Source organism: Oncorhynchus clarkii, chromosome 2, assembly GCF_045791955.1.
Source record: "Oncorhynchus clarkii lewisi isolate Uvic-CL-2024 chromosome 2, UVic_Ocla_1.0, whole genome shotgun sequence".
Lineage (NCBI taxonomy): Eukaryota > Metazoa > Chordata > Actinopteri > Salmoniformes > Salmonidae > Oncorhynchus > Oncorhynchus clarkii.
Genome location: NC_092148.1, coordinates 15,971,460 through 16,115,638, shown reverse-complemented (window position 1 = coordinate 16,115,638; position 144,179 = coordinate 15,971,460). Strand labels below are relative to the sequence as shown.

The 144,179-nt window shown below is 44.7% G+C and overlaps 3 protein-coding genes across 4 annotated transcripts; 2 read left to right on the top strand and 1 right to left on the bottom strand.

Annotated features, from left to right (window-relative positions):
* The first annotated feature begins 3,184 nt into the window (after window positions 1-3,184).
* LOC139380006 (small ribosomal subunit protein eS19) lies at window positions 3,185-8,809 on the top strand. Its single transcript, XM_071122513.1, has 6 exons — window positions 3,185-3,209; window positions 4,150-4,220; window positions 5,927-6,027; window positions 6,232-6,415; window positions 7,475-7,529; window positions 8,740-8,809. The coding sequence occupies exons 2-6, from the start codon at window positions 4,150-4,152 to the stop codon at window positions 8,782-8,784; spliced, it is 456 nt and encodes a 151-aa protein (XP_070978614.1). The 5' UTR covers window positions 3,185-3,209; the 3' UTR covers window positions 8,785-8,809.
* Window positions 8,810-36,005: 27,196 nt separating this feature from the next.
* LOC139422783 (basal cell adhesion molecule-like) lies at window positions 36,006-136,055 on the top strand. 2 transcript variants are annotated; one of them, XR_011635758.1, is made up of 17 exons: window positions 36,006-36,290; window positions 100,803-100,933; window positions 101,166-101,385; window positions 111,874-111,941; window positions 114,173-114,269; window positions 120,776-120,958; window positions 121,273-121,394; window positions 121,583-121,730; window positions 121,884-121,999; window positions 122,705-122,846; window positions 123,548-123,672; window positions 123,813-123,954; window positions 124,165-124,200; window positions 125,420-125,561; window positions 126,605-126,701; window positions 131,870-132,984; window positions 135,724-136,055. XR_011635758.1 is itself a non-coding variant. In XM_071174130.1 (16 exons), exons 1-16 carry the CDS (start codon window positions 36,221-36,223, stop codon window positions 131,870-131,872), a joined length of 1,842 nt encoding a protein of 613 aa, XP_071030231.1. In that variant the 5' UTR covers window positions 36,006-36,220; the 3' UTR covers window positions 131,873-133,249. The 2 variants fall into 2 exon arrangements, 1 of the variants encoding a protein (XP_071030231.1); XM_071174130.1 differs by lacking the exon at window positions 135,724-136,055 and having other exon boundaries at window positions 131,870-133,249.
* A 3,801-nt stretch (window positions 136,056-139,856) lies between these two features.
* LOC139419266 (dentin sialophosphoprotein) lies at window positions 139,857-141,601 on the bottom strand. The gene is made up of 3 exons (XM_071169223.1): window positions 141,466-141,601; window positions 140,739-141,170; window positions 139,857-140,653 (listed from the first exon to the last, which is right to left on the bottom strand). Exons 1-3 carry the CDS (start codon window positions 141,599-141,601, stop codon window positions 139,857-139,859), a joined length of 1,365 nt encoding a protein of 454 aa, XP_071025324.1.
* Window positions 141,602-144,179: the final 2,578 nt, after the last annotated feature.

Here is a 144,179-nt window from a genome sequence, read left to right as displayed (position 1 = left end):
CGGAATAATTTATGTTTGCTCCGGGACCGACGTAAGCCAACAGTCACTTGGATAGCAGCTAGCTAGCTGCAAGATCCAGGTGTAAATGTCCAGAGCTTGCGGTAGAAATCCGGGGATATGGAGAGAAAATAGGTCCGGTATGCTCTGGTCTGAGTCGTGTTGTACAAAACTGACGATAGCTTTTCGAGCTAAAGGATAACCACCAACCGTGGTTAGCTGAATACTAACGTTAGCCAGTGAATTGGCTAGCTTCTGGCTAGCTTCTGTTGTGGATTTCAGATTTGAGGTGAATAAATGTTAATGTTAAAAGGGCTTTATAAATAAATGTGATTGAGAGTGATTGAGCATGGCAGCAACACATGTCCACACAGCATAGTAGCAACACAACATGACAACATGGTAGCAACACAACAATGCAGCAGCACAACATGGTAGCAGCACAAAATATGGTATAAACATTATTGGGCACATGAGGAAGCATTCTCAGTCAATTTACCTGGGACATAAAAAAATAAGAAAAAGACAATGGCAATAGTTTGAGAAGAAAGGGGGTAAGAATGGAGAGAGTGAGTGGGAGGTCTAAAAGAGAAAGATTGATTGAGAAAAGCGAGTGGTGGGAGGACAGAGTAAAGGAAAAATAAATGAAAAGGGAGACGCAGAGGCAGGAAGTTGAGGGGGAGAGATGGTTAAATATTTGTTCTAGGTATTAGAGACCTGTACTGGTACTTGGAGAGTGAAAAGGTCAGCGTAGACTGGACCTGACAGAGCACTCACACTGAGGATGTGAGCACCATGCAAACACAGTGTAGAGAGGGTAGGCTCTGTGAAACAGACCGCTAACATTGCACACTGCAGCAGACAGACAGAGCAGGAGACATTGGTGTGAACTTGCTCGAGTGTGATTGACAGGTAATTTCAGAACATTTTCAAACAATGGTCTCAAATAAAGCAAAGCATCTGGATATTGAAATAGCAGATTTAGCTCTGTAATATGCCACCTGTCTCCTCAGAATAATGAGTTTGACCTTTTCAGGACATCCAGACGACAAGTTGTCCGTTTTCATAATAATTATGACTGACTGGAATAATTGTTTTATACAGCTGCATAATCAGTTGATACAGTTGTCTCCTGTCCTGCTCCTTGAAGGGCCTTAAAATAATTATTGGAGTTCATTCCATCTTATGTGGTTGTCTTCAGTTTGAATCTGTGACTGGTCGCTTTCAATGTGATTAATTTACTTTTGCTAATCAATTAAGCATTGAGAGACAACACAAGCATACAGACTCACAGCCACACTACACAGTCAGAGCTTTAGATTTAGATAGTAGGAATCTCAATGGATGACAGAAAATATGAAAGAGAATATAATGGAAGGAGAATGGATAGAACAGAAGGTGATTTTGTGGACCCCAGTAAAAGAAGCTGCAGCTCTATCGCAACAGCTAATGGGGATCCTAATAAAATACCAAATACCAAAATAGAGCTGTCTAGAACAGTAGAATAAATGAGAAAAGACCAAATTACCTGATATGTTGTGGATGTATAGCTCTGGATAAGAGCGTCTGCTAAATGACTAAAATGTAAATGTAAAATGTAAATATAAGTCTATGACAGTTCTAATCTGTCCTCTGTAAACCTTCCCTCGTTCTTTACCTCCCTATCTCTTCCTCTCACTCTATTATTCTGTGCTGACTGACAGAATAAACTCACATTCATAAACCGTCATTACCCTCTCTGCCCACCTAACTCCTGGTCGTGTCTATACAAACATATCAATTGTGTCAATGTTGAAGCAGTGCTAACCTTTCCACCTGAGCTGTGCAAAGGTCACCACAAGCATTGTAAATAAGTAAATAAAAAGACCAAGGTTATAGTTAACACATCTACTCGCAGACACACACACTCAAGTCAATCGAACGTGTACAAATTCGCACACACACACACACACACACACACGAAAGGAGACACTCAAACGTGTGTAAACATAATGGCACAGATGGAAGAGATGATGAACAGAGAAAAACAGCGGAGAGAAATCAGAGAGGGACAGAGAACGCAATCTCTTATCCACTGAAGGGTTTGGGCATTGTTCTGTGGCAGCAGTACATTTACACGTGCCGTGTTTCAGGCAGCAGTACATTTACACTTGTCGTGTTTCAGGCAGCAGTACATTTACACGTGCCGTGTTTCAGGCAGCAGTACATTTACACGTGTCGTGTTTCAGGCAGCAGTACATTTACACGTGCCGTGTTTCAGGCAGCAGTACATTTACACGTGTCGTGTTTCAGGCAGCAGTACATTTACACGTGCCGTGTTTCAGGCAGCAGTACATTAACACGTGTCGTGTTTCAGGCAGCAGTACATTAACACGTGCCGTGTTTCAGGCAGCAGTGCATTTATTTTTCAATGGCTATTTCTAGGATAACAAAGAGCAAATTAAGTGGCATTGTTTTTTTTTTCATGGATGAAATGTACCATGATAAATAAAGAATGATTGTTGCATGCAGAATTCAAAGGAATTTGATAATGATCTCTGTCAGTAGGCTATTTGTAGAAATCCCTTAAGAATAAGAAATGGTTTTATATAGTATGTATAAACTGGAAGTAGAAGCCTAAGTGTTTTTGTCCATTGGTTTACTCCAATTAGGGGAGGGATGGTATGGTTAGGGGAAAATAATAAAGGAAAATGTATATATTTTAAAATATATGTATTTTATCTATATATTTACCATAAGATAATATATGGTTACAATGCATTTCACAGGGATATGTCACAAGATTATTATAATAAAAACATAATTTTTTGAATTACAGCATCCTGGTTATTGCATTCACTGTGCAGAGTATAGTAACATTAGACATTAGTATCCTATTGCTGCAATAAAAAAGTACTTCCATATACCACAAAAAAAAACAACTGCTAATTAATTCCTATTGCTGCTCCAGGGCACGTGCCACTTCTTTTGCAGACAATTTCATAATTCAATGCTTTTGATTGTGATGTAGCCTTAACCTTGGGCACTGCAAACTGCTTTGAAATGCATCAGGTTTTATTTACTCTGATTGGGCTAGAAATGTATCAACCGGGTGAGGAAAATACGAATGTACAGGGTGATGTCATATCTCGCGAGAACAAACGAGATCCGCCCGTTTTAACACGGGCTGGAAACCCTGTCTTACCCTCTTCCTCTCGCTGTCCACAAGCAAGGTAAAGAATGTCTGGTCTCCGGCCTTATTTGACCAACTGTATGACATTTTCGTGATAATTATTCTCCCATAACTGACCGCGTATACATTAAACAATCAATTAACAAATACCGGGTTTTCCGGAAAGTCTATAGAGTCCTGTAGATTATTTAGAATAAAATAAAATTGCATGCGGCACTCGCACGTAGCTTCCAGTGATGGCTGCCCTTTGCATGGGGCCTAAACATTTCTCGTTTTGTTTGTCCATTTTAGATAAGACAATTATGATATCTGCGCTAACGGTGTCTTCCATTTGAATGTGTTACGCTCGTCGGCAGTTGGACTGTGATCCTTCTTAAACTGTCTTGATTTCTGCCTCGAATATCTGATGTGGTTACATGTGTCGGTTTATAGGTTCATTGCTAGCATTGTGGCTAACTCCAGTTACCATAATTTTATTTAACGGTGGCTAGTTTGTTGGTGAGATGGTTTGTCCTGATATCAGTTTTTTGCTAAAATTGGACTTCAGATCATTCAGGACTTCGCACAATATGAGGGATGTATATTATCACGATGTGAATGTTTTCCATCGCCGCTGTTTGACAGGAAGATAAGTAGCCTATGGAATTAGCTAGCCAACTAACGTTAGTTGCCTGCTTAAGCAAGCTGTTCATCACCCATCTGGCTAGTTAACTAACTAATGAGCTAGATAGTGTGGTTTGCAGAAAGGTTATCAATAGTAGTGTATAGACGTGTAGTCATCAGATGAACTGTTTTGAGTATTGGGGCAGTCGAGTCATCCTATCGTCTGCACATAACTATATAACTAACCTTAGTTACATGAGTAGCTAGGCTACATATTGAATGTGCTCAGGACCTCAATCTGCCCAGGACATTCGTTGCAGTATGCATGGCATCATTCATACGTTGTACCTCATACTGAAGTTCTCTACCTCTGGCAGATGCCTGGTGTCACAGTGAAAGACGTCAACCAGCAGGAGTTTGTCCGGGCCCTGTCGGCTTTCCTGAAGAAGTGAGTTTTCCACTCAGTTTTTTAATATAAGTATATGTAGTCCCATACACGTGTTTGTTCAATTTTTGCTTTGCAGTGCATTGAGCTTTTGTGAATGACTAACATACAGTTGAAGTCAGAGGTTTACATAGGTTGGAGTCATTAAAAATCATTTTTCAACCACTCCACAAATTTCTTGTTACTAACTATAGTTTTGGCAAGTCAGTTCTACTTTGTGCATGACATGATTTTCCAACAATTGTTTACAGATTATTTCACTTAGAATTCACTGTATCACAATTCCAGTGGGTCAGAAGTTTACATACACTAAGTTGACTGCCTTTAAATAGCTTAGAAAATTCCAGAAATAAATGTCATGGCTTTAGAAGCTTCTGACAGGCTAATTTACATAATCTGAGTCAATTGGGGGTGTACCTGTGGATGTATTTCAAGGCCTACCTTCAAACTCAGTGCCTTGACATCATGGGAAAATCAAAAGAAATCAGCCAAGACCTCAGAAAAAAATATGTAGACTTTCCACAAGTCTGGTTCATCCTTGGGAGCAATTTCCGAACACCTGAAGGTACCACGTTCATCTGTACAAACAATAGTACCCAAGTATAAACACCATGGGACCACGCAGCCATCATACCACTCAGGAAGGAGACGCGTTCTGTCTCCTAGAGATGGATGTACTTAGGTGTGAAAAGTGCAAATCAATCCCAGAACAACAGCAAATGACCTTGTGAAGATTCTGGAGGAAACGGGTACAAAAGTATCTATATCCACAGTAAAACAAGTCCTATATCGACATAACCTGAAAGGCCGCTCAGCAAGGAAGCCACTGCTCCAAAACCACCCATAAAAAAGCCAGACTATGGTTTGCAACTGCACATGAGGACAAAGATTGTACTTTTTTGAGAAATGTCCTCTGGTCTGATGAAACAAAAATAGAACTGTTTGGCCATAATGACCCTCGTTATGTTTGGAGGTCGCTTGCAGGCCAAAGAACACCATCCCATCCGTGAAGCACGGGGGTGGCAGCATCATGTTGTGGGGGTGCTTTGCTGCAGGAGGGGCTGGTGCACTTCACAAAATAGTTGGCATCATGAGGGAGGAAAATTATGTGGATAATTTGAAGCAACATCTCAAGACCTCAGTCAGGAAGTTAAATAATGGTCGTAAATGGGTCTTCCAAATGGACAATGACCCCAAGCATACTTCCTAAGTTGTGGCAAAATGGCTTAAGGACAACGGTCAAGGTATTGGAGTGGCCATCACAAAGCCCTAACCTCAAATCCTATAGAACTTTTGCGGGAAGAACTGAAAAAGCATGTGCGAGCAAGGAGGCCTACAAACCTGACTGTTACACCAGCTGTCTGGAGGAATTGGCCAAAATTCACCCAACTTATTGTGGGGCGCATGTGCAAGGCTACCTGAAACGTTTGACCAAGTTAATCAATTTAAAGTAAATGCTACCAAATACTGAGTGTATGTAAACTTCTGACCCACTGGTAATGTGATGAAAGGGAAATAAAATAAAAGCTGAAATAAGTCATTCTATTCTAACATTTCACATTCTCAAAATAAAGTGGTGATCCTAACTGACCTAAGGCAGGGAATTTTTACTAGGATTAAATGTCAGGAATTGTGAAACTGAGTTTAAATGTATTTGGCTAAGGTGTATGTAAACTTCCCACTTCAACTGTATGCTTTTCCTGTTCCAGGTCAGGAAAGCTGAAGGTCCCAGATTGGGTGGACATTGTCAAGCTGGCTAAACACAAGGAGCTGGCCCCCAGCGACGAGAACTGGTTCTACACCAGAGCTGGTATGATTTTGATCATTGACATTCTTCCCTTCAGGTCTACCTGTCTGCTCAGGCCGTTAGTCTAGTATGGTAGATCCAATCTGTTATTGGCATTGATTTACACCAAAATTGGCCACAAATGATTTTCCTGACTGTTAGTGCAGAAGTATGTAATAAGATTATTGACTCTGGCTACCAGTGGTGTTAACCTCTTCTCCCTCCCAGCTTCCACAGTGCGCCACCTGTACCTGCGTGGGGGTGCCGGTGTGGGCTCCATGACCAAGATCTATGGTGGTCGCCAGAGGAACGGTGTGTGCCCTGCCCACTTCAGTGTCGGTTCCAAAAACGTGGCCCGCAAGGTGCTGCAGGCCCTCGAGCTTCTCAAGATGGTGGAGAAGAACCCCAACGGGTGAGTAGAACCACGCTGGTTAGAACATCACCTAGACACTGATCCAAGGTTGGCGTTGTCATTGGTCCTTATGGTTAGGTTTAGGGAAGCAAGCAGATCCTACATCTCTACTGAGCACAGAGGGAAACACCAGATATGAACTGTTTTATCACCTAGTCCAGGTCCCAGAGCACCACTGGGTTGACGATTTTAAATCCACGCTTCATGCAACGCTTAAGAGTGATTTTTTTTCTTCCCTTGTTGAAAACATTTTGCCCACTGAACAAACCCGTATACAGACAAAGCATCTTACAAGTGCTCAATTTCATTAGTGTTGATTATATTATTTGCATGAAATCTGGATAAATGTACTATTGTGATCTTACCAGGCTTGTTCAGATTTAATTGGTTTAGTAGTTTTGTAGCAATTTCTGCAAATGGTTGGGAACATTTTATCCTATGGCGGTTGTGTAGGGGTGTCATTGCCTTCTCTGGCATTACGGTCTCTGGTGTTGTCAGTCGACCTGTGTAAGGGATGTTGATGTAGTCTTTGCTGTGTTACTGTATAGAATGGAGTTGATCTGTTAGTATGGAGGAGTCGGAGGAAGGCCCTAAAAATTTAGACCCCGGCCACCCTAGTCATAGACTGTTTTCTGTTACTGCGCGGTACCGGAGCGCCAAGTCTAGGTTCTAAAGACTTCTTAACAGCTTCTACCCCCAAGCCACAAGCCAGTTAATCAAATGGCTACCCAGACTATTTGCACCCCCCCCCCTTATGCTGCTGCTACTGTCTATGCATGGTCACTTTAATAACTCTACCCACATGTACATACTACTTCAATTACCTCGACTAACCGCTGCACCCGCACATTGACTCTGTACCTGTACCCCTTGTATATAACCTCACTACTGTTATTTTACTGCTGCTCTAATTATTTATTACTTTACACTTATTTTTCTTAACTTCATTGTTGGTTAAGGGCTCGTAAACATTTCACTGTAGTCTACCTGTTGTATTCTGCGCATGTGACAAATGTAGATTAATTTGCTCTGTTGCTGACTGAACCTCTTCTCTCACAGTGGTCGCAGACTAACCGCCCAGGGAACCAGAGATCTGGACAGGATTGCTGGCCAGGTGAAGTCCTTCTCTTTACCCCACCAGCAGTTTTTGGTTACCTACCTTCTGGGGAGACCATGGGTTGTGCGGGCCTGTTCCAGACAAACGGCATAACTAATACGTTAAATCAGGACCTTGAGATAATTTGGTCAATTCGGGGGGGGGTGGGGCGCGCTTATTTGTCCTTTCATACGTTCAAGTGGAACCTGTTTGGTGTTGTGTTTTTTGCATATTCCACTGAGACGCCCTCAGTGTGGTCACGGCCAGGCATCAGCTGTTATTGGCTGATACCCTGGAGCAGATGGGGTTAAGTGCCTTGTTCAAGGGCACATCGGCAGATTTTTCATTTAGTCTGCTTGAGGAATCGAAACTAGTAACCTTTCGGTTATTAGCCTAGCAGTTAGAGCGCTGGGCCATCTGCTGCCTTGCTTGGCTGGAACAAAGGCTTTATAGGCCGGGACCAGGGTACTGCCTCGTTCCTCACCATATCAGGCCTGTGGGCCCTTATCTAAAAAGTCGATTCAAACATGTTTTGTTGCAGAAATAAGTTTTTCATCACTGAAACATGTCACCCTGCACTTTGATGATAGAACATACCACAGTGCATGTAACGAGAGCATTAGCACAGTGTTGCCCAAGCATTCAGCCTGCCTTTTGAATTCAGCCAGCTGTCCTTGGTCTAGATTTATTTTCTGACTTTGCTCCTGAGCCTCACAGCCTGCATAATGAATGTCAGTCTTATTTATTTAAAAAAATTACTGTGGTAAAATGAAACAGCAGCTCAGCCACTGTTGGCAGCAATCTGTCTGAACAACAGTGTGACAATCCAAGGGTAAACAAGCAGAGGGAATTTCATGCTGACTGAATCCACCGTATGGTGCAGCTTCTCCCTCTTGGTCCTTTGTAATGAGCTGAATTTAGATGCACTAACCTGGCCCTCCCTGGCTGTTACATGGTGGCGTCATCAATCGGCTCACTTGGCTTCCCCCTGTGGTGTTTTTGATGGTTTAGAAATAGTTTTTATCCCAAGGAGCTAGGTATGGCATGTGCTGTCGTGACATGACTGGCATTTCTGAGGGGTTCTAGTGAAGTCATGGTCCTCAAGCTGTTTTATTCCAGTGTGATGTGGGCCTCATTACTTTGTTAGATCGAAGGCCCACTTACTCACTGAAGTAACCTCTGAACAAATCTGCAGCACTAAATGTCTTGTTTTCATTTGCTTCCCCAGGTCGCAGCTGCGAAGTTACCCCCCAAGGCTGCCCCCACAGTTTAATAAATCTTTTTTGGAGAAGGTGTAATCTTGTCTGTTCTTTTTTCAAACCTGAGCAAGTTGGGATTTATCAACAATAGATGGAAACTCTGGTTGCTTTCATGGGTTTATGGTTTTGCATACCGATGTTAGCTATGTAACCTCTGGTCTTGATGTCATTGGGGGACTAGATTGAAGTGTAGGTGTTTTTGGGATGGTGGTCTGTTGGTTTTTTTGTTGAATTCCAATAAACTTCCAAAATATTACTCATTGAGTTTAGTTAAATTCTTACCCTGTCATGCCAGTAACACAAACTATTTGTCAGTCTTAGCTATGCATAGCTTCAAAATGTTAAACCATCATATTGATCTTTGGGCTGCTAGTTGTCTTGACATTGGCCATACCGTCTATGAGAATATGGCTTGATGCGACAGTGCCATCCAGAGGAGACTGAACTCGACTACAGCTCACCCAGCGGAAATGTCTCACACTTAGGGGGTTCAGTGCAGTCTTTGTTACTTGTCAAGTTAAATGTGATTTGCATGTCCTCAAATGCACAGTGATGTCCTCCAACTCTATCAGAGGAAGAGGTAATGTGGGCTGTTTCGAGCTCCAAAATCTGTCAAATAAGCCCAATATGTTGCTATGGGTGTATTTTGGACCTAAGCTTGTCGCCTGTTTTTCTGCCATGAGCATCTCTTTATTATACAGAGCTGTGACTACTGCTTCCAACAAGACATTTTGTTTGTTCACTCTGATCACGTAAAAAAAGAATGTTAGATGCCTTAATACGAAAGTTTCTTAAAGTATACTGAACCAATATAAATGCCAGATGTAAGATATTTTGAGGGTGTGCAATTGGCATGCTGACTGCAGTAATGTGAACCAGAGCTGTTGCCAGATAATTTAATATTAATTTCTCTACCATAAGCCACTTCCAATGTCATTTTATAGAATTACATTGGGGCAAAAAAGTATTTAGTCAGCCACCAATTGTGCAAGTTCTCCCACTTAAAAATATGAGCGAGGCCTGTAATTTTCATCATAGGTACACTTCAACTATGACAGACAAAATGAGGGGGGAAAAAATACAGAAAATCACATTTTAGGATTTTTAATGAATTTATTTGCAAATTATGGTGGAAAATAAGTATTTGGTCATCTACAAACAAGCAAGATTTCTGGCTCTCACAGACCTGTAACTTCTTGTTTAAGAGGCTCCTCTGTCCTCCACTCGTTACCTGTATTAATGGCACCTGTTTGAACTTGTTATCAGTATAAAAGACACCTGTCCACCACCTCAAACAGTCACACTCCAAGCTCCACTATGGCCAAGACCAAAGAGCTGTCAAAGGACACCAGGCTGGGAAGACTGAATCTGCAATAGGTAAGCAGCTTGGTTTGAAGAAATCAACTGTGGGAGCAATTATTAGGAAATGGAAGACATACAAGACCACTGATAATCTCCCTCAATCTGGGGCTCCATGCAAGATCTCACCCCGTGGGGTCAAAATGATCACAATAACGGTGGGCAAAAATCCCAGAACCACACGGGGGGACCTAGTGAATGACCTGCAGAGAGCTGGGACCAAAGTAACAAAGCCTACCATCAGTAACACACTACGCCGCCAGGGACTCAAATCCTGCAGTGCCAGACGTGTCCCCCTGCTTAAGCCAGTCTCCAAATCTCAACCCCTTAGAAAATCTTTGGAGGGAGTTGAAAGTCCGTGTAGCCCAGCAACAGCCCCAAAACATCACTGCTCTAGAGGAGATCTGCATGGAGGAATGGGCCAAAATACCAGCAACAGTGTGTGAAAACCTTGTGAAGACTTACAGAAAACGTTTGACCTCTGTCATTGCCAACAAAGGGTATATAACAAAGTATTGAGATAAACTTTTGTTATTGACCAAATACTTATTTTCCACCATAATTTGCAAATAAATTCATAAAAAATCCTACAATGTGATTTTCTGGATTTTTTCTCTCATAGTTGAAGTGTACCTATGATGAAAATTACAGGCCTCTCATCTTTTTAAGTGGGAGAACTTGCACAATTAGTGGCTGACTAAATACTTTTTTGCCCCACTGTAGGTAGTACGTCCAACCGGCCTCACAGCTGCAGATCACATGTAACCACGCCATCATAGGACTTCCACATCCGGTTTCTTCACCTGCTGGATTGTCTGAGTCCAGCCACCTGGACAGCTGATAAAACTGGGTTTGCACAACTGAATAATTTCTGCACTGTCAGAAACTCAGAGAAGCTCATCTGCATGCTCGTCCTCACCGGGGTCTTGACCTGACTGCTGTTTAGTGTCGTAACTGACTTCAGTGGGCAAATGCTCACCGACGACCACTGGAGAAGTGTGCTCTTCATGGATGAATCCCGGTTTCTACTGTACTGGGCAGATGGCAGACAGTGTGTATGGCATCATGTGGGTGAGCGGTTTGCTGATGTCAAGATTGTGAACAGAGTACCCCATGGTGGGGTTATGCTATGGGCAGGCATAAGCTACAGACAATGAACACAATTGCATTTTATTGATGGTAATTTGAATTCACAGAGATACCGTGACGAGATCCTGAGGCCTATTGTTGCACCATTCATCCGCCTCCAACACCTCATGCTTTAGCATGATAATGCATGGCCCCATGTCACAAGGATCTGTAGACAATTCCTGGAAGCTGAAATTGTCCCAGTTCTTCCATGGCCTGAATACTCACCAGACAGGTCACCCATTGAGCTTGTTTGTGATGCTCTGGATCGAAGTGTACGACAGCATGTTCCTGTTCACGCCAATATCCAGCAACTTTGCACAGCCATTATTGAAGAGGAGTGAGACAACATTCCACATGCCACAATCAACAGACTGATCAACACACATGCGAAGGAGATGAATAAGGTAAATGGTGGTTACACCAGATAAGGCTGCTTTTCATATCCACGCCACTACCTTTTTTATGGTATCTGTGACCAACAGATGCTTTTGTATTTCCAGTTATGTGAAATCCATAGATTTAGGGCCTAAAGAATTTATTTCAATTGACTGATATCCTTATATGAACTGTAACTCAGTAAAATCTTGGAAATTGTGGCATATTGCGTTTATATTTTTCTTAGGTGTAGATTATGTGTATTTACTGTTACTACAACAAATAAATACTTAAATATGTAATTTTGTCCATGAAACGTTACATTAAAGTGATGTAGGATTCCATTCATTCCTATGGACGATTGTGCCTTCTGAGGAGTACCAATATGGCAGACTGTCTTTAAAGCTTCATATTGGCCAATGCATAGTGTTGCAATCTAGTGCTCGTATACATGATTGGTCCAGACTGGCTGCTTCTTATAAAGTAATGATGGGTCTTTACCACTTTAAGTCAATACCTGTATTTCCTCAGTAACTGTAATGCACAGGCCCAATTCTTATAATCCCTTGCCTCCTATGCACCTGGAGGCAGGAATGGACAGGTGTTAGCATGGTAAAAGATGAACTACAATACGACATAAGCATTTAACGAGGATTTAACCTAATGCCTTATGATGTTGTACCGCAGATATCCACCAGAGAGCGACACAGTACAGGGAATGTTTTCACCTATTGGTCTCTCATGCTAGAGGTGGAACAAGACATCATTTATTTTTATATATTTAACTAGGCAAGTCAGTTAAGAACCAATTCTTATTTACAATGACGGCCTACCCCGGCCAAACCCGGACGATGCTGGGCCAATTGTGCGCCACCCAATGACACTCCCAATCATGGCCGGATGTGATACAGCCTGGATGCACTGAGACCAATGGTTTTCAGCGCATTTCCATGTAACTAGGAACTTTAGTTTTTGGACATTTATGAGACTATAATCTCTGACGCAATTATGCCACATTTTAGTGCTGGGTTTTCCAGATTAGTGAGACAAGGGGCCAGATTCAATCAGATCGCGATGCACGTTTTAAAGGCAACGTTCCCACGTTCGCGGAGAACACATTAATGGTAAATATTGAATATGTTGGCGCAATCTTTTAAATGTCAATCGTGCTATAACGCGGATCTTCCATGGTCCAGATTGAATCTAGGTTCAGAGTTTTGTGGCGTGGCAATGCTTGTTTTCAATTCAAACGGTCAGATGTAAAGGTTAAAACAGCCATATGATCATTTCATTCTGTTTAATTAATTCCCTTTTTAGGATTTAGAGATGGTGTCATAGGCCTACTCCAGAGGAGGCTGGTGAGGGGAGGACGGCTCATAATAATGAATGGAGTGAATGTAATGGCCTCAAACACATGGAAACCAGGTGTTTGATGTGTTTGATACCATTCCATTTCAGCCATTACTATGAGCCCGTCCTCCCCATTAAAAGTGCCACCAGCCACCACTGGCCTACTCAAACCTTTCAGTCGTACTCATCTATTCCATGGCCACACACAGCAAAGCTGAAATGAAACAGATTGCCATATTTGCTCTGAGACTGTTACTAACAAGTGTGGCTGTTTGTACTGGCTTCTGTGTTTGGGTGCCAGATAGACAGTGTGTGTTGTTTCTGTGTTTGCGTGATACCATGTGTGTAGTGTTGATTTCTGAACACTAAGCCCGCTGTGTTTGCCAATCTCTCATCCACTGACTACTGGGGCTTTGTGTGTGTGTCAGTGGTGTAAAGTTCTTAAGTAAAAATACTTTGAAGAAAATAATGTACTTTTTTCTCCATACATTTTCCCTGACACCCAAAATGACTTACAATTTGAATGCTTAAGAGAAGAGGAAAATGGTCCAATTCACACACTTATCAAGAGAACATCCCTGGTCATCCCTACTGTCTCTGATCTGGCTGACTCAGTTAGTTTGTAAATGATGTCTGAGTGTTGGAGTGTTGGAGTGTTGTAGTGTCGGAGTGTCGGAGTGTTGGAGTGGAGTGTTGGAGTGGAGTGTCTGAGTGTCTGAGTGTCTGAGTGTCTGAGTGTCTGAGTGTCTGAGTGTCTGAGTGTCTGAGTGTCTGAGTGTCTGAGTGTTGGAGTGGAGTGTCTGAGTGTCTGAGTGTCTGAGTGTCTGAGTGTCTGAGTGTCTGAGTGTCTGAGTGTCGGAGTGTCTGAGTGTCGGAGTGTCTGAGTGTCTGAGTGTCTGAGTGTCTGAGTGTCTGAGTGTCTGAGTGTCTGAGTGTCTGAGTGTCTGAGTGTCTGAGTGTTGGAGTGGAGTGTCTGAGTGTCTGAGTGTCTGAGTGTCTGAGTGTCTGAGTGTCGGAGTGTCGGAGTGTCGGAGTGTCTGAGTGTCTGAGTGTCTGAGTGTCTGAGTGTCTGAGTGTTGGAGTGGAGTGTCTGAGTGTCTGAGTGTCTGAGTGTCTGAGTGTCGGAGTGTCGGAGTGTCTGAGTGTCTGAGTGTCTGAGTGTCTGAGTGTCGGAGTGTCGGAGTGTCTGAGTGTCTGAGTGTCTGAGTGTCTGAGTGTCTGAGTGTCTGAGTGTCGGAGTGTCGGAGTGTCTGAGTGTTGGAGTGGAGTGTCTGAGTGTCTGAGTGTCTGAGTGTCGGAGTGTCTGAGTGTCTGAGTGTCGGAGTGTCTGAGTGTCTGAGTGTCTGAGTGTTGGAGTGGAGTGTCTGAGTGTCTGAGTGTCTGAGTGTCTGAGTGTCGGAGTGTCGGAGTGTCTGAGTGTCTGAGTGTCTGAGTGTCTGAGTGTCGGAGTGTCGGAGTGTCGGAGTGTCTGAGTGTCTGAGTGTCTGAGTGTCGGAGTGTCTGAGTGTCTGAGTGTCGGAGTGTCTGAGTGTCTGAGTGTCTGAGTGTTGGAGTGGAGTGTCTGAGTGTCTGAGTGTCTGAGTGTCTGAGTGTCGGAGTGTCGGAGTGTCTGAGTGTCTGAGTGTCTGAGTGTCTGAGTGTCGGAGTGTCGGAGTGTCGGAGTGTCTGAGTGTCTGAGTGTCTGAGTGTCGGAGTGTCGGAGTGTCTGAGTGTCGGAGTGTCGGAGTGTCTGAGTGTTGGAGTGGAGTGTCTGAGTGTCTGAGTGTCGGAGTGTCGGAGTGTCGGAGTGTCTGAGTGTCTGAGTGTCTGAGTGTCGGAGTGTCTGAGTGTCTGAGTGTCTGAGTGTCTGAGTGTCTGAGTGTCGGAGTGTCTGAGTGTCTGAGTGTCTGAGTGTCTGAGTGTCTGAGTGTCGGAGTGTCGGAGTGTCTGAGTGTCGGAGTGTCTGAGTGTCTGAGTGTCTGAGTGTCTGAGTGTCAGAGTGTCTGAGTGTCTGAGTGTCTGAGTGTCTGAGTGTCGGAGTGTTGGAGTGGAGTGTCGGAGTGTCTGAGTGTCTGAGTGTCTGAGTGTCTGAGTGTCTGAGTGTCTGAGTGTCGGAGTGTCGGAGTGTCTGAGTGTCTGAGTGTTGGAGTGGAGTGTCTGAGTGTCTGAGTGTCGGAGTGTCTGAGTGTCTGAGTGTCGGAGTGTCTGAGTGTCTGAGTGTCTGAGTGTCTGAGTGTTGGAGTGGAGTGTCTGAGTGTCTGAGTGTCTGAGTGTCTGAGTGTCGGAGTGTCTGAGTGTCTGAGTGTCTGAGTGTCTGAGTGTCTGAGTGTCTGAGTGTCTGAGTGTCGGAGTGTCGGAGTGTCTGAGTGTCTGAGTGTCGGAGTGTCTGAGTGTCTGAGTGTCTGAGTGTCTGAGTGTTGGAGTGGAGTGTCTGAGTGTCTGAGTGTCTGAGTGTCTGAGTGTCGGAGTGTCGGAGTGTCTGAGTGTCTGAGTGTCTGAGTGTCGGAGTGTCGGAGTGTCTGAGTGTCTGAGTGTCTGAGTGTCTGAGTGTCAGAGTGTCAGAGTGTCGGAGTGTCTGAGTGTCTGAGTGTCGGAGTGTCGGAGTGTCTGAGTGTTGGAGTGGAGTGTCTGAGTGTCTGAGTGTCTGAGTGTCGGAGTGTCTGAGTGTCTGAGTGTCTGAGTGTCGGAGTGTCGGAGTGTCTGAGTGTCTGAGTGTCTGAGTGTCTGAGTGTCTGAGTGTCGGAGTGTCTGAGTGTCTGAGTGTCGGAGTGTCTGAGTGTCGGAGTGTCTGAGTGTCTGAGTGTCTGAGTGTCGGAGTGTCGGAGTGTGCCCCTGGCTGTCAAAAAATAAATACTATAATAATAATAAGGAAATCGTGCCATCTTGTTTGCTTAACATAAGGATTTTGATGTATTGCATTTACTTTTACTCAAGTATGCCTATTGAATAGTTGTTCCACCTCTGGTGTGTGTGCATGCGTGCATCTGTGTAGGTACACTGGCCAGCGAGGTGCCGGTGTATTCCCTTGTCAAATGTATACAAGACTGTCTCATCTATTTTTCATCATAACGCCGCTCCATCAAGTTTCCCCCGTCTCTCAGGACATATTAATCAGTAGACTTACCTACCTCTGTCTCATCCCCCTCTCTCTCTGTCTCATCCCCCTCTCTCTCTGTCTCATCCCCCTCTCTCTCTCTGTCTCATCCCCCTCTCTCTCTGTCTCTTCCCCCTCTCTCTCTCTCATCCCCCTCTCTCTCTCTCATCCCCCTCTCTCTCTGTCTCATCCCCCTCTCTCTCTGTCTCATCCCCCTCTCTCTCTGTCTCATCCCCCTCTCTCTCTGTCTCATCCCCCTCTCTCTCTCTCATCCCCCTCTCTCTCTCTCATCCCCCTCTCTCTCTGTCTCACCCCCCTCTCTCTCTGTCTCATCCCCCTCTCTCTCTGTCTCATCCCCCTCTCCCTCTGTCTCATCCCCCTCTCTCTGTCTCATCCCCCTCTCTCTCTGTCTCATCCCCCTCTCTCTCTGTCTCATCCCCCTCTCTCTCTGTCTCATCCCCCTCTCTCTCTGTCTCATCCCCCTCTCTCTCTGTCTCATCCCCCTCTCATCCCCCTCTCTCTCATCCCCCTCTCATCCTCCTCTCTCTCTGTCTCATCCCCCTCTTTCTCTGTTTCTTCCTCTCCCTCCCTGTTTTTGAATAACAGCTGTTCTGGAACACCTGAACCCCTCCCTCCTCCCTCCCTTGGCTCCCTCTCTTTCTCTACTCTGTAATTTTGAGGAGATAGGAGAAGGATAAACATGTAATTGAGTGATAGGGAGAAATGTGTGGAATGCACCAGAGGAGGTGAGTGTTTGTTCACTTGCTACTGTTAGACAGAGGCTCTGTCTATCACCAAGCTGCTCTGCTAGGCTTTACTCCCATCTCCCATTGTTCTCAGTATGGAGGGACAAAGAGCTTGCTTTTAATGGCAGTATTTTATTCTGGCCTTTTATTTGTGTATATGTGTGTGTGGAGGGGGAGTGTGTGTGGAAGAGGAGTGTGTGTGTGTGTGTGTGTGTATATGTGTGTGGAGGGGGAGAGTGTGTGTGGAAGGGGAGTGTGTGTGTGTGTGTATATGTGTGTGTGGAGGGGGAGTGTGTGTGTGGAAGGGGAGTGTGTGTGTGTGTATATGTGTGTGTGTGTGTGTGTGTGTGTGTGTGTGTGTGTGTGTGTGTGTGTGTGTGTGTGTGAGGGGGAGTGTGTGTGTGTGTGGAGGGGGAGTGTGTGTGTGTGTGTGTGTGTGTGTGTGTGTGTGGAGGGGGAGTGAGTGTGTGTGTGTGTGGGGGGGGGGGGGGGGGAGACATAATTACCGGTGTGGTCCCCAACAACAGCAATTACCACTGTGAAACAATTATCAAATGAACTTAATGCACATCATAGTGTTTTAGCCATTCAGTACTGTAGATTGGAGGCAGCTGCACCTAGTCTTGGCCTGAATAGAATACGCTGACAAAATGGATGTAGTCTAGGATCCTACATCCTCAGGCTGCTACCAGCTGATAACTGGAAAATCTCTCTGCCGTACTACTCTCAAAAACAGTAAAAATAGCACCACTATCATGAGGTTCTTCCAACTCCCAACCTGTCTCCCTCACACCCACCCTGCCCCCCTCCTTATCCCCCCTGGCAGGGCCTCCTTCAGAGGAAAGACGAAGACTACCCACAATTCTTAATGTGGCCAGATCAAGACTGAGACTTTCCTCCGAGTCCATCACCACTGAGCAGCTTACTGTTTCTCCTGTTCCGCATCCCAATGGGTTTTTAGAAACACTGTAGTGTTGTGGTGGATGATATTATCTCCTCTTTCACCAGATGAATCAGCTGTGTTTCCTGTCCACACCAACATCCCAGGGACCCAACACAATGTCAGTGTGTGGTAGTAAATTATCTAAATACTGGCAGTCTACTCAATTCTCAACAACACATTGTTATCGTGTGAGTTGATGCCATGAGGAGTGAAGTCAACGTACAGAGGGAAACCAGTGGAGGCTGGTGAGGGGAGGACGGCTCATAATAATGGCTGTAATGGAGTGAATGGATTTCATATAAAGATACTATTCCATTCACTCCATTCTACTCCATTCCAGTCATTATTATGAGCCGTCCTCCCCTCACCAGCCTCCACTGAAGGAAACCCATAGTAAAGCTCATTAGCTAAACCAACAGAGAGAGCTGAAGGGCTGGTAGAAGGGTTGTGCTCTGGGCTTGCTGCATGTGTGTGTTTATACTTTTAGTCCTAGGGTAAAGGTCTGAGGTTAGACTCTTCTATGAGCTGGAGTAAGTCTCTAAACAGCTTGGGTAGCAACCTCCCAGTCCCAACCACCCAATTCTCAGTGCCTGCATTGTTGTATGTATACTGTAAGTACTTAGAGTTAATCCACAGGAGTGCCTTCAGTTCTAGTCAGTCCCTTGTGTGCCTCAGTAGGTCTGTAGTAGTTAAGTGACAAATTGGTGTGTGCGTTGGTTTGTGTGTGTGTGGCACAAGTTTGAGGTTAGCCCCTTGTCTGTAGACTTTGATGAGCGGCACAAAACTTGGTCTGCATGAGCGTGCGCGTGTGTGTATGTGTGTCTTGCTACTTGGTTTCTGTATGCAGGCACAACTGATCTGTCATCTTGTGTTTGTGTTTGGGGCAGGTGGTGTTAACTGGCAGTGTACCGCCCAGCCAGCCCGGCACCGTGTGTGTGTGTGGTACTGTCCCCAGCCGGTGTGTGTGTGTGTGTGTGTGTGTGTGTCTTTCCTTTGCTCGATTGGTAGATTGCTGCCTCAATCCCCCCCACCTGTCACATAGGGTGGGGTTGGTGGGGTGGGGGTTGGCTGAGAGGGAAGGCACAGAGCAGATGCTTTTTACACAGACAAACACAGGCGATAACCTGGCACTGGGACAATGAGTCTCTCTCTCTCTTTTTCAAAGAATAGATGGGGAGATAGAGAGGGACCCCGGAGAGAGAGAGAGGGACCCCGGAGAGAGAGAGAGCGACCCTGGAGAAAGAGAGAGAGGGACCCTGGAGAAAGAGAGAGAGGGACCCTGGAGAAAGAGAGAGAGGGACCCTGGAGAGAGAGAGAGGGACCCTGGAGAGAGAGAGAGGGACCCTGGATAGAGAGAGGGGACCCTGGATAGAGAGAGGGGACCCTGGAGAGAGAGAGGGGACCCTGGAGAGAGGGAGGGGACCCTGGAGAGAGAGAGGGTGGTAGTAGAATAAGAGTGGGGGTAAAACAACAGACTTGTCAAATGTGATTAAGCTGTGCATGTTTGCTGACAGAAAACACTTCCCTACCTATCTAGAAATCTAAATACTGGCTACTGGGCTATTCTAACCCCCTACCTTCCTTCCCACCTTTAGCTTGTCTTCATATGTGTTGCTGCCTTGCTATGTTGTTGTCTTAGGTCTCTCTTTATGCAGTGTTGTCTCTCTTGTCTCTCTTGTCGTGATGTGTGTTTTGTATTTATTTATTTTCATCCCAGGCCCCCGTCCCTGCAGGAGGCCTTTTGCCTTTTGGTAGGCCGTCATTGTAAATAAGAATTTGTTCTTAACTGACTTGCCTAGTTAGTAAAGGTTAAATAAAATAAAATAAAAATATCCTCATCCCTCCTCTCTCACTCTGTCCTTCTTTTTCTCCTCAGGTCTCTCATTTAAATTCAATTCAAGGGCTTTATTAGCATGGGAAACATATGTTAACATTGACAAAGCAAGTGAAGTAGATAATAAACAAAAGTGAAATTAACAATACAAATTAACAGTAAACATTACACTCACAGAAGTTACAAAAGAATAGAGACATTTCAAATGTCACATATATATATATATATCTGTTGCTCCTTCTTCCACTTCACCCTCTTGGCTACTTCTCCCATTATAACCCCCCCTCCCTCCCCATCCTCTCTCTGAACTGTCTGCCTTCTACCCTTGCCATTCCTCTCCTGTCTGGCCCTGTCTTCTGAAAAGCCTTGCCACCATATTCCGTTTTGGCTTTCTGCTACTCTCCAAAGTTAATTCCCTTGATACATTCATCATCCATTATAGAAATCATTTTGAATCACATTTTTAGACATGCAGATTTATGTACATATTCAGGAGGTTGAGAAACACAATGGCCAAATTACTATAAAAGTCATTATGATTACAATGGCCTGAATTAATGAGTATAATCTCTGACAACTAGAAAATTAAAGATAAAGATGGCTTATCATAGAGAATGAGTATTTATGACCTAGAGTGTGTGAAACTTTGATAAGCCAATTGAATGGCCTGCCTTAGTGAGATGCCTTTGTGCGGAGTTCTGTGGGTGTCGCTTTGGGCTTAAACACACACTCTGCAGCCCCCCTCTTTAGATGACACTTTGCTCCGATATGCTGTTTGCATGCGTGTGTGTGCATGTGTGTGTGTGTGTGTGTATGGTGGGGGTTCATAAGGTTAGAGAGCTCATTTAGGGTCCCTGTGAGGCGATTGTGTGTTTGTCCCCTGGTCCCTCACTTCTCTCTTCTACACAGTGACCTCTGACCCCAGCCTCTCTCCCCTCCCCCCCAGGCAAATTCCAATGCTCCCTCTCCCTCCCTATATATATATATATATATCTTTCTCTCTTTCTCCCTCTCTCTTTCTGTTCTTTCCTCCGTCTGTCTTTCTACAGCCTACCTTTCACTCTCTTGTTCCCTCTTACAGAAAGAGGGTTCTGTCTTTGTCCTTGTAACCAGGAAGCACAATTAGAGTATCTTATCCCCTGAATGGCCAGATCAACATGTCTGTCCTTCAGAGTCATTGCCCCAATGTTCCTGTGTGTCTGTGTGTCTGTGCGTGTGTTTGTGTGTGGGTGCCCCTGTCTGTCAGGTGAAGAAGGTTGAGGAAGAGCTTGAATTCAGTCCAAACTTTGTCTGCTTTCAAATCCTCTCTTTCCCATTTTTATCTCTGCCTCTAATATACTAGAACTCACTAGGACCACCTTCATAGTATTCTACTCTGCACAATCTCTGCAAATGGTAATGCAGCATTCATTTCCTAAGCCATTCTAATGCATTTCCCATCATTCAAATCACCTTGTATGTACATAGCATCAGTAGAGGCTTTAAACAGTGCATTCAGAAAGTATTCAGACCCCTTGATTTTTTTCACATTTTGTTACGTTACCACAATTTTTCTAAAATAGATTAAATACATTTTTTCCTCAATCTACACACAAAAACCCATAATGACAAAGCGAAAACATATTTTTTTAAATGTTTGCAAATTGATTTAAATTAAGTATTCAGAGCCTTTCGCTATGAAACTCTAAATTGAGCTCAGGTGCATCCTGTTTCCATTGCTCATCCTTGAGATGTTTCTACAACTTGATTGGAGTCACCTGTCTATATCAGGTCCCACAGTTAGCAGTGCATGTCAGAGCAAAACCAAGCCATTAGGTCGAAGAAATTGTCCATAGAGCTCCAACACATGAACACAGTGGCCATGATTCTTCAATGGAGAAGTTTGAAACCACCAAGACTCTTCCTAGAGCTGGCCGCTCAGCCAAACTGAGTAATCGGGGGAGAAGGGCTTTGGTCAGGGAGGTGACCAAGAACCCGATGGTCACTCTGACAGAGCTCCAGAGTTCCTCTGTGGAGATAGGAGAACCTTCCAGAAGGACAACCATCTCTGCAGCACTCCACCAATCAGGCCTTTATGGTAGAGTGGCCAGACAGAAACCAATCCTCAGTAAAATGCACATTACAGCACGCTTTGACTTTGTAAAAAGTCACCTAAAGGACTCAGATCATGAGAAACAAGATTCTCTGGTCTGATGAAACCAAGATTGAACACTATGGCCTGAAAGCCAAGTGTCACATCTGGAGGAAACCTGGCACCATCCCTACATTGAAGCATGGTGGTGGCAGCATCATGCTGTGGGGATGTTTTTCAGTGGCAGGGACTGAGAGACTAGTTAGGATCGAGAGAAAGATGAATGGAGCAAAGTACAGAGAGATCCTTGATGAAAACCTGCTCCAGAGCGCTCAGGACCTCAGACTAGGGCAAAGGTACACCTTCAAACAGGACAATGAGCCTAAGCGCACAGGCAAGATAACACAGGAGTGGCTTCGGGACAAGTCTCTGAATGTCCTTGAGTGGCCCAGCCGGAGCCCGTTCTTGAACCCGATCAAACATCTCTGGAGAGACCTGAAAATAGCTGTTCAGCGATGCTCCCCATCCAACCTGACAGAACCTGAGAGGATCTGCAGAGAAGAATGGGAAAAACTCCCCAAATACAGGTGTGCCATGCTTGTAGCGTCATACCCAAGAAGACTCAAGGCTGTAATCGCTGCCAAAGGTGCTTCAACAAAGTACTGAGTAAAAGGTCTAAATATTTATGTAAATGTCATATTTCAGTTTTACATTTTTAATATATTTGCAAAAAATTTGAAAAACCTGTTTTTTTCTGCTTTGTTATTATGGGGTATTGTGTGTAGATTGTTGTTTTTGTTTAATCAATTTTAGAATAAGGCTGTAACAACAAAATGTGGAAAAAGTCAAGGGGTCTGACTACTTTCTGAATGCACTGTATATATAAATGATATATGGAATCACTGTCATGTTTTAATGTTATATTTAATGTCATTCATAAGACCCCTCCGATCGTCCATGTGTCTGTAGGCCTATGTAGTTTTGTATTTAATGATATATCGAAACCATTGTCATCTTAAAATGTCAGTTTCATCTATTCCACAAGACCCCTCAGATCCATGGTAATGGCCTTGTATTGGTTGACATATGGCAATCATAGGAATCGTCACTGCAGGGCAGTTTTGACCATTGACACCAATCATAAGCCCCTCACTGTTCCTCCCCATTACTAGCAAGCCAAACGACAGGCATCCATCTTAGATCTTACAGTGGAGCTTTTGGAATGGTCTGACTCTCCCAGTGGTTGGTATACCAACATTAATCTAACATTATGGAATGGTCTGACTCTCCCAGTGGTTGGTATACCAACATTACGCTAACATTATGGAATGGTCTGACTCTCCCAGTAGTTGGTATACCAACATTAATCTAACATTATGGAATGGTCTGACTCTCCCAGTGGTTGGTATACCAACATTAAGCTAACATTATGGAATGGTCTGACTCTCCCAGTAGTTGGTATACCAACATTAAGCTAACATTATGGAATGGTCTGACTCTCCCAGTAGTTGGTATACCAACATTAAGCTAACATTATGGAATGGTCTGACTCTCCCAGTGGTTGGTATACCAACATTAAGCTAACATTATGGAATGGTCTGACTCTCCCAGTGGTTGGTATACCAACATTAATCTAACATTATGGAATGATCTGACTCTCCCAGTGGTTGGTATACCAACATTAAGCTAACATTATGGAATGGTCTGACTCTCCCAGTAGTTGGTATACCAACATTAAGCTAACATTATGGAATGATCTGACTCTCCCAGTGGTTGGTATACCAACATTACGCTAACATTATGGAATGATCTGACTCTCCCAGTAGTTGGTATACCAACATTAAGCTAACATTATGGAATGGTCTGACTCTCCCAGTGGTTGGTATACCAACATTAAGCTAACATTATGGAATGGTCTGACTCTCCCAGTGGTTGGTATACCAACATTAAGCTAACATTATGGAATGATCTGACTCTCTCAGTGGTTGGTATAACAACATTAAGCTAACATTATGGAATGGTCTGACTCTCCCAGTAGTTGGTATACCAACATTAAGCTAACATTATGGAATGGTCTGACTCTCCCAGTGGTTGGTATACCAACATTAAGCTAACATTATGGAATGGTCTGACTCTCCCAGTGGTTGGTATACCAACATTAAGCTAACATTATGGAATGATCTGACTCTCCCAGTGGTTGGTATACCAACATTAAGCTAACATTATGCGTATGCCTGCAGGCCCTGGGCCAGTGTAGTAATGAAGAGAGGGTCATGGTTGCCTGCCTCATGATGTATAAATTGTTCATGGGCCCAGCGTCTCTCTCCCCTCCATCAGACTATAACAGCTGAGACCAGTGTTCCCTGCTACTGTACTGCTCTGCTCTGTTCTTACCAGCCTCGCTAGGACACTGGAATCTCATGAATACAAATACTGTTAAATGGCAGCCCCCTAGACATTACCTGTGTGCGTGTGTGTGTGTGTGTGTGTGTAATCCCTCACCACTGCATCCAGGCAACATGTTTCCCTCATTGCAACCAGACACTTCTCTTTTCATTCTAACAATAGAAAGAAACACATTGCCAGTGCATAATATAATAATCATGTTTAATTTACCAATAGTTTGGACAGACATGCAGGACTAGAGGCAGAAATATCTGCTTATCCTTGTGATTCCATTTCTCTACATTGTCTTGTGTCAGCATCCTTTCTGGCCCTGTGAGTGTCAGTCACTTCTCTATCTATGTGTCAGTCAATGTCTTCCTCCAGTCACGTCGCTCTCTGTGGTTCAAGGTCAACGGCTGGGGAACGGCTGGGGTTTAATCAGGTAAAACGTGTAAGGGTAATTAGGCGCACACTGTGTCAATGTGTCAGCGTCTGCCTGTGTGTGTTGCAGGGAGTGTGTATGTGTGTGTGTGTGGGATATCCTACCACAGACAACAGATAAACATGTTCTGCCTCATTGCAACCACACACTTCTCCTTTAATCGTAACAATAATATCAAATAGAACCAGATGCAGCTCATTGCACCTCTCCCTTTAAATCACCTAGCAGTGTCAGACTGTATCTGCCTATATGTGTGTGTGTGTCTGTGTGTGTGTGTGTGTGTCTGTGTGTGTGTGTGTCTGTGTGTGTGTGTGTGTGTCTGTGTGTGTGTCTGTGTGTGTGTGTGTGTCTGTGTGTGTGTGTGTGTCTGTGTGTGTGTGTGTCTGTGTGTGTGTGTGTGTCTGTGTGTGTGTGTGTGCGTGTCTGTGTGAGTGTGTCTGTGTGTGTGTGTGTGTGTGTGTGTGTGTGTGTCTGTGTGTGTGCTTTACAATATCACCACATAAATATAAATGAAATAAATAAATATTCACACTCCTGCTCTGCTTTTGACCCATGGGTAAGACCTATATACAGTGCATTCGGAAAGTATTCAGACCCCTTGACCTTTTCCACATTTTGTTACGTTACAGCCTTATTCTAAAATTGATTACATTTTTAGAAATGCTTCCAAATTTATTTATTTTTAAATGAGGAAATATTACATTTACATAAGTATTCAGACCCTGTTAAAGCACCTTTGTCAGCGATTACAGCCTTGAGTCTTCTTGGGTATGACGCTACAAGCTTGGCACACGTGTATTTGGAGAGTTTCTCCCATTCTTCTCTGCAGATTCTCTTAAGCTAGGTTGGATGGGGAGCGTTGCTGCACAGCTATTTTCAAGTCTCTCCAGAGATGTTTGATCTCCAAGCTCTGACTGGGCCACTCAAGAACATTCAGAGACTTGTCCCGAAGCCACTCCTGCGTTGTTTTGGCTTGTTTCTCATGGTCTGAGAGTCTTTAGGTGCCTTTTGGCAAACTCCAAGCGGGCTGTCATGTGCCTTTTATTGAAAAGTGGCTTCTGTCTGGCCAATCTACCATAAAGGCCTGATTGGCGGAGTGCTGCAGATGCTTGGAAGGTTCTCCCATCTCCACAGAGGAACTCTAAAGCTCTGTCAGAGTGACCATCGGGTTCTTAGTCACCTCCCTGACGAAGGCCCTTCTCCCCATTACTCAGTTTGGCCGGGGGGCCATCTGCAGGAAGAGTCTTGGTGGTTTCAAACTTCTTCCATTTAAGAATGATGGAGGCCACTGTGTTCTTGGGGACCTTCAATGCTGCAGAAAGTTTTTGGTACCCTTCCCCAGATCTGTGCCTCGACACAAACCTGTCTCGGAGCACGACGTACAATTCCTTTGACCTCACGGCTTGGTTTTTGCTCAAACATGCACTGTCAACTGTGGGACCTTATATAGGCAAGTTTTTGCCTTTCCAAATCATGTCCAATCCATTGATTTTACCACAGATGTTCTACAACTTGATTGGAGTCCATCTCAAGGATGATCAATGGAAGCAGGATACACCTGAGCTCAATTTGGAGTGTCATACGAAAGGGTCTGAATACTTATGCAAATAAGATATTTCTGTTTTTTATATTTAATAAATTTGCAAAAAATTCAAAAAGTCTGTTTTCGCTTTGTCATTATGGGGTGTTGTGTGAAGATGGATGAGGGAGTTTTTTTTCCCAATCCATTTCAGAATAAGGCTGTAACGTAACATGTCAAGGGGTCTGAATACTTTCCAAATGCACTATAAGAAATCTATTTGACATTTTAGCCATATAGCAGACATTCTTATCTAGAGTGACTTATAGGAGCGATTAGGGTTAAGTGCCTTGCTCAAGGGCACATGGACAGATTTTTCAGCTAGTTGGCTTGGGGATTCGAACCAGCAACCTTTCAATTACTGGCCCAATGCTCTAACCGCTAGGCTACCTGCTGCACAGACGCCATAATGGGACAGATGCAAAGTTGCAATCCCTATACATATTATGCACCTTGCATTGATGACACAGTATGCTGCTAACACAGGGGTGGGCAACTCCAGTTCTCCAGGGCCTGATTGGTGTCACACTTTTTCTCCATCCCTAGCAAACACAGCTGATTAATCAAATTGCATTCTAAACTGAAGATCATGATTAGGTGATTATTGGTTAGCTGGGGCTGGAGCAAAACTGTGGCACGAATCAGGCTCTCGAGGACTGGAATGGCCCACCCCTGTGCTAACAGGACCCTTGTTAGACTGGCCCATTTAATTTCTAGCCCGTATATAAAGACTTTCTCCATTCTGACATGTCTTGGTCCCTCCACTTACTTTGCACCTTCTCTCTCAACTAATTCTGACTCCTCTCTCTCTTTCTTCTAAAGTGGCCCCCACTCTCTCTTTCTTTCTCTCCCTCTTTCTCTGTACTCAGCTGGTGGGCCAGCCAGGAGGCATGGCGTGCGTTAGAAGAGCGTAATCTGTTCTTTCTCTCCTCCATTTCCATTTCAATCCCTCGTTCACAGCTGGAACCAGGGCGCTTTGCATGCAGATGAGCCAAGGAGTTGACTCTCTTGGAAAGCAGAAGCAGACACAAGGAGGGGCACGAGATGAAGAGGAGGATGAAGAAGAGAAAGACGAGGAGGAGAGGGTGAGTGGCAGGGCCAATGAAAGACAGGAAGATTATGTCAGTGTGTAAATTTACTCAATGCTCATTGATTACAGTATTTTCCCTCTACAAAGAGGATTTGGTTCCATGGTTCCCGCCACACACCGCCTCACAGATTGAGATGTACTGTAAGGTCTATACAGTGTGGCTGCAGTCATCAGTGATTTGTCATCACAGATACTGACAGTGATGATTCATGAACACGGGTTCATGTGTCAGGGCATGACATAACAGCTAGGCCACTGTTGATGACAGTGAGGAAGTGAGTGAGACATGAGTGGTGTTTGGGGTGAATGGGGTGGTTTGAGGTGACTTGGAGCACAGAGAGTTGGACTGTTACCGGATCTATTATCTGAATCTATAGGGTACACACAGCCAACCACAGACTATAGCCACACACACACACACACACACACACACACACACACACACACACACACACACACACACACACACACACACACACACACACACCATCTGCGGCCAATTGATTATAAATAACATGTATTGATTTGGACTGTCAACACCAGAAGTGTATGTGACCCTGTCCTAAAGAGGGGGTAACCCTGTCCTAAAGAAGGGTTAACCCTGTCCTAAAGAAGGGGTGACTATGCATCACAAAAGTCTAATCGCCACTTTTTGCTTCTCCTAAAATACAGTTATCGTCCACTTTTTGTTTCTAATTCTAACCCTTCCCTACTGCACGTTGTTTCTAAATGAAAGGTTTATCCTAACCCTTCCCTACTGCACGTTGTTTCTAAATGAAAGGTTTATCCTAACCCTTCCCTACTGCACGTTGTTTCTAAATGAAAGGTTTAGCCTAACCCTTCCCTATTACAGTTCTTGTTTCTAAATGAAAGGTTTAGCCTAACCCTTCCCTACTGCAGTTCTTGTTTCTAAATGAAAGGTTTAGACTAACCCTTCCCTACTGCAGTTCTTGTTTCTAAATGAAAGGTTTAGCCTAACCCTTCCCTATTACAGTTCTTGTTTCTAAATGAAAGGGAATAGTGCAGACATTTAGTATACAGAATCTACAAAACTGGGCGAATCAGCTAGAATGTGATTAAGAGCTGCTCTCTCAACATGGCCGGCGCCCGTGGTCTGCCACAGCGGTGTGATAAACGGCATGTTAGCTACCCGCCTGGCTTTCCTTGGCAGCCTAGCACACGCCAGCCAGCCAGTCAATGAGTCAGCTAGCCAGCCAGCGGCCTCCTTAACCTTGACTGACTGGGGTGCCCACTGCCGGACTGTCCCACAATGTTAGAGCTGGGCTTTCACTTATAGCTGACAGCCACAGACACATGCACGCACACCCCTCCCTCCCCCGCATCTCCCTCCCTCCCTCCCTCCCGGAACACAAAGAGTTGTATTATGCCAACTCTCCAACACTCCTGTCATTGTGCGTGAGTTACAGTCCTTCTTCCCTCACTGCCGAGTCACTGCGGCCATAATAGCATCATTTGAGAGAGAGAATGACAGAGGGAAAAAGAGAGAGAGAGCTCAAAAGGACAGAGAGATCATGTAAATGAAAAAAATAAGACATGAAAAGGATTTGCTGGTCAGGGTGATGCATGGTCACGCCCTCTTTAGGACAGGGTCACTCCCTCTTTAGGACAGGGTCACTCCCTCTTTAGGACAGGGTCACTCCCTCTTTAGGACAGGGTCACTCCCTCTTTAGGACAGGGTCACCCCCTCTTTAGGACAGGGTAACGTACACTTCTGGTGTTGACAGTCCAAATCAATACATGTTATTTGGGGCGGCAGGTAGCCTAATGGTTAGAGCATTAGGTCAGTAAAAGAAAGGTTGCAGGATTGAATCCCCAAGCTGACATGGTAAAAATCTGTTGTTTGGCCTCTGAACAACCCACTGTTCCCCGGTAGGCTGTCATTGTAAATAAGAATTTGTTCTTAACTGGCTTGCCTAGTTAAATAAAATTAAAAACAATTATAATCAATTGACAGCAGATGGTATGTTTAGGCATGGGCTAGGAGGCAGACGTTGTGTGTATGTGTGTGTGTGCTCGTGTGTGTGCACGCACCAGTCTGTCTCAGGGGAGGCCCAGCCTGGGCCTCTCTCATGGGGGTTACTTCAATAGAGATGTGACAGAGCAGACTTCACTAGACATACACAGATGGCCCCACTCAAGATACAGTATGGATGTGCACACACAGGTGCACAAACACAAGACAGACTGAACATTAGGGAAACAAGGAGGCGGCTAAAGAATGCACATGATCAGATAGAGTTGAGGCACTCTGAGCACTAGGCAGATACCATAATAGACCTACAGTGCAGCACTTAGCTACTCAGGAATACACTGCACAGGCAGAGCTGACAGTTAGCCATTCATTCCAGGGAATATTCTGAACGTTGCCAGAGGATCTGGTTTGCATCAACAACTATAAACATTATACTTGTTATCTATGAGATTTACATACTGGTAACTAATAACATGATCTGTGTTTGATGGCTGTTCAGTGGAATGTGAATATTTGCCTCAGGTTACAGTAAACATGAACTAGTCAACATTATTAATAATAACTATCTTGCCAATAATATGTATACAGTACCTGTCTGATTTAATTTAGACATAATGTTTTCCCTGGAGAGACATGAAACTGGCCAATGCAAGTCCAACATTTTATTTCTGTGATTCTTCTAGAGTTTGCCTGTTATTATTCTTTAACATGATTTATGTATTTCATATTCTTAGCCTGAGGGTAGAGTGCAGAAGCGAAGCAGGATTTGGATTGGTGCAGTCGCGATAAAGGTCCAATCTGTCCCGGAGGCGTGTAAGATACTGTACGTAGGCAGAAAGTCAAACACATGTAGAGAGAAATTAAGGTTTGGAGGCGAGAATATATTCTAATTAATTTCCCACAAAAAAATATACATTTTTATAGGAGAAGGAGTGTTAAAATAGCTGGATTAACGCCAAGTTATTCACTTTGCTGGTTTGAGGGCTCAACAGAGCTATCGTTTTGACTGAGTCATCATGGGGAGAAAAATGTAACATGTACATTTCAAACTGTGATCTTGAACTTTACCCTTTTAAACTTTTCACCTCGTATCTTTTTATCGCCCTGAATAATGAGCTGTAGTAAATGATCTTATACCTCAACAGTCCCAATCACAGCTCAGATTACCGTGAGTGCAGTACATCAAAAGCAGAGCCTATTGTTAGTGTGCAATGTGCATGCTGAATTAAATGGACACCATCTCAGCTGACCTGCCTTCATAGGTTTAATCTGCACTGATTGGTGGCCGTGTAAAGCAGAATCCTAGGTTAAGGATTATGACCTGAGCCCTCTGACCTAGAGCCTATAGTGTTCAGCCTAAACACACCTAGAGCCTATAGTGTTCAGTCTAAACACACCTAGAGCCTATAGTGTTCAGCCTAAACACACCTAGAGCCTATAGTGTTCAGCCTAAACACACCTAGAGCCTATAGTGTTCAGCCTAAATACATCTAGAGCCTATAGTGTTCAGCCTAAACACACCTAAAGCTTATGACTACCAGGTTCCTAGATCCCTGTGGGAACAGTAGGCCTGCTATAAAATACTGTAGTCATGCACACTCACTGTTTGCTGATCCCATGTTTGTCTTTACTGTTACAGGTATAACCACAACATGACCATACAAGTATGCTACTGTATGACACCCCCATTGGCCCATGGTCTGACTGTAGACCCACAGCCTGTGACTAGTAAATAGTAATATTGTCTTGTAACACATCTTACTTGGCAAACCAGTAGGCTGCTGTGGAAATGTCAGACTCCCTCCCACGGATCTACTGTCAGAGTAGGCAGCATTGTGCTGGGCATCTCACATAAAGATAGACAGTCAGACTGAAACAGTGACGGACTCCGGGACACAAAGTGCCATCAATGGTTAACCAGCATCATTAACTCCCAACTTTCACATTCCATACCACTCTTCCTATGGTTTGACTGTTTAAACTGGCACTCAGGGGATAGAATTGACTCTATATAAATGGGAGAAAAATTATTCAATGATTTCAATGCTATATGATATGTGGTTGTCTCACCGACCTTAGTGGAATGCACTTATCGGAAGCCTAAACATAACCATGTCTCTTTGGATAGGAGTATCTGTTTAACGACTAAACAATGTAAATATAACATTAAAATAAATATTTTGGAGATTTAAAACCTCTTAAGGATCGGACCATCCCCCCCAATTTCCACCTAAAATGACATACCTAAATCCGATAGAGGTTAAAGTGCGTTCATGTACACTTTCAGAAAAAACAGAGTGCCCTATAGAACCATTTGTCCCTGTAGGAGAACCCTCTGAAAAAAAGGTACCAGATAGAACTCTTTTTGGATCATATTGAACACTTGTTGGTTCCACAAAGAACCTCTGGTTCCCAATATAATTAGTGATTGTGAAACTTCAGGGTAAAGCTGGGGGATAAAGACTGGGGTATAAAGACACGGGTATAGAGGGGGGGGGGGATAAAGACTGGGGGATAAAGACTGGGGGATAAAGACTGGGGGATAAAGACACGGGTATAGAGGGGGGGGGGATAAAGACTGGGGGATAAAGACTGGGGGATAAAGACTGGGGGATAAAGACTGGGGGATAAAGACTGGGGGATAAAGACTGGGGTATAAAGACACGGGTATAGAGGGGGGGGGATAAAGACTGGGGGATAAAGACTGGGGGATAAAGACTGGGGGATAAAGACTGGGGGATAAAGACACGGGTATAAAGACTGGGGGATAAAGACTGGGGGATAAAGACTGGGGGATAAAGACACGGGTATAAAGCCTGGGGGATAAAGACTGGGGGATAAAGACACGGGTCTAAAGCCTGGGGGATAAAGACTGGGGGATAAAGACACGGGTATAAAGCCTGGGGGATAAAGACTGGGGGATAAAGACTGGGGGATAAAGACACGGGTATAAAGCCTGGGGGATAAAGACTGGGGGATAAAGACACGGGTATAAAGCCTGGGGGATAAAGACTGGGGGATAAAGACTGGGGGATAAAGACACGGGTATAAAGACACGGGTATAAAGCCTGGGGGATAAAGCCTGGGGGATAAAGACACAGGGATAAAGACTGGGGGATAAAGACTGGGGGATAAAGACACGGGTATAAAGACTGGGGGATAAAGACACGGGTATAAAACCTGGGGGATAAAGACTGGGGGATAAAGACACGGGTATAAAGACTGGGGTATAAAGACTGGGGGATAAAGACATGGGTATAAGGACTGGGGGATAAAGACACGGGTATAAAGCCTGGGGGATAAAGACTGGGGGATAAAGACTGGGGGATAAAGACACGGGTATAAAGCCTGGGGGATAAAGCCTGGGGGATAAAGACACGGGTATAACGCCTGGGGGATAAAGACACGGGGATAAAGACTGGAGGATAAAGACTGGGGGATAAAGACACGGGTATAGAGGGGGGTAGTACAAAGGAAGGAAGGGATAAAATGAAAGAATAATGAAGAGAGGATATAAGAGGTGGTTGGGTTCTTTAATTCCAGAGGATAGTTAACATATAGCCTCTGGGTAACAGGAATATGTAGGCTAAGAGAAATGAGGAAATGAGAGAGCAGACTATGAGCTCAGGTGAATCCTTATGTCTTCCTTTAGTATTATAGGATAGATGACATCTGACAAAATCATCTCCCTTCTTATTCACTCTCTCATCTCTGGTCTTGGCACAGACCTAACGGAGGATCACTCAGCTCTTTTCCAGGCAGTGATACTGTCTACTCTGACTCACATTAACCAGAAGCCCTCTAATACTGTTAATGTGCTCAGAACTGAAACAAGAGCACTATGTGATCAGCTGTACCAACCTGTACCAACTCCCTGTCAGGTACTCTCAGAAGAAAATAGTGCTATGTAGAACCATTTGTCCCTGTCGGAGAACCCTCTGAAAAAGGTTCCAGATAGGCCTCTATCAGTTCAGATAAAAAACATTTTTAGGTTACAAATAGCACCCTTTCAAAGATTATAGTCCTAGTATTCTGGTATCCCCAGTTCCCCGCGGAAGAGAAAGCTATACATAAAAGGTGTCAGGCCCCATGGGTGTACAGGGTGTATAGCAGACGCGACATAGACTGTAGTATTACACAAGTTCAAACCAAAGGTGAACCACATCAGTGAGTATGGCAGTCAACTTATGGAACAGCGGGGACTGTGAAGCAACACAAACATTGGCATAGACACATACATACACACACACTAACATACACACTATACATACACATGGATTTAGTACTGTAGATAGTGGTGGAGTAGGGGCCTGAGGGTACACCGTGTGTTGTGAATGTATTGTAATGTTTTTAAAATTGTATAAACTGCCTCAATTTTGCTGGACCTCAGGAAGAGTAAAGCAGCAGCTAATGGGGATCCATAATAAATAAATACAAATAAATATAAAAATAAATACCCAAGCTGACTACCTCTGCACAGTGAGGGGCTTAGAATGGGGTCAGAGAGAGGCTGTGCACCAGAATACTATCCTCTTCTCTCCAATAGGTAATGACATAGTAAATCACTAGGTTACCCACTACTCCCCTTCACCCTGACATCAGCTCAGCTCAGCACAAGCATTTCATAACACTCGCATTAACATCTGCTAACCATGTGTATGTGACCAATAACATCTGCTAACCATGTGTATGTGACCAATAACATCTGCTAACCATGTGTATGTGACCAATAACATCTGCTAACCATGTGTATGTGACCAATAACATCTGCTAACCATGTGTATGTGACCAATAACATCTGCTAACCATGTGTATGTGACCAATAACATCTGCTAACCATGTGTATGTGACCAATAACATCTGCTAACCATGTGTATGTGAACATTAACATCTGCTAACCATGTGTATGTGACCATTAACATCTGCTAACCATGTGTATGTGACCAATAACATCTGCTAACCATGTGTATGTGACCATTAACATCTGCTAACCATGTGTATGTGACCAATAACATGTGATTAGATTTGAAACTACAGCCCTTACATCACAGCCTCTAGGTTTAGGCTGAGCTTATCTCTGTGTCGCTGTGTCTCTGTGTCTCTGACCCATCTCCAACACGCCACAGATAACTCAGAGCGGTCAATATCTGAGATGACTAGTGTTATTGATATTACTGAGTGCAGAGTGTGGGAAAGGTGCTTTCCTTCTGGTGTCATGGCCGTGTGTGTATCACCATGGTAATGACATAGCTGTCCCATCACCCATCGTGCTGTAAGTATAAACCGCTGCTCGTGTCCCTCAGTGGATCACTGGTGTAACTACACTAGAGTTTGTTTGTGTGAGTTTGTGCGTTTGTGTGTGTGTGTGGAGCCTACTATGCACATCAGATTGCAGACCCCTCCCTGTTGTCGTGTGAGTGATGTGTGTGAGTGATGTGTGTGAGTGAAGCGTATCCCATCTCCACTTCCACAGGGGAAAACAAATATCAGACAGCTGTTTTGGCCCAACCATCCCAGCAATGTGTGTTAAAAGTCAACTGCTCTGCGTGGAACAAGTATTACCAGTAGACACTCCTGGTTATTTAAGTCTCCACAGTAGCCTACATCCTACACAGACCACTCCCTCTCGTAGTTTACAGACTTTGTATATACTTCCTAACCTCCCAGTGTATAGCAGATTGAACCAAAACCAACTCCAGGTCACAGAATACACACTCAATGAATTCAAGTTGGAATTATATTGTTATAAGCCACTTATCCCTCCCATATCCATGAATTGCCTATGGGGGTTAGTAAGCTAAATGCCTGGAGGAGAATGGATTACATGTCTAGGAATGAATCGTATGAGTATACTAAACTAGTCTGCTGGGTTGTTATTGTCTGTTAGCCTACACACAATGATTCTACCCACAGTAGGCTATGCTGGGCTAGGGAGGCTATTGTGTGTAGGCTATGCTGGGCTAGGGAGGCTATTGTGTGTAGGCTATGCTGGGCTAGGGAGACTATTGTGTGTAGGCTATGCTGGGCTAGGGAGGCTATTGTGTGTAGGCTATGCTGTGCTAGGGAGACTTGTGTGTAGGCTATGCTGGGCTAGGGAGGCTATTGTGTGTAGGCTATGCTGGGCTAGGGAGGCTATTGTGTGTAGGCTATGCTGGGCTAGGGAGACTATTGTGTGTAGGCTATGCTGGGCTAGGGAGACTATTGTGTGTAGGCTATGCTGGGCTAGGGAGTCTATGCTGGGCTAGGGAGGCTATTGTGTGTAGGCTATGCTGGGCTAGGGAGGCTATTGTGTGTAGGCTATGCTGGGCTAGGGAGACTATTGTGTGTAGGCTATGCTGGGCTAGGGAGACTATTGTGTGTAGGCTATGCTGGGCTAGGGAGTCTATGCTGGGCTAGGGAGGCTTTTGTGTGTAGGCTATGCTGGGCTAGGGAGACTATTGTGTGTAGGCTATAAAAAATGCAGAATATGAACGGACTGGAGATTTTCAACTATATGATTCTGAATCTGATTTTATCCACAGCTGATATTAACTAACAAGGTAGTAGGCTGTGTATTATTGTTCTTATTGTTGGTTATGAATGAAAATAAAAATATATGTAATTAGCCTATATTGTTAATGTATTATCTGTAATAACCTAATAATAGACGTTGAAGGCTAAGGAACAAAAAATAGTGGTCTTAGTTGGCAAGAGTTTTTACTTTCCACTTCGGTGTTAATGTTGTTTTTGAAAATCTATTTTAAATGTCAAAAACCGCCACCATCGATATAGTCATATGTGAATAGTAAAGCAAGTCTTTTCAGGGCAACTGAGGTGTAGCGGGAGAGAGAGAGCGCGAGGGAGGGGGCGTGGGTCACCTTTTGTGGAAATACATCAACCAAGACTGCCACAAGCATCAGATTTCTCGCTGTGAGAGAGAGGGGGGATAGCGCTCGCTTTATTGAGAGAGACGAAGAGAGAGAGGGCGAGGGAGAAACAACTCTGGACGACTGAAGACTTGCTGTTGCCACAAATACATAACGACAGAAACACCTAAAGAAAAACAGCTAAATACATCTGTAAAAGTTACAGATCGAGCCATGGACGGGATGGTAGCATTTGGACGCGCTTCGCTCTCGTGCACCTTGCTGCTTTGCTTTTCATTGCAAGGTAAGACTTGGATTTCACGCGTCCCCGTCTGTTTTATATTAGAAAGTAAATGTTGTTTTCGCCCACTGCTGCTGGTTCCTCTTGGCTGGAGGCTATGAATCTCTTCATTGCCTGTACGGTTGTTTCTCCTTCAACTATCGCAGTGCGTTATATCATAGTAGGCTATGGACTGCGTATCACATTACGAAAGTGTTTTACATGCGTTAGTGGGTTATACAACTTTATTGTACCTTGTGCATATTTTGTTTCCTTTGGCAATTTGTTCTTGTCACCCGCTTTATGTGAAAACAACCTGTTATTGAGTGCCAGTCGGTGCCAAAATAACAGGTGTAAATCGAGACTTTGAAAATCTCGGCATTTGTGTCTGGAGAAATGCTGGACTTGTCAGTGAACTATTTTTAAATTATTAGAGAACAAATACTTACATGTAGGCCAACTCTTTGATGCGCAGCACATTTTGAACGAAGTGACGGATCATGTTAAATTCGTGAGATGTTTTAGGGGTTAACCCAGACCGCACTTTTCCTTTGTAGTCGTGTGGGAACCCCTTGCTCCGCAGTAGAGTGCACTTCCGAGCGCACAACGGACTGCAGTAGCCTGTAGCTGAGCCCCGGCGGCCTATCTCGGCCGGAATGACCGCTATGTATTTGATCTATGATCAATGAGCTAGCTTTTCAGAATGCGTCGGATGGGGTGTGATGTGCCTCGGACTATACGGAGTGTTATTAAATTGATTGATATGTGGGCCTTTATGAATTATGGGTAGGCCTACTCACAACCTTACCGGTAGATAACACTAACCTTATGATTTATTTATAGTTTGCATTATCTGCCCCACATTTGAGCAACGTTTCATGCTTTCAAACGCTATCATTTAGTTTTTCCACTCCACTGTTCTCTTGTCTCTTATGGATAAAAAGGTTGCTAGGCTACATACATGTTGAGGTATATAAATAACGAGTGCGGTTCTGTAGGCTGTTTGGTCTTTTAGGGTGGGGTGTGTCCATTTGGCCAAGGCACGCACTGCATCTCTCTCTTTCTCTCTCCCCCTCTCTCTATACTTATCTATTGCTCTCCCTCACCACTGCCTCTCACTCATCATCTTTAAAAATAAAAACATATCTGCAACTTTCTGTCTTTCTCTTTTTTTCCTCCATCAAAAATCCCCCTCTTTATCTCCCCAATCTGGATCTCTGCCTACCTGAGTTTAACTGGCTGGTGTTCAGCAACACCCCTCCCTCTCTCTACACCCATCCCTCCTTTTCTCTGCATCCCTCAGTCTCGCCAGCTCCATTCATCCCTCGCTCTGCACCATCCTTCACTCTCTCCAGCGACCCTCCCTTTTCCCTTTAAACCTCTACCACACCGTTCTCAGATCTCCACTACCCCCCGTCCTCTCCACCCCCCGTCCTCTCCACCCCCCGTCCTCTCCACCCCTGCTCCTCCTCCCTCCATCCACTCTTCACCTGGTCTTTGAGACAGTTGTTCTCTGGGCTGTGTTGCTGTGGCTGTGTGTATATGAGCCCAGTCCTTCATGATGCCACTGTGTAGACTGTGTGTCTGAGACTAAACAGGTGTCTGTACTAAAAGCCAAAGCCAGCTAATGGATAGGCTGGTACCTCACGTAGGAGGCTGGATACAACAGTGGGTGGTCCCTTGATTGTAGCTAAGTGAGCTCCTGTTCTTAGCTCTTCCAGTCCCCACCCCTGGCCCTTTAGTCTGCACATAGGACAGTATGAAACACTAGTCCCCGCCTCCACAGCAACCAGTCCAGGTCCAAGACACGCCTGCAGCACTCCCCTAAACTTTAGTGCAGTACGCCTCTCTCTCACTGTAAAAGGGGACAAGAATGCTCCCTCTCCTATCTTCCCTTAATCTCACCCCCGACCCCTCCTCCCTCCCTCCGGCTCGTTTGTCTAATAATAGCAGGTTTCTCTGTGGGAGACTGTCGCACACATACACACCTATAACACGCTACACACTCACTACAAAACTATTCCACGGTGCACCAAAAAGGACCACAGGACACAACACCCCACACAGTGTGTGTGACACAAATATGCGGTGATGACATCAAGGCCGTCCCAGTGTGCTTTGCATGCCTGTACTGACGGCAATGCAATTGACCTGTGACCGGTTGAACCGTACAGGTTGGAAATGTCTCCCTCGGCATACCATACAATGTCACCCAGAGTTAGAATCATCAACAGCCAAACTTCTAGAACAACGTCATGCCAGACAGGGATCAGAAAGATTTGTCAGATTGAGGATTATTTCTGATTAGGAAAGTTACTTTTTAACTAGTAAATGACTGTATCACACCTGTTCTTTGCTCTGAGGCACTTGATGTGTTGGAAGTTCCAGAAGCTTGGCATCGGGGGAAAACACGTGTAGTGTATGCAGCATTTGTCACGGCTGTCGTAAGAACGGGACCAAGGCACAGCGGATGTTGAGTTCCACGTATTTCATTCAAAGAGAAAACAAAAAACAAAATATATCAATAAACGAACAACTAAACGTGACTACGTGATGCACAAACGCGAAACAATATCCCACAAACACAGGTGGGAAAAATAGCTACTTAAATATGATCCCCAAATAGAGACAACGATTACCGGCTGCCTCTAATTGGGAATCATACAAAACACCAACATAGAAAATATAAACTAGAACACAACATAGAAATTATAAACTAGAATACCCCCTAGTCACGACCTACTACACCATAGAGAAACAAGGGCTCTCTATGGTCAGGGCGTGACAGCAGTTGTCTATTGTAATTTGTTGTGTGGGTTTAGATAAATGTTGGTGGGTTTTGTTGGTAGAAAGGTGCTTTTGCTGCTTTCACGTCCTAAAAGTGGTCGCTGGCTGTACTGTCTCAGCCTTGCTCTCTTGTGGTGAGAGGGGGTGGGGTTGGGTGAGGAAGGGTGAGGGGGGGCTCACTGAGAAGGGTGGGGTCGAGTTAGGAAGGGTGAGAGGGGTCACTGGGAAGGGTGGGGTCAGGTGAGGAAGGGTGAGGTGGGGGGTGGGTCACTGAGGAGGGTGGCAGAGAGAATCGCGAAGACAGGCCGTCAGCTGAGTTCAAGGTGCTGTAGGAAACTCTGAGCTTCCACCCTTTGTCTATCAACTCCTTAATTCCCCCAGTCATTTCCTTGCTTTAATTTCTACTTGTCCCGTCGGCATCAAACCCCCCCCCACGCTGCCATGTGTAATTATTATGGTATTAGGGCAGAGAAATTAAAAGCCTGCCATTTAGCCAGTGGAGATAAAAGCCAGTGGGCTTCTTCAAGCTCTTTTTAAGTGGGTTAGGGGCGCTGATGGTATTCTAAGTTAGCACACACACACACGATCCATATTGATTCCTCTTATTGTGCAACAGCTCTAAACAATGATAACTAACACCACTCTGAGTGACAGGTCGATAAGGGCTGTTTTGAGGGAGCGAGCTGGTATTTGCCCCCTTTGTCGTTTAACCTGGGGGTGTACAGATAGATGTAGGATCTTAATTTGATCACTCTTTTGTTGCTGAGAATTTTCTGGAAAATGTACATTAACAAAAATGTCCATTAATTATAATTCACTTAAGAATTCCCATTTCCTGTTGCTGCAGGATTGTTTTCCTGCTGTAGAAAACTGGCTCAAATTAAGGTCCTACCTTTGTAGGTGCAGGAGCACTGGGACTGCTATTAGTTTGGGTGATTCATGCTTCTCCACTGGGTTTGGGTTAGAGGGGAGATAGATGGAGACGGAGCTGAACTGAAGGTCCTATAGTAATGAGTGGTATTCCTATGGACAGGTTGGAGCTCGTCCTGAGTGTCTGTGCATTCAAACATTGTTTCTCCGGCAGAGAGGGGCTGCCTCTTCACAACACAATGGTGCTAATCCAAAAACACACAAGACTTTACAACGTTGGGCCCCATTCACCACCAAGACACCGTACTACACCGGTCCAGTCATACAAATCAAATCAAATCAAATTTTATTTGTCACATACACATGGTTAGCAGATGTTAATGCGAGTGTAGCGAAATGCTTGTGCTTCTAGTTCCGACAATGCAGTAATAACAAGTAATCTAACTAACAATTCCAAAACTACTGTCTTGTACACAGTGTAAGGGGATAAAGAATATGTACATAAGGATATATGAATGAGATGGTACAGAGCAGCATAGGCAAGATACAGTAGATGGTATCGAGAACAGTATGTACAAATGAGATGAGTATGTAAACAAAGTGGCATAGTTTAAAGTGGCTAGTGATACATGTATTGCATAAGGATACAGTCGATGATATAGAGTACAGTATATACGTATGCATATGAGATGAATAATGTAGGGTAAGTAACATTATATAAGGTAGCATTGTTTAAAGTGGCTAGTGATATATTTACATCATTTCCCATCAATTCCCATTATTAAAGTGGCTGGAGTTGAGTCAGTGTCAGTGTGTTGGCAGCAGCCACTCAGTGTTAGTGGTGGCTGTTTAACAGTCTGATGGCCTTGAGATAGAAGCTGTTTTTCAGTCTCTCGGTCCCAGCTTTTATGCACCTGTACTGACCTCGCCTTCTGGATGATAGCGGGGTGAACAGGCAGTGGCTCGGGTGGTTGATGTCCTTGATGATCTTTATGGCCTTCCTGTGACATCGGGTGGTGTAGGTGTCCTGGAGGGCAGGTAGTTTGCCCCCGGTGATGCGTTGTGCAGACCTCACTACCCTCTGGAGAGCCTTACGGTTGAGGGCGGTGCAGTTGCCATACCAGGCGGTGATACAGCCCGCCAGGATGCTCTCGATTGTGCATCTGTAGAAGTTTGTGAGTGCTTTTGGTGAGAATCGCGGAGACAGGCCGTCAGCTGAGTTCAAGGTGCTGTAGGAAACTCTGAGCTTCCACCCTTTGTCTATCAACTCCTTAATTCCCCCAGTCATTTCCTTGCTTTAATTTCTATTTCCATTTCAGTGATTTGGCAGCTTTCCTTTCATGTGATGTACAGTGCCTTGCGAAAGTATTCGGCCCCCTTGAACTTTGCGATCTTTTGCCACATTTCAGGCTTCAAACATAAAGATATAAAACTGTATTGGGACACAATCATGAAGTGGAACGACATTTATTGGATATTTCAAACTTTTTTAACAAATCAAAAACTGAAAAATTGGGCGTGCAAAATTATTCAGCCCCCTTAAGTTAATACTTTGTAGCGCCACCTTTTGCTGCGATTACAGCTGTAAGTCGCTTGGGGTATGTCTCTATCAGTTTTGCACATCGAGAGACTAACATTTTTTCCCATTCCTCCTTGCAAAACAGCTCGAGCTCAGTGAGGTTGGATGGAGAGCATTTGTGAACAGCAGTTTTCAGTTCTTTCCACAGATTCTCGATTGGATTCAGGTCTGGACTTTGACTCGGCCATTCTAACACCTGGATATGTTTATTTTTGAACCATTCCATTGTAGATTTTGCTTTATGTTTTGGATCATTGTCTTGTTGGAAGACAAATCTCCGTCCCAGTCTCAGGTCTTTTGCAGACTCCATCAGGTTTTCTTCCAGAATGGTCCTGTATTTGGCTCCATCCATCTTCCCATCAATTGTAACCATCTTCCCTGTCCCTGCTGAATAAAAGCAGGCCCAAACCACGATGCTGCCACCACCATGTTTGACAGTGGGGATGGTGTGTTCAGCTGTGTTGCTTTTACGCCAAACATAACGTTTTGCATTGTTGCCAAAAAGTTCAATTTTGGTTTCATCTGACCAGAGCACCTTCTTCCACATGTTTGGTGTGTCTCCCAGGTGGCTTGTGGCAAACTTTAAACAACACTTTTTATGGATATCTTTAAGAAATGGCTTTCTTCTTGCCACTCTTCCATAAAGGCCAGATTTGTGCAATATACTTGTTGTCCTATGGACAGAGTCTCCCACCTCAGCTGTAGATCTCTGCAGTTCATGATCATGGGCCTCTTGGCTGCATCTCTGATCAGTCTTCTCCTTGTATGAGCTGAAAGTTTAGAGGGACGGCCAGGTTTTGGTAGAATTGCAGTGGTCTGATACTCCTTCCATTTCAATATTATCGCTTGCACAGTGCTCCTTGGGATGTTTAAAGCTTGGGAAATCTTTTTGTATCCAAATCTGGCTTTAAACTTCTTCACAACAGTATCTCGGACCTGCCTGGTGTGTTCCTTGTTCTTCATGATGCTCTCTGCGCTTTTAACGGACCTCTGAGACGATCACAGTGCAGGTGCATTTATACGGAGACTTGCTTACACACAGGTGGATTGTATTTATCATCATTAGTCATTTAGGTCAACATTGGATCATTCAGAGATCCTCACTGAACTTCTGGAGAGAGTTTGCTGCACTGAAAGTAAAGGGGCTGAATACTTTTGCACACCCAATTTTTCAGTTTTTGATTTGTTAAAAAAGTTTGAAATATCCAATAAATGTCGTTCCACTTCATGATTGTGTCCCACTTGTTGTTGATTCTTCACAAAAAAATACAGTTTTATATCTTTATGTTTGAAGCCTGAAATGTGGCAAAAGGTCGCAAAGTTCAAGGGGGCCGAATACTTTCGCAAGGCACTGTATGCCACTGTAGTGGTGACTCTCTGCTGGGTTCATGTAGACCACATTGCAGTGGAACAATTAAGCTTTCTGCATAAATCCTCATGATAGTGGATGAATGTTACTGTGGACAGGGTTTAAGTCGTCCTAACCTTTTCAAATCCAAACTAATGCTCTTTCTTATCTCTGTTGTTTGTTCTCTGTGAAACCCCACGGTGGGAGAAATTCTAACAGCCCAGTTGGTGAATTGGCAGCAGGCAGGCAGGCAGGCAACGGTGGGCATCTGGGTATGAAATGACAGGTTTCACGGGGTTAATCCTAGTTTGAAGTCAGCTAGCGGAGGATGTGGTTCACAGAAACACTCCTCAGAGCTTTTCATCCTAATATCATCAAAGGTCTTCAAAAAGAGCAGCTAGAGCCGTGATTAGAATGCTGGGATGCGGACACACACACACACACACACACACACACACACACACACACACACACACACACACACACACACACACACACACACACACACACACACACACACACACACACACACACACACACACACTTTAATAGTTTTGATTAACTTGGTCACTGTTCTAATTTCTCTCTTACCCTATCTCCTGTCTGTCTCTCTCCCTCTGTCTCCATCCTCCCTTCTTCTCCTCCCTCGCTCTAGACCTTTTTTGTTTTGGGTAATGGTGGCTCACTGGAGGGAGTCGTTGATGTGTATTGATGTTTGTGGTGATTTACTGTGATGTGTTTGGAGCTACTGCTTTTGTGCACAGCCCAGAGAGGATACTGGGAGGAAGGTCCTGCTGTGATGTGTGCGTTGGATAGGGTGCTGGCCTGGGATGTTTTTAAATCCAACCTGGGAGATGTTTGACCCCAGCTTTAGGACTTATTTTTTAATTACTTAAAAATAAGACACACCCCTTCCCTCTCTGTTTCCTCAGCAAACATCCCAGTGTTTGTTCACCTCTCTCTCTCTCTCTCTCCCTCTCTCTCTCTCTCTCTCTCTCTCTTTCTCTCTTTCTCTCTTTCTCCCTCTCTCTCTCTCTCTCTCTCTCTCTCTCTCTCTCTCTCTCTCTCTCTCTCTATCCGCCCTCTCTCTGTTCTATTCCATTCAACACAACATTCTTAAACAGTAAAGACACTACAGGGTTCAAAGAGAAGGAGAGGGACAGAGAGAGATTGGGGAGGGAGGAAGAGAGGTTAGAGGGACAGAGAGAGATTAGGGAGAGAGGGAGAGATACGGAGAGAGGAAGCTGACTACTAGTGCCTTTGATTTCTCCATGGTTGCTGCTTCAAGGCTGTCTTGTCATTAGTGGCTTCATGGGGTTTTAAGGGGAGGAAGGAAACAGAGAGGGAGAGAGGATGAGATCAAGGGATGGGACGAGGGGTGATTACAGCTGACTTGTGTTACTGCAGTTCCCGATTGTTTTGTTGTCTCAAGGGAGGAAGATGATACAGATGATGATGATAGTGAAGAGAGGTGGCCGGGGGGTCGTAGGTCATTTCAAGTGCAGCCTTGAAAGGAGAAGGAATGGGGGTTGGGGGGCTGTATTGCAAGGAACATTTAAGATTCAAAAGTTATTTGGGAAGATAAGGTTAAGTGCTGCCGATGCATTGATTGGCAGTGCAGTAGAAACATGCTGCGCCAAAGAGCCTTCATTCAGGATCTATGGGGCTTTTTAGGCATTCAGCACACACAGAGAGGAGGGTTTGGCTGTTAGAGCTACATATAAATATGTGTCGGGCAGAGTGGGAGAGAGAGGAAGGATCATGGCCTACAAATTCCATCTATTGCACGCTACAACATGGCAACCCCCACTCATGTTTCTTGGTCAGCAGTTGTTCCTGGTTTGTCCAGACTGAAAGAGGGAGATGCACACACGCTCACACACACACACACACACACGCACGCACGCACGCACGCACGCACACACATACAGCTTAGGAATACCAATTAGGAAGTCTGTGGAAAACCCCATGATCTTCAGTTTACCGGCAGACAAGAAACCCTAACCCCTCTGGACATCCCCCGTCTCCCCTGTCTGTCTGCCTGTTCTGAGCTGGGTCTTGGGTCCTGTGGGAGCTTCTCAAGCTGTTGCTTCTCAGACGTCAACAGTTGCCTCAACAGCAGTTGTAGAACCCTTCTCAAACACGAACCCCTCTCCTCTCCCACCCTGTGTCCTTTCACACCATGCAGCATGCTACAGGCTGAGGACGGAACTAGAGGAAGGCTGCATAGACAGTTAGTGGACCTTATGTGTTTCCCCCCTGACTAACGTGGTTGTTTCAGGACTCGCATTAGAGCTGTGTTTGGGAGTGGTCTTTACATGGTAGACTAAGGTTTTGGAGAGAGTGTGAGTGGATGTTGGGTGTTTCCCCCCTGACCAACATGGCTGTTTCAGTACTCGCATTAGAGCTGTGTTTGGGAGTGGTCTTTACATGGTAGACTAAGGTTTTGGAGAGAGTGTGAGTGGAGGTTGTGTGTTTGAACGCACCCCTTGCTGAGTGAGTTGTTTGCCCCTCGTCAGTCAGTCAGTGGCAGCCCTGTTAAGCTTAAAGAATGGTCAACAAATGGCAGTTGTGTAACAGGGGTTCTTTTCAATCTTATCGCCATCCCATGGAATGTGACAGAGAGTTCACCAAGCTAAAGAGCTGTGTGTGTGTGTGTGTGTGTGTGTGTGTGTGTGTGTGTGTGTGTGTGTGTGTGTGTGTGTGTGTGTGTGTGTGTGTGTGTGTGTGTGTGTGTGTGTGTGTGTGTGTGTGTGTGTGTGTGTGTGTGTGTGATGCAGGGATTTACTACTATTATTACTATTTTTTCTTCTTTCATCTCCAATCTCCAGTTCAATGTTGTCTCATTCTGTTAAAGGAGAACATATACATTCCTCTGTGTGAGACATTTCTCCTGCTTTATAATGTAGTTAATGGTTAGCTGGACATGGTTAACCTCACTGTTTGACAAACCCTGCAATATAAATTATTCACGGAGAGGAGGAGCAGGAGGAGAGATGGAGCAGGAGGACAGATGGAGCAGGAGGACAGATGGAGCAGGTGGACAGGTCGCAGGAGGACAGGTGAAGCAGGAGGACAGGTGGAACAGGAGGAGAGATGGAGCAGGAGGACAGATGGAGCAGGTGGACAGGTCGCAGGAGGACAGGTGAAGCAGGAGGACAGGTGGAACAGGAGGAGAGATGAAGCGGTGGAACAGGAGGAGTGATGGAGCAGGAGGACAGATGGAGCAGGTGGACAGGTGAAGCAGGAGGACATGTGAAGCAGGAGGACAGGTGGAACAGGAGGAGAGATGAAGCGGTGGAACAGGAGGAGTGATGGAGCAGGAGGACAGATGGAGCAGGTGGACAGGTGAAGCAGGAGGACATGTGAAGCAGGAGGACAGGTGGAACAGGAGGAGAGATGAAGCGGTGGAACAGGAGGACAGGTGGAGCAGGAGGACAGGTGAGGCAGGAGGACAGGTGGAACAGGAGGAGAGATGAAGCGGTGGAACAGAAGGACAGGTGGAGCAGGAGGACAGGTGAAGCAGGAGGACAGGTGGAACAGGAGGAGAGATGAAGCGGTGGAACAGGAGGACAGGTGGAGCAGGAGGACAGGTGAAGCAGGAGGACAGGTGAAGCAGGAGGACAGGTGGAACAGGAGGAGAGATGAAGCGGTGGAACAGGAGGACAGGTGGAGCAGGAGGATAGGTGGAACAGGAGGAGAGATGGAGCGGTGGAACAGGAGGACAGGTGGAGCAGAAGGAGAGGTGGAAGAGAGAGACAGACTCGAAGCATACAGGAGGGAATGTGTGTGTGTGATCATGTGTGTGTTCACACCAATTTCAGCTTGTGTGTGTGTTTGAAAGTGTACTGTACTGTATACATATGTTTTTGTCACTGTGTGTGTGTGTGTGTGTGTGTGTGTGTGTGTGTGTGTGTGTGTGTGTTTGTATACAGTAGAGGTCGACCGATTAATCGGAATGGCCAATTAATTAGGGCCGATTTCAAGTTTTCATAACAATTGGTAATCTGCATTTTTGGACACCGATTATGGCCGATTACATTGCAATCCACGAGGAGACTGCATGACAGGCTGACCATCTGTTATGCGAGGGCAGCAAGGAGCCACGGTAAGTTGCTAGCTAGCATTAAACTTAACTTATAAAAAACAATCAATCTTAACATAATCTATAGTTAACTACACATGGTTGAGGATATTGCTAGTTTATCTAGCTTGTCCTGCGATGCACATAATCACATAATGTGGTGCCTGTTAATTTATCATTGAATCATAGCCTACTTCACCAAACGGGGGATTTAACAAACGCATTCGCGAAAAAAGCACTGTCGTTGCACCAATGTACTTAACCATAAACATCAATGTCTTTCTTAAAATCAATGCACAAGTATATATTTTTAAACCTGCATATTTAGTTAATATTGCTTGCTAACATTAATTTATTTTAACTAGGGAAATTGTGTCACTTCTCTTGCGTTCTGTGCAACAGAGTCAGGGTAAATGCAGCAGTTTGGGCCGCCTGGCTCGTTGCGAACTGTGTGAAGACCTTTTCATCCTAACAAAGACAGCCAACTTGATTTTACAAAAGCTCATTTTCGAAAAAAGCACAATCGTTGCACAACTGTACCTAACCATAAACATCAATGCCTTTCTTAAAATCAATACACAGAACTATATATATTTTTAAACCTGCATATTTAGTGTAAAGAAATTCATGTTAGCAGGCAATATTAACCAGGTGAAATTGTGTCACTTCTCTTGCGTTCATTGCACGCAGAGTCAGGGTATATGCAACAGTTTGGGCCGCCTGGCTCGTTGCGAACTAATTTGCCAGAATTTTACATAATTAAGACATATCATTGTAGGTTGTGCAATGTAACAGCAATATTTAGACTTATGGATGCCACCCGTTAGATAAAATACAGAACGGTTCCATATTTCACTGAGAGAATAAACGTTTTGTTTTTTCGAAGTGATAGTTTCCGGATTTGACCAAATGAATGCCCTGAGGCTCGAATTTCTGTGTGTTATTATATTAGAATTTAGTCTATGATTTGATATTTGATAGAGCAGTCTGACTGAGCGGTGGTAGGCAGCAGCAGGCTCGTAAGCATTCATTCAGACAGCACTTTCCTCCATTTGCCAGCAGCTCTTCGCTGTGCTTCAAGCATTGCGCTGTTTATGACTTCAAGCCTATCAACTCCTGAGATTAGGCTGGCAATACTAGAGTACCTATTAGAACATCCAATAGTCAAAGGTATATGAAATATAAATGGTATAGAGAGAAATAGTCCTATAATAACTACAACCTAAAACTTCTTACCTGGGAATATTGAAGACTCATGTTAAAAGGAATCACCAGCTTTCATATGTTCTCATGTTCTGAGCAAGGAACTGAAATGTTAGCTTTCTTACATGGCACATATTGCACTTTTACTTTCTTCTCCAACACTGTGTTTTTGCATTATTTAAACCAAATTGAACATGTTTCATTATTTATTTGAGACGAAATTGATTTTATTGATGTATTATATTAAGTTAAAATAAAGGTGTTCATTGTTCATTCACTATTGTTGTAATTGTAATTATTACAAATATATACATAAAAATCGGCCGATTAATCGGTATCGGCTTTTTTTGATCCTCCAATAATCGGTATCGGCGTTGAAAAATCATAATTGGTCGACCTCTAGTATACATATTTCCTAAGTCTGAGTTAAGGTCGCTCTCTGTGAGAAATGGGGCTTCCCGTTAGCTGAGAGTGAAGGTACAGTAGTGTAACATCAGGAAACAGATCGTATGTCCACTACAGTGAAGGTACAGTAGTGTAACATCAGGAAACAGATCGTATGTCCACTACAGTGAAGGTACAGTAGTGTAACATCAGGAAACAGATCGTATGTCCACTACAGTGAAGGTACAGTAGTGTAACATCAGGAAACAGAGCGTATGTCCACTACAGTGAAGGTACAGTAGTGTAACATCAGGGAACAGATCGTATGTCCACTACAGTGAAGGTACAGTAGTGTAACATCAGGAAACAGATCGTATGTCCACTACAGTGAAGGTACAGTAGTGTAACATCAGGGAACAGATCGTATGTCCACTACAGTGAAGGTACAGTAGTGTAACATCAGGAAACAGATTGCATGTCCACTACAGTGAAGGTACAGTAGTGTAACATCAGGAAACAGATTGTATGTCCACTACAGTGAAGGTACAGTAGTGTAACATCAGGAAACAGATCGTATGTCCACTACAGTGAAGGTACAGTAGTGTAACATCAGGAAACAGATCGTATGTCCACTACAGTGAAGGTACAGTAGTGTAACATCAGGAAACAGATCGTATGTCCACTACAGGGCCAGGCTCGTCAGGTGACTGCCCGCAGGAAACCCACTGTCTTTGTTTGTTGGAGGTGTAGCTTACCTCTGCTCCTCTCCCAGGACGACCACAGCCTCATAGCCCCCTTCTCTCTCCACTATGACCAATAAAGCCTGTGTGATGGAACAGTAGTGGAGAGGGTAGCAAGTTTTAAGTTCCTCGGCATACACATCACAGACAAACTGAATTGGTCCACTCACACAGACAGCATCGTGAAGAAGGCGCAGCAGCGCCTCTTCAACCTCAGGAGGCTGAAGAAATTCGGCTTGTCACCAAAAGCACTCACAAACTTCTACAGATGCACAATCGAGAGCATCCTGGCGGGCTGTATCACCGCCTGGTATGGCAACTGCACCGCCCTCAACCGTAAGGCTCTCCAGAGGGTAGTGAGGTCTGCACAACGCATCACCGGGGGCAAACTACCTGCCCTCCAGGACACCTACACCACCCGATGTCACAGGAAGGCCATAAAGATCATCAAGGACATCAACCACCCGAGCCACTGCCTGTTCACCCCGCTATCATCCAGAAGGCGAGGTCCGTACAGGTGCATCAAAGCTGGGACCGAGAGACTGAAAAACAGCTTCTATCTCAAGGCCATCAGACTGTTAAACAGCCACCACTAACACTGAGTGGCTGCTGCCAACACACTGACACTGACTCAACTCCAGCCACTTTAATAATGGGAATTGATGGGAAATGATGTAAATATATCACTAGCCACTTTAAACAATGCTACCTTATATAATGTTACTTACCCTACATTATTCATCTCATATGCATACGTATATACTGTACTCTATATCATCGACTGTATCCTTATGTAATACATGTATCACTAGCCACTTTAAACTATGCCACTTTGTTTACATACTCATCTCATTTGTACATACTGTACTCGATACCATCTACTGTATCTTGCCTATGCTGCTCTGTACCATCACTCATTCATATATCCTTATGTACATATTCTTTATCCCCTTACACTGTGTACAAGACAGTAGTTTTGGAATTGTTAGTTAGATTACTTGTTATTACTGCATTGTCGGAACTAGAAGCACAAGCATTTCGCTACACTCGCATTAACATCTGCTAACCATGTGTATGTGACAAATAAAATTTGATTTGATTTGATTTTGAACTTGACTTTAACAGAGACAGACATTGGTGGGATAGAGTTACAGAGGAAACACAGTTAATATCCTCCTCAAGTCACAGCGTGTTCTCTACCTCTCTACCTATCTCACCTCTCTACCTCTCTACCTCTCTCACCTCTCTACCTCTCTACCTCTCTACCTATCTCACCTCTCTACCTCTCTACCTCTCTCACCTCTCTACCTCTCTACCTATCTCACCTCTCTACCTATCTCACCTCTCTACCTCTCTCACCTCTCTACCTCTCTCACCTCTCTACCTCTCTACCTCTCTCACCTCCTTAACCCCTTTCTCTGTCTTACATATGGTACCTTCAGAAAGTATTCATACCCCTTGACCAATTACACATTTTGTTGTGTTACAGCCTGAATACCAAATTAATGAAAAATATTTTTTTTCTCATCCATCTACACACAATATTCCGTAATGACAACGTGAAAACATGTTTTTAGAAAGTTTTGCAAATTTATTGAAGATTAAATACAGAAATATCTAATTTACATAAGTATTCACACCCGTGAGTCAATACTTTGTCAAATCAAATCAAAATAAAATAAATTTTTTAGCAGATGTTAATGCGAGTGTAGCAAAATGCTACATGCTAATTCCGACAGTGCAGTAATATCTAACAAGTAATCTAACAATTCCACAACAACTACCTAATACACACAAATCTAAAGGGGTGAATGAGAATATGTACATATAAATATATGGAGGAGCGATGGCTGAGCAGCATAGGCAAGGTGCAATAGATGGTATAAAATACAGTATATACATATGATATGGGTAATGTAAAATGTGTAAACATTATTAAAGTGGCATTATTTAAAAAGTGGCATTGTTTAAAGTGACTAGTGATCCATTTATTAAAGTAGCCATTGATTGGGTCTCAGTGTAGGCAGCAGCCTCTCTGAGTGGTGTGAACAGGCAGTGGCTCGGGTGGTTGTTGTCCTTGATGATCTTTTTGGCCTTCCTGTGACACCTTCCAGTCTCCCAGTCCCTGCCACTGAAAAGCATGGCCATAGCATGATGCTACCACCACCATGTTTCACGGGAGGTATAGTGTTAGACGGCGATGAGCTGGTTGTCTCATCAGACCACAGAATATTTTGCCTTACGCTCTCAGAGACTTTCATGTGCCTTTTTGCAAACTCCAGGCGTGCTGTCATGTGCCTTTTTCTCAGGAGTGGCTTCTGTCTCGCCACTCCCACAAAGCCCAGATTGGTAAAGTGCTGTAGAGACGGTTGTCCTTCTGGCAGGTTCTCCCATCTCAGCCAAGGAACTCTGTAGTTCTGTCAGAGTGGTCAATGGGTTTTTGGTCTCCTCCCTAACCAAGGTCCGTCTTGCCCAGTTGCTCAGTTTGGTTGGACAGCCTGCTCTAGGCAGAGTCTGGGTAGATCCATATTTTTCCCCATTTCCCAATGATTGGAGACCACTGTGCTCTTGGAACCTTTCAACACTAGAAATTGTTTTATACCCATGCCCAGATATATGCCTCATCACTATTCTCTCTTGGAGCTCTGCGGACAGTTCCCTGGACTTCATGGTATAGTTTTTGCTCTGTCATGCACTGTCAACTGTGGGATCTTATACAGAAAGGTGCATTTCTAAATCATGTCCAAACTATTTTATTGGCCACAGGTGGACTCCAATCAAGTTGTAGCAACATCTCAAGTATGATCAGAGGAAACGGAATGCGCCTGAAGTCAGTTTGGAGTGTCATAGCAAAGGGGTGTGAATACTCATGTATTCTCTCTCTTCTATCTGTCTTTCTCTCTCTTCTACCTCTTTCTCTCTCTTCTATCGGTCTTTCTCTCTCTTCTATCTGTCTTTCTCTCTCTTCTATCTGTCTTTCTCTCTCTTCTATCGGTCTTTCTCTCTCTTCTATCTGTCTTTCTCTCTCTTCTATCTCTTTCTCTCTCTTCTATCTGTCCTTCTCTCTCTTCTATCAGTCTTTCTCTCTCTTCTACCTGTCTTTCTCTCTCTTCTATCTGCCTTTCTCTCTCTTCTATCTGTCTTTCTCTCTCTTCTACCTGTCTTTCTCTCTCTTCTACCTGTCTTTCTCTCTCTTCTACCTGTCTTTCTCTCTCTTCTACCTGTCCTTCTCTCTCTTCTATCGGTCTTTCTCTCTCTTCTATCTGTCTTTCTCTCTCTTCTATCGGTCTTTCTCTCTCTTCTATCGGTCTTTCTCTCTCTTCTATCTGTCTTTCTCTCTCTTCTATCTCTTTCTCTCTCTTCTATCTGTCTTTCTCTCTCCTCTATCAGTCTTTCTCTCTCTTCTACCTGTCTTTCTCTCTCTTCTATCTGCCTTTCTCTCTCTTCTATCTGTCTTTCTCTCTCTTCTACCTGTCTTTCTCTCTCTTCTACCTGTCTTTCTCTCTCTTCTACCTGTCCTTCTCTCTCTTCTATCGGTCTTTCTCTCTCTTCTATCTGTCTTTCTCTCTCTTCTATCGGTCTTTCTCTCTCTTCTATCGGTCTTTCTCTCTCTTCTATCTGTCTTTCTCTCTCTTCTATCTTTCTTTCTCTCTCTTCTACCTGTCTTTCTCTCTCTTCTACCTGTCTTTCTCTCTCTTCTACCTGTCTTTCTCTCTCTTCTACCTGTCCTTCTCTCTCTTCTATCTGTCCTTCTCTCTCTTCTATCTGCCTTTCTCTCTCTTCTATCTGTCCTTCTCTCTCTTCTATCTGTCTTTCTCTCTCTTCTATCTGTCTTTCTCTCTCTTCTACCTGTCTTTCTCTCTCTTCTACCTGTCTTTCTCTCTTCTACCTGTCTTTCTCTCTCTTCTACCTGTCCTTCTCTCTCTTCTATCTGTCCTTCTCTCTCTTCTATCTGCCTTTCTCTCTCTTCTATCTGTCCTTCTCTCTCTTCTATCTGTCTTTCTCTCTCTTCTATCTGTCTTTCTCTCTCTTCTACCTGTCTTTCTCTCTCTTCTACCTGTCTTTCTCTCTCTTCTACCTGTCCTTCTCTCTCTTCTATCGGTCTTTCTCTCTCTTCTATCTGTCTTTCTCTCTCTTCTATCGGTCTTTCTCTCTCTTCTATCGGTCTTTCTCTCTCTTCTATCTGTCTTTCTCTCTCTTCTATCTCTTTCTCTCTCTTCTATCTGTCTTTCTCTCTCTTCTATCAGTCTTTCTCTCTCTTCTACCTGTCTTTCTCTCTCTTCTATCTGCCTTTCTCTCTCTTCTATCTTTCTTTCTCTCTCTTCTACCTGTCTTTCTCTCTCTTCTACCTGTCTTTCTCTCTCTTCTACCTGTCTTTCTCTCTCTTCTACCTGTCCTTCTCTCTCTTCTATCTGTCCTTCTCTCTCTTCTATCTGCCTTTCTCTCTCTTCTATCTGTCCTTCTCTCTCTTCTATCTGTCTTTCTCTCTCTTCTATCTGTCTTTCTCTCTCTTCTACCTGTCTTTCTCTCTCTTCTACCTGTCTTTCTCTCTCTTCTACCTGTCTTTCTCTTCATTTACAGTTCACAGTTATCTGTCTGTCTTACCTTCTCTACCCATTTACCTCTATCACACCCCTCTCTTTCTCTCTCTTTCACCACTCTACCCCTCTGTCCCTCTTGCACTCTATTACCCCTGTCTATCACACTCCTCTCCTCCATCTTTCCTGTCCTCCTCTGTCCCTCTCCATCTCTTCTCTATGCCAGAGACAGATCAGAGATGAGTGCCTGGACCGTCTGTTGCTAATCACCACCACAATAGGATCCACAGCAGGGTGACAGCGGGAGGTCTCAGATCGTGATTTCATTCCAAGTTTGATTGACATTCCCACTAATAAATAACGGTAATCAGGCCGGAGGGGTTTGAAGTGCCGGTGATTCCCACAGATAACACAGTTAACTGACATGTCATTTCTCAATAAGAGTTGGCAGACAGTCTGAGCTTTCACTCTATGGCATTCTCTCTCTCTCTCTCTCTCTCTCTCTCTCTCTCACTCACTCACTCACTCACTCACTCACTCACTCACTCACTCACTCACTCACTCACTCACTCACTCACTGTCTGTCACTCTCTCACTGTCACTCTCTCTCTCTCACCCTCACTCACTCACTCACTCACTCACTCACTCACTCACTCACTCACCCCCCCCTCTCTCTCTCTCTCTCTCTCTCTCTCACCCTCTCCTACACACTCTCATTCTTTCTCACACTCTGTCTCTATCACTGTATCACTAAGCACAGAACTGAATTGAATACCTAGATTTATCTTTTATTAGTTTATATTACTGTGATGCTACATAAGTAGAGTATCATATCATTTCATAGTGGATTTCATCTGATCCAGCCCAGCACTAGGAAGAACTATCTTGCGTTGTCCAAAATCATATTTAATATTGAATCGATAGGGTCCAATTTCGGTTACGACTCTGTAATGCTAAATTATTCAAAGTGACTTGTTCGTCTGATCTATGTGATGGATGGTAATTGATGTTGGACTTAAGAGACTCCTAATTGATTCATGCCTGTTGTTATGAAGGACTAAAGTAATTGAAATGCCCCTTATGGGCGTCCATCTTGCTTTCTCCCTGGACGGATGGATCACGATGATAATGTTAAAGTTCATTAAGGGGGAATGGTATAGGGAAAGGACATGGATGGTTTAGGGCCCAGATTGAGAGAGCGAGAACACCAGGTACCACTAAAACAGCATCCTATTATTCTCATAACCCTCCCTAAAGCCCCACCCCACTGGGTGTCTCCGTAGCCATGGTAATGAACGATGCGGACTAGAGGTCAACCGAATATGATTTTTCAAAGCCGATGCCGATTATTGGAGGACCAAAAAAGCCGATACCGATTAATCGGACAATTTTTATTTATTTATTTGTAATATTGACAATTACAACAATACGGAATGAACACTTATTTTAACTTAATATAATACATCAATAAAATCAATTTAGCCTCAAGTAAATAATGAAACATGTTCAATTTGGTTTAAATAATGTAAAAACAAAGTGTTGGAGAAGAAAGTAAAAGTGCAATATGTGCCATGTAAGAAAGCTAACGTTTCAGTTCCTTGCTCAGAACATGAGAACATATGAAAGCTGGTGGTTCCTTTTAACATGAGTCTTCAATATTCCCAGGTATGAAGTTTTAGGTTGTAGTTATTATAGGAATTATAAGACTATTTCCCTCTATACCATTTATATTTCATTAACCTTTGACTATTGGATGTTCTTATAGGCACTTTAGTATTGCCAGTGTAACAGTATAGCTTCCGTCCCTCTCCTCGCTCCTCCCTGGGCTTGAACCAGCAACACAACGACAACAGCCACCATCGAAGCAGTGTTACCCATGCAGAGCAAGGGGAACAACTACTAGAAGGCTCAAAGCGAGTGACGTTTGAAACGCTAATAGCGTGCGCTAACTAGCCAGCCATTTCACTTCGGTCACACCAGCCTCATCTTGGGAGTTGATAGGCTTGAAGTCATAAACAGCGCAATGCTTGACGCACAACGAAGTGCTGCTGGCAAAACGCACGAAAGTGCTGTTTAAATGAATGTTTACGCGCCTGCTTCTGCCTACCACTGCTCAATCAGATACTTAGATACTTGTATGCTCAGTCAGATTATATGCAACGCAGGACACGCTAGATAATATCTAGTAATATCATCAACCATGTGTAGTTAACTAGTGATTATGATTGATTGTTTTTTATAAGATAAGTTTAATGCTAGCTAGCAACTTACCTTGGCTTACTGCATTCGCGTAACAGGCTAGTCTCCTTGTGGAGTACAACGAGAGAGAGGCAGGTCGTTATTGCGTTTGACTAGTTAAATGTAAGGTTGCAAGATTAGTTCCCCCGAGCTGACAAGGTGATAATCTGTCGTTCTGCCCCTGAATGAGGCAGTTAACCCACCGTTCCTAGGCCGTCATTGAAAATAAGAATGTGTTCTTAACTGACTTGCCTAGTTAAATAAAGGTTAAAAAAAATTTGGCACCCAAAAATACAGATTTCCGATTGTTATGAAAACTTGAAATCGGCCCTAATTAATCGGCCATTCCAATTAATCGGTCGACCTCTAATGCGGACCCTCCTCGTCAGTCAGGCATCAGTGAGCGCGTGCAGGGGCAGTTGGGGTGTGTGTGTGTGTTAATGGGCGGTGTGTGTGGGTGCGTCCGTGCCTGCGCATACTGAACAGTGTGTCAGGGTTGAACTGGTTAATCAAAGGGCCAGAGAGGACACATGTTCATTAATAAGGCCTCTCACAAAGGAGGACACGAGGAGGGAGGGAGGCAGATCAGGCCGTTGTTGGTGCTACTGGCTCTCTCTACTTCTGCCCTGACTGATACAGCTGGCATAGCTGATGTGGGTGACTGTGTTACTGCAGTGAGTGACACTATGTGAGGGATACTCCTGGTTGTTTTATTGTGTACCTAATAGTGCCTGAGTGTCTGTCTGAGAGAGGTAGGAGTATTCTATTCAATACTGTGTGTCTGAATTTAAAGTGTTTTCTGCCGAAGGGCAGTATACTGCAGCACTACCCCACATCTCTCCCCCTTCCTCCTCCTCGCCCTCTCCCACCTCTTTATCAACCTCTCTCCCTGTCTCCCCCCTCCCTCTCGCCCTCTCCCCACATCTCTCCCCTTCCTCCCCCTCGCCCTCTCCCCACCTCTTTATCAACGTCTCTCCCTGTCTCCCTCTCCCAGCTCCCCCTCTCCCCACCTCTTTATCAACGTCTCTCCCTGTCTCCCTCTCCCCCCTCCCCCTCGCCCTCTCCCCACCTCTTTATCAACCTCTCTCCCTGTCTCCCTCTCCCCACCTCTTTATCAACGTCTCTCCCTGTCTCCCTCTCCCCCCTCCCCCTCGCCCTCTCCCCACCTCTTTATCAACCTCTCTCCCTGTCTCCCTCTCCCCCCTCCCCCTCGCCCTCTCCCCACCTCTTTATCAACATCTCTCCCTGTCTCCCTCTCCCCCCTCCCCCTCGCCCTCTCCCCACCTCTTTATCAACATCTCTCCCTGTCTCCCTCTCCCCCCTCCCCCTCGCCCTCTCCCCACCTCTTTATCAACGTCTCTCCCTGTCTCCCTCTCCCCCCTCCCCCTCGCCCTCTCCCCACCTCTTTATCAACCTCTCTCCCTGTCTCCCTCTCCCCCCTCCCCCTCGCCCTCTCCCCACCTCTTTATCAACATCTCTCCCTGTCTCCCTCTCCCCCCTCCCCCTCGCCCTCTCCCCACCTCTTTATCAACATCTCTCCCTGACTCCCTCTCCACCCCCCCACCCTGCCCTCTCCCCACCTCTTTATCAACATCTCTCCCTGTCTCCCTCTCCACCCCCCCACCCTGCCCTCTCCCCACCTCTTTATCAACCTCTCTCCCTGTCTCCCTCTCCCCCCTCCCCCTCGCCCTCTCCCCACCTCTTTATCAACATCTCTCCCTGTCTCCCTCTCCCCCCTCCCTCTCGCCCTCTCCCCACCTCTTTATCAACATCTCTCCCTGTCTCCCTCTCCACCCCCACCCGCCCTCTCCCCACCTCTTTATCAACGTCTCTCCCTGTCTCCCCCCCTCCCCCTCTCTCAGTAGCTGTGGTTGTAGGAATAGGAACAGAACTACATTGTTAAGACATTCTTCAGGCTGTTGGAATGCAGGTATTAATGGAGGCTGATTAAACACACAGCGAGGAGAGGAGAGAACAGGGAAATGAAGAGAGAGAGGGAAGGAAGATATGGAAAGGAGGGTAAGTGTGGATTAGGGGGAGTGGTATAGGGAGGTAGACTGAGGCACCGAAAAGGGAGAGACTCAAGAACAAAAGGAGTTGTTGATTTCTAACCAGGATGTGATGGGTCGTGTGCGTGTGCGTTTGTGTGTGTGTGTGTGTGTGTGTGTGTGTGTGTGAGTGAGAGAGAAGGGGAGGGTCCTTGTTTATTTCCCAGGTTTATAGCTCTGAGTGTGTGCTTGGAATGTATTCTTCATTAACTGAGCTAACGGTGCAATATCTGTGTATGTGTGTGTGTGTGTGTGTGTGTGTGTGGCAGGTGGAGGTACTGTGGGCCCTCAGTGTGTGTGTGTGGGAGGTGTAGGTACTGTGGACCCTCAGTGTGTGTGGGGGGGGGGGGGGGTATTTGTCACTATCAGCCAGTGGCCTGGGGAGCATGTGAACATGACTTTAGTTCAACCTGGTCTGGAATCTGGATTTAATGGGGGTTATAAATAGGAGGCTGTGTGTGTGTGATTTTGTGTGTGCTGGGAGGTCGATTGTTTGTGTGAGTTTGTGTATGTATGCTGGTGGGTCTGGTGTGAGTGTGTGTGTGTGTGCTGGGGTGTCGGGTGTGTGTGTGAGTTTGTGTGTGTGTGCTGGGGGGTCGGGTGTGTGTGTGAGTTTGTGTGTGCTGGGGTGTCGGGTGTGAGTGTGAGTTTGTGTGTGCTGGGGGGTCGGGTATGTGTGTGAGTTTGTGTGTGCTGGGGGGTCGGGTGTGTGTGTGAGTTTGTGTGTCCTGGGGAATCGGGTGTGTGTGTGAGTTTGTGTGTGCTGGGGTGTCGGGTATGTGTGTGAGTTTGTGTGTGCTGGGGGGTCGGGTGTGTTTGTGAGTGTGTGTGTGCTTTGGGGTCGGGTGTGTGTGTGAGTGTGTGTGTGCTGGGGGGTTGCGTGAGTGTGTGTGTGCTGGGGGGTCGGGTATGTGTATGAGTTTGTGTGTGCTGGGGGGTCGGGTGTGTGTGTGAGTTTGTGTGTGCTGGGGTGTCGGGTATGTGTGTGAGTTTGTGTGTGCTGGGGGGTCGGGTGTGTGTGTGAGTGTGTGTGTGCTTTGGGGTCGGGTGTGTGTGTGAGTGTGTGTGTGCTGGGGGGTTGCGTGAGTGTGTGTGTGCTGGGGTGTCGGGTGTGTGTGTGAGTTTGTGTGTGCTGGAGGGTCAGGTGTGTGTGTGAGTTTGTGTGTGCTGGGGTGCCGGGTGTGTGTGTGAGTTTGTGTGTGCTGGGGTGTCGGGTGTGTGTGTGAGTGTGTGTGTGCTGGGGTGTCGGGTGTGTGTGTGAGTGTGTGTGTGCTGGGGTGTCAGGTGGGTCCCACAGTGATAGCAGTACCAGCTGGAGATGGGGCCTGAGGGGGGAATGAGTGTAAACCAACTAAAGACGCTAGATGGTGCCTCCATGGATACAACTACAACTATCCCTCCATTCATCCCTCTCTCTCTCGCTCTCTCTCTCGCTCTCGCTCTCTCACTCACCTTTTCTCTCTTTCTCTTTCTCTCTCATTCTCTCTTCCTCTTTCCCCCAATCAAGAGACTGTGAACCATCTTCCACCCAACTGGCTATTCAGAAAATTTGACATTTTAGGTCAAAGTCAGTAATAATTGTAGATTTCAGATTGAATAAAACCATGGTGATTCCATCTCTACATATATGTATCTACAGTATGTACCCATCCTTCTCCTTCTGTCTCTCCAATCCCTGTAGCTCTTCCTGATTTCTGACTCTATCCATCCTGTCATACTGTTGACCATATGAATCCTCTCCTCCACCCAGCTGGTGGTATGATCCCTGTCAAAGTCAAACCCTGCTGCTTTTGGCAAGTAGAGGACATAGGTGGAGCCAGAAACTACCCCCGCCCTCCCCTACCCCCTTTCCTTTCGTTCCCTCGGCCACCCCCACCCCCACTCCTTCCGTCTGGTATGCATGCCCGCTTGGCGCTGGGTGAATACGGGGGCAGTTGGTCCAACGGTTCAGGAGAGCATCAAACCCATCCACTACATCGGCACGACAGGCCACACCAAGCCAGCCAAATACTGTGGGCCACAGCAACCGGTAGCCAACTAACTAACCAGTAGCATCAAGCAAATCCCCAACCCATAGCTACTGTACATACAGAAAAGACAACAGGAGAGATGTCATATGAGTCCGTGTGTTTTCCACAGAAATGATCTCGGCCTCATGGCTACATGGCTGCAGCCAAAACGAACCACCTAACCCCACACGGCTCACTCTACCTGTGGCTACACATCCGTTCATCTCTCTCTGGTCCTGGCTTTCTCTCTTTCTCCCTCCTCCTTCCTCTACTCTCTCTTCATTCATCTCTCTTCCTTTCCTCTCCTCTCCCATTCTCTATCTCCTTTTCTTTTTCTCTCTCGTTCCCTTTTTGGGTCGGACAGTGACTGCAGAAACAGTTGGGATAGAGGGAGGACAGGGTGAGGGGGACAGGGAGAGTGAGGGTGACAGGGATAGGGAGAGTGAGGGCGACAGATGGACAGATGAATGCTGTAGATCAGGTTACACACATTCAGTGACAAGACCGTCTGTTTCTCTCACCCTCCCGTCGCTTTCCGTCTGTCTGTCTGTCTGTCTGTCTGTCTGTCTGTCTGTCTGTCTGTCTGTCTGTCTGTCTGTCTGTCTTTACTCATAGCTATTCCCATTCCCCCCTCTACCTCTCTGGTATTCTCTCTTTCTCTCTCATTCGTCTTCCTTCTGGCTATACCTCTGTCTCTCTCTCTACCCCCTCTTCGCTCTCCTTCTGCCCTCTCTCACTGCTCTCACTCTCGGCTCTCCCTCCCCTCTCTCTCTCTCTCTCTCTCTCTCTCTCTCTGTCTCTCTCGGCTCTCCCTCCCCTCTCTCTCCCTGTCTCTCTCTCACTGCTCTGACTCTCGGCTCTCCCTCCCCTCTCTCTCTCTGTCTCTCTCTCACTGCTCTGACTCTCGGCTCTCCCTCCCCTCTCTCTCTCTGTCTCTCTCTCTCACTGCTCTGACTCTCAGCTCTCCCTCCCCTCTCTCTGTCTCTCTCTCTCTCTCTCTGTCTCTCTCTCTCCCTCCCCTCTCTCTCTCACATTTCAGTGTTGTTGCCGACAGGGCAGCAGTGGATTAAAAGTCAGTTGACTCGTGGAGGGCAGCCAAAGCCACACTGTAAACATGAAACAATAACCTGATGATTGTCTTTGTCTGTCTGTCTGTCTGTCTGTCTGTCTGTCTGTCTCTCTCTCTGTCTCGCTCTCTCTGTCTCGCTCTCTCTGTCTCTGTGTCTCTCTCTGTCTCTCTCAGTCTCTCTCTCTCTCTCTTTGTCTCTCTCTCTCTCTCTGTCTCTCTCGCTCTCTCTGTCTCTCTCTCTCTGTCTCTCTCTCTCTGTCTCTCTCTCTCTCTCTCTCTCTGTCTCTCTCTCTCTGTCTCTGTCTCTCTCTCTGTCTCTCTCTCTCTCTTTGTCTCTCTCTCTCTCTCTCTCTCTCTCTGTCTCTCTCGCTCTATCTGTCTCTGTGTCTCTCTCTCTCTCTCTCTCGCTGTCTCTGTCTCTCGCTCTCTCTCTGTCTCTCTCTCTCTCTCTTTGTCTCTCTCTCTCTCTCTTTGTCTCTATCTCTCTCTCTCTCTCTCTCTTTGTCTCTCTCTCTCTCTCTCTCTCTCTCTCTCTCTCTCTCTCTCTCTCTCGCTTTCTCTGTCTCTGTCTCTCTGTTTCTGTCTCTCTGTCTGTCTCTGTCTCTCTCTCGCTCTCTCTGTCTCTGTCTCTCTCTCTCTCTCTCTCTCGCTCTCTCTGTCTCTCTCGCTCTCTCTGTCTCTCTCGCTCTTTCTGTCTCTCTCTCCCTCTCTCTCTCTCTCTCTCTCTCTCTGTCTCTCTCTCTCGCTCTCTCTGTCTCTGTCTCTCTCTCTCTCTCTCTCTGTCTCTCTCGCTCTCTCTGTCTCTCTTTCTCTCTCTCTCTGTCTCTCTCTAACTCTCTGTCTCTCTCTCTCTCTCTCCCTCTCTCTCTATCTCTCGCTGTCTCTGTCTCTCTCCTTTGATCGCAGAATGCTGGCAGTCTGTATTGTTTTCCTATGCCAGTCTTCCTACTTTTTTTTATCAGTGTCTGTCTGCCACGTCAGACTACAAACCTCTGTCTGCCAATCTGCCAATCTGTCAATCTGTCAATCTGTCAATCTGCCAATCGGTGACCTCCTTCACTTTTTTCTTGTTCTATTTCCTTCTCTCTCTCGTTCTCTCTTTTTAGTCACCATTGTCCTCCTTCAGCCCATATCTCCAGTCTGCAGCCATGAGCACATGTCGTGTTTGCATAAGAATGAGTGCATATTTGTGCGATTTTATCAGTGTGGGTGGGCGTGCGAGCGAGCGTGTGTGTGCGCGTGTGTGTGTGGTCAGTAAGAATATCAAACACCTCATGGTTCCTCACACTGCAGTTCACCTCTAGCCACTGATAGCCCAGTCTCCTTGACTCTTTGATAGATGACAATGGCTGTCTAGTTAAACACACATGGCCATGTTATCCAACTCTGCCCTTGTGTGAGGTGGGTCAGTGGAAGAGGTGGCTGTGAGGAGAGCTAATTAAGCCCTGTTGTGTTGGTGTAGGAGAATGAGTGGATTTATGTTAGGAAATGATGTGTGTGAGACAGAGGAAACATGCCAGAAGGAAATATATAGTGTTAAGTCACATAATGTGGGAGTGTGTAGGAGGAGGAAGCATGTTGGAGGGTGACTCTGCTGTGTTCTGTGAGAAGCAGGAAGTGGGCACTGTGTTTTAAAGCCTCAGGAAGCTCTGGAGTCTAAAGGGTTAATTACGGTTTGCAGTAGGGTGAGGAAGTGTACAGTAGGGTGAGGAAGGGTACAGTAGGGTGAGGAAGGGTACAGTAGGGTGAGGAAGGGTAAAATAGGGCGAGGAAGGGTACAGTAGGGTGAAGAAGGGTACAATAGTAGGGTGAGGAAGGGTAAAGTAGGGTGAGGAAGGGTACAGTAGGATGAGGAAGGGTGCAGTAGGGTGAGGAAGGGTAAAGTAGGGTGAGGAAGGGTACAGTAGGGTGAGGAAGGGTACAGTGGGGTAAGGAAGGGTAAAGTAGGGTTAGGAAGGGTACAGTAGGGTGAGGAAGTGTACAGTAGGGTGAGGAAGGGTACAGTAGGGTGAGGAAGGGTACAGTAGGGTGAGGAAAGGTACAGTAGGGTGAGGAAGGGTACAGTAGGGTGAGGAAGTGTACAGTAGGGTGAGGAAGGGTACAGGAGGGTGAGGAAGGGTACAGGAGGGTGAGGAAGGGTACAGGAGGGTGAGGAAGGGTACAGTAGGGTGAGGAAGTGTACAGGAGGGTGAGGAAGGGTACAGTAGGGTGAGGAAGGGTACAGTAGGGTGAGGAAGGGTACAGTAGGGTGAGGAAGTGTACAGTAGGGTGAGGAAGGGTACAGGAGGGTGAGGAAGGGTACAGTAGGGTGAGGAAGGGTACAGGAGGGTGAGGAAGGGTACAGTAGGGTGAGGAAGGGTACAGTAGGGTGAGGAAGGGTACAGAAGGATGAGGAAGGGTACAGTAGGGTGAGGAAGGGTACTGTAGGGTGAGGAAGGGTACAGGAGGGTGAGGAAGGGTACACTAGGGTGAGGAAGGGTACTGTAGGTTGAGGAAGGGTTCAGTAGGGTGAGGAAGGGTAAAGTAGGATGAGGAATGGTACAGTAGGATGAGGAAGGGTACAGTAGGGTGAGGAAGGGTACAGTAGGGTGAGAAAGGGTTATTAAACATGGGAAAACACATTTTTTACTTGGTGGATAGTCGCCCACACATGCCCACACATGTAGATGTTTGGTGGTCTCAGGGAGTGATTGGGATTCAACGTGGGTGTGGCTGGTCTAGTGTAAAACCCCTTGTAGACATTCCACATGTTTTATTTCTATGTGTGTGACCTTTCTCTCCCCTTCATTTTCACTCCCTCCCTCTGTCCCAATCCCTCTTTCACCCATTCTGCATATCAGCCTCCCTCTGTTTGTTTGATTAGTGATATTTTCCACCACACTGCTCATCACAATCCTCCCTGCCTTCACCTACTCTCCACCCTCTCCTCCCCCTCTCCCCTCATCCTTCCCTCCCTCTATCTCCCATCTCCTAAAGGCCTGGTCTGGACAGGTTGAGACGTGAGTTGTTTTGTCTTGGAGGGATTTTACACATTCCAGATGGCATCGGTCGACTGGGGTTAGTTAAGCAGACAGATAGACATCTTTATAGTCAGTCGGCACAGACAGTCTGATGATGCCCACCAACATTCTACTGGGCCAGGGATGACAGGCTTACCCACCAACCCAGTTACTGGTAGATTTCATTCCCACCACTAAAATGTCTCTCTCAATCTTTTTAGTTTAGTTTTAGTTACATATTACATTAAAACTGGAACAAAAACGAACAGACATTCTCCTCCTATTATCTCAGATGTATACTAATCACAGTTGTGTATAATAATGTAATGAAGGTGTTGTTTTCTATGAAGGCCCAGTTAGTTAAAAGGCTGAAGTAGGCCCGTCCAGTGATTGTAGTTGAGTCTAACTATGCAAATGTCCCATCTCTGTTTGCTGCTTTCTATAACGTGACAGAGACCTGCGGTCGAAGCAAACAGTCAGTGGACATGTTTTCCTTTCTTTGCCCGTATTTGTACAACAGCTGTTTTTTAAAAATTGGTTTGTCCTGTGGTGTTTTGGACTTTCTGTGTGAACCCTCTAGTGTCTGTCCCCTGCAGGATCAATGTCACCATGTTGACTTTGATGTCACGGCTCCATTAAGTCTTCAGTCTCCAGTGGGATCCCCCCAGCCTCCCCACAGTCCATCCCCAGCCCCCATAATGCCTTGCAATCAATAATAATGTGGCCGCTGTGGCCTCTGTGGTATTCCAATCTGCGCCTGACTGACTGACCTGACTTCACCCTAGACCTCACCATCTCGCTCTCTCCCCTCTCTCTCCCCTCTCTCCCCTCTCTCTCCCCTCTCTCTTCCCCCTCTCTCCCCTCTCTCCCCCCTCTCTCCCCTCTCTCCCCCCTCTCCCCCCTCTCTCCCCCCTCTCTCCCCCTCTCTCCCCCCTCTCTCTACCCCATCTCCCCCCCCCCCTCTCCCCCTCTCTCCCCTCTCCCCCCCCTCTACCCCTCTCTCTCCCATCTCTCTCCCCCCTCTCCCCTCTCTCCCCCCTCTCTCCCATCTTTCCCAATAATCTTTATATCCAGCCATGACAATTACCTCCCAGTCTGTCACCGTGGTAACATTCCACCCACCCTCCCCCGCCCCTTCTGTAACCCCCGACCATTCTCCATGGAAACGCACTAAGGGACAGAGTGAGTGAGGGAGGGAATTGGGAATTCGGGAGGGGTTGGGTCAGCTGATTTCCCCCCTCAGGCCCCTGTTGCTGTGCCCTGAATGCCAGACGGAGGTACAGACTGAGAGAGGACAGGTGTGCCATTATGGGGCAGATTAGACAGGACTGCTTGGGAGGTCAACACAGAGGGGAGTGGAAAGTGTGTTTGTGTGTGTACACTTGTGCATACATTATCAGCGTACCGTTCTCTCCATATATGCAGATTGATATAAGAAGTATGTGTTATACATACCATTTACTGATACACATATCATACATACCATGGCCAATATCCACTGGACCTTTCCATTTATGGTCTTAACAGAACTTCCTTCTATATCTACTGGACCTATCCATTTATGGTCTTAACAGAACTTCCTTCTATATCTACTGGACCTATCCATTTATGGTCTTAACAGAACTTCCTTCTATATCTACTGGACCTATCCATTTATGGTCTTAACAGAACTTCCTCACCGTATTGTTGCCTTCTCTTTATCAGACTGCCTCTCTTGAGGTGTCAGGGGAGATAATCTGTACTGGCTATCTGTACTGTAACAATGTGTAGTGTAGTGTTACTGTAACAATGTGTAGTGTAGTGTTACTGCAATAATGTGTAGTGTAGTGTTACTGTAACAATGTGTAGTGTTACTGTAACAATGTGTAGTGTAGTGGTACTGTAACAATGTGTAGTGTAGTGTTACTGTAACAATGTGTAGGGTAGTGTTACTGTAACAATGTGTAGTGTAGTGTTACTGTAACAATGTGTAGTGTAGTGTTACTGTAACAATGTGTAGGGTGGTGTTACTGTAACAATGTGTAGTGTAGTGTTACTGTAACAATGTGTAGTGTAGTGTTACTGTAACAATGTGTAGGGTGGTGTTACTGTAACAATGTGTAGTGTAGTGTTACTGTAACAATGTGTAGTGTAGTGTTACTGTAACAATGTGTAGGGTGGTGTTACTGTAACAATGTGTAGGGTGGTGTTACTGTAACAATGTGTAGTGTAGTGTTACTGTAACAATGTGTAATGTAGTGTTACTGCAATAATGTGTAGTGTTACTGTAACAATGTGTAGTGTAGTGGTACTGTAACAATGTGTAGTGTAGTGTTACTGTAACAATGTGTATGTAGGGTGGTGTTACTGTAACAATGTGTAGTGTAGTGTTACTGTAACAATGTGTAGGGTGGTGTTACTGTAACAATGTGTAGTGTAGTGTTACTGTAACAATGTGTAGGGTGGTGTTACTGTAACAATGTGTAGGGTGGTGTTACTGTAACAATGTGTAGTGTTACTGTAACAATGTGTAGTGTTACTGTAATAATGTGTAGTGTTACTGTAACAATGTGTAATGTTACTGTAACAATGTGTAGTGTAGTGTTACTGTAACAATGTGTAATGTTACTGTAACAATGTGTAGTGTTACTGTAACAATGTGTAGTGTTACTGTAACAATGTGTAGTGTAGTGTTACTGTAACAATGTGTAGTGTAGTGTTACTGTAACAATGTGTAGGGTGGTGTTACTGTAACAATGTGTAGTGTAGTGTTACTGTAACAATGTGTAGTGTAGTGTTACTGTAACAATGTGTAGGGTAGTGTTACTGTAACAATGTGTAGTGTAGTGTTACTGTAACAATGTGTAGTGTAGTGTTACTGTAACAATGTGTAGGGTGGTGTTACTGTAACAATGTGTAGTGTTACTGTAACAATGTGTAGGGTGGTGTTACTGTAACAATGTGTAGTGTTACTGTAACAATGTGTAGGGTGGTGTTACTGTAACAATGTGTAGGGTGGTGTTACTGTAACAATGTGTAGTGTAGTGTTACTGTAACAATATGTAGTGTAGTGTTACTGTAACAATGTGTAGGGTGGTGTTACTGTAACAATGTGTAGTGTTACTGTAACAATGTGTAGTGTAGTGTTACTGTAACAATGTGTAGTGTAGTGTTACTGTAACAATGTGTAGGGTGGTGTTACTGTAACAATGTGTAGTGTTACTGTAACAATGTGTAGGGTGGTGTTACTGTAACAATGTGTAGTGTTACTGTAACAATGTGTAGTGTAGTGTTACTGTAACAATGTGTAGTGTAGTGTTACTGTAACAATGTGTAGTGTAGTGTTACTGTAACAATGTGTAGGGTGGTGTTACTGTAACAATGTGTAGTGTAGTGTTACTGTAACAATGTGTAGTGTTACTGTAACAATGTGTAGTGTAGTGTTACTGTAACAATGTGTAGTGTTACTGTAACAATGTGTAGTGTAGTGTTACTGTAACAATGTGTATTGTAGTGTTACTGTAACAATGTGTAGTGTTACTGTAACAATGTGTAGTGTAGTGTTACTGTAACAATGTGTAGTGTTACTGTAACAATGTGTAGTGTAGTGTTACTGTAACAATGTGTAGTGTAGTGGTACTGTAACAATGTGTAGTGTAGTGTTACTGTAACAATGTGTAGTGTAGTGTTACTGTAACAATGTGTAGTGTAGTGTTACTGTAACAATGTGTAGTGTTACTGTAACAATGTGTAGTGTTACTATGTGTAGTGTGGTGACACTGTCTAACACTGTCTAATTAAAGTCTGTGTGGTTCCCTCTCTACCCAGGAAGAAAAACCACTCTGCCAGCCTCAATTTCATATCCTTTTATATTCAGTCAAAGCATATTGTGGGAGACAGTGGAAGCAAGAGACAGAAGCAGAGAGAGAGAGAAAGAGGGAAAAGACAGGAGAGTGTATTTGAGTGATAGACAGTTCATTTACATTTGGTGGGTAAGTGAGTGGTAGACTGATATTTAGATAGAGAAAGGGAATCAGCGAGAATAAGAAAGGTAGAAAGAGAGAAACAGAAAGAGAGAGTGTGAGAGGAGAGAAAGAGGAATGAACACTATTATTCCTCCATTCTTTCAGGGATCTACACCTCTCCCTTTCTCTCTCTGTCATTCAGCCTGGGACCTGATCTGTTTACAGTCCTAACAGGCTATCTCAGAGTACCCCAGACAGAGAATACTGTTTCTGTACATCTGTGTGTGTCTCACTGACTAACTGTGTGTCTGTGTACCTCTATGTCCATGTGTGTGCCTGTCTATGTGTCTCTGTGAGTGTGTGTATCTCTGTGTGATTGTGTGTGTCTGTCTATGTGTCTCTGTGAGTGTGTGTCTCTGTGTGAGTGTGTGTGTCTGTGTGATTGTGTGTGTCTCTGTCTGGTGTCTCTGCGTGGTGTCTCTGCGTGAGTGTGTGTGCCTCTGTGTGAGTGTGTCTGTGTCTGCCAGTCATTGTGTGTATCGATGTGTGACTATTTACCCCCCACCTACTGAAGTTCATCCAAGCATTATAAGTTAATCTGCCATAATAGGGAAAAATAAGGAGAGCTGGAGGAAGGGAGGGAGGGAGAGGGTGGGAGAGGGAGGGAGGGAGTAGGTGGGGGAGTTTGATGGTGCTGTGAGTGAGCGCGAGTACATGTGTGCATTCATTTTTGGGGTGGGGTGAAAGAAATCCACTTAAAGGCCTAGTGCAGTCCAAAAATGTGATTTTTCTGTGTTTTATGATATATTTCCACACACAATGCCCTTTTAGTGTAAGAACTCTTGACGTTTCAGCCTGTTTTGATGGCATGGAGTTTTGGCCTGCCTGGTGACATCACCAGGTGGTAAATTAGATAATAGACCAATAAGAAAGAGAGTTCCAAACCTCTCTGTCAATAACAGCAAATGTTCCGTTTTCTCCTCCCCACTCAGACTACAGAACTAGCAACATTCTTGCTCGAGAAATTGCTCTTTGATAAGAAGCTGATTATTTTTGACCAATTTAATTTAAAACAATCACAGTAAGGTACTCAATTGTTACCCAGAAATGATTTGATATTGAGATAAAAACGGCTGCATTGGACCTTTAAGGAGAGACATTCTGTGTTTTGGGACAGAGGGGGTTGATAACCCCAGCAGACAGTACATGTTGTTTGGGTGAAGTCCGGTCTCTGACCACCCTTAGACCCAGTCATAAATCTACACTAAATAAGATAAGAACGATGGATTGAGGACGCAGGGCAGAGACGAAACTACATCCCAAAACAATGAGTGATTCACAAACCTGTCTCAGAGAGAGGAGAGTTGAAGTGAGGATTGGTAAATCTGTAAGACACATTCACCTGAGGGTTGATAAGGAAAGATAAGACCAATCAATCAATCTTTTTTTTTTAACCCAGAGAGGAGTTTGAACAACCAAATGAGAGGTGTGAGATCTGGTGGATGGAAGTGTGTTACGTTAGCTAGTGTTTTTGTTTTGTTTTTGTACCTTAAGGATTTTGAACCCCAGGAAGCGTAGCTGCTGCCGTAATAAATACATATACACTCTTAGCTGGTGACACACTAGGTGGTACACACACAGTACAATGTGATCTCCATGTGGCTGTAGTTCCCGTATCTCTCTGGCCTCCTTCTCCCAAACTCCTGTTGGCAATGTCAACACAGTTAAAGCCTGTTTGACTAAGAGAGGGGATGAGTTAACTCTGAGGGAAAGGAAGGAGAGAAAGAAAGGAGGGAGAGAGAAGAGGGGGGGAGGGAGAGAGAGGGAGGCGGGGGGAGGTGGCAGGTGCAAGGGTGATTGTGATGGTGGAACAGAGTAGGCAGCAATGCACTGACCCATCCTCTGCACCCCCTTCCCCTCTCCTTCTCTCCCCTCTCCCCTTCTCTTCCTGTCCTCCATCTCATAAGTGCTCTACAGCAGCCCTGGCTGACTTCCTCTGTGTTTCTCTCCCCTACCACGCACATACACCACCGTACACACTTCTGCTGCTCCTCCCCTCCTCATTGTTAGTCTCTATCTCTCCTCCACTGTGTTTCTCTCTCTATTCCTCTATCTCTCCCTCTCAGACCCATAGGCTTTACCGGCCTGCTGAGCCTGGCCTGTTAAAAGGAGGGATGTGGGGATAAAAGACGGGGGAAGTTCTCCGTTGGACCTGTTATCTCATTATTGTCATGCTGACTTGTCATGCACTGTGACTTGGCCCCCTAAGGAGTACACTCACCCTATTCAAAGACCCCCTTATTCAGAGAGGCCACTCATATTTCACATAGAGGACAAAGTGTGACAGTTCAGCATCATTTAGACCTGTCCTCACCAGATTCATGTCTCTCTGCTGGTTGCAGACTCAGACTTTTGTGTGCACCTGCAGCAGTCTTGTTAACAGGCCATTATGATTTGATGTCAGTGAATAATAGTGACTAATAAGAGAATATCCATTTTCTCTACATGTCTCATCTTATCCTCTCCCTCTTTACCAAACCATGTCCCAGGTGACTTGTAGAAGGGACCTGTAGTGTAGAGTGAACCAGCAACCAGTATAGCTCTCTCTCTCTTTCTTTCTTTCTTTCTTTCTTTCTTTCTTTCTTTCTTTCTCTCTCTCTCTCTCTCTCTCTCTCTCTCTCTTTCTCTTTCTCTTTCTCTTTCTCTTTCTCGCTCTCTCTCTCTGTCTCTCTCTCTCTCTTACTCTCTCTCTCTCTCTTTGTCTCTCTTTCTGTATCTGCTGCCAAAGCAGAGCCTCATTAGAACTGAAGGGATTCCTGTCTAAATGAGACTGTCTGAGTGCCACTCACAACCACTGTAGAGGGAGAGAGAGAGTGGGGTGGGGGGGCAGACAGAGGAGGTGAGAGAGATAGAGGGGGGTGGGGGGGTGGATTGGGACGTTTCCATTGATTCCATTGTACAGAGAAAGGTACACTCAGGGGCACCTCCAGTATTTGAAGGTATTTGTTTCTGTATCTGATCCTTGTCGGGTCTCAACAGTAGGACAGTACAGTAGGAAGTGTCTGTGACTGTTAGAGCCGGGAAGTGAGAGCTGGGTCGCAGCACCATGCTGTTTACCCTAGTAAACTACAATACCCTTTCCTTGTTTACCCCTGCCTACTAACAGTATGTGTAACCAAGTTGCCAACGGGATTGCCTTTGTTCCACAAACAAAACACTTGAGAATGAGAATGTGGAAACTGGAGAAAGGAGGTAGCGAGATAAAGGAATAATAAATAGGAGGCAATATATTTTTAGGAGGCATAAGTGGTGGTTGAGAGGTTAACTCTGAAACATGGAAAAGGAGCGTGTGTGCGTGTGTGCGTGTGTGTGTGTGTGTGTGTGTGTGTGTGTGTGTGTGTGTGTGTGTGTGTGTGTGTGTGTGTGTGTGTGTGTGTGTGTGTGTGTGTGTGTGTGTGTGCGTGCGTGCGTGCAGTCATACTGCAATTAGAACTTGAGAAGTTCACTCGGACTGATCAGTATGAAGTACATGTGGGTTGGCAGGACTGTGGGGGTACACATAGAGAGGCTTTCTGGCAGGGCTGTGGGGGTACACATAGAGAGGCTGTCTGGCAGGGCTGTAGGGGTACACATAGAGAGGCTTTCTGGCAGGGCTGGGGTCTTACTGCAGGAGAGACTGATGACAAACTGAAGGGACACGGTGATGTTTCTGTAACACTTTACTTAAAGCCAACAGGTACAGGTATAATGGATTATGATACGGCTGCAATGCATTGTGCATCATAAAGGTTAATGAATGCTTATAACAAGTAATACAGCATTATAGACCTGTGATCCACTGTACCACTGCACTGTAAATAATGTTACTGGATCTTCTGTCTAGTGAAAAACCATTGAAAGGCATCCTTTCTTGAAGAATTCCCTTGTCACAAACACATTTCCTCATTTCCAGACTGACAATAATAGCTGATACCTTTTATCTGAATCAAAGTAGAGCCAGTTACTTTATCCTAGTTTCCCCTGGCCACTACACTAATCAAATCAAATCAAATGTATTTATATAGCCCTTCTTACATCAGCTGATATCTCAAAGTGCTGTACAGAAACCCAGCCTAAAACCCCAAACAGCAAGCAATGCAGGTGTAGAAGCCCGGTGGCTAGGAAAAACTCCCTAGAAAGGCCAAAACCTAGGAAGAAACCTAGAGAACCAGGCTATGAGGGGTGGCCAGTCCTCTTCTGGCTGTGTCGGGTGGAGATTAGAACAGAACATGGCCAAGATGTTCAAATGTTCATAAATGACCAGCAGGGTCAAATAATAATAATCACAGTAGTTGTCTAGGTTGCAACAAGTCAGCATCTCAGGAGTAAATGTCAGTTGGCTTTTCATAGCCGATCATTGAGAGTATCTCTACCGCTGCTGTCTCTAGAGAGTTGAAAACAGCTGGTCTTGGACAGGTAGCACGTCCGGTGAACAGGTCAGGGTTCCATAGCCGCAGGCAGAACAGTTGAAACTGGAGCAGCAGCACGGCCAGGTGGACTGGGGACAGCAAGGAGTCATCATGCCAGGTTGTCCTGAGGCATGGTCCAAGGGCTCAGGTCCTCGGACAGCTAAAGCACAGCCCCCACACCACTATAGGGATATCTTCAACCACCAACTTACCATCCTGAGACAAGGCCGAGTATAGCCCACAAAGATCTCCGCCACGGCACAACCCAAAGGGGGGCACCAACCCACTACACTAAAGTACACTACAGTACACTATAGTACAGTACACTACGGTATAGTACGGTACACTACAGTACACTACACTATAGTATACTACACTACAGTACACTACAGTACACTACAGTACAGTACACTACAGTATACTACACTACAGTATACTACACTACAGTACACTACAGTACAGTACACTACAGTATACTACACTACAGTACACTACACTACAGACACAGTAGTGTTTCTAGAAAGATCAGTCCATTGAGCCACATGGGGCCTTCTATTAAAGCTAAATAAGGGAGATAAAGAGAAAACACACAGGGACAACAGAACTCAGTCAACAGAGATTAAGGCAAAGAAAAAGGGAAGGAGAGAGGTAAGTGAGTCAGAGAGGGTAGAGAGTAGAGGTCGACCGATTAATCGGTATGGCATATTAATTAGGGCCGATTTCAAGTTTTCATAACAATCGGTAATCGGTATTTTTGGACACCGATTTGCCGATTTTTAAAATTATTATTATTATTATATTTTTTTACACCTTTATTTAACTAGGCAAGTCAGTTAAGAACACATTCTTATTTTCAATGACGGCCTAGGAACGGTGGGTTAACTGCCTTGTTCAGTGGCAGAACGACAGATTTTTACTTTGTCAGCTTGGGGATTTGGTTTTGCAGCCTTCCGGTTACTAGTCCAACACTCTAACCACCTGCCTTACATTGCACTCCACGAGGAGCCTGCGTGGCAGACTGACTACCTGTTACGCGAGGGCAGCAAGGAGCAAAGGTAAGTTGCTAGTTAGCATTAAACTTATCTTATAAAAAACAATCAATCTTAACATAATCACTAGTTAACTACATGGTTGATGATATTACTAGTTTATCTAGCGTGTCCTGCGTTGCATATAATCGATGCGGTGCCTGTTAATTTATCATTGAATCATAGCCTACTTTAACAAGCGTTGCACCAATGTACTTAACCATAAACATCAATGCCTTTCTTTAAAATCAATACACAAGTATATATTTTTAAACCTGCATATTTAGTTAATATTGCCTGCTAACATGAATTTCTTGTAACTAGGGAAATTGTGTCACTTCTCTTGCGTTCCGTGCAAGCAGTCAGGGTATATGCAGCAGTTTGGGCCGCCTGGCTCATCGCGAACTGTGTCAAGTCCATTTATTCCTAACAAAGACTGTAATTAATTTGCCAGAATTGTACATAATTATGACATAACATTGAATGTTGTACAATGTAACAGCAATATTTAGACTTAGGGATGCCATCCGTTAGATAAAATACTGAACGGTTCCGTATTTCACTGAGAGAATAAACGTTTAGTTTTCGAAATGATAGTGTCATATCCTGACCTTAGTTCCTTTTTTATGTCTCTATTTTAGTTTGGTCAGGGTGTGAGTTGTTCTATGGGTTATAGTTCTATGTGTTTGGCCTGGTATGGTTCCCAATCAGACGCAGCTGTCAATCGTTGTCTCTGATTGAGAACCATACTTAGGCAGCCTGTTCCCACCTGGTGTTTGTGGGTAGTTGTTTTCTGTGTCTGTGTTTTCACCATACAGAACTGTTTCGATTTTCATTTCTTTCCCTCACTTTGTTATTTGGTATTTTTCGTGTTCTGATCTAATACATTTAATACATGGACACAATACATGGACACGTACCACTCTGCATTTTGGTCCGATCTTGACTACTCTTCCTCAGACGAAGAGGAGAACCGTTACAGATAGTTTCTGGATTCTACCATTTTAATGACCAAAGGCTCATATTTCTGTGTGTTATTATGTTATAATTAAGTCAATGATTTGATAGAGCAGTCTGACTGAGCGGTGGTAGGCAGCAGCAGGCTCGTAAGCATTCATTCAAACAGCACTTTAGTGCGTTTGACAGCAGCTCTTCGCAATGCATCAAGCATTCGCTGTTTATGACTTCAAGCCTATCAACTCCCGAGATTAGGCTGGTGTAACCGATGTGAAATGGCTAGCTAGTTAGCGGGGTGCGCGCTAATAGCATTTCAATCGGTGACGTCACTCGCTCTGAGACTTGGAGTAGTTGTTCCCTTTGCTCTGCAAGGGCCGCGGCTTTTGTGGAGCGATGGGTAACGCTGCTTCGAGGGTGGCTGTTGTCGATGTGTTCCTGGTTCGAGCCCAGGTAGAGGCGAGGAGAGGGACGGAAGCTATACTGTTACACTGGCAATACTATAGTGCCTGTAAGAACATCCAATAGTCAAAGGTTTATGAAATACAAATGGTATAGAGAGAAATAGTCCTATAATTCCTATAATAACTACAACCTAAACTTATTACCTGGGAATATTGAAGACTCGTGTTAAAAGGAACCACCAGCTTTCATATGTTCTCATGTTCTGAGCAAGGAACTTAAACGTTAGCTTTCTTACATAGCACATATTGCACTTTTACTTTCTTCTCCAACACTTTGTTTTTGCATTATTTTAAATAAAAATTGAACATGTTTCATTATTTATTTGAAGCTAAATTGATTTTATTGATGTATTATATTAAGTTAAAATAAGTGTTCATTCAGTATTGTTGTAATTGTCATTATTACAAATAAATGTAAAAAATTGTCCGATTAATCGGTATCAGCTTTTTTTGGTCCTCCAATAATCGGTATCGGTATCGCAGTTGAAAGATCCTAATCGGTCGACCTCTAGTAGTGAGAGAAAAGGAAAGGGGAGACAGACAGAGAGGGAGTGAGAAGGGGGGTAGTGGAGAGAGAGCGACAGAGCAAAAGAAAGAGTGCGTGAGAGAGTTAGAGGAAGAGATGTAGAGAGAGAGAGCAGTACTCTGTCGTAACCCTTTTAGTGAGATTAGCTGCAGTCCTAATGTCTCGCTTAAAGCTCCGATATTAATCTTCTGACTCAGCCCTTCACTCATCCCCCTTTCTCTCTCCCTTCTTCTCATCCCTCTCTCTCTCTCTTACATCCTTCCTCTGCTTTAAATTATCTCCAATGACATAACAGAGGTGCCCCTGCACTGTGTTGCCAAACATCCCAAGCAGCTAGCCATGGGAGCTGTCCTGGCTTGATTTATACAGAGGACCTCCTCCTCTTCTCTCCTTTCCCCTCATACCACATCCCCCCTTCCTCCTCTTTGTCTTTAATCAATCCCTCCATCTCTGTCTGAGGTTGTTTCTCTCTCTAATTAATTCAGTTCATTTTGAGTGTCCATTAGCGGTGTGAGCGACATTAGCAGCAGCATACGCAGGCAGATTGCAAACAGTGCATATCATTGGCAACTCATTTACCAGAGTAAATAGAGAGAAATGGAGGGGAATTCAATAGGAGCACTCTTTCAATAGGAGCTCCCCCTCTCTCCCTCTCTTTACCTCCCCGTCTGTGAGGGTCTTTCCTCTCTCCCTCTCTCTCCCTCTCTTTACCTCCCCCTCTGTGAGGGTCTTTCCTCTCTCACTCTCTCTCCCTCTCTTTACCTCCCCCTCTGTGAGGGTCTTTCCTCTCTCCCTCTCTTTACCTCCCCCTCTGTGAGGGTCTTTCCTCTCTCCCTCTCTCTACCTCCCCCTCTGTGAGGGTCTTTCCTCTCTCCCTCTCTCTCCCTCTCTTTACCTCCCCCTCTGTGAGGGTCTTTCCTCTCTCCCTCTCTCTACCTCCCCCTCGGTGAGGGTCTTTCCTCTCTCCCTCTCTCTCCCTCTCTCTACCTCCCCCTCTGTGAGGGTCTTTCCTCTCTCCCTCTCTCTACCTCCCCCTCTGTGAGGGTCTTTCCTCTCTCCCTCTCTCTCCCTCTCTTTACCTCCCCCTCTGTGAGGGTCTTTCCTCTCTCCCTCTCTTTACCTCCCCCTCTGTGAGGGTCTTTCCTCTCTCCCTCTCTCTACCTCCCCCTCTGTGAGGGTCTTTCCTCTCTCCCTCTCTCTCCCTCTCTTTACCTCCCCCTCTGTGAGGGTCTTTCCTCTCTCCCTCTCTTTACCTCCCCCTCTGTGAGGGTCTTTCCTCTCTCCCTCTCTCTACCTCCCCCTCGGTGAGGGTCTTTCCTCTCTCCCTCTCTCTCCCTCTCTCTCCCTCTCTCTACCTCCCCCTCTGTGAGGGTCTTTCCTCTCTCCCTCTCTCTACCTCCCCCTCTGTGAGGGTCTTTCCTCTCTCCCTCTCTCTCCCTCTCTTTACCTCCCCCTCTGTGAGGGTCTTTCCTCTCTCCCTCTCTACCTCTCTCTTCCTCCCCCTCTGTGAGGGTCTTTCCTCTCTCCCTCTCTCTCCCTCTCTCTACCTCCCCCTCTGTGAGGGTCTTTCCTCTCTCCCTCTCTCTACCTCCCCCTCTGTGAGGGTCTTTCCTCTCTCCCTCTGTTCACCTCCCCCTCTGTGAGGGTCTTTCCTCTTTTCCCCTCCTCTCGTTCATGAACTCATCTGTCCATCCTCACCCCCCTCTCTTTCACCCCTCCCTACTCACTTTGCACTCTAGCGTGTTCATCTTCTTCTTGCCCATTTCTCTGTACTGTACCACCTACTGCTACTCCTACAGAGCCCCTCCCCTCCTTTAGCTTTCAAATGAAACCCCCTCCTCCCCACCCCTCTCCTCTCTCGGTCCCTCTGTTCCAAACTTCATTTTGGCCCTGGGCTGCCTTTCATGGGGAAAGAGAAATTGGGAAAGTCGGGGGAAAGAAGACAGGATTCATAATTGGAGTGCCTGGGGGGAGAGAGGGATGGGAGGAGGGGGGCAGATTTTGGCCCCAAACATTAAATATTAACACCTTTTCTCATCTCTGTCTCTTTAGTGACACCCACTGATTGGGTTCCCCTCTCACTCTCTCATTTTTTTTCTGACATTTTTTAGGCATACACACACAAGCAGGCTCAAATTGAGTTTCTCTGAAAATGGGTGCTGGGCGCTAGGAGACAGAGAGCTTCCAGTAATTGGTTGTCTCTCCTCTGCTTTGTATTTCTTTGATGGGGACAGTAATGAAATTCTACTTTTTATTTTCAGCCAAATCCAAATGTAATTTACCGTTTAGGCTGTCTCACTCACAGTTTCCCTTTGTTGTATACAGCAGCACAGACATTCAAGGTCTCATATCCAGGCTGGGCGATGGATGGCCATTTCCTCACTAACACTCTTTTAATAGACCGATATATACTGGAACCAGATTCTGTCAAATAATTTAGCTTTATTAATGACCTTCCTGATATTCTCTCTGAAAGATGTGTTACATTTTACACTGTAACGCTTAATAGATGAGAGTACCAGCTAAATGTATTGGTAGTAAATCCCAGACATTTCAAACCCATTTTCCTACAGCAGCCAAGCCTATTGCCTTATTTCTTTACCCCTTAATCTGGTTAGAGAGAGCACTTCCTCTCTCTAAAACCTTATTCTAAACATGTTTTTTCTTGCCACTGTGGGGAAGCAGGGGCAACTCTTGACTCGTAGATTTAAAAGTCAGTTTATTTAGTAAGTGGAAGTTAACTCTGTCCCAATGAACAAAACATTTTCTCGCCACTACCATCTGTATCATCATAATCTCCATCTCCAGTTTCCTCCCTCCCTGTCTCCCCCTCTCCTACCCCTGTTCCAAAGTACAGCCAGACAGGCCTAACCAAGCCTCCCACTGAATGAGTTAGACTCCTGACCCCGTCGCCAAGACAACTGGAGTGGTGAGGCGGAATGTCTTGTGAGACAAAAGTGCCGAGCTGAGCTGACCTTGTATCCCACTTCACACTGTTTGTCCAAGGGCCCTAAACTTTGACCCAGAACCCTAGAGAGAGACAGAGAATGTACACACACACCATAGGCTGTGATGTATCTAAGGCTGTACACTCAGGGTAAAGTACCCTCAAAGCACAGCACAGCACAGCAGACCCCTTGACACAGATGAACATACAGAACTTGTTGCTGAGTCATTGAGCTTTGGAGGGGGACTCTGAGAGTAGTGTTTTATGGCATAACAGAGTAGGATATATGGATTCTCAGACTGATATCTGTATCATTGAGAAGTAGGATAAGTAATGCATTTATAGCCCAGTAGATTGTGGATGCGTCCATACTTTTAACAACCTGTCCTGTTTGATTCAGTGGAGAACGTCAGCTCACATCCTCTGAATCATCACATACACACACACACACTCAATTCCCTGCCCATCCAGACATGTGGTCAAACAGAAGCTGTGTGTGTGTGTGTGTGTGTGTGTGTGTGTGTGTGTGTGTGTGCTCAGTGAACAAGCCCTTGACGGTAAATAAGCTGAATGGTCAAATAAAACACCGGGCCTCTGGTTCCTCTTAGACACAAGTCTGTTAAACCCACCTGACCTTCAGCAGCTGTGGCCAACATGTAGTGTAGAAACCCAGCCTTTCACAACCTTGTTTATACCAGGGACCAGTGAGCTACGATCCCCTCTCGTTGGAGGACTGCTTAGACTGAAACTAGAACCTGAAATTTGACTAAATGACTGAGAGTGTGTGGGTCAAATCAAATCAAATGTTATCACAGGTGCAGTGAAATGCTTATGTTTCTAGCTCCAACAGTGCAGTAATACCTAACAATACAAAACAATACACACAAATCCCCCAAATGAAATGAAAGGAATTAAGAAATAACAGAACGAGCAATGTCAGAGAGTCCGGAATATAAATATATATGATGGTGTGTATAGGCAGTATGGACAGTATATTAGTAGAAAAGGCGGGTACAGCAGTAGTTGTATAGGATGAGCCATGACTAGAATACAGAATGTACGTATGAAGTGGCTAAAACAGTATGTAAACATGATTAGTGACCAGTGCTCAATGACTCTGTACATAGTCTGTAAGGTGCAGGGTAGAGTACCGGGTGGTCGTGGGCCAGAAACAGTGACTAAGTTCAGGGCAGGGTACTGGGCGGAGGCCGGCTGGTGGTGGCTATTTAACAGTTGGATGGCCTGGAGATAGAAGCTGCTTTTCAGTCTGTACTTTCTCCACCTTCTAGAGTTAATTAAACGGCTACCCAGACTTTCTGCTTTCCTATCCTATCTACATGTACATATTACCTCAATCAATACCTAACCAAACCTACATGTACATATTACCTCAATCAATACCTAACCAAACCTACATGTACATATTACCTCAATCATTCACCTAACCAAACCTACATGTACATATTACCTCAATCAATCAATACCTAACCAAACCTACATGTACATATTACCTCAATCAATACCTAACCAAACCTGCATGTACATATTAACTCAATCAATCACCTAACCAAACCTACATGTACATATTAACTCAATCAATCACCTAACCAAACCTACATGTCAAATATCAAATCAAATCAAATGTATTTGTCACATACACATGGTTAGCAGATGTTAATGCGAGTGTATCGAAATGCTTGTGCTTCTAGTTCCGACAATGCAGTAATAACCAACGAGTAATCTAACTAACCATTCCAAAACTACTACCTTATACACACAAGTGTAAAGGGATAAAGAATATGTACATAAAGATATATGAATGAGTGATGGTACAGAGCGGCATAGGCAAGATGCAGTAGATGTGTACATATTAACTCAATCAATCAGTACCTAACCAAACCTACATGTACATATTAACTCAATCAATCACCTAACCAAACCTACATGTACATATTAACTCAATCAATCACCTAACCAAACCTACATGTACATATTAACTCAATCAATCACCTAACCAAACCTACATGTACATATTAACTCAATCAATCACCTAACCAAACCTACATGTACATATTAACTCAATCAATCACCTAACCAAACCTACATGTACATATTAACTCAATCAATCACCTAACCAAACCTACATGTACATATTAACTCAATCAATCTCCGCAACGACCTCGTGCCCCAGTACACGGACTCTGTATCTTATAATTAGCCTGTATATAGCCTTGTTATTGTTATTTTATTGTGTTACTATTTACTTTTATCTATTTGTTAATTTTCTTACTTTTTAACTGCATTGTTGTAAAGGGCTCGTAAGTAAGCATTTCACGGTAAAGTCTGCACTTGTTGTGTTCGGCACATGTGACAAAAAACATTTGATTTGATTGATTTTTGATGGTAGCAGGGTGAACAGGCTGTGGCTCTATTGGCTGTTGTGTCGTCTGCAAACTTAATGATTGATTTGGAGACGTACGTGGCCTTGTAATCATGGTGAAAAGGGAGTACAGGAGAGGGCTGAGCATGCACCCATGTGGGGCACCCGTGTTGAGGATCAGTGGAGTTGTTGTTGGCTACCTTCACAGCCTGGTGTTGGCCTGTCAGGAAGTCCAGGACTCAGTTGCACAAGGCGGGGTTCAGACTCAGGGCCCAAGCATAGTGATGGGCTTGGAGGGCACTATGGTGTTGAATGCTGAGCTGTAGTCGATGAACATCATTCTTACATAGGTATTACTCTTGTCCAGATGGGATAGGGCAGTGTGCACTGCGATGGCGATTGCATCATCCTCGGATCTGTTAGGGCGGTATGCCCATTTTTGTGGGTGTTGGGTAAGGTTGAGGTGATATGATCCTTAACTAGCCTCTCAAAACACTTTATTATGATAGAAGTGAGTGCTACGGGGTGATAGTCATTTAGTTCAGATACCCTCACTTTCTTGGGTACAGGAACAATGGTGGGCATCTTGAAGCAAGTGGGGGCAACAGACTGGGATAGGGAGAGATTGAATATGCCTGTAAAGATTCCAGCCAGCTGGTCTGCACATGCTCTGAAGATGCGGCTTAGGATGTTTTGTGCGAATGCTGCCATCTATCCATGGTTTTTGGTTTGGATAAGTTGTAATTGTCACAGTGGGAACAACGTCCTCTATGTACTTCCTGATGAACTCAGTCATCGAGTCAGTGTATACTTCAATACATATCCCAGTCTGCGTGATCAAAACAATCTTGAAGCATAGATTCCCATTGGTCAGACCAATGTTGAACAGTCCTTATCACGGGTGCTTCCTGTTTAAGTTTCTGCTTAAAGGAGGGAAGGAGCAGAATGGAGGCGTGATCTGATTTGCCGAAGGGAGGGTGGGGGAGGGCCTTGTAGCCATCCCGGAAGGGGGAGTAGCGATGGTCAAGAGTGCTCGATGAGCGAGTAGCACAGGAGATGTGTTGATAAAACTTCGGTAGCGTTTTCCTACGATTTCCAGTAAATGCAGCCTCAGGATATGCGGTTTCCAGTTTGCACAAAGACAGTATGTGTGAGGGTGGCACAGGTGTGAGCTGGCATTCTTCAGGTAGTATTGTACCAGACAGCCAGTCTGTACCACCTCCGGAAGCTATGGTGTAAGGGTGCCCTGTGGCATCTACATCCTGGACAGGCACACACACACACACACACACAGACACAGACACAGGCACAGACACAGGCACAGGCACAGACACAGGCACAGACACACACACACACACACACACACACACACACACAGACACACACACACACACACACACACACACACAGACACACACACACACACACACACACACACACACACACACAAACCCTAATCTTACACACACAGCCACCAACCATATGAAAACAACCCAGGCAGACACCCCATTAGAACAACAGCTGTAATGTGACCCTTGATAAGGTCGGAGGATGTTTGAATCAAAATGGATGGCTGCTAGATATCATCTCTTTCAACAATAGATCATCAGTATCAACCACAAGTCATGACTGATGATAGAGACTGGAGACAGAAGCCTCTTTTAGTCTGCTGGCCTGTTCTAAGGTTACTTTAATTGGTTCCTGCCAGTATCATTGTATCTTGCTAGGGAATCGTATTCTGTTATTATGTCCATTAAAGAGCCTAGTTTAGAATACACTGAGGACAGTAATGACTACTAGTGAAATCAGTGAGAAACAGAATCTCTTATGTTTAAGTTTAACCTGATTTGTTAAGTGTCTTGTGACAACAGTATGCTGGATGGAAGTACCTCAGTTGATTTAAGATGAACTTCTAGTTGACTATGTGGTGTCCCTGTATCTCTCACCACAGCTCAGCACCAGGAGGTTTAGAATCTAGACAGACATACTTTTGGTGTTTAGACGTCCCACATAGTTTAGGAGTGACAGTCGGTCAGACACCCTCTCCATCGAGACATTAAAACAACACAGACCTCCCTGATGGCACAGGAGATTTATCATCCTATATGTTTACCCCTCCCAGCCCCTCCTCCTCTCTAACTCCACCTCCTCCCCAGCGCCTCCTCCTCCCCAACTCCTCCTCCTACCCTCACTCCCAAAGCTGACCTGGCCTGTATATCTGCCTTTTATCCGTCTTCCTCTTCTCCCTCAAATTTAGACAACATAACCCACCTCCCTCATTCCCTCCTATATCCCATCTACCGCTTCCCTCCCACTGGACCCCAATGTTGGGCGGCTTTATCCCCCACCCTCCTACCCACCCCCCTCTCCCGCTTTCTCCCTCCCTAAAACCCTCCATCTCTCTACCCCTCTCCATCCATCCCATCTCATCCCTCCGTCTCTTTGGCTCTCCTCTCTTTCATCTTAGTTCATGGGTAAATGTCAGATCTCTTCATTAGCATCTGATACATATCAATGTGTTCCCCCAAAGGTCACCACTTAGTTTGACATCACAGCAATGCATTCCCTAAGGCTGATATCTGCTCAATATTCAGGATCTTTGAATGAGAAAGTAGTCGGCCCAACGAACATATTTCCACTTTTCCGTGTTGTTCTTCGTTCGTCTCTGCCTGTATCCGTGGCTAGTTTCCTGTCTCTGTTATATTAAGCTTGTAACCATGTAGTTTCACTTCTTTTTCCACATCCCTCTCTTTCCTCTATTCTCTCTCTCTCTCTGTCTGTCTGTCTGTCTGTCTGTGGCTCCCTTTGTAAGCTAGTGTGTTTGTGTGTGTCTGCGTGTGTGTTTGTGTGTGTCTGCATGTGTGTTTGTGTGTGTGTGCCAGCAGCTGTTGTTCCTGAGCTGCACCTGTTCTTGTCTCATCACGGTAGTGTTGACGGACGCCAGATCTTACAAAGACCCACCCTGACACTGGCAGCCTGACCCACTCCACCACACACACACACACACACACACACACACACACACACACACACACACACACACACACTGGCAGCCTGACCCACTCCACCACACACACACACACACACACACACACACACACACACACACACACACACACACACACACACACACACACACTGGGAGCCCACATAGCCCACCAGGCTTCTTATGCACTCAGCTATTCCAAATATGAGCGTGAATAGAGCCGGCTGGTTGATATGCAGGACAGGATACTACAGTTGACACTAGTGCTACTAGTATTGTTCCACAGGCATTTTTGTGGTACATTTTCTGCAAATAGTAGAATAATGATAGATAAATAGTTGAGTTATTTTCAGAGTGAATTCCCATCACAGTGAGTATCTCTCTGGTCTCTATGGAGGTTTGACTGTTTACTGTGTCAGTGTAAATGTCACGGGGAACACTGCCACACCCCTGTCATAGACATCCCATAATGATGACCCCCATGGGTCAGTAACACCATCACCATGGCGATAGTTTCCATCACAACAACAGAGCGTGGCGATCATTGCAGTAATGGTCCTGCTGCCTTGTGAAATCATTTCTCCTGCTCTAGAATATATACTACCTGAGGTTGAGGTGCTGACATTTCAATGTGATTTGTGTGTGTGCATGTGTGTGTATGTGTGTCTCAATGATGTGTGTGTGTGTGTGTGTGTGTGTGTGTATCATTGAGGTTGTGAGACAGTGTTTGTTTTGCCAAACCAACGGCAAAGCACAACACAACTAATCCTGTTAGTGTCAAGGATTGACTGACATGCACACGCACACACACACACACACACACACACACACACACACACACACACACACACACACACACACACACACATACACCACAAACAAACACACACACACACACATTGACCTTCCTCTCTTCTCCATTTCACATTGCTCTTTGGTTGTCTAGCTGTGTCCACTTTATCATGGGTTTTCATACACAGCCAGTCAGAAGTACTGTGCTCCGAGTACGCAAACGCAACTTGGAGCAAGGGAGGGTCGGAGTATGAGTTCAAATCAAAGTATGCGAAACGGCGCACGGAGGGCACTTCTCTAATGTGTATTCCGTTTGTACAAATTTTGAAGCATGCATCGATGCAAGCTTCAATGGAAAGTATGTAATGAAATATGACGCAACCATTAAAAAATGATGCAATCAATGGTGGCCATTATTTCAGCTGAATCGAGAAAAAATACACTCGGAATGAAATGTTCCCTTTTTACATCTCATATGTTGCCTGACTACAATATTTTTTCTTGATATGTTAATAAATAAATGCTGTTAATTTTGGCATGTTTCCCTGCCTACGTATCAATGATCACAAGACTATTATGAGTCAATAGGGCTAACTGGCTAGCTACTACTGTTAGCTAGCCAGTTAGCCACAAATAATTGTTAGCTGGCTACAGAAGAAGAATTGACATCCACTTTGCAAAACAGTAGTTTTTGCCTGTTAAACTATCTAGTTAGCTACATTATTACTATTCACATATAGCTAGCTTATAGTTATGAACTAAAATGTTTGCTTTGTGTATATCTTGTTTAGTCTCTATTGTTGCCATTGTTCTGGCTGGAAGAAGGTTCAGTGAATTGGGGAGGTGCAGCGTGAGGTAATGCAGTAGGGGGACTGTGAGTACTTCTCAAATGTAATGTTATATGTGTTCTCCACACTCTCGTCCTCACAAGACCGTACTCAAGAGACCGTCCTCAGAGAATGCTATCGGAGCATGAGAGTGTGGAGCACGGTAATATGCATATTGAGAAACACCCTGTATGTTATACGTTCTATATGACACATCAGTATGGGATGCCAGTTTGACTGAACCATTAGGATTCAGCTGTTCTCTCCCACCAACACTTTAATGTATATATTACATACCTAAATCTGTATCACACACATCATTAATCATCCTGCTGTATCGTATATGCTACAATGCCCATCGACTGATTTCACATTTGGTTGTTACAGCCTGAATTAAAAAATGCCCTTCTTTGCGAGGCATTGAAAACCTCCCTGGTCTTTGTGGTTGAATCTGTGTTTGAAATGCACTACTCGATGAAAGGACCTTACAGATAATTGTATATGTGGGGTACAGATATGGGGTAGCCATTCAAAAATCATATTATCCACTATTATTGAACGAGGAATGAGTACATGCAACTTATTATGCGATTTGTTAAGCACATGTTTACTCCTGAACTTATTTAGGTTTGCCATAACAAAGGGGCTGAATACTTATTGACTCAAGACATTCCAGCTCCAATTTTTTTATTAATTTCTGAAATGTTCTCGAAACAAAATTATTTTTTGCCATTATGAGTTATTGTGTGTAGATCAGTGACACACAATCTCAATTGAATGAATTTTAAATTCAGGATGTAACACAACAGAATTGCAAAAAAGTGTGACAGACAGTAATGCCACATTAACAGTTATCAGTGAGTAGGTCCATTTTGGAGCCAATGAGAGAGAAAGGCCTTATGAATAGTGACTGAGAAATACACACGTTCACACATAGGGAGAGATAGTAGAGACAGGATGCCCTGTGGGTGTTCAGATGCTGTTTGAGAGAGAGGGATGAAAGCAGGAAAGTCCGAGCAGTAGGCAGGCAGGGGGAATGAAAAACTCAGTTTGATGTCCAGAATACGACAGTAGGTATGGAGACAACAAGGGAACGAGAGAGAGAGAGAAACAAGAGAAGAAGAGAAAGGGTTGAGGAGGGGATCCTGCTGGTTCCTTCATAATGAGGGGCTCCCGCTCCTGCTGTGTGTGTGCGTGTGTGTGTGTGTGTGTGTGTGTGTGTGTTGGTGTGTTTGTGTGTGTGTGTGCATGTGTGTGCGTAAGCCAGTGCTATGTTAGTCAAATGTACTGTTAACTGAATAACACAGTTGTTCTAGCACCACTCGTGTAGCTTATGTTGCTCATCAATACTGCATGCTTTGTGTGTGTGTGTGTGTGTGTGTGTGTGTGTGTGTGTGTGTGTGTGTGTGTGTGTGTGTGTGTGTGTGTGTGTGTGCTCCATGTCAGTCAGTGTGTCTGTGGGCCACAGTCAGAGCGTCTAGTTCCCATCTGTCCACCACACCACACACACACTTTCTCTTTGTTTTCTGTAAATCGGATTATCTACCCCACGTCAGTTAATGGGACCCCCATGCAGTTAACCTCCCCACTTCCCCTCCCTCCCACACACACACCCCACCCACCCACTCACACAGACAGACCCCACTCCCCTCGCACACACACTAAAAAACAACCACGTACGCCCCTCGCCCTCCAAAACACACACACACACACACACACACACACACACACACACACACACACACACACACACACACACACACACACACACACACACACACTCTTTTGAGCTCCTGCTGTGGGATCAGATTGGTTCAAGGAGTCACTAATTACTCCATAATTGCCTCTCTGTCTGCCCAGCTGCCTCATGGGTAAAACACAAGGGTTAAGTTACATTGATCAGACCGGACTGTAGTTGACCTGGCAGGGAGAGAGAACCACTGGGTACAGACGTCAGTTCAACAATCTAGTTTTGATTTACATTTGGTTGAGTTATCAACTAACATGAATTCAACGTGAAATCAACAACATATCTGTCATTGGATTTAGGTGAAAAAATGGAAATAAATAAAAATATCCTTTTATCAATGACTTTTTGCAAATCCAATCAGTTTTCCACATTGATTCAAAGTCATCAAATATATATATATATTTTTGTTGTTGCTAAAATGAAGTGGAAACAGTGTTCAACCAGTTTTTGTCCAGTGGGAAGGAGAGGTGATAGGGATGGAGGGACTTGGGGGTGGGGTTGGAGAAGGACATAAAGACAGAGAGTAAAGAGAGAAGAGAGACAGGAGAGAGGCATGCTGGCTAGGTGTGACAGTCCCAAGCCCACATTGACACTACCTGTGTATTCTTCCCATGACAATCAATCCCATTCTTCTAGACACTAATAGCTACTGAAGAGCATAGCGTAAGGGTTCCTGACGTATCTAATTCATGTGCTCATTCATTCTCTCTCACTTCGTCAGCAGCGTTGTTGGTGTTACCTCATACGTATAGCGTTATTTTAGTCTATTTCTCCCTTCAAACCCTTGTCATAGCATGAGACCAGGGTTGCCAAATAAGTTTTTATCTACTTCTACACTTTTCAGCCAACAACATACCACTTCAGACAGGGTCACGCTTCCCAGTTAGACATGCAGAGAGAGTGGTAGAGAGAGAGAGAGAGGGAGGTAGGGGAGCGAGAGAGAGGGAGGTAGGGGAGCGAGAGAGGGAGGTAGGGGAGCGAGAGAGAGGGAGGTAGGGGAGCGAGAGAGAGGGAGGTAGGGGAGCGAGAGAGAGGGAGGTAGGGGAGTGAGAGAGAGGGAGGTAGGTAGGGGAGTGAGAGAGAGGGAGGTAGGGGAGTGAGAGAGAGGGAGGTAAGGGAGTGAGAGAGAGGGAGGTAGGAGAGTGAGAGAGAGGGAGGTAGGGGAGTGAGAGAGAGGGAGGTAGGGGAGTGAGAGAGGGAGGTAGGGGAGTGAGAGAGAGGGAGGTAGGGGAGTGAGAGAGAGGGAGGTAGGGGAGTGAGAGAGGGAGGTAGGGGAGTGAGAGAGAGGGAGGTAGGGGAGCGAGAGAGAGAAAGAGGGGGAGGGAGGGGAGTGAGAGAGAGAAAGAGGGGAGCGAGAGAGAGGGAAGGAGAGAGGGAGGTTGGGGAGTGAGAGAGAGGAAGGTAGGGGAGAGAGAGAGATAAAGAGATCTCTTCTGAGAATTTCTAAAATTGATTGACCACTGACCTCTATCTGCAGTGTGTGGGTCACATTGGGTCTTGGTGTCTGACCCTGGAGGAATCTCTCACACACACACTGCAACGTAACTCTCTCTCTCCCTCTCTCTCTCTCTCTCGCTCTCTCTTTCTCTCTCTCTCTCTCTCTCTCTCTCTCTCTCTCTCTCTCTTTCTCACAATGTTTTTTTTCTTTATGTTATGTCGTATTTGTGCATCTCTGAGTGATATTTTATCCATTCCAGGGGTTATTTCAGGTTCTGGGTGATTTTTGCTTAATTTTAACTCCTCTCTCTGTCTCTCTAAAACACCAACATCATCCTTTCATCCCCAACTCTCTCCTTATTACCACTACCAAACAGGAGCCATAGTCCCAAAACTCCACCCACACACCCAACTAGCTTTTCCCACAGGCTAATACTTATATGAATTGAAAATAGTATGCCCAAATCTGGTCCTGTCCAAGTTCACTGCACACTACACAACATCAGCAGTGTGCCTGCAGTATTTATCTCTCTAGTGTATTCTCTCTTTTTACACACACACACACACACACACACACACACACACACACACACACACACACACACACACACACACACACACACACACACACACACACACACACACACACACACACACACACACACACACACACACACACACACACACACACACACACACAGATCATGTTTCATACTGTATATCCACTCTCTGTATGTGAAGACATTTTCCTCCACTCTGTATGTGAACACGCGTTCCTCCACTCTCTGTATGTGAACACGCGTTCCTCCACTCTCTGTATGTGAACACGCGTTCCTCCACTCTCTGTATGTGAACACGCGTTCCTCCACTCTGTATGTGAATACGCGTTCCTCCACTCTCTGTATGTGAACACGCGTTCCTCCACTCTCTGTATGTGAACACGCGTTCCTCCACTCTCTGTATGTGAACACGCGTTCCTCCACTCTCTGTATGTGAAGACGTTTTCCTCCACTCTCTGTATGTGAAGACGTTTTCCTCCACTCTCTGTATGTGAACACGCGTTCCTCCACTCTCTGTATGTGAAGACATTTTCCTCCACTCTGTATGTGAAGACGTTTTCCTCCACTCTCTGTATGTGAAGACGTTTTCCTCCACTCTCTGTATGTGAACACGCGTTCCTCCACTCTCTGTATGTGAAGACATTTTCCTCCACTCTGTATGTGAAGACGTTTTCCTCCACTCTCTGTATGTGAAGACGTTTTCCTCCACTCTCTGTATGTGAAGATGTTTTCCTCCACTCTGTATGTGAAGACGTTTTCCTCCACTCTCTGTATGTGAAGACGTTTTCCTCCACTCTCTGTATGTGAAGACGTTTTCCTCCACTCTCTGTATGTGAAGACGTTTTCCTCCACTCTCTGTATGTGAACACACGTTCCTCCACTCTCTGTATGTGAAGACGTTTTCCTCCACTCTCTGTATGTGAAGACGTTTTCCTCCACTCTCTGTATGTGAACACGCGTTCCTCCACTCTCTGTATGTGAAGACGTTTTCCTCCACTCTCTGTATGTGAACACACGTTCCTCCACTCTCTGTATGTGAAGATGTTTTCCTCCACTCTCTGTATGTGAAGACGTTTTCCTCCACTCTCTGTATGTGAAGACGTTTTCCTCCACTCTCTGTATGTGAACACGCGTTCCTCCACTCTCTGTATGTGAACACGCGTTCCTCCACTCTCTGTATGTGAAGACGTTTTCCTCCACTCTCTGTATGTGAAGACGTTTTCCTCCACTCTCTGTATGTGAAGACGTTTTCCTCCACTCTCTGTATGTGAAGACGTTTTCCTCCACTCTCTGTATGTGAAGACGTTTTCCTCCACTCTCTGTATGTGAACACGCGTTCCTCCACTCTCTGTATGTGAAGACGTTTTCCTCCACTCTCTGTATGTGAACACACGTTCCTCCACTCTCTGTATGTGAAGATGTTTTCCTCCACTCTCTGTATGTGAAGACGTTTTCCTCCACTCTCTGTATGTGAAGACGTTTTCCTCCACTCTCTGTATGTGAACACGCGTTCCTCCACTCTCTGTATGTGAACACGCGTTCCTCCACTCTCTGTATGTGAAGACGTTTTCCTCCACTCTCTGTATGTGAACACGCTTCCCTCCACTCTCTGTATGTGAAGACGTTTTCCTCCACTCTCTGTATGTGAACACGCGTTCCTCCACTCTCTGTATGTGAACACGTTTTCCTCCACTCTCTGTATGTGAAGACGTTTTCCTCCACTCTCTGTATGTGAAGATGTTTTCCTCCACTCTCTGTATGTGAACACGCGTTCCTCCACTCTCTGTATGTGAAGACGTTTTCCTCCACTCTCTGTATGTGAAGACGTTTTCCTCCACTCTCTGTATGTGAACACGTAATCCTCCACTCTCTGTATGTGAAGACGTTTTCCTCCACTCTCTGTATGTGAAGACGTTTTCTCTGTATGTGAAGACGTTTTCCTCCACTCTCTGTATGTGAACACGTTTTCCTCCACTCTCTGTATGTGAACACGTTTTCCTCCACTCTCTGTATGTGAAGACGTTTTCCTCCACTCTCTGTATGTGAACACGCGTTCCTCCACTCTCTGTATGTGAACACGCGTTCCTCCACTCTCTGTATGTGAAGACGTTTTCCTCCACTCTCTGTATGTGAAGACGTTTTCCTCCACTCTCTGTATGTGAAGACGTTTTCCTCCACTCTCTGTATGTGAAGATGTTTTCCTCCACTCTGTATGTGAAGACGTTTTCCTCCACTCTCTGTATGTGAAGACGTTTTCCTCCACTCTCTGTATGTGAAGACGTTTTCCTCCACTCTCTGTATGTGAAGACGTTTTCCTCCACTCTCTGTATGTGAACACACGTTCCTCCACTCTCTGTATGTGAAGACGTTTTCCTCCACTCTCTGTATGTGAAGACGTTTTCCTCCACTCTCTGTATGTGAACACGCGTTCCTCCACTCTCTGTATGTGAAGATGTTTTCCTCCACTCTCTGTATGTGAAGACGTTTTCCTCCACTCTCTGTATGTGAAGACGTTTTCCTCCACTCTCTGTATGTGAACACGTTTTCCTCCACTCTCTGTATGTGAACACGCTTTCCTCCACTCTCTGTATGTGAAGACGTTTTCCTCCACTCTCTGTATGTGAAGACGTTTTCCTCCACTCTCTGTATGTGAAGACGTTTTCCTCCACTCTCTGTATGTGAACACACGTTCCTCCACTCTCTGTATGTGAAGACGTTTTCCTCCACTCTCTGTATGTGAAGACGTTTTCCTCCACTCTCTGTATGTGAACACGCGTTCCTCCACTCTCTGTATGTGAAGACGTTTTCCTCCACTCTCTGTATGTGAACACACGTTCCTCCACTCTCTGTATGTGAAGATGTTTTCCTCCACTCTCTGTATGTGAAGACGTTTTCCTCCACTCTCTGTATGTGAAGACGTTTTCCTCCACTCTCTGTATGTGAACACGCGTTCCTCCACTCTCTGTATGTGAACACGCGTTCCTCCACTCTCTGTATGTGAAGACGTTTTCCTCCACTCTCTGTATGTGAACACGCTTCCCTCCACTCTCTGTATGTGAAGACGTTTTCCTCCACTCTCTGTATGTGAACACGCGTTCCTCCACTCTCTGTATGTGAACACGTTTTCCTCCACTCTCTCTATGTGAAGACGTTTTCCTCCACTCTCTGTATGTGAACACGCGTTCCTCCACTCTCTGTATGTGAACACGTTTTCCTCCACTCTCTGTATGTGAAGACGTTTTCCTCCACTCTCTGTATGTGAACACGCGTTCCTCCACTCTCTGTATGTGAACACGCGTTCCTCCACTCTCTGTATGTGAAGACGTTTTCCTCCACTCTCTGTATGTGAAGACGTTTTCCTCCACTCTCTGTATGTGAAGACGTTTTCCTCCACTCTCTGTATGTGAAGATGTTTTCCTCCACTCTCTGTATGTGAAGATGTTTTCCTCCACTCTCTGTATGTGAAGACGTTTTCCTCCACTCTCTGTATGTGAAGATGTTTTCCTCCACTCTCTGTATGTGAAGACGTTTTCCTCCACTCTCTGTATGTGAACACGCGTTCCTCCACTCTCTGTATGTGAAGACGTTTTCCTCCACTCTCTGTGTGTGAAGACGTTTTCCTCCACTTTCTGTATGTGAAGACGTTTTCCTCCACTCTCTGTATGTGAAGACGTTTTCCTCCACTCTCTGTATGTGAAGACGTTTTCCTCCACTCTGTATGTGAACACGCGTTCCTCCACTCTGTATGTGAAGACGTTTTCCTCCACTCTCTGTATGTGAACACGCGTTCCTCCACTCTCTGTATGTGAAGACGTTTTCCTCCACTCTCTGTATGTGAAGACGTTTTCCTCCACTCTCTGTATGTGAACACGCGTTCCTCCACTCTCTGTATGTGAAGACGTTTTCCTCCACTCTCTGTATGTGAAGACGTTTTCCTCCACTCTCTGTATGTGAACACGCGTTCCTCCACTCTCTGTATGTGAAGACGTTTTCCTCCACTCTCTGTATGTGAAGACGTTTTCCTCCACTCTGTATGTGAAGACGTTTTCCTCCACTCTCTGTATGTGAAGACGTTTTCCTCCACTCTCTGTATGTGAAGACGTTTTCCTCCACTCTCTGTATGTGAACACGCGTTCCTCCACTCTGTATGTGAAGACGTTTTCCTCCACTCTCTGTATGTGAAGACGTTTTCCTCCACTCTCTGTATGTGAACACGTTTTCCTCCACTCTCTGTATGTGAACACGCGTTCCTCCACTCTCTGTATGTGAAGATGTTTTCCTCCACTCTCTGTATGTGAACACGCGTTCCTCCACTCTCTGTATGTGAACACGTAATCCTCCACTCTCTGTATGTGAACACGCGTTCCTCCACTCTCTGTATGTGAACACGCGTTCCTCCACTCTCTGTATGTGAAGACGTTTTCCTCCACTCTCTGTATGTGAACACGCGTTCCTCCACTCTGTATGTGAAGACGTTTTACTCCACTCTCTGTATGTGAAGACGTTTTCCTCCACTCTCTGTATGTGAAGACGTTTTCCTCCACTCTCTGTATGTGAACACGCGTTCCTCCACTCTCTGTATGTGAAGACGTTTTCCTCCACTCTCTGTATGTGAAGACGTTTTCCTCCACTCTCTGTATGTGAAGACGTTTTCCTCCACTCTCTGTATGTGAACACGCGTTCCTCCACTCTCTGTATGTGAAGACGTTTTCCTCCACTCTCTGTATGTGAACACGCGTTCCTCCACTCTCTGTATGTGAAGACATTTTCCTCCACTCTCTGTATGTGAACACGCGTTCCTCCACTCTCTGTATATGAAGACGTTTTCCTCCACTCTCTGTATGTGAAGACGTTTTCCTCCACTCTCTGTATGTGAACACGCGTTCCTCCACTCTCTGTATGTGAAGACGTTTTCCTCCACTCTCTGTATGTGAAGACGTTTTCCTCCACTCTCTGTATGTGAAGATGTTTTCCTCCACTCTCTGTATGTGAACACGCGTTCCTCCACTCTGTATGTGAAGACGTTTTCCTCCACTCTCTGTATGTGAACACGCGTTCCTCCACTCTCTGTATGTGAAGACGTTTTCCTCCACTCTCTGTATGTGAAGACGTTTTCCTCCACTCTCTGTATGTGAACACGCGTTCCTCCACTCTCTGTATGTGAACACGCGTTCCTCCACTCTCTGTATGTGAACACGCGTTCCTCCACTCTCTGTATGTGAACACGCGTTCCTCCACTCTCTGTATGTGAAGACGTTTTCCTCCACTCTCTGTATGTGAAGACGTTTTCCTCCACTCTCTGTATGTGAAGACGTTTTCCTCCACTCTCTGTATGTGAACACGCGTTCCTCCGCTCTGTATGTGAAGACGTTTTCCTCCACTCTCTGTATGTGAAGACATTTTCCTCCACTCTGTATGTGAACACGCGTTCCTCCACTCTCTGTATGTGAAGACGTTTTCCTCCACTCTCTGTATGTGAAGACGTTTTCCTCCACTCTCTGTATGTGAAGACGTTTTCCTCCACTCTCTGTATGTGAAGACGTTTTCCTCCACTGTATGTGAAGACGTTTTCCTCCACTCTCTGTATGTGAAGACGTTTTCCTCCACTCTCTGTTTTCCTCCACTCTCTGTATGTGAAGACGTTTTCCTCCACTCTCTGTATGTGAAGACGTTTTCCTCCACTCTCTGTATGTGAAGACGTTTTCCTCCACTCTCTGTATGTGAAGACGTTTTCCTCCACTCTCTGTATGTGAAGACGTTTTCCTCCACTCTCTGTATGTGAAGACGTTTTCCTCCACTCTCTGTATGTGAACACGCGTTCCTCCACGTTGTGAAGACGCGTTCCTCCACTCTCTGTATGTGAAGACGTTTTCCTCCACTCTCTGTATGTGAAGACGTTTTCCTCCACTCTCTGTATGTGAAGACGTTTTCCTCCACTCTCTGTATGTGAACACGCGTTCCTCCACTCTCTGTATGTGAAGACGTTTTCCTCCACTCTCTGTATGTGAACACGCGTTCCTCCACTCTCTGTATGTGAAGACGTTTTCCTCCACTCTCTGTATGTGAAGACGTTTTCCTCCACTCTCTGTATGTGAAGACGTTTTCCTCCACTCTCTGTATGTGAACACGAGTTCCTCCACTCTCTGTATGTGAAGACGTTTTCCTCCACTCTCTGTATGTGAAGACGTTTTCCTCCACTCTCTGTATGTGAAGACGTTTTCCTCCACTCTCTGTATGTGAAGACGTTTTCCTCCACTCTCTGTATGTGAAGACGTTTTCCTCCACTCTCTGTATGTGAAGACGTTTTCCTCCACTCTCTGTATGTGAACACGCGTTCCTCCACTCTCTGTATGTGAAGACGTTTTCCTCCACTCTCTGTATGTGAAGACGTTTTCCTCCACTCTCTGTATGTGAACACGCGTTCCTCCACTCTGTATGTGAAGACGTTTTCCTCCACTCTCTGTATGTGAACACGCGTTCCTCCACTCTGTATGTGAAGACGTTTTCCTCCACTCTCTGTATGTGAAGACGTTTTCCTCCACTCTCTGTATGTGAAGACGTTTTCCTCCACTCTCTGTATGTGAACACGCGTTCCTCCACTCTCTGTATGTGAAGACGTTTTCCTCCACTCTCTGTATGTGAACACGCGTTCCTCCACTCTCTGTATGTGAAGACGTTTTCCTCCACTCTCTGTATGTGAAGACGTTTTCCTCCACTCTCTGTATGTGAAGACGTTTTCCTCCACTCTCTGTATGTGAACACGTTCCTCCACTCTGTATGTGAAGACGTTTTCCTCCACTCTCTGTATGTGAAGACGTTTTCCTCCACTCTCTGTATGTGAAGACGTTTTCCTCCACTCTCTGTATGTGAAGACGTTTTCCTCCACTCTCTGTATGTGAAGACGTTTTCCTCCACTCTCTGTATGTGAAGACGTTTTCCTCCACTCTCTGTATGTGAACACGCGTTCCTCCACTCTCTGTATGTGAAGACGTTTTCCTCCACTCTCTGTATGTGAAGACGTTTTCCTCCACTCTCTGTATGTGAAGACGTTTTCCTCCACTCTCTGTATGTGAACATGCGTTCCTCCACTCTCTGTATGTGAAGACGTTTTCCTCCACTCTCTGTATGTGAAGACGTTTTCCTCCACTCTCTGTATGTGAAGACGTTTTCCTCCACTCTCTGTATGTGAAGACGTTTTCCTCCACTCTCTGTATGTGAAGACGTTTTCCTCCACTCTCTGTATGTGAACACGCGTTCCTCCACTCTCTGTATGTGAAGACGTTTTCCTCCACTCTCTGTATGTGAAGACGTTTTCCTCCACTTTCTGTATGTGAAGACGTTTTCCTCCACTCTCTGTATGTGAAGACGTTTTCCTCCACTCTCTGTATGTGAAGACGTTTTCCTCCACTCTCTGTATGTGAACACGCGTTCCTCCACTCTCTGTATGTGAAGACGTTTTCCTCCACTCTCTGTATGTGAACACGCGTTCCTCCACTCTCTGTATGTGAAGACGTTTTCCTCCACTCTCTGTATGTGAAGACGTTTTCCTCCACTCTCTGTATGTGAAGACGTTTTCCTCCACTCTCTGTATGTGAAGACATTTTCCTCCACTCTCTGTATGTGAAGACGTTTTCCTCCACTCTCTGTATGTGAAGACGTTTTCCTCCACTCTCTGTATGTGAACACGCGTTCCTCCACTCTCTGTATGTGAAGACGTTTTCCTCCACTCTCTGTATGTGAAGACGTTTTCCTCCACTCTCTGTATGTGAAGACGTTTTCCTCCACTCTCTGTATGTGAACACGCGTTCCTCCACTCTCTGTATGTGAAGACGTTTTCCTCCACTCTCTGTATGTCAACACGCGTTCCTCCACTCTGTATGTGAACACGCGTTCCTCCACTCTCTGTATGTGAAGACGTAATCCTCCACTCTCTGTATGTGAAGACGTTTTCCTCCACTCTCTCAGTGGAGAAGCCCATTCCCACTCAGGAGACTGAAAAGATTTGGCATTGGTCCTCAGAGCAACCTGACTGGTTGTATCACCGCCTGGTATGACATATTGGTATTACAGACTCAATCAGGGATATGTTGAAAATGTCAGTGAAGACACCTGCCAGTTGGTCAGCACATGCCCGGAGCACACGTCCTGGTAATCCGTCTGGCCCCGCGGCCTTGTGTATGTTGACCTGTTTAAAGGTCTTACTCACGTCGGCTACGGAGAGCGTGATCACACAGTCGTCCGGAACAGCTGATGCTCTCATGCATGCCTCAGTGTTGCTTGCCTCGAAGCGAGCATAGAAGTGATTTAGCTCGTCTGGTAGGCTGGGCAGCTCGCGGCTGTGCTTCGCTTTGTAGTCTGTAATAGTTTGCAAGCCCTGCCACATCCGATGAGCGTCGGAGCCAGTGTAGTATGATTCAATCTTAGCCCTGTATTGACGCTTTTCCTGTTTGATGGTTTGTCGCAGGGCATAGCAGGATTTCTTGTAAGCTTCCGGGTTAGAGTCCCGCACCTTTAAAGCGGCAGCTCTACCCTTTAGCTCAGTGCGAATGTTGCCTGTAATCCATGGCTTCTGGTTGGGGTATGTACATACAGTCACTGTGGGGACGACGTCCTCGATGCACTCATTGATAAAGCCAGTGACTGATGTGGTGTACTCCTCAATGCCATCGGAGAATCCCGGAACATGTTCCAGTCTGTGATAGCATAACAGTCCTGTAGTTTAGCATCTGCTTCATCTGACCACTTTTTTATAGACCGAGTCACTGGTGCTTCCTGCTTTAATTTTAGCTTGTAAGCAGAAATCAGGAGGAGAGAGTTGTGGTCAGATTTACCAAATGGAGGGCGAGGGAGAGCTTTGGACACGTCTCTGTGTGGTGTGGATTACAGGTGATCTAGAATTTTTTCCCTCTGGTTGCACATGTAACATGTTGATAGAAATGTGGTAGAACTGATTTAAGTTTCCCTGCATTAAAGTCTCCGGCCACTAAGAGCGCCGCCTCTGGGTGAGTGGTTTCCTGTTTGCTTATTTCCTTATACAGCTGACTGAGTGCGGTCTTAGTGCCAGCATCTGTCTGTGGTGGTAAATAAACAGCCATGAAAAGTATAGCTGAGTATAACTCTTTAGGCAAGTAGTGTGGCCTGCAGTTTATCAGAATATACTCTATACTCTCAGGTTAGCAAAATATAGAGACTTCCTTAGATTTCGTGCACCAGCTGTTGTTTACAAATATGCACAGACCGCCTCCCCTCGTCTTACTGTGCTGTTCTATCTTGCCGGTGCAGCGTCATTCAATCACGATTCCGTGAAACATAGGATATAACACTTTCTGATGACCCGTTGGTAGGATATTTGTGATCGTACCTCGTCTAAGTGTGTACATGTACATATTACCTCGACTAACCTGTACCCCCCCGCACGTTGACTCTGTACCGGTTTATTTAGTAAATACTTTAACACTTATTTTGCTTAAAAATGCATGGTTGGTTCAGGGCTTGTAAGTAAGCATTTTACTGAAATGTCTACACCTGTTGTATTTGATGATATTTTGCAGTCATGTGTGTAAGTGTATTCAGTAAAGATCTCCCCTGGCTGATTATGCTACAGGCTGTCTGTGTGTGTGGAACACTACAGCGTAGGGTCAACTGCGACCTCCCCACTGTTACTGCCTGCTGTGGAGCAGAGTGGAGAATGGTAGCAGGGAGAGACCTCCCCACTGTTACTGCCTGCAGTGGAGCAGAGTGGAGAATGGTAGCAGGGAGAGACCTCCCCACTGTTACTGCCTGCTGTGGAGCAGAGTGGAGAATGGTAGCAGGGAGAGACCTCCCCACTGTTACTGCCTGCTGGGGAGCAGAGTGGAGAATGGTAGCAGGGAGAGACCTTCCCACTGTTACTGCCTGCTGGGGAGCAGAGTGGAGAATGGTAGCAGTGAGAGGTGTGAGACCTCCCCACTGTTACTGCCTGCTGTGGAGAATGGTAACAGTGAGAGGTGTGAGACCTCCCCACTGTTACTGCCTGCTGTGGAGCAGAGTGGAGAATGGTAGCAGGGAGAGACCTCCCCACTGTTACTGCCTGCTGGGGAGCAGAGTGGAGAATGGTAGCAGGGAGAGGTGTGAGACCTCCCCACTGTTACTGCCTGCTGTGGAGAATGGTAACAGTGAGAGGTGTGAGACCTCCCCACTGTTACTGCCTGCTGTGGAGCAGAGTGGAGAATGGTAGCAGGGAGAGACCTCCCCACTGTTACTGCCTGCTGGGGAGCAGAGTGGAGAATGGTAGCAGTGAGAGACCTCCCCACTGTTACTGCCTGCTGGGGAGCAGAGTGGAGAATGGTAGCAGGGAGAGACCTCCCCACTGTCACTATCCCCCCAGGAACCATTCTCTGTCCCTTCTCTCTCTCCCCTCCTCTCATTGATATCTAAGACACTGTGTGCATCCTAATGTTCCAGTTGAATGTAGACTCCACTGAGCTGCCTGCCAGAAAGGCCACTCTGTTCTTTCTGACTTAGAGTGTCCTTCTATATTCTACCCATTGTGTTCTACTCTGTCCTAAATAACCGTCTGTCAGGCTGTTTGTTCATTACTATGAAAATGGCCCATCTTCATTTCATACGCGACAGTACAGTGGTTTTCATACATGGAGATGCACCCGACAAGGCCTTGTGTGGTCCTTGAAGATGTACCTCTTCAATACTAGAATACTATAATGGCACAATCCCAGAATGACGTGTTGTCCCTGTACCATGTTTAGAAAGACAGTGTTTTTCTCTGTGTGTGATTTTGTGTCTCTCAGTGAGTATAAGGTGTGTTTGGGGTTCGTCACAGACTGCTGCCTCTTGCTGTTGTCTGTCTGTTTGTTTCTCTGTGTGTGTTATCTGTCTGGGGCATCACAGGAAAAGGTGTGCTCCAGCACTGATAAAGACCTACCTGGACGCCACTCAGCTGTCTTAGCTTTTTTACCTTTCTTTAGAAACAATCAGAAGCTCAGGGCTTTATGCAAACACAGACACATACACACCCATACACACACATCTGTAGGCTTCATTTAGTTACAGGAGCTGGTAGGTTCAGTTAAAGGACAGACAATCTGGACTCTGGAATCCATACCATCTATTTACCTCCCTCCATCCTTTCCCTCATCAATCGCTCTCTCCTTCTTTCCCTGACTGGTCTCTGTGTGTGTGTGTGTGTGTGTGTGTGTGTGTGTGTGTGTGTGTGTGTGTGTGTGTGTGTGTTACGTATATCATGCCACACACACACACATCTTTGGTATGGAGTGTTGAACAGTGTGTGGCATGTGTGTTTAACGTTACACCCTTTGGTAGCCCCCTCGTCTTTCCCATCAGCAAACATTCTCTTATCTTCTGCTGTTTGAACTTTCCTATTTTGTTTTAGACTCATTTTTATATAATAATAGGTGTTTGACATAAAAACGTGTGTATTTAAACTCAACATAATAATGTGAAAGTGCCTCAATAACTAATCATTACCTCCCTCCCTCTCTTTCCCCCCTCTCCCTCTTTCTCTCTCTCTCCCTCTCCCTCCCTACCTCTTTCTCCTTCTCCTTCTCCCTCTCCCTCTCTCTCTCTCTCTCTCTCTGCAGTGTGCTGGGCCGTCGTGACAGTGACAGTGACAGTGACTCCCAAGGTGGAGGTGATCAAGGGAGAGTCAGCCATTCTGCCCTGCACCTTCAAAATCCCTCCCTCCCCGAAGAACATCGTAGAGTGGTTCATTGTAAGTCTCCTACTACTTTACTCCTGGCTTCCCACATTTGAAAAATACTACAGTTTACTATATAATACTACAGTGCTTACTATAGAATTCAGTAGTATACTGTAGAATACTAAATACCCAAATCAAATCAAATTGTATTTGTCACATGCGCCAAATACAACAGGTGTAGACTTACCTCTCTTTCCCTCTCCTTCCTCCTCCCTCTCCCCCTCTCTCCTCTTCCCCTCACCAGGAGGAGGGTGGCACCAGGAAGCGTGTTGCGTTCCGCTCCGTGTCGGGCGGTGAGGGGAAGAGTGATGAGGGGACACGTCTGTCCGACAGAGTGACAATGGGAAGGGACTTCTCTCTGAACATCTCCCCCGTGGCGGTGGAGGACCAGCTGCCCTTCTACTGCCAGGTCACTGCTGGCCCTGCCGGGGTTGGAGAGGCCATCACACAGCTCAAAGTCTTCTGTGAGTTACTGACCACTGACCTTTAGAGTGACCCTACTGTGACCTTTAGAGTGACCCTACTGTGACCTTTAGAGTGACCCTACTGTGACCTTTAGAGTGACCCTACTGTGACCTTTAGTGACCGATGCGGTCTTCGCTGTATGGGATGCCGGCTGAATTTTGATTGTCGGGATGAGAGTGTGTGTGTTGTATGTGCTAGATGAGAGTGTGTGTGTTGTGTGTGCTGGATGAGAGTGTGTGTGTTGTGTGTGCTGGAGGACAGTGTGTGTGTTGTGTGTGCTGGAGGACAGTGTGTGTGTTGTGTGTGCTGGAGGAGAGTGTGTGTGTTGTGTGTGCTGGAGGAGAGTGTGTGTGTTGTGTGTGCTGGAGGAGAGTGTGTGTGTTGTGTGTGCTGGGTGAGAGTGTGTGTGTTGTGTGTGCTGGGTGAGAGTGTGTGTGTTGTGTGTGAGTGTGAGCGTCTAAATCAACGATTAACGTACAAACTTAGTTAATTAACAATATTATTGTGGGAAGCGCTACTAAGGTACACAATAGTACATTTTGGTAGATAGAAGGTGCTCTTTGGTAAAAGGGGTAAATTGGTCATCAAAAAGAAAGGAGGCCCACTCTTCATATAATTAATTAAAATGCCTTTATTATTATGGCTTGTTCAATAGAAACAAAGTTTTAAAAACCGACGCGTTTCGGCTGCATGGCCTTCGTCAGGGAGAACAAATAAAGAGGAACACAATGTCCTCTTTTGAACAGCTTTTCAATCAGCCCTAATTGGAAGAGGGAGTGGTTAAACAATTGATTGGACTCACCTAGTAAGCAATACTATACACATTAAAAGGTGAAATACTGTAGCTATGTTATCATAAAAATACAACTCCAAGATAGAAGTAAATCCATATCTTCATTTAAACCAGGGTACTTAGTGGCCTGTAGTTTGTAAATCCATATCTTCATTTAAATCAGGGTATTTAGTGGCCTGTAGTTTGTAAATCCATATCTTCATTTAAACCAGGGTACTTAGTGGCCTGTAGTTTGTAAATCCATATCTTCATTTAAATCAGGGTATTTAGTGGCCTGTAGTTTGTAAATCCATATCTTCATTTAAACCAGGGTATTTAGTGGCCTGTAGTTTGTAAATCCATATCTTCATTTAAACCAGGGTATTTAGTGGCCTGTAGTTTGTAAATCCATATCTTCATTTAAACCAGGGTATTTAGTGGCCTGTAGTTTGTAAATCCATATCTTCATTTAAACCAGGGTATTTAGTGGCCTGTAGTTTGTAAATCCATATCTTCATTTAAACCAGGGTACTTAGTGGCCTGTAGTTTGTAAATCCATATCTTCATTTAAACCAGGGTACTTAGTGGCCTGTAGTTTGTAAATCCGTATCTTCATTTAAACCAGGGTACTTAGTGGCCTGTAGTTTGTAAATCCGTATCTTCATTTAAACCAGGGTACTTAGTGGCCTGTAGTTTGTAAATCCATATCTTCCTTTAAACCAGGGTATTTGGTGGCCTGTAGTTTGTAAATCCATATCTTCATTTAAACCAGGGTATTTAGTGGCCTGTAGTTTGTAAATCCATATCTTCATTTAAACCAGGGTATTTAGTGGCCTGTAGTTTGTAAATCCACATCTTCATTTAAACCAGGGTATTTAGTGGCCTGTAGTTTGTAAATCCACATCTTCATTTAAACCAGGGTATTTAGTGGCCTGTAGTTTGTAAATCCATATCTTCATTTAAACCAGGGTATTTAGTGGCCTGTAGTTTGTATATCCATATCTTCCTTTAAACCAGGGTATTTAGTGGCCTGTAGTTTGTAAATCCATATCTTCATTTAAACCAGGGTACTTAGTGGCCTGTAGTTTGTAAATCCATATCTTCATTTAAACCAGGGTACTTAGTGGCCTGTAGTTTGTAAATCCATATCTTCATTTAAATCAGGGTATTTAGTGGCTTGTAGTTTGTAAATCCATATCTTCATTTAAACCAGGGTATTTAGTGGCCTGTAGTTTGTAAATCCATATCTTCATTTAAACCAGGGTATTTAGTGGCCTGTAGTTTGTAAATCCACATCTTCATTTAAACCAGGGTATTTAGTGGCCTGTAGTTTGTAAATCCATATCTTCATTTAAACCAGGGTATTTAGTGGCCTGTAGTTTGTAAATCCATATCTTCATTTAAACCAGGGTTCCTTAGTGGCCTGTAGTTTGTAAATCCATATCTTCATTTAAACCAGGGTACTTAGTGGCTTGTAGTTTGTAAATCCATATCTTCATTTAAACCAGGGTATTTAGTGGCCTGTAGTTAGTAAATCCATATCTTCATTTAAACCAGGGTATTTAGTGGCCTGTAGTTTGTAAATCCATATCTTCATTTAAACCAGGGTACTTAGTGGCCTGTAGTTTGTAAATCCATATCTTCATTTAAATCAGGGTATTTAGTGGCTTGTAGTTTGTAAATCCATATCTTCATTTAAACCAGGGTATTTAGTGGCCTGTAGTTTGTAAATCCATATCTTCATTTAAACCAGGGTATTTAGTGGCCTGTAGTTTGTAAATCCATATCTTCATTTAAACCAGGGTATTTAGTGGCCTGTAGTTTGTAAATCCATATCTTCATTTAAACCAGGGTATTTAGTGGCCTGTAGTTTGTAAATCCATATCTTCATTTAAACCAGGGTTCCTTAGTGGCCTGTAGTTTGTAAATCCATATCTTCATTTAAACCAGGGTACTTAGTGGCTTGTAGTTTGTAAATCCATATCTTCATTTAAACCAGGGTATTTAGTGGCCTGTAGTTAGTAAATCCATATCTTCATTTAAACCAGGGTATTTAGTGGCCTGTAGTTTGTAAATCCATATCTTCATTTAAACCAGGGTATTTAGTGGCCTGTAGTTTGTAAATCCATATCTTCATTTAAATCAGGGTATTTAGTGGCCTGTAGTTTGTAAATCCATATCTTCATTTAAACCAGGGTACTTAGTGGCCTGTAGTTTGTAAATCCATATCTTCATTTAAACCAGGGTATTTAGTGGCCTGTAGTTTGTAAATCCATATCATCATTTAAACCAGGGTATTTAGTGACTTGTAGTTTGTAAATCCATATCTTCATTTAAACCAGGGTATTTAGTGGCCTGTAGTTTGTAAATCCATATCTTCATTTAAACCAGGGTATTTAGTGGCCTGTAGTTTGTAAATCCATATCTTCATTTAAACCAGGGTACTTAGTGGCCTGTAGTTTGTAAATCCATATCTTCATTTAAACCAGGGTATTTAGTGACTTGTAGTTTGTAAATCCATATCTTAATTTAAACCAGGGTATTTAGTGGCCTGTAGTTTGTAAATCCATATCTTCATTTAAACCAGGGTATTTAGTGGCCTGTAGTTTGTAAATCCAAAAACGTTCCCTTTGGTTTAACTGTTTAAGATGGTCCCCTTTTCTAATAGAGGCCGGAACATGATCAATACCCATAGCTTGTAGGGAGTCAGGGTTGCCATGGTGTAGGGACTTGTAGTACCTTGCCATGGGGTCGTCTTCATTGCCTACCCGTATGGCGTACTTGTGTTCCGCTAAGCCGTCTTGAAGGCGTCTCTTTGTCCGTCCAATGTAGAACACCTTGCACTGTGGACATTCCAATCTGTAGATGACATGAGTGGTTTTACAGTTAACCTCTAGCACTTAGCCGTCCCGGATCCGGGATCGTGAATACAGACTCAAGCTCATGTAACGGATGTGGAACGGCTAGCTTAGTTAGCGTGGGCGCTAAATAGCGTTTCAATCAGTGACGTCACTTGCTCTGAGACCTTGAAGTAGTAGTTCCCCTTGCTCTGCAAGGGCCGCGGCTTTTGTGGAGCGATGGGTAACGACGCTTCGTAGGTGTCAGTTGTTGATGTGTGCAGAAGGTCCCTGGTTCGCGCCCGGGTATGGGCGAGGGGACGGTTTAAAACTTATACTGTTACATTGATGCTGTTGACCCGGATTACTGGTTGCTGCGGAAAAAAAGGAGGAAGGTCAAAAGGGGGGTGAGTGTAACGGATGTGAAACGGCTAGCTTAGTTAGCGTGGTCGCTAAATAGCGTTTCAATCAGTGACGTCACTTGCTCTGAGACCTTGAAGTAGTAGTTCCCCTTGCTCTGCAAGGGCCGCGGCTTTTGTGGAGCGATGGTTAACGATGCTTCGAGGGTGACTGTTGATGTGTGCAGAAGGTCCCTGGTTCGCGCCCGGGTATGGGCGAGGGACGGTCTAAACTTGTACTGTTACACTCATTACCATAACGCAACGTTAACTATTCATGAAAATCGCAAATTAAATGAAATAAATATGCCATCTCTCAAGCTTAGCCTTTTGTAAACAACACTGTCATCTCAAATTTTCAAAATATGCTTCTCAACCATAGGAAAACAATCATTTGTGTAACAGTAGCTAGCTAGCGTAGCATTTAGCGTTAGCATTAGCGTTAGCATCCAGCAGGCAACATTTCAACAAAAAACAAGAAAAGCCTTCAAATAAAATAATTTACCTTTGAAGAACTTCGGATGTTTTCAATGAGGAGACTCTCAGTTAGATAGCAAATGCTCAGTTTTTCCAAAAAGATTCTTTGTGTATTAGAAATAGCTCCGTTTTGTACATCACATTTGGCTACCAAATAAACCCGAAAATACAGTCCTCAAAACGCGAACTTTTTTCCAAATTAACTCCATAATATCGACTGAAAACATGGCAAACGTTGTTTAGAATCAATCCTCAAGGTGTTTTTCACATATCTCTTCGATGATATATAGTTCGTGGAAGCCTGGTTTCTCCTCTCTATCAAATGGAAAAATACTTGCACCTGGCGTTGCGCACCAATTTCGACGCAGGACACCAGGCGGACACTTGGAAAATGTAGTCTCTTATGGTCAATCTTCCAATGATATGCCTACAAATACGTCACAATGCTGCCGACATCTTGGGGGAACGGCAGAAGGTCTAAGCTTATTCCTGTCACATTCACAGCCATATAAGGAGACATTAGAAAACAGAGCTTCAGAAATTCTGCTCATTTCCTGTTTGACGTTTCATCTTGGTTTCGCCTGTAGAATGAGTTCTGGGGCACTCACAGACAATATCTTTGCAGATTCTGAAACTTCAGAGTGTTTTCTTTCCAAAACTGTCAATAATATGCATAGTCGAGCATCTTTTCGCGACAAAATATTGCGCTTAAAACGGGAACGTTTTTTATCCAATAATGAAATAGCGCCCCCATAGACTCAACTGGTTTTAATAAAGTGCTTGACGTGATACTCCATTTAGGAAGCTGTGTCAACAAAATACTTCTTCTGTGCAATATTACTGCAATGGTTGCACTGGTTACATTTAGGAGAGCCCTTGGGTTTGTGGTCAAGCCAAGTTTTTTGAGTCACCCGGAAGATAACTGTGGACGAATTTGTCATTTAGGGTAGGACATCTCTTAACACTTATGACTGGTGGCTCAGGAAAGACTTGGCGTAGTAGCGTATCACTTTGGATGATTCCCCAATTATTTGTAATGGTTATTTGAATGTTCTCTGCTTCAGTGCTGTATTTTGTAACAGAATACACTCTCTGATGTATCACGAGGCTCTCCCCTTCGTAACAAGTTCTCTCTGTCAAGTAATCCAGCCCTTATACCTGCATCTTTCAGGACCTGAACGCTGTAGCACTGATTCAAGAAGCGATTCTCCAATTCAGCAGATTTGACACTGTAGTCTGTTTCCTGATCGCAAATTCTGTTTTTTAAAACTTTGTTTCTATTGAACATGCCATACTAATAAAGGCATTTTAATTAATTATATGAAGAGTGGGCCTCCTTTCTTTTTGATGACCAATATTATTTTTGCATTGCAGGGTGTAGTCAATAATAAGCATTATACATGAACTAAATACCGAGTAGAACGACGTAAAATGATTGAGATAATAAATGGTAGTGAAAGTAAAACTCTTTCTTGCACCTTAACATTTCATCTTTGTAAGAAAACGATCTCTAATAAGCTGCCCAGAGGTCAATTAGTCCTATGAACATCACACTTGACACAATTTATTAATAGTTCAATTGCATCTGTCATGTCTAATAGATGTCATCTTAATGACCGTCCAGAATTCTCCTGAATTATCACCATAGCGATGAGAGCTGACCCCAGACCAGGTCGTTGTGTCCTTGTCACACTCTGCAACCCCAACACATTAGCAATCCTATTCCTGGTGTTAAAATACACCAGGAATATAGTGTTTGGGGATGGCCCAATATCAATAAATATCATTATTTTGGGTTGGGCCAATGGGGGTAGAGGGTGAATGGTGTTGGTTAGAGAATTGAGTGACACTTCATTAACCATTTAAGTGCTGTTTAAAAGGCTCAGTAAGTCATTCATTAACATGCATGTGCCCTATAGACATTCAAGTCTGAAGGAATAACTTAGGATGTAAATGGCTATTAGTTCACACATTGTAAAGTAGATGTCATAGGTGACATTATTATTTAAAAAAATGTTTACCTTTATTTAACTAGGCAAGTCAGTTAAGAACAAATTCTTATTTATAATGATGGCCTACCACCGGCCAAACCCCAACGACGCTGGGCCAATTGTGCGCCGCCCTATGGGACTCTCAATCACGGCCGGTAGTGATACAGCCTGCATTATAAAGAGTACCTTAATGGAGCACTGATACAATTAATTACGACAAGTCAAATACCTGACTATAGACTTTAACAGGCCACTCAGGACTGTTCCCTAAAGTACTGTATCTCCTCTTTGTCTGCCTTCCTCTCCCTACTGAATAGGAGCAGTTTTTAATGACTCCCTACAAGGGCTGAGAAATAGCCTGAGTGTTCTGAAACAATGGGCTTCCTTAGGGAGGTTTACACTACAGCAGCAGGTATAATGGTCTGAGCAGAAAGGGAAACAGTGATACACTCACTGACACCATACATCCTGCCTCCATTTCCCTCACGTGTGTGTGTGTGTGTGTGTGTGTGGAAACTGACACCCATGTTAAATAATGTGTTACATTTCTGACAGTTCTAGTCAGCAAACAGACACCTGTAAGAACAATGAGGAGCAAGACAGAGGAGAGAGAGTAATATAGAGGGGGAGGAGTGAAGGGAGAGGAATTAGGGAGAGTTAGGGAGGTGAGAGAGAGAAAGATAGAGGGAGGAGAGAGAGAGAACGATAGAGGGAGGTGAGAGAGAGAAATATATAGGGAGGTGTGAGAGAGAAATATAGAGAGAGGTGAGAGAGAAAGATAGAGGGAGGTGAGAGAGAGAAAGAGAGGGAGGTGAGAGAGAAATATAGAGGGAGGTGAGAGAGAAATATAGAGGGAGATGAGAGAGAGAAATATATAGGGAGGTGAGAGAGAAATATAGAGGGAGGTGAGAGAGAGAAATATATAGGGAGGTGAGAGAGAGAAAGAAAGATAGAGGGAGGTGAGAGAGAAATATAGAGGGAGGTGAGAGAGAGAAAGATAGAGGGAGGTGAGAGAGAGAAATATAGAGGGAGGTGAGAGAGAAATATAGAGGGAGGTGAGAGAGAAATATAGAGGGAGGTGAGAGAGAAATATAGAGGGAGGTGAGAGAGAAATATAGAGGGAGGTGAAAGAGAGAGAAATATAGAGGGAGGTGAGAGAGAAATATAGAGGGAGGTGAGAGACAGAGAAATATAGAGGGAGGTGAGAGAGAAATATAGAGGGAGGTGAGAGAGAAATATAGAGGGAGGTGAGAGAGAGAAATATAGAGGGAGGTGAGAGAGAGAAATATAGAGGGAGGTGAAAGAGAGAGAAATATATAGGGAGGTGAAAGAGAGAGAAATATATAGGGAGGTGGAAGAGAGAGAAATATAGAGGGAGGTGAGAGAGAAATATAGAGGGAGGTGAGAGACAGAGAAATATAGAGGGAGGTGAGAGAGAGAAAGATAGAGGGAGATGAGAGAGAGAGAAATATATAGGGAGGTGAGAGAGAAATATAGAGGGAGGTGAGAGAGAGAAAGATAGAGGGAGGTGAAAGAGAGAGAAATATAGAGGGAGGTGAGAGACAGAGAAATATAGAGGGAGGTGAGAGACAGAGAAATATAGAGGGAGGTGAGAGAGAAATATAGAGGGAGGTGAGAGAGAGAAATATAGAGGGAGGTGAGAGAGAAATATAGAGGGAGGTGAGAGAGAGAAAGATAGAGGGAGGTGAAAGAGAGAGAAATATAGAGGGAGGTGAGAGAGAAATATAGAGGGAGGTGAGAGAGAAATATAGAGGGAGGTGAGAGAGAGAAATATAGAGGGAGGTGAGAGAGAGAAATATAGAGGGAGGTGAGAGAGAAATATAGAGGGAGGTGAGAGAGAAATATATAGGGAGGTGAAAGAGAGAGAAATATAGAGGGAGGTGAGAGAGAAATATAGAGGGAGGTGAGAGACAGAGAAATATAGAGGGAGGTGAGAGAGAGAAAGATAGAGGGAGATGAGAGAGAGAAATATAGAGGGAGGTGAGAGAGAGAAATATAGAGGGAGGTGAAAGAGAGAGAAATATAGAGGGAGGTGAGAGACAGAGAAATATATAGGGAGGTGAAAGAGAGAGAAATATAGAGGGAGGTGAAAGAGAGAGAAATATAGAGGGAGGTGAGAGAGAAATATATAGGGAGGTGAGAGAGAAATATAGAGGGAGGTGAGAGAGAGAAATATATAGGAAGGTGAGAGAGAAATATATAGGGAGGTGAGAGAGAGAGAGAAATATAGAGGGAGGTGAGAGAGAAATATAGAGGGAGGTGAGAGAGAAATATAGAGGGAGGTGAGAGAGCAAGATAGAGGGAGGTGAGAGAGAAAAAGAGGGAGGTGAGAGAGAAATATAGAGGAAGGTGAGAGAGAGAAATATAGAGGGAGGTGAGAGAGAAATATAGAGGGAGGTGAGAGAGAGAAATATATAGGGAGGTGAAAGAGAGAGAAATATAGAGGGAGGTGAGAGAGAAATATATAGAGGGAGGTGAGAGAGAAATATAGAGGGAGATGAGAGAGAAATATATAGGGAGGTGAGAGAGAAATATATAGAGGGAGGTGAGAGAGAGAGAGAAATATAGAGTGAGGTGAGAGAGAGAAATATAGAGGGAGGTGAGAGAGAGAAATATAGAGGGAGGTGAAAGAGAGAAATATATAGGGAGGTGAAAGAGAGAAATATAGAGGGAGGTGAGAGAGAGAAATATAGAGGGAGGTGAAAGAGAGAAATATAGAGGGAGGTGAGAGAGAAATATAGAGGGAGATGAGAGAGAGAAAGATAGAGGGAGGTGAGAGAGAAATGTAGAAGGGGGTGAGAGAGAAATATAGAGGGAGGTGAGAGAGAGAAATATAGAGGGAGGTGAGAGTGAAAGATAGGAGGTGAAAGAGAGAGAAATATAGAGGGAGGTGAGAGAGAGAAATATAGAGGGAGGTGAGAGAGAGAAATATAGAGGGAGGTGAGAGAGAGAAAGATAGAGGGAGGTGAGAGAGAGAAAGATAGAGGGAGGTGAAAGAGAGAGAAATATAGAGGGAGGTGAGAGAGAGAAATATAGAGTGAGGTGAGAGAGAAATATAGAGGGAGGTGAAAGAGAGAGAAATATAGGGGGAAGTGAGAGAGAGAAATATAGAGGGAGATGAGAGAGAAATATAGAGGGAGGTGAGAGAGAAATATAGAGGGAGGTGAGAGAGAAATATAGGGAGGTGAAAGAGAGAGAAATATAGAGGGAGATGAAAGAGAGAGAAATATAGAGGGAGGTGAGAGAGAGACAGATAGAGGGAGATGAGATATAGATAGGAAGATCACGCCAATGTTATTAAATGTCTGCCGTTTATTTTTATAGTCAGACGGCAGCTGTGGTCTCGCTGCGATACCATGACCTTGCATGTGAATGAGCGAGGGAGTGAGAGATACATAGATGACGGAGAGATAGAAACAGAGGGAACATACAGCAGTGAGAGAGAGAGAACGAGGAGTGTGTCTCTTGTCTGTGACCCGTATCAGCCCACAGCAACCGAGGTCACAGTGGAATAATCCACACAGGGATGTTTACCATTGTGTGTGTGTGTGTGTGTGTGTGTGTGTGTGTGTGTGTGTGTGTGTGTGTGTGTGTGTGTGTGTGTGTGTGTACTTGCATTTATGTGCATGCACTGCATATGTGTGTGTGTCTGTTACTGTAGTTACAGTAAATTAATGTCACTTGTCTCTCTCAGGGTGACGTGAGCTTGGCACCTCGAGCTCTTCCTGTCTGTGTCAAGGCTCTGAGTGTTTCCGTCCTGTGATTGGTTAAGGAAGGGGATACCAAATTATTTCCAGTCATCCAAATACATGTGTATACCTAGAAATGTCTTTCTGACTGCTCTGGAACTATATATATATACTGTGCATATATTCATGTAAACAGCTATGCTTATTTGAATTCAGATAATATACTGTATCAGAAAATGTGAAAATAGTGGACTTGCATTTTGTAAAGCTCTGATCTGAGAATATATCTCCCCCTTCCTCAGTCGCTCCAGAGATGCCAGAGGTCACTGGATCCAACCAGGCCATATCTGTTGGTGACTCCTCCACACAGGTTGGTTTCAACTATTTGTCCTGGAAACTTCCATTGTCCTCTAATGTTCTTATGTTCTTCCATTGTCTTCTAATGTTCTTATGTTCTTCCATTGTCCTCTAATGTTCTTCCATTGTCCTCTAATGTTCTTATGTTCTTCCATTGTCCTCCAATGTTCTTATGTTCTTCCATTGTCCTCTAATGTTCTTCCATTGTCCTCCAATGTTCTTATGTTCTTCCATTGTCTTCTAATGTTCTAATGTTCTTCCATTGTCTTCTAATGTTCTTATGTTCTTCCATTGTCCTCTAATGTTCTTATGTTCTTCCATTGTCTTCTAATGTTCTTCCATTGTCCTCTAATGTTCTTATGTTCTTCCATTGTCTTCTAATGTTCTTCCATTGTCCTCTAATGTTCTTCCATTGTCCTCTAATGTTCTTCCATTGTCCTCTAATGTTCTTCCATTGTCCTCCAATGTTCTTATGTTCTTCCATTGTCTTCTAATGTTCTTCCATTGTCCTCCAATGTTCTTATGTTCTTCCATTGTCCTCCAATGTTCTTATGTTCTTCCATTGTCTTCTAATGTTCTTCCATTGTCCTCCAATGTTCTTATGTTCTTCCATTGTCCTCCAATGTTCTTATGTTCTTCCATTGTCTTCTAATGTTCTTCCATTGTCCTCTAATGTTCTTCCATTGTCCTCTAATGTTCTTCCATTGTCCTCTAATGTTCTTCCATTGTCCTCCAATGTTCTTATGTTCTTCCATTGTCTTCTAATGTTCTTCCATTGTCCTCTAATGTTCTTCCATTGTCCTCTAATGTTCTTCCATTGTCCTCTAATGTTCTTATGTTCTTCCATTGTCTTCTAATGTTCTTCCATTGTCCTCTAATGTTCTTCCATTGTCCTCCAATGTTCTTATGTTCTTCCATTGTCTTCTAATGTTCTTCCATTGTCCTCCAATGTTCTTATGTTCTTCCATTGTCCTCCAATGTTCTTATGTTCTTCCATTGTCTTCTAATGTTCTTCCATTGTCCTCTAATGTTCTTCCATTGTCCTCTAATGTTCTTCCATTGTCCTCTAATGTTCTTCCATTGTCCTCCAATGTTCTTATGTTCTTCCATTGTCTTCTAATGTTCTTCCATTGTCCTCTAATGTTCTTCCATTGTCCTCTAATGTTCTTCCATTGTCCTCTAATGTTCTTATGTTCTTCCATTGTCTTCTAATGTTCTTCCATTGTCCTCTAATGTTCTTATGTTCTTCCATTGTCTTCTAATGTTCTTCCATTGTCCTCTAATGTTCTTCCATTGTCCTTTAATGTTCTTCTATTGTCCTCTAATGTTCTTCCATTGTCCTCTAATGTTCTTATGTTCTTCCATTGTCTTCTAATGTTTTTCCATTGTCCTCTAATGTTCTTCCATTGTCCTTTAATGTTCTTCCATTGTCCTCTAATGTTCTTTCATTGTCCTTTAATGTTCTTCTATTGTCCTCTAATGTTCTTCCATTGTCCTCTAATGTTCTTATGTTCTTCCATTGTCCTCTAATGTTCTTTCATTGTCCTCTAATGTTGTTTCATTGTCCTCTAATGTTCTTCCATTGTCCTCTAATGTTCTTTCATTGTCCTCTAATGTTCTTCCATTGTCCTCTAATGTTCTTCCATTGTCCTCTAATGTTCTTCCATTGTCCTCTAATGTTCTTCCATTGTCCTCTAATGTTCTTCCATTTTCCTTTAATGTTCTTCCATTGTCCTCTAATGTTCTTCCATTGTCCTCTAATGTTCTTCCATTTTCCTTTAATGTTCTTCCATTGTCCTCTAATGTTCTTCCATTGTCCTCTAATGTTCTTCCATTGTCCTCTAATGTTCTTCCATTTTCCTTTAATGTTCTTCCATTGTCCTCTAATGTTCTTCCATTGTCATTTAATGTTCTTCCATTGTCCTCTAATGTTTGTCCATTGTCCTCTAATGTTCGTCCATTGTCCTCTAATGTTCTTCCATTGTCATTTAATGTTCTTCCATTGTCCTTTAATGTTCTTCCATTGTCCTCTAATGTTCTTCCATTGTCCTCTAATGTTCTTCCATTGTTCTTTAATGTTCTTCCATTGTCCTCTAATGTTCTTCCATTGTCCTTTAATGTTCTTCCATTGTCCTCTAATGTTCTTCCATTGTCCTTTAATGTTCTTCCAGTGTCCTCTAATGTTCTTTCATTGTCCTTCAGTTGCTGAGTATCTTTCCCCTCCTCTCTGTGTGTGTGTGTCAGGTGGGCCAGTGTGTGAGCCATAACGGTCACCCCCAGCCCAGGATCATCTGGTTCCAGGACTCCAAGCCTCTGCCTGAGGTCAAGGACAACAAAGAGAGTGAGTATACACTCCCTCTACTTACTTCTACTACTACTACACTGTAAACAAAAATATGCTAGTGTTTCAACTAATTATTATTAAGTAACTGCTTCCACAGACTTTTCTTTTGTTTACTCAACTGTTCAGTCTAAAATATAATTGTTGACCCAAACTTAGCACCAATGTGAGAAAACATAGGCAAAAACTTTGTAAACTTAAAATGATGTGTTTTCTCAACTTGTCTGGTGTGTTGATTCAACTAGAACTTGTTCTCTGTTCATCTTACCTAAAAAGTACCAGTTACACACACCATGCTTTTAACTTATTGGCGCACCCATCCCGTTAGCGGGATCATTTTCGTCAACATCCGCTGAATTGCAGAACGCCAAATTCAAATGAAATTACTAAAAATATTTAATTTTCATGAAATCACAAGTGCAATATAGCAAAACACAGCTTGGTTTGTTGTTAATCCACCTGGCGTGTCAGATTTAAAAAAAGCTTTACAGCAAAAGCTATCCAAGCGTTTATGTTAGGACCTCTCTCTCAGCAGACAAAACATTACCAACAGCTATCAGCAAAGTAGAATGGTCACGAAAGTCAGAAAAGCAATAAAATTAATCGCTTACCTTTGATGATCTTCGGGTGTTTGCACTCACAGGACTCCCAGTTACACAATAAATGTTCCTTTTGTTCGATAAAGATTATTTTTATATCCAAAAACCTCCATTTGGTTGACACGTTTTGTTCAGAAATCCACAGGCTCGTGCAGGTCATGACGGGCAGACGAAAATTCCAAATAGTATCCATAAAGTTCGTAGAAACATGTCAAACGTTTTTTATAATCAATCCTCAGGTTGTTTTTACAATAAATAATCAATAATATTTTAACCGGACCGTAGCTTTTTCAATAGGAGAGAGAGAGAAAATGTCTGCTCCAAGATGTTGCACATGCAAAACTCTGCTGGCACCCAGCCATCCACTGACGCGATGTGATCCTTCTCGCTAATTTTTCAGAATAAAAACCTGAAACTATGTCTAAAGACTGTTCACACCATGTGGAAGCCATAGGGAAAGGAATCTAGTTGATATCCCTTTAAATGGAGGGAAGGCATGCAATAGAACAGGGAGATTTGTTTCTCTTAGTCACTTCCTTGTTGGATTTTCCTCAGGTTTTTGCCTGAAATATCAGATCTGTTATATACTCAGACAATATTTTGACAGTTTTGGAAACTCTAGAGTGTTTTCTATCCTAATATGACAATTATATGCATATTCTAGATTCTGGGCCTGAGAAATAGGCAGTTTCATTTGGGTATGTTTTTCATCCAAACACTGACGGGCAGACGAAAATTCCAAATAGTATCTTTTAACATGTTTTCAACTTACATATTTGACAAATGTTGACATGATTACATTTTGCATGTTCATGTATACAGTAATTCTTATTCATTTTCCTTACCTGGGATTTGACCTCACAACCTCTTGGTTCAGTTCATTCCGATCTTCCTACTGCGCCACCATGTAAAACAAAACCCAGCTATGGGACCTGTTACTTATTAATGAGTTGAAACAGCTAGATTATTTTTTACAGTGTCCTACAACCACCTACCACTACAGTATTACTACAGTCGGCCTCCGCGCAGCACCCTGGCCTGAACTTTAGTTACTGTCACTAGCTGGCTACCGCCTGGTTACTCAACCCTCCACCTTAGAGGCTGCTGCCCTGTGTACATAGACATGGAATCACTGGTCACTTTAATAATGGAACACTGGTCACTATAATAATGTTAACAGACTATTTTACTCATTTCATAATAATGTTTACGTGCTATTTTACCCACTTCAAATCAAATCAAAGTTTATTTGTCATGTGCGCCGAATACAACAGGTGTAGTAGACCTTACAGTGAAATGCTCACTTACAGGCTCTAACCCACATATGTCAGAGTCAAGGCCCGCGGGCCACATCCGGCCCGCAAGAAGGTTTTTTACGGCCCCTGGGATGATCTTGATTTATTATTAGAACCGGCCCGCAGCAAGCCGGCAGCCCGCAGATCTTTTACACGCACCAATACTACATTTCCCACAATGCAAAGGTGACGCACCGAGCAGTAGGCTGCTTCATTTCAATATTTATTGGCACAGCAGTCGTCAGCATCACAGTAAAATTAACTTTCAGATACCCATCAAAAATGGCAAAACGGAAGGTGGATACTGAGAACCGGGGGTTTCAAACAAGGTGGGAGTCGGAGTATATGTTCACGAAGGTAGCTGGAAAACCTGTGTGTCTTCTGTGTGGAGAAAGTGTGGCGGTACTGAAAGAGTATAATCTGAGACGACATTATGAAACGAAACACGCGGACACACACGCGGACGCAACTGTCAAGGCCAGTTTTATTTTGGCAGAAGAGATCGCTAAATCAGCCCGGCCATTTACGGAGGGGGATTTCATCAAAAACTGCATGATTAAAGTTTGTGACGAAGTTTGCCCAGAAAAAAGGCAACTCTTTTTAAATGTGAGTCTGAGCAGAAACACCATTGCCGAGAGAGTAGACCAGTTGTCCATCAATCTAAAAGAGCAGCTTGTGAAAAAGGGAAAAGATTTTATTGCATATTCCTTGGCTGTGGATGAGAGCACCGACATTTCTGACATTGCCCAGTTGTCAATTTTCATCCGCGGAGTGGACTCCAACCTAAGCGTGACAGAGGAGTTTTTGGCTTTACGTCCTATGCATGGCACAACTACGGGGCATGATTTGTATGAAGAGGTGTCAAGATGTGTAAATGAGATGGAGCTGCCTTGGGAAAAACTCGTGGGTTTGACAACCGACGGAGCACCTGCGATGTGTGGACACAGGAGCGGACTGGTGGCGAAGATACGGGAAAAGATGCAAGAGGAAAACGCGACAGGTGAGCTGACAGCTTATCATTGTATCATACACCAGGAAGCGTTGTGCGGTAAAGCCTTGAAAATGGAGCATGTAATGAGCATCATCACGCGCACAGTTAACTTTATCAGAGCCAAAGGTTTGAATCACCGCCAGTTCAAGGCATTTCTGACGGAGTTAGAAACGGAGCATGGTGATTTGCCTTATCACACAGAGGTGCGATGGCTAAGCCAGGGAAAGGTGCTTCAAAGATGTTTCGAGCTTCGTGAGGAGATTTGTCTGTTCTTGGACAGCAAAGGGAAAGACACAACACAACTCCGAGACGAAATGTTTCTGTGTGAAATGGCTTTTCTGTGTGACATTACGAGTCATCTGAATGCAATAAACTTGCAGCTGCAGGGTCGGGATCGTGTCATCTCTGATATGTACAGTACAGTGAAGGCATTTAAAACCAAACTGACTCTGTGGGAGACGCAGATGCGGAAAGAAAATTTGAGCCACTTTCCCAGCTGCCAGACCATGAAAGAGAAGCTCTCTACCAGTGCGTTCCCGAGCACACAGTTGGCTGATAAAATAGGTATGCTTGCCGCTGACTTTCGACGCCGATTTGCTGACTTTGAAGCACAAAAAAGCAGGTTGGAACTGCTCGGTAACCCATTTGCTGTTGACGTGGAAAGCTCACCACCAAACCTCCAAATGGAGTTGATTGACCTCCAATGCAATGATGCACTGAGGGCAAAATATGCGGCAGTGGGTGCTGCGGAGTTCGCCCGTTTCCTCCCCGGCACAATGCCCCAGCTGCGCATCCAGGCTGCTCAAACGTTGTCTATGTTTGGCAGCACATACCTGTGTGAACAACTGTTTTCTTTGATGAACCTGAACAAAACATCACACAGAAGTCGACTTACTGCTGAACACCTCCACTCAATTCTGAGGATTTCTTCAGCTCAGAGCCTTACCCCGAACATTGATGAACTTGTGGAAAAGATGGGACACCACCAAGTATCACCCTCAACCTCAAACAAGTGAACATTACTGTGCAATCACATATTTAGAGTTTTTACTCAGTTCAAGTTTAAAAGTTAAAATTTAATATTTGTTTTCACTGCATGTTACTTCTCCTTAAACAAAGTGTTGTTTTTGATTAATAGATTTTTGCACTTTATTTTTTTGTATTTCAATCCAATTATATTTTAAAAATATTTCAGTTGAGTGGATGATAGAAAATTGCTATTATTGTTTTTTCTTTGAAGTAAATTTAGCCCACTTTTGCTAAAATAGAAAATATAGTCTACTGATGGTGCCTTGAATACCGGTTTCTTTCATTTAATGTTCATGTTATGGGGATATTTATATAAAGGAAATTTGTCTTTTGTGTCTGTTGAAAATTAAAGATTACTGACAGAGCCATAAGAAAATATTGCTTTATTTATCTGATCATATTGTAATATATTTGTTAGGTTTTCAGTAGGTTCAATTAGGTTCACTAGACTATATGCGTCATTTAAAAATTTTTCAATGAACATTCGAACAGTCCGGCCCTCGTCTTGTAGCTGATTTTTTTATTTGGCCCTCTGTCCATTTGACTTTGACACCCCTGCTCTAACCAATGGTGCGGGAAAAAAGGTGTGTGTGTGTGTAGGTAAGTAAAGAAATTAAATAACAGCAAAAAGACATTTGAAAAAAGAGTAGCAAGGCTGTATACAGGCTGTTAGTCAGGCTTATTGAGGTAGTATGTACATGTAGGTATCGTTAAAGTGACTATGTATATATGATGAACAGAGAGTAGCAGAAGCGTAAAAAGAGGGGTTGGTGGGTGGTGGGACACAATGCAGATAGCCTGGTTAGCCAATGTGCGGGAGCACTGGTTGGTCGGGCCAATTTAGATAGTATGTACATGAATGTATAGTTAAAGTGACTATGCATATAAGATAAACAGAGAATAGCAGCAGCGTCAAATAGGGGTTGGGGGTGGCGGGGGCACACAATGCAAATAGTCCGGGTAACCATTTGGTTACCTGTTCAGGAGTCTTATGGCTTGAGGGTAAAAACTGTTGAGAAGCCTTTTTGTCCTAGACTTGGCACTCCGGTACTGCTTGCCATGCGGTAGTAGAGAGAACAGTATATGACTGAGGTGGCTGGGGTCTTTGACAATTTTTAGGGCCTTCCTCTGACACCGCATGGTGTAGAGGTCCTGGATGGCAGGCAGCTTAGCCCCAGTGATGTACTGGACCGTACGCACTTCACTCTGAAATGCCTTGTGGTCGGAGGCCGAGCAATTGCCGTACCAGACAGTGATGCAACCGGTCAGGATGCTCTCGATGTTGCAGCTGTATGTAACGGTATTCCTGTGGTGAAGGAGAGGCGGACCAAAATGCAGCGTGGTTTCTTTGATTCATGTTTAATAACAAAAAGATAAACACGAACACTACAAAACAATAAACGTGGAAACCCAAAAACAGCCCTATCTGGTGCAAAACACAGAGACAGGAACAATCACCCACAAACACACAGTGAAACCCAGGCTACCTAAGTATGGTTCTCAATCAGAGACAACTAATGACACCTGCCTCTGATTGAGAACCATACTAGGCCGAAACATAGAAATACCCCAAAACATAGAAAAACAAACATAGACTGCCCACCCAACTCACGCCCTGACCATACTAACTAAATACAAAACAAAGGAAATAAAGGTCAGAACGTGACACTGTAGAAGGTTTTAAGGATCTCAGGACCCATACTATTTTACCCACTTCATAATAATGTTTACATACTATTTTACCTACTTCATAATAATGTTTACATACTATTTTACCTACTTCATAATAATGTTTACATACTATTTTACCTACTTCATAATAATGTTTACATACTATTTTACCTACTTCATAATAATGTTTACATACTATTTTACCCACTTCATAATAATGTTTACATACTATTTTACCTACTTCATAATAATGTTTACATACTATTTTACCTACTTCATAATAATGTTTACATACTATTTTACCTACTTCATAATAATGTTTACATACTATTTTACCTACTTCATAATAATGTTTACATACTATTTTACCTACTTTATAATAATGTTTACATACTATTTTACCTACTTCACAATAATGTTTACATACTATTTTACCTACTTCATAATAATGTTTACATACTATTTTACCTACTTCATAATAATGTTTACATGCTATTTTACCTACTTCATAATAATGTTTACATACTATTTTACCTACTTCATAATAATGTTTACATACTATTTTACCTACTTCGTGTATATACTTTATTCTAGTATTCTACAGACACCCGCGATAACATCTGCTAAACACGTTGATGTGACCAATAACATCTGATTAGATTTGATGTGACCAATAACATCTGATTAGATTTGATGTGACCAATAACATCTGATTAGATTTGATGTGACCAATAACATCTGATTAGATTTGATGTGACCAATAACATCTGATTAGATTTTTGATTTGATATACTACTACATTGTACAGTCAGAAGCATCAAGCATAGAATCAAGTCAATTCCTGACAACTGCATATCCCGGGAATAAATTCTGTCTCATTCCAGTCAGCCCCTTCTGTTCTACCTCTCTCTCCCCCTCCAGAGGTGTACATGGTGCCGTCAGTGGTAAAGGAAGCATCAGGTCTGTTCACCATCACCAGCACCCTGATGATGCAGCCCCAGAAGGCTGACAAGGACAGCGTGTACCACTGCACCGTGGAGTACAGCATGCCCAACGACATGATCAAACAGATCGACTCTGACACCTTCTCCCTCACCCTCAACTGTGAGTGTCTGTCTGCACTACTCTTTGTTTTTCTCTCTGTGCTCTCTGTCCATCATCCTATTATTGTTGTCAGAAAATGCAGTCCTGAGACCAGCCTGTCATTCATCACCCTTTTGAACTCTCCCTCCTTCCTTCCCTCCTTCCTTCCCTCCTTCTCTTTCTTTCTTTCTTTCTTTCTTTCTTTCTTTCTTTCTTTCTTTCTTTCTTTCTTTCTTTCTTTCTTTCTTTCTTTCTCTCTCTCTCTCTCTCTCTCTCTCTCTCTCTCTCTCTCCCCCCCCCCCCTCTCTCTCCCTCTCTCCCTCCCTCTTATCCAGATCCCTCTGAGACAGCGACCTTTGTCCTGGTGAACACTGAGCCAATCAGAGAGGGTGACGAGGTGAAGATGATGTGTGAGACAGACGGAAACCCTCAGCCTGAGATTGAGTTCTTTAAGGATGTAAGGACCAGCACACATGTACTGCATTTCAGACTATACGGCAGTGCAGCTATACACAAACCCTACAGTACTGCCATAGTACAACCTGTTCATCTCTTAAATCATTGAATAATCTCTCTCTCTCTTTCAATCCCCCCCTCTCTCCACCCCTCTCTCGCTCCCTCTTTCTTAATCTCTCTCATGCTCAGGGGATAAACATTAAGGAAGGAGTAGCAGGGGGACTTTTGACTCTGAAGTCTGTCAAGCGTTCGGATGCTGGGGTGTACAAGTGTATGGCCACCGACTTTGATAACCTGGATGCTGATCTTAATGGAGAAGTCACCCTCTCTGTCCACTGTGAGTATCCATCCATCCTCCGGTCTCCCCTGAGGTGGTACGCTTTTGATCCCAGAACATAATCCATTTGAATGGATTCTCTCTCTCTTCACCACCCTCTTTCTCTCCCTCCTCCCCCTCTTTCTTTGTATCCCTCTTTTCTCTGCCGCTCAGACATTGACCCAATGAGTGTGAGGCCTGCTGGTCCATTGTCGACAATGACGGGAGACATGGTGGAGCTGCAGTGTAAGACCAAGGCTTCAGACTCACACACCGTCCAGTGGAAGAAGGCAAGTCCAGTCCACCTCTCCCTGCTTCCTCCCTGTGTTACTACCAGTCCACTTCTCCCTGCTTCCTCCCTGTTACTACCAGTCCACCTCTCCCTGCTTCCTCCCTGTGTTACTACCAGTCCACCTCTCCCTGCTTCCTCCCTGTGTTACTACCAGTCCACCTCTCCCTGTGTTACTACCAGTCCACCTCTCCCTGCTTCCTCCCTGTGTTACTACCAGTCCACCTCTCCCTGCTTCCTCCCTGTGTTACTACCAGTCCACCTCTCCCTGCTTCCTCCCTGTGTTACTACCAGTCCACCTCTCCCTGTGTTACTACCAGTCCACTTCTCCCTGCTTCCTCCCTGTTACTACCAGTCCACCTCTCCCTGCTTCCTCCCTGTGTTACTACCAGTCCACCTCTCCCTGTGTTACTACCAGTCCACCTCTCCCTGCTTCCTCCCTGTGTTACTACCAGTCCACCTCTCCCTGCTTCCTCCCTGTGTTACTACCAGTCCACCTCTCCCTGCTTCCTCCCTGTTTTACTACCAGCCACCTCTGATCTGGCTGTTGTTTGTTGTGAACGTGTTACTGGGTAAGGTATGTGGTTGTACTGAGCAGGACTACGTTTTTGTGAGAACCCGGAGAGGGCATGGAAGAACAAGAGATTAGGAAATTGAGTGTGTTTTCCAACTGTCCCCTGACCTCATACCTGTGTGTGTTCAACAGGGCTCCACGGTGCTGTCCCAGACTGGTGTCTTGTCTCTGAAGTCGGTGACATTCGCTGAAGCTGGCGAGTACTCCTGTGTGGGCGCAGTGCCCTCTGTGCTTGGGCTCACCTCCAAGGCCAGCGTCAATCTTACCGTCTCAGGTGCACAGAAGCATAGCCACACACAAACACACACACATACCTACACACATGACTGTGTGTTACTGACCCTGTGGTGGTTCTGAGATTGTTCAGATAGGACTACTTCTTAATGTATAGATGGATAAGACTCAGATGGAGTAAAGGAAGTGGTGATGGTACAGTATATCATAAGACTCAGATGGAGTAAAGGAAGTGGTGATGGTACAGTATATCATAAGACTCAGATGGAGTAAAGGAAGTGGTGATGGTACAGTATATCATAAGACTCAGATGGAGTAAAGGCAGTGGTGATGGTACAGTATATCATAAGACTCAGATGGAGTAAAGGAAGTGGTGATGGTACTGTATATCATAAGACTCAGATGGAGTAAAGGAAGTGGTGATGGAACAGTATATCATAAGACTCAGATGGAGTAAAGGAAGTGGTGATGGAACAGTATATCTCTTCCTGTGGTGGACTTTAATTGTTATTTTATTTCCTGCTATTCTCTCTCTTTCTCTCTGTATCCATCCCTCTCTTTTTCCTCTCTCCCACTTTCTTCCCAATCTATATCTCTCTGCACCTCCCTACCCTCATCCACCCCCCTTCTCTCTACCTCTCTCCCTCCTCCCTCTCTCCTCCCCCTCTACCTCTACCACTCTCCCCCCCCTGTCTCTTTACCTCTGCCCCCTCTCTCTCCTCTCAACCTCCCTCTCTTTAGGTAAACCTGAGATTGATGCAGCTGTTGATGGAATGGTGGAGAAGGAGGGAGACATGGTGACTCTGTCCTGCTCTGCTCACGGACATCCTGCCCCACAGTTCACCTGGACACCCTCAGGAAAGGAGGTGAGTGTGCTTGTGTGTGTGTGTGCGCGCGGGTGCGTGTTATGAGCTCTCAGAACTACTCCTCTCATTTATTGTCATCTCTTAACCCATCTCCCCCCCCCCCCCCCCCCCCCCCGCCCCTCTCGCCCCTCCTCTCCCAGTCAGTGTCGGTGAAGGGTAACAAGGTAGTCAGTATGGTCATGCTGGAGGCCAGTGCTGCGGTCCTGAAGGACGGGGTCACCTGCGAGGCCAGTAACGACCACGGCGCAGCCTCCCAGGTCTTCAAAGTCACCATCAAACAAGGTCAGTGTGGCCCTCCACTTCTCTTAACTTTCGTATCACTGTTTCTTTCTTTCTCTCTCTCTTTATTTCTTTCTTTCTCTCTCTCTCTCTCTCTCTCTCTCTCTCTCTCTCTCTCTCTCTCTCTCTCTCTCTCTCGTTCTCTGTCCCTCTCCTCCATTGTGGTGTAACAGTAAACTGTAGTCTAACCCGGTTCCTCTCTTCTCCCTGCAGCCGTCGATCCCAACGCAGCCAATGATGCAGGCAGAGGTAGACACTTATCCGTCTTCTCCCTCCTCCTTTCCTCCCTGCTGTCAGGACTCTGTGTTGTAAATAGCCTGTAGTACTTCACCCTTCCTCCAAGCACTCTACTGTACTGTACATTGTATATTTCCCTATTACTACTGAACACTGTGGATATTGTATATTGTGTTTTGTTTGTCATCTTTGTATGATGTCTGTCCTATATTCTGTGGATGCTGCGACTTTTCCCTCCCCTGGGGGGGTAATAAAGGATGATATTCTATTCTATCCTCTTCCACTCTCTTCTTTTCTGTCCTCAGCGTGTCTTTGTCACTTCTTTTTCCCACTGCGTTCTTCTCTTTCACTCTTTTTCCTCCCTGTGCTGTGCTTTTCAGTTGCTGTGGGCTTGTGAGTAGTTGTAACTAGAGTATGTGTTGTGGTGGTTGTGTTTGTACACTAGTATGTGTGTTGTTGGTGGTTAGTGGGTGCACATAGTGGTGCGGTGTGTGTTGTTGCTTTGCTATGCAGTGGGTCTGAGGAACTGCCTTTCTTTCAAAATGCTGCTCAAAGGGAACCATGTGCTTAAAACAGGTCTGTACAAATACCTCTATGTGTATGTGTGTTACACTGTGTGTATGTGATACAGAGAGAGAAAAGGTGTGTTTGTGAAAATGTGTGTATGTAGGAGACTGTAGTGTGTATGTCTGTTTCTGCGTGTGTGTGTGTGTGCGTGCGTGTGTGCGTGTGTGCGTGCGTGCGTGTGTGCGTGTGTGCGTGTGTGTGTGTGTGTGTGTGTGTGTGTGTGTGTGTGTGTAGGCCCCCCTCTTAGCCCCACCACACTATTGTCATCTCAATCAAAGTTGAACAAACCTTCCCCCTCCCCTTTCCCCGTTTCCCCCTCTCCTCCTCTCCTCCTCTCCCCTCCACCCATCCATTGTTCTCCTCCGAACCTCACCCATCCCATTTCCGCCCCTCCACCCCCTCACCTCCCCTCTTCCATTACCCACCCCTACCCCTCCACTCCATCCCCTCTCTTGCCTCCATCGCTGTCCCTCCCCCTTCAACCCTTCTCCCCCTTATCCCTCCTCACCTCTCACCAACTCCTTCTCCCATCGCTCCTCCCTACCTCTTTCTCCTCTCACCTCACCCCATCCATCCCCTTTAACTTCACTTTCATCCAACCTCTCCCTTCTCCACCTCTCCCCCCCATGCCTTCATCTCTCCCTCCATCTCTCCATGCCTCTAGCTGATAAGCAGCAGGGTGGCTCCAGTGGCGTGGTGATAGCCGTGGTGGTGTGTGTCCTAATGCTGCTGCTGCTGGTGGCACTCCTCTACTTCCTCAACAAGAAGGGCAAGCTGCCCTGCAGCAAGAAGGACAATAAGGAAGTGTGAGTAACAGGAGGGAGGTTAGGGTGGAGGAGAGGAGAGGAGGGGAGGGAGGGAGAGCTGAGGAGAGGGGAGTGGAGGGGACGGGAGGAGGGGTTTTGAAACTGTTTCTAAAGAAAGGCATTGTGATCATTGGCGTACAGACTCCCTGTTCTCTTTACTGTATTCTACCTCCCTCTGCTAACCCTCTACCGTTTCTCTCTCCCTCTCCCTCTGCTAACCCTCTACCGTTTCTGTCTCCCTCTCCCTCTGCTAACCCTCTACCGTTTCTCTCTCCCTCTCCCTCTGCTAACCCTCTACCGTTTCTCTCTCCCTCTCCCTCTGCTAACCCTCTACCGTTTCTCTCTCCCTCTCCCTCTGCTAACCCTCTACCGTTTCTCTCTCCCTCTCCCTCTGCTAACCCTCTACCGTTTCTCTCTCCCTCTTCCTCTGCTAACCCTCTACCGTTTCTCTCTCCCTCTCCCTCTGCTAACCCTCTACCGTTTCTCTCTCCCTCTCCCTCTGCTAACCCTCTACCGTTTCTCTCTCCGTCTGTCTTTTCATGTCACCTCCTTCTATAAACCTATCTCTCTCCCTCTCTCTCTCTATGCTACCTCTCTTTCTCTCTCTCTATGCTACCTCTCTTTCTCTCTCTCCCTCTCTCTCTCTATGCTACCTCTCTTTCTCTCTCTCTATGCTATCTTTCTTTCTCTCTCTCCCTCTCTCTCTATATGCTACCTCTCTTTCTCTCTCTCTATGCTACCTCTCTTTCTCTCTCTCCCTCTCTCTCTCTATGCTAACTCTCTTTCTCTCTCTCCCTCTCTCTCTCTATGCTACCTCTCTTTCTCTCTCTCTATGCTACCTCTCTTTCTCTCTCTCCCTCTCTCTCTCTATGCCCTCTCTCTTTCTCTCTCTCTCTATGCTACCTCTCTTTCTCTCTCTCCCTCTCTCTCACTATGCTACCTCTATATGCTACCTCTCCCTCTCTCTCTATGCTACCTCTCTTTCTCTCTCTCTATGCTATCCCTCTCTTTCTCTCTGCCTCCTCTGTGTGTCTCTCCTGCAGGGCAAGTGGGGATGTGAATAATGACATTGTGGTGGAGATGAAGACAGAAAAGGCCAATGAAGAAGCTGGCCTTCTGAACAAGCCAGGAGCACAGCAGGTCAGAGGGGAGGGGTCGCTGGCGGGACGGTAGTGGTAGGAGAAGGGGGGATTGGTTTATATGTTTATATGCACAGTTCTTAAAAGTGAGTGTATATACACTGTGTATATATATATATATAAATATATGTATAAATACACAGTGGGGCAAAAAAGTATTTAGTCAGCCACCAATTGTGCAAGTTCTCCCACTTAAAAAATCCAGAAAATCACATTGTAGGATTTTTTATGAATTTATTTGCCAATTATGGTGGAAAATAAGTATTTGGTCAATAACAAAAGTTTATCTCAATACTTTGTTATATACCCTTTGTTGGCAATGACAGAGGTCAAACGTTTTCTGTAAGTCTTCACAAGGTTTTCACACACTGTTGCTGGTATTTTGGCCCATTCCTCCATGCAGATCTCCTCTAGAGCAGTGATGTTTATGGGCTGTTGCTGGGCAACACGGACTTTCAACTCCCTCCAAAGATTTTCTATGGGGTTGAGATCTGGAGACTGGCTAGGCCACTCCAGGACCTTGAAATGCTTTTTACGAAGCCACTCCTTCGTTGCCCGGGCGGTGTGTTTGGGATCATTGTCATGCTGAAAGACCCAGCCACGTTTCATCTTCAACGCCCTTGCTGATGGAATGAGGTTTTCACTCAAAATCTCACGATACATGGGCCCATTCATTCTTTCCTTTACACGGATCAGTCGTCCTGGTCCCTTTGCAGAAAAACAGCCCCAAAGCATGATGTTTCCACCCCCATGCTTCACAGTAGGTATGGTGTTCTTTGGATGCAACTCAGCATTCTTTGTCCTCCAAACACGACGAGTTGAGTTTTTACCAAAAAGTTATATTTTGGTTTCATCTGACCATATGACATTCTCCCAAACTTCTTCTGGATCATCCAAATGCTCTCTAGCAAACTTCAGATGGGCCTGGACATGTACTGGCTTAAGCAGGGGGACATGTCTGGCACTGCAGGATTTGAGTCCCTGGCGGCGTAGTGTGTTACTGATGGTAGGCTTTGTTACTTTGGTCCCAGCTCTCTGCAGGTCATTCACTAGGTCCCCCCGTGTGGTTCTGGGATTTTTGCTCACCGTTCTTGTGATCATTTTGACCCCACGGGGTGAGATCTTGCGTGGAGCCCCAGATCGAGGGAGATTATCAGTGGTCTTGTATGTCTTCCATTTCCTAATAATTGCTCCCACAGTTGATTTCTTCAAACCAAGCTGCTTACCTATTGCAGATTCAGTCTTCCCAGCCTGGTGCAGGTCTACAATTTTGTTTCTGGTGTCCTTTGACAGCTCTTTGGTCTTGGCCATAGTGGAGTTTGGAGTGTGACTGTTTGAGGTTGTGGACAGGTGTTTTTTATACTGATATGTTCAAACAGGTGCCATTAATACAGGTAACGAGTGGAGGACAGAGGAGCCTCTTAAAGAAGAAGTTACAGGTCTGTGAGAGCCAGAAATCTTGCTTGTTTGTAGGTGACCAAATACTTATTTTCCACCATAATTTGCAAATAAATTCATAAAAATGTGATTTTCTGGATTTTTTGTCTGTCATAGTTGAAGTGTACCCATGATGAAAATTACAGGCCTCTCATCTTTTTAAGTGGGAGAACTTGCACCAATTGGTGGCTGACTGAATACCTTTTTGCCCCACTGTATATATATATACAGTTGAAGTCGGAAGTTTACATACACTTACAGTGGGGAGAACAAGTATTTGATACACTGCCGATTTTGCAGGTTTTCCTACTTACAAAGCATGTAGAGAGGTCTGTAATTTTTATCATAGGTACACTTCAACTGTGAGAGACGGTATCTAAAAAAACATCCAGAAAATCACATTGTATGATTTTTAAGTAATTAATTTGCATTATATTGCATGACATAAGTATTTGATACATCAGAAAAGCAGAACTTAATATTTGGTACAGAAACCTTTGTTTGCAATTACTGAGATCATACGTTTCCTGTAGTTCTTGACCAGGTTTGCACACACAGCAGCAGGGATTTTGGCCCACTCCTCCATACAGACCTTCTCTAGATCCTTCAGGTTTCGGGGCTGTTGCTAGGCAATACGGACTTTCAGCTCCCTCCAAAGATTTTTTTTCAGGTCTGGAGACTGGCTAGGCCACTCAAGGACCTTGAGATGCTTCTTACGGAGCCACGACCCATCTTCAATGCTCTTACTGAGGGAAGGAGGTTGGTGGCCAAGATCTCGCGATAAATGGCCTCATCAATCCTCCCCTCAATATGGTGCTGTCGTCCTGTCCCCTTTGCAGAAAAACATCCCCAAAGAATGATGTTTCCACCTCCATGCTTCAAGGTTGGGATGGTGTTCTTGGGGTTGTACTCATCCTTCTTCTTCCTCCAAACACGGCGAGTGGAGTTTAGACTCTATTTTTGTCTCATCAGACCACATGACCTTCTCCCATTCCTCCTCTAGATCATCCAGATGGTCATTGGCAAACTTCAGACGTGCCTGGACATGCGTTGGCTCGAGCAGGTGGACCTTGCGTGCGCTGCAGGATTTTAATCCATGACGGCGTAGTGTGTTACTTATGGTTTTCTTTGAGACTGTGGTCCCAGCTCTCTTCAGGTCATTGACCAGGTCCTACCGTGTAGTTCTGGGCTGATCCCTCACCTTCCTCATGATCATTGATGCCCCACGAGGTGAGATCTTGCATGGAGCCCCAGACCGAGGGTGATTGACCGTCATCTTGAACTTCTTCCATTTTCTAATAATTGCGCCAACAGTTGTTGCCTTCTAACCAAGCTGCTTGCCTATTGTCCTGTAGCCCATCCCACCCTTGTGCAGGTCTACAATTGTATCCCTGGTGTCCTTACACAGCTCTCTGCTTTTAGCCATTGTGGAGAGGTTGGAGTATGTTTGATTGAGTGTGTGGACAGGTGTCTTTTATACAGGTAACGAGTTCAAACAGGTGCAGTTAATACAGGTAATGAGTGGAGAACAGGAGGGTTTCTTAAAGAAAAACTAACAGGTCTGTGAGAGCCAGAATTCTTACTGGTTGGTAGGTGATCAAATACTTATGTCATGCAATAAAATATAAATTAATTACTTAAAAATCATACAATGTGATTTTCTGGATTTTTGTTTTAGATTCCGTCTCTCACAGTTGAAGTGTACCTATGATAAAAATGACAGACCTCTGCATGCTTTGTAAGTAGGAAAACCTGCAAAATCGTCAGTGTATCAAATACTTGTTCTCCCCACTGTATGTTGGAGTCATTAAAACTTGTTTTTCAACCACTCCACAAATTTCTTGTTAACAAACTATAGTTTTGGCAAGTCGGTTAAGACATCTACTTTGGATATGACACAAGTAATTTTTCCAACAATTATTTACAGACAGATTATTTAACTTATAATTCACTGTATCACAATTCCAGTGGGCCAGAAGTTTACATACACTAAGTTGACTGTGCCTTTAAACATCTTGGAAAATTCCAGAAAATGATGTCATGGCTTTAGAAGCTTCTGATAGGCTAATTGACATAATTTGAGTCATTTGGAGGTGTACGTTTGGATGTATTTCATGGCCTACCTTCATACTCAGTGCCTCTTTGCTTGAAATCATGGGAAAATCAAAAGAAATCAGCCAGACCTCCTAAAAAAATTGTAGACCTCCACAGGTCTGGTTCATCCTTGGGAGCAATTTCCAAACGCCTGAAGGTACCACGTTCATCTGTACAAACAATAGTACGCAAGTATAAACACCATGGGACCACGCAGCCGTCATACTGCTCAGGAAGGAGATGTGTTCTGTCTCCTATAGGTGAACGTACTTTGGTGCGAAAGTGCAAATCAATCCCAGAACAACAGCAAAGGACCTTGTGAAGAAGCTGGAAAAAACAGGTACAAAAGTATCTATGTCCACAGTTAAACGAGTCCTATATCAACATAACCTGAAAGGCCGCTCAGCAACGAGGAAGCCACTGCTCCAAAACCGCCATAAAAAAGCCAGACTACGGTTTGCAACTGCACATGGGGACAAAGACCGTACTTTTTGGAGAAATGTTCTCTGGTCTGATGAAACAAAAATATAATTATTTGGCCATAATGACCATTGTTATGTTTGGAGGAAAAAGGGGGAGGCTTGCAAGCCGAAGAACACCATCCCAACGGTGAAGCCCCGGGGTGGCAGCATCATGTTGTGGGGGTGCTTTGTTGCAGGAGGGACTGGTGCACTTCACAAAATAGATGGCATCATGAGGATGGAAAACTATGTGGATATATTGAAGCAACATCTCAAGGCATCAGTCAGGAAGTTAAAGCTTGGTCGCAAATGGGTCTTCCAAATGGACAATGACCCCAAGCATACTTCCAAAGTTGTGGCAAAATGGCTTAAGGACAACAAAGTCAAGGTATTAGAGTGGCCATCACAAAGCCCTGACCTCAATCCTATAGAAAATTTGTGGTCAGAACTGAAAAAGTGTTTGCGAGCAAGCTCTGTCAGGAGGAATGGGCCAAAATTCACTCAACTTATTGTGGGAAGCTTGTGGAAGGCTACCTGAAACGTTTGACCCAAGTTAAACAATTTAAAGGCAATGCTACCAAATACCAATTGAGTGTATGTAAACTTCTGACCCACTAGGAATGTGATGAAAGAAAATAATGCTGAAATAAATAATTCTCTCTACTATTATTCTGACATTTCACATTCTTAAAATAAAGTGGTGATCCTAACTGACCTAAGACAGGGAATTTTTACTAGGATTAAATGTCAGGAATTGTGAAAAACTGAGTTTAAATGTATTTGGCAAAGGTGTATGTAATCTTCCGACTTCAACTGTATTTATGTATTTAAATATTATATTATTTATAGAAAGGCTGGAAAAACACCAGGAAATCAACTCCAAGTAATTTTTATTGAAGAAGTTCCCAAGTATTCCCCATGAGTAATAGAGACACGTGATCGTATACAAATGTATGAAAGGTTTGAAATGTTTTAGTCAAACATTATATCTGTTTGGGCTTATTGAGGTCAATATGCAGTCTACAAATTATTTGTAATTACGTTTCGGCCCCCCGACCATCCGCTCAGTACAAAATCAGCCAGTGGTTGAATCTAGTTGATGATCCCTGACTTATATAATATCACAATGTTGTATTGACTTACAGGATTTACTGGTGCTTTGTGTTGTCTTCCACAGTGAGGAACAGAGGAGAATATGACACAAGAAGACAGAAAGAGAGGGATGAAGGGATGGATGAAAAACGACAGCAGGGCTTGTTTTATTTTTGATAGAGGGAGAAGTCGGACTGAGGGAGAAAAGACGGTGGAATGGAAGGGTGTTTTTGTAGGGATGTGGGGTAACCTGTGTGGGGCGGGGGGGGGGTTATTTAAACATGAGACCTAATACATCACTGAACATCATCATGACATTATCAGAGTGTAATCCCTTTCCACCAATCACAACTCTTGGTTGACCGTGTAGAATAGAGCTGTACAGTAAACGTTTCCAACATGACTCTAGCCACAGTAACTCTACCCCAATCCAAACAGAAAATGGCATTGTGTTTGTGAGTGTGTGTGAGTGTGTGTTTGTGAGTGTGTGCTGTATTGCATTGTGTATCTGAGCTGTGGGTTGTTCTTCGTTCAGTCAGTGTAGAACTGGATGTGTCTGTTCTGTGTGGAGTCTGCATCTAGCCCATTCTGGTGGACATGGGGAAAACACAAACTGTCATCCTACTCTATTCATCCCTACGCTGATTATTGTGTCACTCTGAATTCTATCCCGTAACATAGAGATTGACCGTGCCTACTGTTACATCAAACTTAATGATCATATTCCTTGCCCAAGATGATGACCAGCAGCATATTAGGCACAATACTGCAGATGTACTTTCTGACAAACCTTTTCAGTCAAACAGGGCAAGCCAGGCCCACTTATACAAGTCAAAAGTCATTCCAGCCTAAATCCACTCCGGCCTTCTGATAAGAGCCTATAGTACTGTATATAATTCTAGACTGTTCTAAGGAGGAACTTACCCCTATCTCCCTGTTTGCTTTGGTCCTGGCCAGAGTCCTGTCTTTACAGGATGACATGAAATAGAAGACTAGTCCCTGTGTATCAATTCATTGTTTAGTTTTTCATTTCAAATCTAGAATGTTTATTCATTTATTCAAATTCCTTTCAGCTGTTACCTTAGCAACAGCCGAGACAATTTCTAACTTCCTGATCCCTTCCTGTGTAAATGTATTTTTTTCTCAAACCAAAAAGCAACAAAAATACAAGCTATTCGGTGTACAAATGAGTTTCAAAATGTTGACGAAATGTATATTATGTATCAGGTCATTTGTTCTCTTCTTTTTGTTGCTCTGTCTTTGCAAACTGAATACTGTATAACCTGTCAATCAAATGGAGGCTTACTGTATACGTGAGGTGAATCTGAATGAATCTGTGTGTGTTTACGGTGTCGTTAGAGTCCTGACCCTGCTACAGCGCTCGCCATATTTCATAGCCTACTGTCCATCTCTGAGCAAAGCCATTTTCAGAAACACAACACTCCCTGTTACGCTCAGCTCACCCAATTATCATCCCCTAGCTCTGGAAAATTGGAGTAACCTGGCAAAATGGGGAACGTTTTTGTCCTCCGTTGACAATCTGAAATCTCTGTCAGCTGCACTACCATTTCCTTCAGTACAGATTGGCTTTGCAGGCCGGAGGGGTTAGCAACACAGTGAGCACAGATTCACCTGCGAACGTCACAGACACAGGTTAGTCACCGCTTGATGAGGGAGAGAGGGAGGAGAGCAGGGGAGGCGAGGGGAGGGGGGGTAGAGTGTGGGGGTGAGGTGGGAGGGGAGAAGGTGTAGAGTGTGGGGTTGAGATGGGAGGGTGTAGAGTGTGGGGATAAGGTTGGAGGGTGTAGAGTGTGGGGATGAGGTGGGAGGGTGTAGAGTGTGGGGATGAGGGGAGAGGGGGTAGAGTGTAGGGGTGAGGTGGGAGGGTGTAGAGTGTGGGGATGAGGTGGGAGGGGAGGGGAGAGGGAGTAGAGTGTAGGGGTGAGGTGGGAGGGGAGAGATTTTTTTTACCAAAATAAGTTGAGTTATTGAGTGTCTTAGTGGGGGTGTTCCAATGTTTTGGTGCGCATTTGATGTCTGTCTCTCTCTGCCTCACACGCTTTTTGATATTACCCATATTGGCAGCACAAAGATATATGATAGCTGGTTGCAGTGTCCTCTATCATTGGTATACACTGGAAAAAATTGCCTTGTGAACAGGTCACTATAACCACTATCGCTTTTTCTGGGAATCATTTGTTTGTATGTCTAGTGATTTAAGAAATCTATATTTCCATAACTTAATGACTGTTCTGACTCCTGCGAAGTTAGGGGGAGACCAACAGGTGCATACCTTCCACTTTGGAATGCTTGGTTTTATTTGTCCCCCAAAAATATAAATTGATATACAGTGCCTTGCGAAAGTATTCGGCCCCCTTGAACTTTGCGACCTTTTGCCACATTTCAGGCTTCAAACATAAAGATATAAAACTGTATTTTTTTTGTGAAGAATCAACAACAAGTGGGACACAATCATGAAGTGGAACGACATTTATTGGATATTTCAAACTTTTTTAACAAATCAAAAACTGAAAAATTGGGCGTGCAAAATTATTCAGCCCCTTTACTTTCAGTGCAGCAAACTCTCTCCAGAAGTTCAGTGAGGATCTCTGAATGATCCAATGTTGACCTAAATGACTAATGATGATAAATACAATCCACCTGTGTGTAATCAAGTCTCCGTATAAATGCACCTGCACTGGGATAGTCTCAGAGGTCCGTTAAAAGCGCAGAGAGCATCATGAAGAACAAGGAGCACACCAGGCAGGTCCGAGATACTGTTGTGAAGAAGTTTAAAGCCGGATTTGGATACAAAAAGATTTCCCAAGCTTTAAACATCCCAAGGAGCACTGTGCAAGCGATAATATTGAAATGGAAGGAGTATCAGACCACTGCAAATCTACCAAGACCTGGCCATCCCTCTAAACTTTCAGCTCATACAAGGAGAAGACTGATCAGAGATGCAGCCAAGAGGCCCATGATCACTCTGGATGAACTGCAGAGATCTACAGCTGAGGTGGGAGACTCTGTCCATAGGACAACAATCAGTCGTATATTGCACAAATCTGGCCTTTATGGAAGAGTGGCAAGAAGAAAGCCATTTCTTAAAGATATCCATAAAAAGTGTCATTTAAAGTTTGCCACAAGCCACCTGGGAGACACACCAAACATGTGGAAGAAGGTGCTCTGGTCAGATGAAACCAAAATTGAACTTTTTGGCAACAATGCAAAACGTTATGTTTGGCGTAAAAGCAACACAGCTGAACACACCATCCCCACTGTCAAACATGGTGGTGGCAGCATCATGGTTTGGGCCTGCTTTTCTTCAGCAGGGACAGGGAAGATGGTTAAAATTGATGGAAAGATGGATGGAGCCAAATACAGGACCATTCTGGAAGAATGATGGAGTCTGCAAAAGACTTGAGACTGGGACGGAGATTTGTCTTCCAACAAGACAATGATCGAAAACATAAAGCAAAATCTACAATGGAATGGTTCAAAAATAAACATATCCAGGTGTTAGAATGGCCAAGTCAACGTCCAGACCTGAATCCAATCGAGAATCTGTGGAAAGAACTGAAAACTGCTGTTCACAAATGCTCTCCATCCAACCTCACTGAGCTCGAGCTGTTTTGCAAGGAGGAATGGGAAAAAATGTCAGTCTCTCGATGTGCAAAACTGATAGAGACATACCCCAAGCGACTTACAGCTGTAATCGCAGCAAAAGGTGGCGCTACAAAGTATTAACTTAAGGGGGCTGAATAATTTTGCACGCCCAATTTTTCAGTTTTTGATTTGTTAAAAAAGTTTGAAATATCCAATAAATGTCGTTCCACTTCATGATTGTGTCCCACTTGTTGTTGATTCTTCACAAAAAAATACAGTTTTATATCTTTATGTTTGAAGCCTGAAATGTGGCAAAAGGTCGCAAAGTTCAAGGGGGCCGAATACTTTCGCAAGGCACTGTATATAAAAAAGTTTTTTCTTTTCTTTAAAGAAAAGGGTGATTCTTGCACTTCAGAACTACTGAGTTGTGACTTGTGTTGTTTTGTGGTTTGTCCACTTGTTCTAAGAGAAGAGAGAAAGGTTTGAATTAGGATTCTTGTCTTGCTATACATATGTGAGTGCTTTTTTCTCTTCCTGCTATACTGTATATTTGGTGGTACGCTGTTCTGTTTTGAGTTCTGTACTTTGTTCTTGTATCTTCTTATTGAACTGTGTAGAATTTATAACAACTGAAAACCCAAGAAAAAACAACCAAACTCCCACAATCTCTGTGTGTGTTTCATTTTTGTGTGTGTCTGTGTGTGTTGACTGTTAGTGTAGAGGTATAGGCCACCTCAGCTGGATTCTGTGAGCTCTGGCAGGTTGCCGTTGTACTGTGGGCTTCTGGCTCTCTGGTTCTATCAGCAGGGATGTTGTCCCTTCTTCCATCTGCCAAGCATCCATTAGGAAATTACACTGACCTGCAGAATGGGAAGGATTTGCGTTTAGAACATTAAGAGAGAGAATGAGGGGGGATGGACTGAGATGAGGCTCTAAAGTGTGTGTGTGTGTGTGTGTGTGTGTGTGTGAGAGAGAGAGAGGGCCAATCAATCAAATTGAAATAGCTTTGTTTCTATTTACTGTGGTTTACAGTGTGTGTCCACCTCTAGTGCTTTTTGCTTCAGTATTGTCACCAATGTTATTGTGTATCATCTGTGTAACCATGCCTACCCTGGCCCTAAGGCTTTAATACTGTCTGAGTTTAGCTACAGTGACGCTAATCTGATTTAGCCATTTACCATCAGCCTATTGAGAAATGACAGCCACTGTCCCTAGCTCATAGCCTAGCCGCTACAGCCTCTCAGTAACGGTTGGCTAACGGCCAGTCCACACAACACTCACACACACACACACACACACACATACATACACACTGTGCTGGGACACCACCACCAGAGCAAACTAGAGACTGAGATGATTAGGGATATATATAATGATAGAGAGACAGAAGGAGGGTGAAGGGGATGGAGGAGAGAGCGAATGGGACAGAGAAGGTTTTGGATGAGGGAGGGATAGATGGAGGGAGAAGTTATGGAAATTGACAGAAGAATCAGGAACTGTCATGAGAGGAACTGAAGGAGAAGAGTGATTGGCCATCCAATGGATAAAGAAGCTGTCTTGTTTAAGGATGTCATAAATTAGCATTGAGTCTGCTGTCTACTCTTGCAATCAGCTGAGTTCAATAAATAAAGAGAGAGGGAGGGAGGGAGAAGAGGAGGGAGGGAGAAGAGGAGGGAGGGAGGGAGGGAGAAGAGGAGGAAGGGAAGGGAGAAACAAATACAAGTAATGAAATGAAGGGCAGTAAATCTTCTCTTATCTCCTTCACTTCCAAGGTTTCATATCCTGTGTGACCTGATTTTGAGTGTCTGTGTTTTCTGTTGGTGTGTATACGTGTCAGTAGTGGTGTGTGTTTTCTGTTGGTGTGTATACATGTCAGTAGTGGTGTGTGATTTTTGTTAGTGTGTATGCGTGTCAGTAGTGGTGTGTGTTTTCTGTTGGTGTGTATACGTGTCAGTAGTGGTGTGTTTTATGTTGGTGTGTATGCGTGTCAGTAGTGGTGTGTTTTATGTTGGTGTGTATACGTGTCAGTAGTGGTGTGTTTTCTGTTGGTGTGTATGCGTGTCAGTAGTGGTGTGTTTTATGTTGGTGTGTATACGTGTCAGTAGTGGTGTGTTTTCTGTTGGTGTGTATGCGTGTCAGTAGTGGTGTGTTTTATGTTGGTGTGTATGCGTGTCAGTAGTGGTGTGTTTTCTGTTGATGTGTATACTGTACGTATCAGTCGTGGTGTGTGTTTGTGTTGGTGTGTATGCGTGTCAGTAGTGGTGTGTGTTTGTGTTGGTGTGTATACTTGTCAGTAGTGGTGTGTGTTTGTGTTGGTATGTATGCGTGTCAGTAGTGGTGTGTGTTTGTGTTGGTGTGTATACTTGTCAGTAGTGGTGTGTGTTTGTGTTGGTATGTATGCGTGTCAGTAGTGGTGTGTGTTTGTGTTGGTGTGTATACTTGTCAGTAGTGGTGTGTGTTTGTGTTGGTATGTATGCGTGTCAGTAGTGGTGTGTGTTTGTGTTGGTGTGTATACTTGTCAGTAGTGGTGTGTGTTTGTGTTGGTATGTATGCGTGTCAGTAGTGGTGTGTGTTTGTGTTGGTGTGTATACTTGTCAGTAGTGGTGTGTGTTTGTGTTGGTATGTATGCGTGTCAGTAGTGGTGTGTGTTTGTGTTGGTGTGTATACTTGTCAGTAGTGGTGTGTGTTTGTGTTGGTATGTATGCGTGTCAGTAGTGGTGTGTGTTTGTGTTGGTGTGTATACTTGTCAGTAGTGGTGTGTGTTTGTGTTGGTATGTATGCGTGTCAGTAGTGGTGTGTGTTTGTGTTGGTGTGTATACTTGTCAGTAGTGGTGTGTGTTTGTGTTGGTATGTATGCGTGTCAGTAGTGGTGTGTGTTTGTGTTGGTGTGTATACTTGTCAGTAGTGGTGTGTGTTTGTGTTGGTATGTATGCGTGTCAGTAGTGGTGTGTGTTTGTGTTGGTGTGTATACTTGTCAGTAGTGGTGTGTGTTTGTGTTGGTATGTATGCGTGTCAGTAGTGGTGTGTGTTTGTGTATGGGTAGTAGTGATGGTTCATCTGTGCATCCAGCCAAGCTGATGCAGTGCCCTTTGATGATCAATTAGACATGAAAGCAGCCTGTGTGTTAGGGATGTTCGAGCCTGTAAAGACATGCACTCCAGATACCAGACCTTCATCACTGACATGTATTGACAAGCAAGCCAACAAGCACTCGCCTTTGAGAAGAAAAGTGGATCCATAGCGTTAAGCTGTAGGCATGTTTAACAGGTCAGATTGCTGCTGACAACTGAGCTTCCCCCACTGTCCAACTGCCCCATGTTGGGCTCCATCAACTGATCCTCTGCTTCACAACACACGTGACCGCCCTCCATGACAACGTTTCAACCATTTGAGCTACCCAAAAGGTACCAATTGTATAGCTTGTATAGCTCGGTGACATTTCAAGCTAGCTGTGGAGTGAGTTTACGGTGCGCTCCATAGGTGCGCTCCATAGGTGCGCTCCGTAAACTCCGTTACACGTGCAACACATTTACATCCATGGTAAAGGCAGGCCATGACCGGGGCATCCCACACAGGGCTCACCTTAAACAGGTTGAAGAGCGATGAAGGCCCCCTGGGTGTCTGAGTCAGCTAGTCCGTTAGCGCTAGAGAAGAGAAGTGAGAGGTGGAAGGGAGGAGCTGGAGAGAGGGGGAGAGAGGCCTGGAGGAATAGGAGCAGCTGTGTTGTGTGTACCTCTGTGAGCTCCTGTACACGCTGCAGGCTCCCTTCCACTGTCTGACTGTACCACAGCAGAGCAGGTGTCTGGAGAGCTATTACACAGAGAGAGAGACACACACACACATGCACACACGTACGCATATACACGTAGAATCATACTTGAATGATTTTGTGTTGGTATTCACACACACTCTCACACATACACTGTCAATTACTCTAAGGCACACTGCTACACTGTCAGAGAGTGATCATTAGTATGTGTTTGTTCAGACATGGCCTGTAAAATGTGTAGGGAAATAAAATGGCTGACGTTCCTTGGGGCTTGTTCAGCACAGAGCTGTAATGAGAGGGTTCTGAGCCCTGTGTTTTAGGGCTCCATTCAATCTGGTGTGCTGAAGATCTGGCTAGATAGAAATATAAAAGCCAAGTTCCCTGTGTCAGCAGAGACTACATTCACGCTAAACGCTGCATGTGTCAGTTCAATCAGAAATGACCTTTCAATTCAAATCGCGCTGTAGCGCTGAACTTCGGCGATACGGATTGAATCGAGCCCTTATTCTAATACTCTCTGTTGCCTAGCTGCTCTCTCTCACCCAGTAAAACACCCAGTAAAACAGTCAGTGGTGGATCACGGCGTCACACACACACAACACACATACTGGTGATGAGGATTGAAGATACTGGTATTTCTCCTGTGACTCTCCTTTCTGAGCCTCTGCTGCTATTAGCCTTATCAGACCTGTCTACTTTAGTTAATGGTGGATTCCTGGTCCTGGTCCTGACCCTGGTCCTGACTCTGGTCCTGGTCCTGACCCTGGTCCTGACCCTGACCCTGGTCCTGGTCCTGACTCTGGTCCTGGTCCTGACCCTGGTCCTGACCCTGGTCCTGACTCTGGTCCTGGTCCTGACCCTGGTCCTGACCCTGGTACTGGTCCTGACCCTGACCCTGGTCCTGACTCTGCTCCTGGTCCTGACTCTGGTCCTGGTCCTGGTCCTGACTCTGGTCCTGACTCTGCTCCTGGTCCTGACTCGGGTCCTGGTCATGGTCCTGGTCCTGACTCTGGTCCTGGTCCTGACTCTGGTCCTGACTCTGGTCCTGGTCCTGGTCCTGGTCCTGACCCTGGTCCTGACCCTGGTGCTGACTCTGGTCCTGGTCCTGACTCTTCTCCTGGTCCTGACTCTGGTCCTGGTCCTGACTCTTGTCCTGGACCTGACTCTGGTCCTGGTCCTGACTCTTGTCCTGGTCCTGGTCCTGGTCCTGACTCTTGTCCTGGTCCTGACCCTGGTCCTGGTCCTGACTCTTGTCCTGGTCCTGACCCTGGTCCTGACTCTGGTCCTGGTCCTGACTCTTGTCCTGGTCCTGACTCTGGTCCTGGTCCTGACTCTTGTCCTGGTCCTGACCCTGGTTATGGTCCTGACTCTGATCCTGGTCCTGACTCTTGTCCTGGTCCTGACTCTGGTCCTGGTCCTGACTCTGGTCATGGTCCTGACTCTGGTCCTGGTCCTGACTCTTGTCCTGGTCCTGACTCTTGTCCTGGTCCCCGACTCCGGTCCTGGTCCTGACTCTTGTCCTGGTCCTGACTCTGGTCCTGACTCAGGTCCTGGTCCTATCTATTGTCCTGGTCCTGACTCTTGTCCTGGTCCTGACTCTGGTCCTGGTCCTGACTCTTGTCCTGGTCCTGACTCTGGTCCTGACTCTGGTCCTGGTCCTGACTCTTGTCCTGGACCTGACTCTGGTCCTGGTCCTGACTCTTGTCCTGGTCCTGGTACTGGTCCTGACTCTTGTCCTGGTCCTGACCCTGGTCCTGGTCCTGACTCTTGTCCTGGTCCTGACCCTGGTCCTGACTCTGGTCCTGGTCCTGACTCTTGTCCTGGTCCTGACTCTGGTCCTGGTCCTGACTCTTGTCCTGGTCCTGACCCTGGTTATGGTCCTGACTCTGGTCCTGGTCCTGACTCTTGTCCTGGTCCTGACTCTGGTCCTGGTCCTGACTCTGGTCATGGTCCTGACTCTGGTCCTGGTCCTGACTCTTGTCCTGGTCCTGACTCTTGTCCTGGTCCCCGACTCCGGTCCTGGACCTGACTCTTGTCCTGGTCCTGACTCTGGTCCTGACTCAGGTCCTGGTCCTATCTATTGTCCTGGTCCTGACTCTTGTCCTGGTCCTGACTCTGGTCCTGGTCCTGACTCTTGTCCTGGTCCTGACTCTGGTCCTGACTCTGGTCCTGGTCCTGACTCTTGTCCTGGTCCTGACTCTGGTCCTGGTCCTGACTCTTGTCCTGGTCCTGACCCTGGTCCTGGTCCTGACTCTGGTCCTGGTCCTGACTCTTGTCCTGGTCCTGACTCTGGTCTTAGTCCTGACTCTGGTCCTGGTCCTGACTCTGGTCCTGGTCCTGACTCTGGTCCTGGTCCTGACTCTTGTCCTGGTCCTGGCTCTTCCTCTGCATCTGGGGAGTCTCACACACCAGGACCTGCAGTGTGTCTGGAAGATGAAGCATGACCTCTGAGTGTGTTTATGTGCTGTACATGATTAACTCCCCCCTCCTCTACCCTGGTACTGCTGGTCTATGTCTGCCTCCCATACTGCCCTGCCATGCATCAGTCTGCTCTGTAGGTCCACACACACACACACGCAGACACACACAACTCTGGCAACTTTCAGTGTGAGGTAGTGTCAGAGTTTAGGTAATGTTTTATGTTGCAGTAGTGTTGCTATCTCTTCAGGTGTGTGAACACATAGGGAGAATGGGTACAATGCTGGGCTCATGGCCAGGTGTTCACAACACCGCCTGTTTGTTATGCTGCTGTTGTTTTTAGTCTCCCTGTAGGAACGTGTGGCCCCCAGGTGCAGTATAGCTTCCTCACTGCATTCCTCTGAGCAGTATAGCTACACATACTGTCACACATCCAGATTGGAGAAAAAAACAGGAAAATAGACGATTCAGATTTGACAGAAATAAAGAGAATTGTGTAGTCCAGGCAACAGAGGGGTGTAAGTGTTTATCCCAGTGTGGGATGATTGCAGTAGGACAGGGAATGGCCTCCCCATGGGGTTTCAGTCTCTGTTGTGATGTTCTCTCTTTCTCTCTAGCACCACAGCCATATCTGTGATCTCCCAAACACTGGCATCAATACTAATGCATTATCACTGGCAATACCCGTGTGATGTTTCTCTCTCACACAAACACACAAACGCATGCATACACACATGCACTCGTACACACACACAGCCTCACACACAAATACACTTGATACTAGTCTATACAAATCCATTACTACTGAATGCGTAAGTCTGACCTCAAATACACATCAATACAAATGTATTACAGTTTTTCTCAATTACTAAAACACTAAAACCCATTGGCTGAACAAAGTTCTCAGTTTCCTGGACTCATTTAGCTAATTATGCAGTCTGTTCTTAAACCATTTCACATGGTAAAACACAATTTGCAGATCTCACTTAGACTTTTCAGCAAAACTCTAAACACATTCTCATTCTCAAAACACATTCTGCACTCTAATGCACATGTCATCCATACTGGTAAACACAAGTGGCAACAATCAAATACAAATAGAGAACCCATGTCATTGATTGAACACAACCACTCAAAATTGATTTAACCTGTTTCAAATGATGTGACACAAGCAATATAAGCCAGTTCAGAGAGCAAACAGGTTGTTGAAGGTGGGAAGTCTGAGAATGGGATAGAAGAAACGATGTGAGAGGACAAGGACGAGTGCATATGCGAGGTGGGCGACGAGGAGGAAGAGGGCAAGAAAGAGGAAGAGGAGGACGAAGAGGAGGAGGAAGACAAAGAGTGGAAATATCTGATGAAATTCAAGCAACAGTTATAGACCATGTTCTTGTCCATGGACTGACAATGAGGGAAGCAGGACTTAGAGTGCAACCCAATTTGAGACGATTTTCTGTGTCCACCATAGTAAGGACATTCAGAGAAGAGAACAGGTACAGTATACTACTGTATTTTTGTAATTGCAGATTTACTGTACTACACTATATGCAGCTGTTTCAATAGACATTTGTAAAGTGAATCACTGTATGTATTGTACTGCATGAATATGTTTTGTAACTGCACAACTACTTTTGTAGAATTGCAAGGCTGCCACATGCAGGTGAAAGGACAGCTATATTCACTCAGGAGCAAGAAGCCGTTATAGTTGGCATGGTCCTTCAAGATAATGCAATACGACTAAGATAAATCCAGGAACGAGTGATACAAGACAACACACACTTCCAGGGAATCGACAGTGTGAGCATTTCCACAATTGACCGTGTCCTCCATCGTAACAGGATGCGAATGAAACAAGTATACAGAGTACCTTCTGAGCGCAATTCACCAAGGGTGAAAGAACTGCGAGCTCAGTATGTGCAAGTAAGTGTACATTCAGAAACATTTACTGTAATCCAGATTGTCTACAGTACTAACACATACTATGTGAATGACATTACTCTTCAGTACATATAATGTATGTGAATCAGAAGCCTAATTGTACTCTACAGTATAGCACTGTCTCTGTACGACTTACAAAATCCTATATACAGTATATTGTATTTCTACACAGACAATATTTGACTTGGAATCCTTGGACAGACCCCATGAGTTCATCTTTGTCGATGAAGCAGGCTTCAATCTAACAAAGAGGAGAAAGAGGCTGAAACATGATTAGACAGCGGGCCATTGTTGAAGTCGCTGGTCAACGAGGTGGCAATGTCACAATCTGTGCTGCTATCAGCAACCATGGTGTTCTACATCACCATGTTACACTTGGGCCATATAACACCCAGCAGCTTCTAAGATTTATTGCCAATCTAAGATATATTTTATTTGAGCAGCAGGTTCAAGAGCAGCAGGGTCAAGAGCTAAACGAGAATCCCATTCCCACCTATGTGATAGTGTGGGACAATGTCAGTTTCCACTGAGCTGCTCAGGTAAGGGAATGGTTTAACATCAATGGGCAGTTCATGAACTTGTACCTCCCTCCATACTCGCCTTTCCTGAATCCGATTGAGGAGTTTTTCTCCTCTTGGAGATGGAACGTGTATGATAGACAACC

Excerpts from the sequence above, each read along its gene's own strand:
- LOC139419266 (XM_071169223.1), bottom strand. The coding sequence starts at position 141,601 with ATGCTTCATCTTCCAGACACACTGCAGGTCCTGGTGTGTGAGACTCCC. Across the intron at positions 141,171-141,465 it reads GAGTCAGGACCAGGACCAGA|TCGGGGACCAGGACAAGAGT; the intron begins GTCAGGACTAAG and ends CCAGGACCGGAG. Across the intron at positions 140,654-140,738 it reads GAGTCAGGACCAGGACAAGA|TCGGGGACCAGGACAAGAGT; the intron begins GTCAGGACCAGG and ends CCAGGACCGGAG.
- LOC139380006 (XM_071122513.1), top strand. The coding sequence starts at position 4,150 with ATGCCTGGTGTCACAGTGAAAGACGTCAACCAGCAGGAGTTTGTCCGG. Across the intron at positions 4,221-5,926 it reads CTGTCGGCTTTCCTGAAGAA|GTCAGGAAAGCTGAAGGTCC; the intron begins GTGAGTTTTCCA and ends TTCCTGTTCCAG. Across the intron at positions 6,028-6,231 it reads CTGGTTCTACACCAGAGCTG|CTTCCACAGTGCGCCACCTG; the intron begins GTATGATTTTGA and ends TCTCCCTCCCAG.
- LOC139422783 (XM_071174130.1), top strand. The coding sequence starts at position 36,221 with ATGGACGGGATGGTAGCATTTGGACGCGCTTCGCTCTCGTGCACCTTG. Across the intron at positions 101,386-111,873 it reads CACACAGCTCAAAGTCTTCT|TCGCTCCAGAGATGCCAGAG; the intron begins GTGAGTTACTGA and ends CCCCTTCCTCAG. Across the intron at positions 124,201-125,419 it reads AGCCAATGATGCAGGCAGAG|CTGATAAGCAGCAGGGTGGC; the intron begins GTAGACACTTAT and ends CCATGCCTCTAG.